General features: G+C 48.3%; 1 protein-coding gene across 1 annotated transcript; it reads left to right on the forward strand.

Annotated features, from left to right (window-relative positions):
* The first annotated feature begins 23,002 nt into the window (after positions 1-23,002).
* HYI (hydroxypyruvate isomerase (putative)) lies at positions 23,003-103,221 on the forward strand. Its single transcript, XM_086953212.1, has 8 exons — positions 23,003-23,792; positions 36,917-37,028; positions 55,728-55,842; positions 57,278-57,356; positions 60,023-60,072; positions 60,808-60,877; positions 90,688-90,822; positions 102,718-103,221. Exons 1-8 carry the CDS (start codon positions 23,594-23,596, stop codon positions 102,783-102,785), a joined length of 828 nt encoding a protein of 275 aa, XP_086809338.1. The 5' UTR covers positions 23,003-23,593; the 3' UTR covers positions 102,786-103,221.
* The last annotated feature ends 40,958 nt before the right edge of the window (positions 103,222-144,179 follow it).

A 144,179-nucleotide genomic window follows, 5' to 3' on the forward strand; every position in this document is an offset into this window, starting at 1 on the left:
TTCTAAAAGGGGCGTGGTTGTTGAGGACAAATTTCTTAAAGGGGTGTGGCCTATCCAAGTAGGGGCGTGGTCAAAATCAAGATAACTAGCATTGTGTGCTTAGGAAAATCATGAAGTTGCATCCAGCAAAGGATAATAAAATAGGCAAAAAAGTATATTTATTAAGTATAAGCCATAAAATACCAAACACTGAAAAAAAACTTTTGCTATTTCCAAACTTAGAATTTAAAAATCAACTTCACTAAAGGATGTGTTGTTAAATTCTGAGTTCAGGCAGAGGCGCAACTAGAGCCAAATTTCAGGGGGGGGCTAAGAAAAAATTTCAGTGGGAGGCTGAATCTTTAAGCAATAGTCAGAGTGGAGCTGCAGGGGCTCTTAGAAGGGGTGAGACAACATCATTTCATAATTAATATGCAAATGGTCTTTTAAAGACCTGTGAAGTTCTCGGGTGCGGCTGTGTGTGTGCCTGGGAAGCGTCTCATCCCGGGCTGCGGCACATGACAAGGGGGGGAGGGGGGCTGAAGCCCTTTGAGTAAAATGGCTGTTGCGCGCCTGAGTTCAGGGATACCAAATTCTATATGTCTATCTTGCCGTTATGGGAAGATATGCAGGTAAACATGTCATACAGCATTCCCCATGTTATCCTATGGGCAAGATAGCCTTTCAATAGTGAAAAACGAAATTGGCAGTATCTCACTATCAAGACATCTTACCCACACTAGTAACACCAAACAAAAACCGGGACGTCTGCTCACCCTAACGTTGACCTTTGAGGCCAGAAAATAGAACCCCCTAGAGCCCCCTTTCGAGGCCCTCCAAAAAAATCTGGAGGGGCTCAGCCCCCACAGACCCCCCCACTTAAAGCCCTGTCCCCACCCCACCCCCCGTTTATTTGACTCGGCCTACACACTCGTCTCGGAACTGATGCAGAGCTAAACAAGGATAGAATCCAACTCAGCTCACGCGGCTCCCACAGCGCCTCATTTCGATCGAGGCGATTGCTCGGGCAGAGATCTCTGAGCCTTCAGTTGAGCCGCTGCGAGGCTGTGTCAGCTCGTTCACACACACCATCAGTGACGCCAGGGCATAAAACATGAGTAATGCGTCTCTGCGTGCCTCCGAGGGAGCTGAGAGCACAGTGCCGCGTGGTGGAACAAGCGCGTGTCTGCCTTGTATAGTTGCGAGAGGAGACGCCATGCGCCCGCTGCCAGCCTCCCAGGACAAGAGATGTGAACGCGTACAGAGTGCACATCTCCTGTCCGTACGCGTGCACATCTCCTGTCTGCGCGTGCCACCTCCTGTCTCCCTTCGCGCACCAAAGCCGCAGCAATAGAGTCTTCGCTAGCGAAGTAGCTCCGCTGCGTTCGTAGCAAGACCTAAAAACAAAAAAGAGGAGAAATTAATAATTTCTCCTCTTTTCGCCATCTTAAGACCAGGATTTTCCAGGTCTTAAGTTCGGCGCTGCCACCAATTATCGCCACCCTTGATAATAGATGACAGCGTCAAATTCAATGGGTGTTGCGGTGGAACGACCACAGCAACACCCACTGCACGCCCCTGTCACGCTAAATTCAGTGTGAAAGGGGCACTATTATCAAGGCAGCGTTAAGCCACTTAACATGGCTTTGAGCCACGTTAAGTGGCTTAACACTGCCTTGATAATGGGGAGCTGACCCTATCGCCACCACAACATCACAAACAGTGATAATATGCCCTGCAGAGCCGTGCCTCAGGCTCCGATCTCACCAAGACCGCCCTTTTTCACCTTCATCCCTAAAGATGGGAGTGAGGATTTCAGATGTGTCCAGGTAGCAAGTGCTCGACACAAAGCTGACTTTTCGCAGTGCTCTAGGAATCTGACCTAATGTGACCAAGAAAGCCACATTGTTCGGCTTCATCCTTGAAAATTAGCGAATCCCCCATAGTCCAAAACATTGCGATAGAGACCCCTTTCAAATGAGGATGATGTGGTGGGCCAGGACTAGGCCCGACTAGGCCCTGGTGTGGCAGCCAAGTAACACACACAGGACGCAGGAATTACTCTGTAGGCGGAAAGAACCACGAGCGATCTCCCGCCGGTTGTATGGATGCATGGTGTGTGATACATTGTAGAGGAGAGCCCGAGTGGCTCTCTACATCCCTCCTTTGTTTCAGTCCGATAACAACACCTTCACCATCCTTACGGGGATGCACAGGCAAAGTCTCGGAGCGGTTGTCGGGCTGGAGGCTGTATCGTTGGTTTTGGCCACAGGGAGACGGTATGACCCCAGCCGGGGTTTCCTGGGCCCTTTCACTGTCCTTGGCCTGCCTGTTCAACCGGGGACTGGCCCCTGTCTCTTGATCAAGTGATCTGGGCACCTCCACGGCTGGACTCCACTCTGGTGATGACCCCGAGAGGGGTGTTCTTAGTGTTGTGTCCTGAGGTAATTCTTCTTCCGGGGCAGCTTCCATTTTCGTGGCCTTCTTGAAACTGGATACGTTGCGGGAGACGAGTTGGTGTCCCTTCCGGGCCGTCACCATGGTTTCTTGGACTCTTTCCACAACCCAGACCTCAGGTTCATAGGGTGTTCGAAACTTCCAACCGGGGTGTCTGTCTTTGATGACTACCGAGTCTCCTATGTTAAGTGTCGACTCCTGTGCTCTACTAACCTCACTTGCTTTCTGGTTCGTGGTCTCTCTCCGTGCCTGGACAGCCTCATCATCCCTCGTCCCAGGCGCCCATTTTGGATCCGACGGGATGCTGTCTCGGGGGCTCTCTTGAACAGCAGGTGAGCGGGGGCACATTTCGTGGTGCTGTGAGGAGTTTGACAATACGTCCCCAGGAATTTGTCAAGGGCTGATTCCGGATCCTCACCGCTGTCTACTGCGATGCGCAGCGCCCGATTGAGCGTTCTCATCAGTCTCTCCACTTCCCCGTTCGCTTGGGGCCACAATGGGGTGATCTTTCTATGTCCTATAGCAAGATTCGCTAGGTAGTCCTGAAACTCCCGCCCTTGGAAGGGGGGTCCATTGTCGGATTTAATCTCCTCAGGCAATCCCATTATTGCGAAGACCCGGTCCATGACTTTCTTTACCTGTGGGAAAGCTGTCGACGTGACGACCTCAACAACCAGAAACTTTGAGAAGGAATCTACGATGACCATCATGTGACGACCGTCGGGAAAACTGCCAAAGTCTATACTCAGGTGTGTCCAAGGGGTGCTGCAGGGTTCCTCGGTGATCACGGGTGCTGGCGAGGGGTCTCCTCCCGTGATTGCCCTTACCATCTCATCCACAATGGTGTCCATGGCCGGGAACCAGACTTTGTTTCTCAATCTGGCTTTGGTCTTGGCCATTCCCTGATGTCCGACATGGGCTAAGGTGAGGATCCTCTTCTGTAGGCTCTCGGGTATCACAATCAGGTGTCCCATCAGGACGACTCCTTCCTCCTCCACTCTCAGCTCATTCCGCACCTGCCATATCTGTTTGTGGGCGTGGCCAACCTCCAGCCAGAGGGTTTGTGCTCCATCCATGAAATGGCCCAGCTGTTTCCTCCCAACGCTTCCCGGACCCGAGATAGGGTGGCGTCTTCCTGGGTGACTTGTCCTATCTCCTTTAGCGTCATTGCAATGGGGCAGGCCGCCTGCGAAACCATGTGGACGAAGGCCTCCACGCCGTAGTTGTCGGCCGGAAGGTGGGCTGATACAGTCACCTCCGGGTGTCGGGACAGATAATCTGCAGGATTGTGCGCCCCAGGGTGGAAAATAACCTTGAAATTGTATCCTTGTAGCTGTAAAGCCCATCTTTCAATCCGTGGGGGAGCCAGACGGGATGCTCCTGCAAATCCTGCAAATAAAGGCAGCAGTGGTTTGTGGTCGGTCACCACATTGAATTCCTGGCCACACAGGTATAGATGAAAATGTTGGCATGCCCACTTAATGGCTAGTGCTTCACGTTCGATCTGGGCGTAGCGCGTCTCGGTGTCAGTCAACGCTTTACTTGCGTAATTAACCTACTTCCATACTTCAGAGCCGTGGTCTTGCATGAGCACTGCCCCATGTCCTACTGGACTTGCATCCACAACAAGCTCCGTCTTGCGCTGCGGCTGGAAGTATGCCATCACGGCTTTGCCGAGCAGGCTCTCCTTGATGTCCAGGAACCCTTTGTTAGCTGCCACAGACCATTACCACTTGTGGTCCTGGCGTGTGAGTGCTCGCAGAGGTTCCATCGCCGCCAAGTTGGGGATGAATCGGCCACAGTAAGTGGCCATGCCCAGGGCGCTCCTCACCTCTGTGGGGTTCCGTGGGGTGCTTGCTGCCCGGATGGCTTCGGCTTTCTTTGGATCTACTTTGAGCCCTTCTCGCGTGAAGGTGTGCCCAAAAAAGTCTATACTTTCTTGGTAGAAGGAGCATTTCGACTTATGTAGGGTCAAACCGCAGTCCACCAGCTGTTGCAGCATCACTCTTAGGTGTGAGTGATGTTCCTCGAGTGTATCTGAATATACTATTATATCGTCGCTGAGGTTGATTACTCCTCACAGCCCCGACAGCACCTCCCGAATGGCATTTTGGAACACCTCAGCCACTGATGACAAACCCAAACTGAGTCGCCGGTACCGGCGCAGTCCCACATGCGTTGAAAAGGTGGTGATGTATCGACTTTCCGGTTCCAATTCTAACTGGTGGTACCCCGCATTAAGATCAAGTTTGGAGAACCACTTTGCGCAGTTCAGGTCGGCCACGATGTCGTCCATAGTCAAAGTGATGTGCCGCTCCCGCTTCACCACCATGTTGGGTAACCTCATGTCGTCGCAAAGTCGAATCGCTCCAGGTTGCTTGGGCTTAGGGGCTACGACCAGCGGAGACACCCAAGATGTGGGCCCGGACACTTTTTCTATTACTCCGAGTTCCTCCAATTTCCGCAGCTCTTCCTCCACCTGTGGGCATAGGTTGGAGGGCACGCGCCGTGCCGGAGAGCTATGGGCCGCACTGAGGTGTCGCTGTGAAGTTGGAATTTCTTCCCTTTTAGTTTCCCCAAACCTTGGAAGAGTGCTGGGAACTCTTCTAGCAGAGCTTCTGTGTGTGACTCGTGCACTTGGTTTGCGAAGCCAACAAGTTCGAGGTCCTCTGCCGTGTGGCAGCTGAGCAGGGTCCCCTTTTTTCCTTCAGTCACGTGGAACTTAGCTTCCGTAGAGTGGTTCCCACTTACAATGGTGGTTTGAATTATGCCCCGCAGGGGTAGGGGGTCTGTTCCTCCATATGTGTAGACTCTTGCACTTGAGTGTGTGAGGGGTGGCTATGGTGATTGTCTCTCATACTGATCAGAGTCCATTACATTCACTGGAGCCCCCTTGTCAATGAGGACCTGTACATCGGTGCCTTCAATGGTTACGGAGCACATGGGTGGTGGTCGTTGTTTGGTTCCTGAACATATAAGATGACTAACACCTCATTGTCATCGTCGTCTTCGTACATTGGACGCCTCTCCTGAGCCTGATCGTCAGACGGCTGTGACTTGTCGTCCAGTAAGATTTCACGGATGCGATGTGATAGGCCTCTAGATCTGGGCGTCATAGTTCGAAACCTTCCTGCACGGCACACCTTCGCGTAATGGTTTAACCTTCTGCAGCGGGAAAATGTCTTCCCCTTCGCCCCGCACGTGGCCGCCACCGGGTGATCCTTTCCGCAGTACCCACACTGGTTCCTCGGTGTGGGCTTGGATGCTTGGCGTGTCGGTGGAGGTCTCCACCGGATGGCATCCACCTTTTCTTCCTTAATCCGTAAGGGCCTTGCTGACGACGGAGCAGCCTCTGGGGAGTGTAGTGACGCCTCCATCTCCTCCGCTCTGGCATTCGATAGCTCGTGGGACCGGGCCAGGACCAGGATCTTGTCAAGCGAGATCCCAGGTTGTCTGAGGGTGAGTTTCATTAATAGCTTCGAGCGACATCCGAGGATTATCTGGTCTCTGATTTCTTCCCTAGGTTCGATGAAGGGGTATGTTTTGGCTAGCCGGCGCAGCCGAGCGTAGAACATGTCAACAGATTCTGACTCGGTTTGCCATGCTCTCTTGAATTTGAATTTTTCAAAGTCATTATTGAGCTTTGGGTCAAAATGTGCGTCAAGCGCAGCGACCGCCGCATCATAGTCATCATCCCTTCCCGTGTTGGGGAGCGTCTCAAACAGGTCGTAGATTTCCGCTCTGCCGTAGTAGATGAGGAGTGACCTCTTGACTGTTCCATCGGTCTCTCTGGTTCCTTTAAAGTAGTGGTTGAGTCTCCCGACCCAGGCTTTCCATCTGGGCGCTGCCGTCGCCGGATCAGTGGCCTCACTGAATAGAGGTAGTGGTGCCACCGCCCTGTGCGTGTATACTGGGGTTTGCGGGATCGTTGCGGCTCCTTGATCTTGTTCTGCTTCTTGCTGAGCTTCTGCCGCTGCTCCTGGTGCGTTGTTGCTCATGGTGCCTGAGTGCGGCAGCTGGACAACACTCGAGCCTTGCTGGTGTCAAGTCCCGCAGCACCCTAACGGACTTCCTGCACGTGAATCTGCTGTTTCCGCTTCGCGACGGCGTTACTAGCTCCTCCCTCAGGTAGCGCGAAGATAGTTGAAAAGGGGGTGCACGAGGTTCCAATTCTCAGGCCCAGAGAGAAATACTTTACTAGAAATAGGGGCAATTGATTTTGGCAATGTTTGATGGCTGGCGATTGGTTTTGCCAATGCTTGATGCCTTGTGATTTGTTGGTTCTGCCACTGCTTAATGACTACTGCTTGATAGCTGTCGATTGGTTTTGCCAATGCTTGATGCCTTGCATTTTTTTTCCTGCCAATGCTTGATGATTGGCGATTGGTTCTACCAATGCTTTTTGACTGGCGATTGGTTGGTCCTGCCAATGCTTGTTGGCTTGCGATTGGTTGGTTCTGCCAATGCTTGATGACTACTGCTTGATAGCTGGTGATTGGTTTTTCCAATGCTTGATGCCTTGCGTTTTTGTTTTTTTTTTTTGCCAATGCTTGATGACTGGTGATTGGTTGGTTTTGCCAATGCTTGTTGGCTTTCGATTTGTTGCTTCTTCCACTGCTTGATGATGTTTGTTTGATATTTTTTGGGGGTCAATGCTTGATTGCTGCCTCCTGAGGTAAAGCCTCCTTGTCTCTCTCAGCGCGTCCCCGTTCTCTGCCCTTCAGGGCGTGAAGAAATCCTCAGTGACTTTTCCTGTCAGCGCTTGGGAGGTGAGCAGGTCTGAAGGAGGGCGACTCCGTCTCCGAGCCTCGCAGCGGTTTCAAGGCTCCCCGACCCCTTGGCTTCACACGGTGCTGCCTCTTTGAGGAAATCAAACGTCTTTTGCCGTGTCACGCGTCAGGAGTCAGCAACTGCTTAGGTAGGCCCCGGATGATGCAGCGCAGGCTGGAAAGGTTACGGGCGGGGAGGGTAACACACACCCAGACACCAGCACGCTGACGGCGAGTCCCGCCAGCTGAAGGCGCTCCCGTGTGGGAGACGCGTGGGCGGGCTCGAGCCGTCATCGGCTTTCCTCACACGGCAGGCAGCACACGGAGCGATACGGGTGGGCACCGCAGCTCTTCTTCTTTGTGCAGGCAGTCTCACGGGAGTATGGCAGCCGCGGGTGGGCACTGCGCACTCCACGTTCAAGAAGCCGCAGGGTTGCAGGCACGCGTCAGTATCGACCGGCCTCGTCGCCAATGTGGTGGGCAAGGACTAGGCCCGACTAGGCCCTGGTGTGGCAGCCAAGTAACACACACAGGACGCAGGAATTACTCTGTAGGCGGGAAGAATCAATGCGATCTCCCGCCGGTTTATTTATACCCCCGGAGCGAGCCCATCCCGAGGGGTGTATGGATGCATGGTGTGTGATACATTGTAGAGGAGAGCCCGAGTGGCTCTCTACAGATGAGAAGGAAAGTAACATTTGTAATTCAGTTTAAGTGAACTGATAGGACTAAGGCACTCACAGGAAAACCGCACAGAAGCGCCTTCGATCTGGTTTTTCAAACGCAATGCTCTTAACCCTGCACATGCTCATGACAGCCCCCGGCCGCCATGAGTCACGGTAGGTGTGTGCTCACAACGGCCGAGGGCCGTCCGAATCCCGCCCACTAATTAAAATCCGTGCACAGCGCGAAAATTTGCAGCGCTTGCAAGGGGTTAAAGGGGAAAGACTCACCCTCCAACCCCAATTAAGGATTGGTAAACACATTATACAGCTTTGAGGCAACGTTACAAATTCCACATAATAGTACAACATGGATCACACTGACATAATCCCGCTGACACCAATTCCACTCACCTCTTCAGGGTCATCCACATAGTGCTTCCATCCCCCAGAGCATCCGGCATGGATCTCAGGGTCAGCCCACATCAGTCACCGCCTCTGTTCTGTCAGCACCAGCATGTCTCTTGATAACATGTGCACCGCTGCCTAAAAAGAAGTGCACTTTAGTGCCAGAGCTGGAGGGCCAAATTCTTTTGATAATGCTTTTTCCATTCGTATGTCCTTTTTAATTAATTTTAGTTACTCTTGTTTATTCAAACGGTATTTTACAGCAATGCAAACCAATAGTACATTTTATTGGTGCCCATTAAAATCGGAAATTCCTCTGATCTTGGTTGGCATTAAAAATGGTTTTGTACTTTTGTTCATCTGCCTGCTAGGAAGAATATATTCTGGACTATTAAGATGATATATTATGGTTATTTTCTTTCAGATTTTTTTTATTTTAAGCATTTGCCACCATGTCTAGAGGGCAGTACATTTTCTTTTTCTTTTTGTGGAATGTGCTTGTAATAAAAATACACAAACATTGCATCAACTTGCCAAGAACTTTTGGTGTCGCCAATGCTTGTTTTTTTAATGGCGGCTCAGCAGAGTCGCAGGCTGGACTGAGCAGCGAATGCCTCCCTGACTGTGAATCTTTGCAGAGAAGTCACCCCCTCACAGCAGCACCACTCCAACCCCACACACCTGCACATCATCACACTACATGACCCTCATGAACTACCATGTCACAGGAAGGGAGGACAGCCTCCCACCAGGGCACTGGCTTAAGGGGCACATGATGGTGTGCGCATTGCTTTAGCAGACTCTATGCAGTTCATGGAAATGCTCTGTGGAATTTTTGAAATTTCATGAAATGTGTTACTCTTTATTTAATTACAGCATTATACAATAGTAAAATTCGGGTTTGAAGGAGAAAATACCACCACCAACAGTATCGACCTACCAACCCCAAAAAATCACTACCACTTCCCAGCACCACACTACTGCTTTCCACTACCACCACTGGGCACACCACCAGTCTCCTGCTCCAAACACCGCCAGACTCACCAACACGGTTCAACCTCATGAAGATTGTATTCCTGTTCATCATGATAACACCCCACCACCACAGCTCTGTATACCATCAATTCACCACCTCCCCCATCAATACACTTCCCCAGTAAGCTTTCTCTGCAGCACTGCACTACCACCTCATAGCACGACAGGACCCACCCTGTTCCAACCTACTAACCTTGGCACACCTCATAGCAACACACTACCACCCACCACCAATGCACTGTCACCCCGACTACCACACTGTCCTCTGAAAACACCACTCTGAACTCTCACCACAGCGGTACCACCCACACCACATTCCTACCAGGTCCTCCATATCCCACTGCTGCACCACAGTTGTAGCTGAATACAGCTGCATGAAGCAGCACACATGAAAGTGACAAAATGGCATTTCAGGATTGGCTATGTGCAGGAAGGACATGCTTCATCATTGGCCCCCACCGAGGTACCGAGTGCGCCTCAGGTGTGCTGCGGTACAAAAGAGGGTGGTGATGGACGGAGCATCTGAATCAATCAAACACTCACACACAGTCAAAAGATCTGGGTTTAATCCATCACCGTTCTTTAGCCCATTCTGCCACCCCAGTTCAGACATGGCTATATGCAAATCAGTCTGACCCTGTGCCTCATGGGAACAGTCCAGCCCGAACTGCTAAGCCATGTCTTCCCTGGACCGGAAACAAGCTTACGAGGACCGGTTTCTGGCATTCCAGCCGTCTTCAGCCTGGCTTGCTTGAATCCAGTGGCAAAGTGAGCAAGGGACTCACGTCTGAGCATACCCTGCCACACTTATGGCGGCCAAAAGCGGTACAAAAGGGGGTGGTGATGGGCAGAGCATCTGAATCAATCAAACACTCACACCCAGTCAAAAGATCTGGGTTTAATCCATCACCGTTCTAGAGCCCACTCTGCCACCCCAGTTCAGACATGGCTATATGCAAATCAGTCTTACCCTGTGCCTCATGGGAACAGTCCAGCCCGAACTGCCAAGCCATGTCTTCCCTGGACCGAAAACAAGCTTCCAAGGACCGGTTTCTGGCATTCCAGCCGTCTTCAGCCCGGCTTGCTGAATCCAGTGGCAAAGTGAGCAAGGGACTCACGTCTGAGCATACCCTGCCACACTTATGGCGGCCAAAAGCGGTACAAAAGGGGGCTTGTTTCCGGTCCAGGGAAGACATGGCTTGGCAGTTCGGGCTGGACTGTTCCCATGAGGCACAGGGTCAGATTGATTTGCATATAACCATGTCTGAACTGGGGTGGCAGAGTGGGCTAAAGAACGGTGATGGATTAAACCCAGATCTTTTGACTGGGTGTGAGTGTATGATTGATTCAGATGCTCCGTCCATCACCACCTCCTTTTGTACCGCTTTTGGCCGCCATAAGTGTGGCAGGGTATGCTCAGACGTGAGTCCCTTGCTCACTTTGCCACTGGATTCAAGCAAGCCGGGCTGAAGACGGCTGGAATGCCAGAAACCGGTCCTCGGAAGCTTGTTTCCGGTCCAGGGAAGACATGGCTTGGCTGTTCGGGCTGGACTGTTCCCATGAGGCACAGGGTCAGATTGATTTGCATATAACCATGTCTGAACTGGGGTGGCAGAGTGGGCTAAAGAACGGTGATGGATTAAACCCAGATCTTTTGACTGGGTGTGAGTGTATGATTGATTCAGATGCTCCGTCCATCACCACCTCCTTTTGTACCGCTTTTGGCCGCCATAAGTGTGGCAGGGTATGCTCAGACGTGAGTCCCTTGCTCACTTTGCCACTGGATTCAAGCAAGCCGGGCTGAAGACGGCTGGAATGCCAGAAACCGGTCCTCAGAAGCTTGTTTCCGGTCCAGGGTAGACATGGTATGGCAGTTCGGGCTGGACTGCTCCCATGAGGCACAGGGTCAGACTGATTTGCATATAGCCATGTCTGAACTGGGGTGGCAGAGTGGGCTAAAGAACGGTGATGGATTAAACCCAGATCTTTTGACACGGTGTGAGTGTTTGATTGATTCAGATGCTCCGTCCATCACCACCCCCTTTTGTACCGCTTTCAGGTGTGCTGGGACGCCAGACTACTGCGGAGCGGGTTTTGGAACATGAGTGTGCTGTGCTGGTGTGTTGCGTGAGGTTTTAAAATACTGTCCTTGGGGTCCCAAGAAAATGCTTTATTGGTGGGCCCCAGGCAGTAATAAAAAAAAAAGGCTTGGGACCTCACACAACACACCAGCACAGCACACTCACGTTCCAAAACCCGCTCCGCAGTAGTCTGGCGTCGCAGCACACCTGAGGCGCACTCGGTGCCTCGGGTGGGGCCCAATGATGAAGCATGCCACCAACTAGGTTGGTGGGTGAGGGCCTTCATACAAAACCAAATGGTTTCCCATGCAGACACAGAGAACGCAAACATTATCCCAATAGCTAGTTCTCTTTGTTTATACATTATACCCCTGGGGAAACGAACTAGCCTTTCTAGTTCCTCTCTCTCTTCTTTGATTACAAGATTATGTGCAGGAAGGGACACCTACACATAAACACTCTTACCCTGCATGCAGACACCTTTGTTGCAAGGGTGCCTAAGAGTAGCGCCATCGCAGGAGATAACGCAAGGCTGCACCATTTTGTTGTAAATATGGTGCAGGCTTGCTTTTCAGAAGTGGCAGAGTGAGGCGTTAAGCCATGACGGCTAACACCTCACTCCACCACTTCTATTGTACATATCCCCCTGAGTGTACTAGTAAATAAATGCATTCCAGGAATCTGTGCTCGACCTCATGGTGACGGTTGGAATCTGGATGGGCCACTCAGCCTTTCATCCTTCCCCAAGGCGATAAAATGAGTACAATTTCGTAGGGTAACAACAGACATACTTCCTGCTCTGAAAAACAGATGCTGTGTGCAATGTGGAAAATGCATTGGAGCAATTACACACCGGGATCCAATAAGGGAGGGGCAGTGCTGAAGGGTATACCGACACTTGGCCTTCCACAAGTCGTACATCGGGAAGCACATCTGTAAACACTTATACACATGCAGCGACTTATGTTCAGTATAACTTCCTTAATTAGGACAACTCTGCAAGTGTAGCTGCATGCACAGTGGAGCTGGCTTTATAGGCTGAGACCGGCAATCACTTAGAGGCAGGCAGAGTCATAAAGCAAATACAAAATAATGGCCACAAAAGTTGTTATTTTAGGACATCAGTCTTGCCAGCCATGTTTTGAGCTGCTGATAACCATGAGTGATGCAAATGCGAATACGCAGACAAGTTACAATATCTCAACCTGGTTAGTGTTTAAATACAGAAAAGTGCCTGGAAAAATGAATATATGTTGGCGTAAACAGGTTATATTCTCTCACCATGTTTGGAAAAAAGTGTAAGCTCGTAAAAAAAAGAGAAAAGTCGCACTGTAGTCAACATTGTAATCAATGTTAACAGTTGCATGTGTGTTTTTTTAAAGATAGAGTGAAATCCAATTAACAAGAAGACGTGAAGTTTAACACAGACAATCAAACTTTTTTCTCAGCCTAACAAGCGTTTGTTCTTGCTATTAAATCGCATTCATTGTTTTTGCGCCTTCGTCTGACGAGGGAGAAGGGGGCATCGCACGCTATACAGTGTGATGGGCAAACAAAGTTAAATCACCAGAAGCAGAGCTAAGCACACAAAGGAGGGACAGTTACAGAAATGCAGCAATAACAAATCAGAATTTCTGATTGACACAGACAACAGCCAATAACAATCGATGGGTGTGCCACAAGCCATAGAATGGGCTACAACAGGTCTTGCAGACAGCACAAGCGCTGTCAAAGGCTCAACCTAAAAAACAGCTTGCTAAGAATAAGGGTGAAGGCGCTTGAATTTATCAGTAACTGCTACTATGTATGTAAACTAGGGTATCATCACAAGTCTTCCAAAAAAATTAACACATTTATTGAAAGTTGCCAAACCCATGTTTCCCTAATACATTTGTACAGTGAGCTTTTAACCAACCCTGATTATCCACTAGACAGTTCAAATGAGCCTCAAACCCTCATCTGAATTGAAAAGGACACCTGGTAACCACTCTAGATACTGCAGCTTTGTGAAAGAAATCCAGACATTTGCTTCAGACTTGAGAGGGACCTCTAGTAACAATTTGGGGTACTGCAGGATTGTGGACAGGGGTTAGTTCTTACTCAAAACAGACAGCTGGAAACCACTTGAAGTGCTGCAGCTTTGTGAAAGAATTTTGAAAAATGTGCATTTGACTGAGGTTAGGTTGTCCTTACCCTGCCGCCTTATACAGTAATCCTTTTGAAGACACAGGGTTCGAGTCAAACAACAAAATGGCAGTGTTTTTTTTCACAGGGTATGGAGTGGCGCTTGCCAAATGGCGTGAAGTTAGCTCACAAATGAAATGTGGATGCGGTGCTACAGGTGAGGGAGAAACCCCTGAACCCTCTAATCAGGACCAAGGTCCATCTACAAACAACAACAGATCCAGTGCACACGCATATAAGTGAATGAACAATATACAGGGTAATCGTTATTAAAGATGAAGACAAATGTTATTTCTTGAAGTGTTGATTTTTAATGGTGTGTTACTTCACAGGCCAGCCAACATGTGTTTCATCAACGGGGTGTAAAACCCTTGACTTCTTCAGGGCTGTACTAGAGTAAGTCTTTGGACCTTGCAACTGTTGATACTTCCGACCCAGTGGGTCCTAAAGTCTTTTTCTCTCAGCGTTGAAGAAGTTCACCTTTATTGGTTATTCTGTGTATCTCATATATAAGGCAATGCACTTTGAGTCATCAAGACGAGTCTTAATCCTGGCAATATGAGCCGCGTTTCTTATCTTAAACGGAGTGCCCGTACGCCTCTTGGAGGCAAGACCGAATCAATGTCGCGCCGTCCGCCGTGAAAAGCAACTCAGGTGAGTACGTCCTATCTATCTCTCAGTGATTCCAGGACCGCGATGCACAGGGATGAAGTCCACCAGACTTGAAGTGGCAGCTGCAACATTTCCTTGTCTTTTGCGGCAAGTAAAAAAAGACTCTCTCAGCAAAATCATAGGACCCTATTTTTTTTTAAGTTTCTGTATCACAGAACTCCTGCGGGACCTACCAGGGATGTATGCTAGATATACCTAACTTTTTAACCCCTTCAAGCCCAACCTGGGCACCTCTTGAAAAGCAAATTTCGACCGGTCGCTTGGGATTTGGGATTTATGAGCCTGACAAAGAACAGGTTGCGCCCATACAAGAAATCGCCGTAATCAAGTTTCCTTGTAAGAAGGCAATAGCGTGCACAACGTTATTCATTTTATTTATTTAATTGTTTACTTACCTCCGTTCATCCATATTACGGTGTTTACTAACCCCCACCCTGCCCCTCCCCCGTCCCTCCTCACCACCCCCCCACCCATCACGGAACTCCCTCCACAGGCCGCTACTGTCACCGTTTGTTATTCGGTCCCCATCTCACTTCTCCACAATCCTGGGCCTCCGAAGCTGATACGCTGATTTTGCGGAGGGCTGGTTAATTTGGCCTTCCCACTTTTGCTCACTCACTCCCGCCTCCCCAGCTGAGTCAGCAGTCCAGTTGCATCGAAGGCATTTGCCTATTTAGTTTGATGCACACTGACGCGCGCAGCCGGCAAACCGCTGGCGCGCCAAAGGCAAGCCCGTCTGCGCCTGTCAGTATTACGGAGGCGTCCGGCGCCGGCCTGGCTGCCCAGTTTCCCACAAACAGGATTCTACCACTGCACTATAATCGGGACAAACTTCTCAGCTTACAACTGTCAGCAACCGGTCAATACAAAACGGCAGATCCTAATACTGAAGACAGCATTCAGTGCCAAGACTGCAACTGGACTCTCTTCCAGCATAGAGAGCTTTCCCCCAAGATCCCATCCCCCAGCAATAAGCGAAAGAACATAAAGATAACAGAGGCCCTCAAGGCCACACTTCTGAACTGCCGCTCTATGCAAAAGCACGAACCACAAATTCACGACCTACAGCTAGCTGAACTGCCGGACCCTCTATTCCTCACTGAGACCTGGCTGTCTGAAGCCTCCAACCCCACCATTTCCACGGCCATCCCTAGTGGTTACAAAATCCTCAGGAAAAATCGACCCAGTGGGAAGGGGGGCGGTGTCGCCATGATATTTAATCAAAAGCTAGACTGCTCTTCCATCCCAATCGAAAATATCGAGGGAGCAGAGTCCTTAGACTTCCGCTGCAGCATATCTACCCATCAAAGAATTGCAGATATTCTGATTTACAGACCACCAGGTGCAATCGTAAATTTTATCACCACACTTAACATAGCCACCACCTTACTGGCCCTAAAATATAACAACTGCCTAATTTTAGGAGATTTCAATAACTTTGAGGAGTTTCTACCTCTTCTCCCAAAGGATGCAAGGGAAACTGTGGTCTGGGCGTTTATTCTCTCTCGCCTGGACTATGCTAATGCACTGTATGTTGGGTCCCCCGGCTATTTGGTGAAGAAGCTCCAGGTGGTGCAGAATTCTGCGGCCCGCCTCCTCCTAGATCTCCCCAGAAGGAGTAGTGTGCGCCCTTATTGGCGCACCCTACATTGGCTTCCTATGGAGGTGTGGATTACATTTAAAGTTTTGTCAATTGCCCATTCTGGCCAGTACGGTCGGGGACCCAGCTATTTGCAGAAGAGGTTCTCTTTTTATTTACTGTCAAGGCAGCTGCGTTCCGCCTTCAAATTGTTGGTTCAGATTCCCTGTTTTATCCGTCAAAGGTAGGACGGCTGCTCCGTTGTTCGGAAGGCGGCTCTTGGTTGGAACGCATTGCCTTTGGCTATACGTAGTATTCAAGACTCTCGGATCTTCAAGAAAAAAGCTGAAAACTTTCCTGTTTTAATTTCTAGAATTACGATCTACTTCAGGTTTCGCGCCGGGACACTCTCTGGAGTAGCTGCGAGCGCTATAAATACATTTAACAATATCAATAACAACATGGATAAAGAACATGACCCCATATCAACCTCCTTGTTGGAGACGATGCAGGCCTGCAATCTTTCTCCATCTATTTCTGCGGCTACCCACGACAAGGGCCATATCCTCGGTCAAATCTTTCACAATTTTGACATATCGGCAAGCCCTCCACTGCCCATTACCTGGTCAGATTACCTCCTTCTAAAATGTATAATCCCTAACTTAGAAACAGATGGGCTAAAGAACAGTGATGGATTAAACCCTGATCTTCTGACTGGGTGTGAGTTTTTGATTGATTCAGATGCTCCGTCCATCACCACCCCCTTTTGTACCGCTTTTGGCTGCCATAAGTGTGGCAGGGTATGCTCAGACGTGAGTCCCTTGCTCACTTTGCCATTGGATTCAAGCAAGCTGGGCTGAAGACGGCTGGAATCCCAGAAACCGGTCCTCGGAAGCTTGTTTCCGGTCCAGGGAAGACATGGCTTGGCAGTTCGGGCTGGACTGTTCCCATGAGGCACAGGGTCAGACTGATTTGCATATAGCCATGTCTGAACTGGGGTGGCAGAGTGGGCTAAAGAACAGTGATGGATTAAACCCAGATCTTCTGACTGGGTGTGAGTGTTTGATTGATTCAGATGCTCCGTCCATCACCACCCCCTTTTGTACCGCTTTTGGCCGCCATAAGTGTGGCAGGGTATGCTCAGACGTGAGTCCCTTGCTCTTTTTGCCACTGGATTCAAGCAAGCCGGGCTGAAGACAGCTGGAATACCAGAAACCGGTCCTCGAAAGCTTGTTTCCGGTACAGGGAAGACATGGCTTGGCAGTTCGGGCTGGACTGTTCCCATGAGGCACAGGGTCAGACTGATTTGTATATAGCCATGTCTGAACTGGGGTGGCAGAGTGGGCTAAAGAACAGTGATGGGTTAAACCCAGATCTTGTGACTGGGTGTGAGTGTTTGATTGATTCAGATGCTCCGTCCATCACCACCCCCTTTTGTGCCGCTATAAGTGTGGCAGGGTATGCTCAGACGTGAGTTCCTTGCTCACTTTGCCACTGGATTCAAGCAAGCCGGGCTGAAGACGGCTGGAATGCCAGAAACCGGTCCTCTGAAGCTTGTTTCTGGTCCAGGGAAGACATGGCTTGGCAGTTCGGGCTGGACTGTTCCCATGAGGCACAGGGTCAGACTGATTTGCATATAGCCATGTCTGAACTGGGGTGGCAGAGTGGGCTAAAGAACAGTGATGGATTAAACCCAGATCTTCTGACTGGGTGTCAGTGTTTGATTGATTCAGATGCTCCGTCCATCACCACCCCCTTTCGTACCGCTTTTGGCCGCCATAAGTGTGGCAGGGTATGCTCAGACGTGAGTCCCTTGCTCACTTTGCCACTGGATTCAAGCAAGCCGGGCTGAAGACGGCTGGAATGCCAGAAACCGGTCCTCGGAAGCTTGTTTCCGGTCCAGGGAAGACATGGCTTGGCAGTTCGGGCTGGACTGTTCCCATGAGGCACAGGGTCAGACTGATTTGCATATAGCCATGTCTGAACTGGGGTGGCAGAGTGGGCTAAAGAACAGTGATGGATTAAACCCAGATCTTCTGACTGGGTGTGAGTGTTTGATTCAGATGCTCCGTCCATCTCCACCCCCTTTTGTACCGCTTTTGGCCGCCATAAGTGTGGCAGGGTATGCTCAGACGTGAGTCCCTTGCTCACTTTGCCACTGGATTCAAGCAAGCCGGGCTGAAGACGGCTGGAATGCCAGGAACCGGTCCTCAGAAGCTTGTTTCCGGTCCTGGGAAGACATGGCTTGGCAGTTCGGGCTGGACTGTTCCCATGAGGCACAGGGTCAGACTGATTTGCATATAGCCATGTCTGAACTGGGGTGGCAGAGTGGGCTAAAGAACAGTGATGGATTAAACCCAGATCTTCTGACTGGGTGCGAGTGTTTGATTGATTCAGATGCTCCATACATCACCACCCCCTTTTGTACCGCTTTTGGCCGCCATAAGTGTGGCAGGGTATGCTCAGACGTGAGTTGCTTGCTCACTTTGCCACTGGATTCAAGCAAGCCAGGCTGAAGACGGCTGGAATGCCAGAAACCGGTCCTCGAAAGCTTGTTTCCGGTCCAGGGAAGACATGGCTTGGCAGTTCGGGCTGGACTGTTCCCATGAGGCACAGGATCAGACTGATTTGCATATAGCCAAGTCTGAACTGGGGTGGTAGAGTGAGCTAAAGAACAGTGATGGATTAAACCCAGATCTTCTGACTGGGTGTGAGTGTTTGATTGATTCAGATGCTCCGTCCATCACCACCCCCTTTTGTACCCCTTGTTCGGAAGGCGGCTCTTGGTTGGAACGCATTGCCTTTGGCTATACGTAGTATTCAAGACTCTCGGATCTTCAAGAAAAAAGCTGAAAACTTTCCTGTTTTAATTTCTAGAATTACGATCTACTTCAGGTTTCGCGCCGGGACACTCTCTGGAGTAGCTGCGAGCGCTATAAATACATTTAACAATATCAATAACAACATGGATAAAGAACATGACCCCATATCAACCTCCTTGTTGGAGACGATGCAGGCCTGCAATCTTTCTCCATCTATTTCTGCGGCTACCCACGACAAGGGCCATATCCTCGGTCAAATCTTTCACAATTTTGACATATCGGCAAGCCCTCCACTGCCCATTACCTGGTCAGATTACCTCCTTCTAAAATTCATAATCCCTAACTTAGAAACAGCTCCTCTGGCAAATACAATTGATAGAGACTCTAATTACAGGGTGTTCCACAAAATATATTATCCCGACGCTAGCAGACGCCCTTGTCCGATCTTCTCCGGAGCTGTCGGGCAACCCTGACAGGGATGCCCTCTTATTAGACTCATGGCTCCGAGCAAACATTGATGCAGCTGTACCAGCAGCCACTCGCTCCTCCAAGAGGTCGGCCCCACAGCACCATGGTTTAATGATTTCCTCAGAACCAGTAAAAAGAACTGCAGAAAATGGAACGAAAATGGTGTAAACATTATCTGCCTGATGACAGGAAAGCTTACAAAGAAATTTTAAAAGCACACTATGCTCTCGTAAGGGTGGCTAAGAAGAACTTCTTTCAGACCAAGATAGAATCAGCCCAAAATAAGAGTAAAGAAATATTCAGCTTAGTGAAATCCTTCACCTCCCCGAAAGCCAGCATGAAGGAACGGCCGCGTATGGAGGAATGTTCTAAGCAGATTGCACAATTCTTCCATAATAAGATCTCTGTTATCTAACAAGCTCTCATTAGCATCTCAGAGAAAGAATTGACCTTCTACCACACGGCAAATGTAAAATTTGTCTTGCTGGAACCCCCTTCTTTGCTATCTCTCCCCGAGCTTCAGCTGGAGGAGTCACTAGCTCTTCTCCAAAGTATAAAGTCTGGTTCTCCTACTGACCCGTGCCCGGCAGATATTCTCAACCTATTAGCGCCTGTCATCAACCCCACAGCCAACAAGCTGTTTAATCTAGCCCTCTCCTCAGGCAATATGCCGAATTAATGGAAGCAAGCAAAGATTATTCCCCTCTTAATAAAGGCTAATGCCGAACAGACGGACCCCGCCAATTATAGGCCAATATCCCTTCTTGCTGCTCTCTTTAAAGTGCTTCGGAAACATGTTAGCAGGGCCCTCCAAAAACACATTGAAGGCTGGAAGCTTCTTCAAGAGTCTCAATCAGTCTTTAGGGCTAACTATAGTACAGAGTCCGCTTTGCTGGCGGTGAATGAATTTATCAAGGGTAAGCTAGACCAAGGAGGGAAGGCTGTTCTGATATTACTTGACTTGTCGGCGGCCTTCAATATGGCCCCTCATGAGAGGCTCCTTGACAGACTTGCTAACATCTGCCTGGGGGAGATCGCCCTAACATGGATGTCCTACTTCCTGGGAAACAGATCAAAGGACAACTGGCTACCCCCTTTCTCATCTCCTCTATCGGCCATGAATGTGGGTGTTCCCCAGGGCTGTATTATCAGTCCCACTCTTTTTAATATCTATCTATCACCCCTTGCACTTTTGGTAGAGGAAGAGTGCCCAAAAATGGTCTCATGCGCAGATGACACTCGGCTGATTTTTACATGCAATAAAGGAATCGACTTTGACAGCGCAATGATTAGGTCTAGCCTCACAAAGGTATTTAATTGGCTTAATATAAATCAGCTGAAGTGTAACTCAAACAAAACAGAAGTCGGTTTTTTGGGACAACCTGGAAAGTACAATTGGAGCACTTGGTGGCCAAAAGATCTGCCACTCCCGCCCGCAACTAAGGAGAAAGTCAAAAACGTAAGAATTGCCATTGACAATACTCTCTCCATGCGATCTCAGATCCAAAATATAACAGGCGAATGCCATTGCATCCTCCGCATGTTAAAGAAATTCCTGCCACTGCTATCACTAGACAGCAGAAAGATTTTTGTGCAAGCTCTTGTGAGATCTAAACTTGACTATGTCAACAGTTTGTACTTCGGTCTTCCCAAATGTCTTATCCAGTGCCTGCAAGTGTTGCAAAACGCAGTGGCCAGAGAAATTGAGGTCCAATTCCAGATCTAGTGTGACCCCCATTCTAAGATCTCTACATTTGCTACGTATGAAGGAACGGATTGACTTCAATGGGATGGTCATCTTTTTCAAAGCTATCTACGGCCTAGGAGCTGGCTACCTGAATAAGCGCCTTAACCGCTACATCCCAGCTAGATCCCTCAGAGCTAACTAATGCTGACCTGGCCCTCGTGCCCAAAATACACTGTGCTCGCATGGGTGGAAGATCCTTTGGCTTTCTAGGCGCAAGTTTGTGGAACCAAGTGCCACCATTGCCTACGAAACGTTTGTTCTTGTGTTTGAGTGTCCTCCATTTATTGCAGTATTATACCTCTACTTATACTTTGTATGCTTTTGTAACCTGCACACTTCACTTTTTCCTCCTGTAATGCACCGTTTGCTACCTCTTGTATTTTGTTTGCTCACGATTGTCACTTTTGCCTTATGTAATGTAACTTTTGCTTTTGTAATTTGTTCACTTGTAATGTTCTCATGTTTCAGTTCTGTTCCTATTGTGAAGCGCTCTGACACTCTCGGGTAAAGTCTGCGCTACATAAAAACTGCATAAATAAATAAATAAATAAATAAACAAATAAATAAATAAATAAATAAACCACAGACCTGCTTTCTTTCTGAGGAAACTTAAAACCTGGCTTTTTAAAAACTAACATGTTCCTTTTTTCAAGTACTCTTTCTGCTGCCTTCGCGTCAGGACACTCTACAGATTGAGTAGCTGTGCGCTATATTAAATGCACTGTTTTACCTCATTTAAAAAAAGTGGCCCAAATGTGCAGAACACTTTCAGTGTTTTTATGAAAATGAGGGGGGGGGGTGTAGTTTTCAGCAGAGGCATGTATTCTCAACTTCACTGAGATAAAACCAAAATCCAAATGTTGCCAAACTTTTTGTTCAGGGATTATTAGTTCACACTGGTGAACCACAACTGACAGTAAGTGAGGTGCAGTCTGCTCAGGCCCCGCCCCTGCTCCATCAGCAAACAGTAATGGGCGGGCCCAGACAAGAGACTGGGAGTGACACCTTCCAGCGATGGTAAACGGGAGGTAATAGAGCCACATCAGCCCCCAATAAGGTACCCCACTGGGCCGAAGAGCAGACACAGCCCAAATGGGCCCATCGCCAGAGTGTCCGACCACTTCACCTGTCCTGCTATGTGAAGCACGTGACTGTAGGTGACACGCTTCAAAGCCACGCCCCCTTATAAGCCCTCCAGTCCCACCCCCAGCTTTTCTTCTCCTCGTGTTTCCTCCGGCCCCGTCCCCGGCTCAGCGGCCAGGCCAGGGTGCAAGGGTCAGGCCGTGTCCGCCCCGTGACACTCCTCCTCCTACTCCCACCGATGCCCCCCCCTCCCCCGACTCATCTTCTGAACCCTCCCTCCGCTCCCTTCCTGCCCGCCCCTACGTGACACTACTCCCCCCTCCTCGCCTCCCCCCCCCCGCCCCGTGGAGACCACGCCTCCAGAGTGAGCCAAGCCCCTCCTCCTCCATTACTTCTTCTGCCCCCCTCTCCTTTTAGAGTCTACCCCTCCTCCCGCCTCACGTGCCTCCCTTCCTCCCCGCCTGAGCAGGCGAGGCCTCCCCCGTCCCTCCTGCAGCTTCTCTCCTCTGGTGCCTACCCCTGCCCCCCAGCCGTCTCTGGCCGCCTCCCTTCCCTGCACGGATCTTGGTTTGACTGTCTCTCCGCCCACGGAAGCCTCAGCGCTGCAGCCACCGCGCAACTTTCACTTTTAATTTCCTCTGAAGTGAACCTCCCCTCTCCAACCAGTGGCCAGGCCACGCCCACCTCGTCTCCTCGCTGCTCAGCACACACTTTTACGTCCACACATGTGACTCCCCTCCCTCATCCAGCGCAAGTCTCTCATTTCATCCTTTCACACCTGTCACTCCCCTCCCTCACCAAGCGCTAGTCTCTCACACCTGTCACTCCCCTCCCTCACCAAGCGCTAGTCTCTCACCTGTCACTCCCCTCCCTCACCCAGCGCCTGTCACTCCCCTCCCTCACCCAGCGCCTGTCTCTCCCCTCCCTCACCCAGCGCCTGTCACTCCCCTCCCTCACCCAGCGCCTGTCTCTCCCCTCCCTCACCCAGCGCCTGTCTCTCCCTGTCACTCCTCTCCCTCACCCAGCACCTTGAAGTGTCACTCCTCTCACTCACCCAGCGACGGTCTCCCACACCTGTTACTCCCCTCCATCACCCAGCGCCTGTCATTCCACTCCCTCACCCAGCGCCTTTCTCTCACTGTTACTCCCCTCTATCACCCAGCGCCTGTCATTCCACTCCCTCACCCAGCGCCTGTCTCTCATTTCAGACCTGTCACTCCTCTCCCTCACCCAGCACCACTGCCTCCTTTCACACCTGTCACTCCTCTCCTCACCCAGCTCCACTGCCTCCTTTCACACCTGTCACTCCTCTCCTCACCCAGCACCACTGCCTCCTTTCACACCTGTCACTCCTCTCCTCACCCAGCACCACTGCCTCCTTTCATCCTTTCACACCTGTCACTCCTCTCCCTCACTCATCGCCAGTCTCTCCAGGTGCCCAGCTCTCCCTTCTCCTTCCGGGCAGTCCTTCTCCATCTCTCCTTCCCTCCATCCCTCCTTCTGTGTGTCAGTGGTGCTCTCACCTCTTTTCAGACCCCGTGACTCTTAGGCCTGCCAGTGGTAATCTTCCACCTCTTTCCAGAACCTTCCCTCCAGGGTGTCCCTGAACCTCCTTCCTTATTCTGACCCCCGACCCCACCACTCCAGATGCCGCTCCTCCAGTTCTCAGCTAACCTTTCCTGGCTCTTCCCCACACTGCCCTCCCTACCCGAGCGCCTAGAGGCGGCGGCTGGAGCGGGGTTCCGCAGTGTGGAGGTGGCCTGGCCCTACGAATGCTCCCCGGAGCTCCTGCGGCAGGAGATGGAGAAGACCCGACTGAGACTCGTGCTCCTCAACACCCCACCAGGTAACAGGCTGCGAAGGGTCACTGGGACCACCCCGCCTGCTCCAGAAGTGACAAACTGACCCGGGCACCTCTGTTCAGTTGATACATTGGCAGGTGACACCGGGCCAGATCTATCGGAGTGCCCACCACACCCTCTCCAGAAGCGCCAGTGACTACACAGACTTAGGCATTGGAACCCCTTACACTCCATTAGTGTTTGTCAATATATAGGCTGCTTCAATCAATCAATCAGTGACTTATATAGCGCGCTACTCTCCCCGAAGGGTCTCAAGACGCTGGGGAGAGGGGTCCGTTACTACTCGAAAAGCCAGGTCTTGAGTTGCCTCCTGAAGGAGAGGTGGTCCTGGGTCAGCTGCAGGTGGATGGGGAGGGAGTTCCATGTCTTGGCCGCCAGGTAGGAGAAGGATCTTCCTCCTGCGGTGGCTCGGCGAATGCGTGGTACGGCGGCGAGGGCAAGGCTGGCCGATCGTAGTTGGCGGGTGGGTGTGTAGAGAGTGAGGCGGCTGTTGTGGTACTTCGGGCTCATGTCGTGGAGAGCCTTGTGTGCGTGGGTGAGGAGTCTGAACGTGATCCTCTTGTTGACGGGGAGCCAGTGCAGGTCTCTCAGGTGGGTCGAGATGTGGCTGCGACCCACCTGAGAGACCTGCACTGGCTTCCCGCCAACAAGAGGATCACGTTCAGACTCCTCACCCACGCACACAAGGCTCTCCACAGCTCTCCAGCCGGATCCCTACAGACTGCTCCATCACAAGGAGTGATGACCAATGAACAGAAGACGGTACTAGAACTTCCCCTGCCTCATACCGAAGTGATATCTGATAAATACAGCAGGTCTCTAGAACCTCTTCCAGTAGTGATAACTAAAAAGAAAAAGAGCCTGAAAAGGGCACTAGAACCTTTGTGCCTCTTCCTGCAGTGCTAACAAGTACACAGTGGAAGGTTAAAGAACTCTCAGGCCTCCTCTAGTTATAACCGTGAGAAGTCAGATTGTTAGTTGAGGAACGTGTGAGCGCATCTCAGGCAACAGCCACAATACCCGTCCGGGTGAACCACTAAAGTCATAAAATCTACCTGTACTTAAACCTTTAGTAGCTTGGCACAGCTACACCTAGTCATGTGACACAGGATACAGGCACCAAATGGTTTGGACAAGAAAATGCTGACTTTTTGAAAGTGCCATTTTAAGCATTGTGATTTAAAATCTGACTTTACCATTCAAGAGGGTGTTAAATTACAATTCTTTAGACATCAGCCTTAATATTACGACCTGCTCCCATTCAAAAGTTATCACTTATTAAATGTAATAAGGTAACCCAGTGTATCCTATGTAAGAGGCAAGGCTTGCAGTAGTGAAACATGATTTTAAGCGTTTTTTACTTCCAGGACATGTAAAAGTAAAAAGTACTCTTCCCGCATTTTAAATACATTGCACCCTGCTCTATGGGCTGTTTAGGGCCTACCCTAGGGGTGACTTGTATGTATTAAACATGCATTGGTAAATGCATTAGGTTTCACCTATGTGTAGTTGTAACTTGCTGAGTAGTTGTACAATATAATCAATAAATCGGGTTTGTAAAGTGCGGCTACTCACCTGTGAGGGTCTCAAGGCGCTGGGGGAGGGGGAGCTGCTGATGTATCTGGGTGTGGAGGTTCAGTCGAAGAGCCAGGTCCTGAGGTCCTTCCTGAACTGTGTTAACGACGCAGATTGCCTGAAGTGGAAGGGTAGGGTGTTCCAGGTCTTGACGGCGAGGTAGGAGAAGGATCTTCCTCCACTTCTGGTCTTGTGGATCCATGGGACGGAGGCCAGGGCCAGTTGAGCGGAGATGTCTGGCGGGTGTGTAGAAGGCGAGGCAGTGGTTCATATATTCTGGTCCTGCGTTGTGGAGAGCTTTGTAGGCATGTTTGAGGAGCTTGAATGTGATTCTCTTGTTGATAGGGAGCCAGTGGAGTTATCGGAAGAGTTATGTCATATGGTTGTTGCGGGGGATGTCGAGGACCAGTCTGGCTGCGGTGTTTTGGACATTTTGTACTTTCCGGAGCTCTTTATGGGTCATGCCTGCTTAGAGTGCGTTGCCGTAGTCCAGCCTACTGGTGATGAGTGTGCGGGTGACCATCTTTCTGGATTCTGTGGGGGTCCATCTGAAGGTCTTTTGAAGTAGGTGGCGCTTGTTGAAGCAGGAAACATTGGTTTTGCGGCTTATTGAGAGAGAGGAGTCCAGTATGATGCCAAGGTTGCATGCGTGGTTCGGAGGGGTTTCTAGTGCAGCGGGCCTCCAGGAGTCGTCTTAAGTTGACGGGGCTAGTCCCTGGTTTGATCATAATGACCAAACAGATTAAGTCGAAAAATATCAATCTGATAATGCCTACAAAGTGCACAGAAACATACTGAGGCTTAAATAGAAAATGCCACAAATGTTCTAAGGCTAAAGCTTCTTCTTTACATAACAAAGTAATACAAAAAGTAAGCATTCTACCACATTGTCAGAAGCTGTCTGCCTTTTCTGTGGGAAGACATCTTATCTTGACAGTGAATGGGGATTACACAGTGTGAACAGCTTTAGTAGATGTATTGTAAATATCTGCAGCCAGGAGAAGTTAACAAAAACAAGAAACTTCCACAGAAAAGCGAATGAACACAGTAATACGGAAATGAGAACTGATAAGAGCCCCCTAATAAGATACATTAAATGCAAGAGATTTTTCAAGCACAGCGGAACCTAAAATGGAAGTTTTAGGCCTGGCAAAAGGTTAATTTTGCCAGGTCAAAATGGTAGTTCAACACTGCACCCAGGCTACAACGGCAGGCGTAAGATATTTTGAAAGGCTACTTACGTGGGTGGCACAATCTGTGCTTCAGGCCCACTAGTAAACACACAAGGTGATGGACGGAATGTTGCACATTGGCAAAACATTCCCCCCCAGTCACAGATCTGGGTTTAATTCATCGTTATTTTGCTCACAACGCCACCCCAGTTCAGACATGGGCATATGCAAATCAGTCTTGACCCTGTGCCTCAAGGGAACAGTCCAGACCGAACTGCCAAGACATGTCTTCCCTGGACCGGAATCAAGCATCCTAGGACCAGTTTCTGGCTATCAGCCGTCTTCAGCCAGGATAGCTTGACTCCAGTGGCGCATGAAGCACGGGACCCACGTCTGGGCATACCCTTCCCACATAGGGTGAACAGCAAAACACACAAGGTGATGGACGGAATGTTGCACAGTGGCAAAACATTCACCCCAGTCACAGATCTGGGTTTAATCCATCGTTATTTTGCCACCACGCCACCCCAGTTCAGACATGGCCATATGCAAATCAGTCTTGACCCTGTGCCTCATGGAAACAGTCCAGACGAACTGCCAAGACATGTCTTCCCTGGACCGGACTCAAGCATTCTAAGACCGGTTTCTGGCTATCAGCTGTCTTCAGCCAGGATAGTTTGACTCCAGTGGCGCAGTGAGCACGGGATAGTATCTTGGGCGGTGGACTCCACTCGTCCATGGCCGGAGAAATCGAAGCGGTACACGGAGGAACTGAGGTCTTGTCCCTCAGACAAGGAGGCGCTGCCCCTTACATCTTCAAAAACAACAAAAATATAGGGGCGAGTGGATTCCACCGCCCAAGTACTATTGGCTGAGCTTGGACGACTCAAAACGAGAGGATTGTTATGAGAGACACCACTGTGTTTCTTTTGAGCTTGTCAGATTGGATAATCTAAACAAAGTTGAAGCTTTTAGGTCCTGATGAGAACCCTGTAAATTGAAGGGGTTTGAAACGCATAGACCTGCTTTCTTTCGGCCATAAGAAATTTGAACAAATTGGAATTTGTTTGACACAGGGCATTTATGTTGTAATTCCTTTTTTTTTTTTTTTTTTTTTTTTTTTTTTTTAAATCTTTTTATTGACAATTTTACATTATATACAGAAATTCCACCCTCCCACCCCCCAAGACCAATAATATACGAAAAGACATATTACATTACATTCATAGATCTGTGGTTAATACATTAACGTTCATTTAGGACATATGCGGAGGCAGCAGTTAAATCATGATGAATAGATAGTAATACGAGATAATAGATATATGGCAGCCTATGTATGTCTCTGAATCCACTGCAGCAACGGTGCCCAGATCTGCAGGCCCTTTTTTCTTTTGTTAGATCCTTTATTTTTATAAATTGCAACCTCAAGACTGCAGGTCGCAAGTAGCCTAGCCCTCCATTGTTGGAAGGTAGGGGGATTGGGATCGAGCCAAGAAGAAGCAATACAGAGTCGGAGGATTGCCATGCCCACAAAGATCAACCCATGCATAATTTCCTGCCGCTCACAGTTTGCTACCCCAACATAATTTCTTCAATTGAGACGTCCACTCTTATTTGGCACAATTCAGACAAGAATTCGGATATATCTTTGATCAGAATATTTAGCGTGTTGCATGTTGCAAACACATGTATAATATCAGCCCCAAATAATGCACAACGTGGACACGTAGTACCCTTCCCTGTCACCCATTTTGCAATTTTCTCAGGTGTATAATATAGACAAAAGAATGTTTTATAGCATTGTGCTTGTAGTTTTATCGACATTAATGATGTTTGGGTTAATTCATATGCGCGGCAGGGAATAGTAGGCTGTACTCCCAGTTTGATCTGCCAAAAAGAATACTGTTTATTCAAATCATCTGGAAAGACTGAATTCAGGGACTCGTATATTTCCCCAATCTTAGGTGTGTTATTTTTACTGAGATTATCAATCAGTTGATTGTTCCTGAAATGGCACCTTCCGCCAATTTTTTTTGCTAAAAAATCTCTAACCTGCAGGTACTTAAAAAAATCTTAATGGCTAATATTATATTCTACATGTAGATCTTCAAACATCTTAAAGCCCTCTGATGTGTAAAAACAGCCCAGCTGTACCACTCCCGCCGCGACCCATCTGTTGATACAGCTATCCAGAAAAATTTCTGGTAGATCATTATTAAGACTCATTGGAGTGTAATATGAGTATCTCCCAAACCCCAAGAGCCTACGTACATTGCTCCACACTTTGTACAGCCCCGCAATAGTTTTGAACTTAACTTTCTTAATGGGATGAGGCAGCAGGGAGAAATCAAAAACAAACTGGAAATAGACAGAGCTCGGGAACAATGGCCGAGCCCTCGCTGAGCGAAGTACTGAGCTCCATTAAGAATTTTCATAAGGACATTAAAAAAAAAGATGCCCAAAGGAATCATGTTGCCATTGAAAAACTGCAAGGGGCAATTAAAAAGGTGGGCAATATCTGTACTGAAATCTTGGATAGAATGGCCTTGGTGGAAGTACGTGCAGAAAATTTGGAAACTGATGTAATTAAGCTACAAAAACAAGAGAAAGAACATGATGGAATTATAAAGGACCTCATGATGAAAGTTGAAGATCACGAAAACAGATCGAGAAGAAACAACCTGAGGTTCCTTGGAATACCCGAAGGCTTTGAGGGGAACGACCCAAGGGGCTCGATGATCAATCTACTAAAATCAGCCTTCCCGGAACTTGACACCTGGGACATGTTTAGAGAAATCCAGCGGGCCCATCGATTTCCTTTAACACTACCCAAACACTCTCAGAAAACACGCCAATATCCTCGGGCTATGTTGGTCCATTTTGGGAACTTCCTCCTACGAGAAGCCATCTATGATCTGGCAAGGCCTACAAAGCAGAGGCCACACAAAGACTTTATGTTATTTGCCAGACCAGATTTTGCCCACGCCACCGTTGAGAGAAGGTGGAGAATGAGACAATTATTTACGCCCTTTGAGAAAATTGGAGCGACAGTCTTCCTACAAAATCCGGCCAGATTGAAAATAGTATACAAGGGATCAAAAAGAAGCTTTTTAAGCGAAATCCAAGCCGAAGCCTACCTGAGGGAAATTTCAGAGACTGGGAAAGGAAATTTGAAAAAATAATAACAAAAAAAACCAAAACAAATAAATAAAAGAGGGGAATTGACAATTCAGCAACTAGCATGGGGAGCAATCAGAAGGGGTGGGGGAGGGGAAAAAACCTTAAATAACTGAGAACTAAAATATGTTATATATAATTTGTTTTCTCATAAAACCTCAGGGCCAATGTCTAATTTCATAATTGACCCCACCCACTCGAATCAAGTGTATAGGGCCAGCTCACGGGGTGCGCTGAGGCGCTCAGACCACACAGACGCCCACACCTGGGTACCCGGGGACCCAGGAAGCCTCATAGGATGGTAAGGGGGGGCCAAGGGAGGGGTTGAGGGAGAATGGGGGGGTACAAGACCAAGGGATTTCGAGCACAGGGAGGTTGGAAAAGACATTGCCAAGGGGTATAGAGATAGATACAGACAAATATACAAGTATGAGGACATTAGGCAATCTATAAAAGCTCTAACAACAATATGGCTACACTAAAAATAGTTTCACTTAACATATGTGGCCTCAACGATATTAAAAAAAGACAGAAGGTCACAGTGGGGTTGAAATCAATGGAAGCTAACATCGTCTGTATGCAAGAGACACACATTGAAGGATCTCAGCAATATTTGCTTAAAACACTGGGGTATAAACTTATTATTGCTTCAACACAGGGCGTACGAACTAAGGGGGTGGCGATTTTAGCAAAAGGGGGCGGGCTCCAATTCAATAGAGTGTTGTCTGATAAATTCGGCAGATGAGCAATTGCTGAATGCCTGTATAATAGTGGGCTAAACAGATTGACACTTTGCACCATCTATGGGAGCGTTTCAGATGAACCAGAGATGCTGATTGATATATCCAACGAGCTAACACCCTGGCCCCTACCCCTCATCATCTGCGGGGATCTCAATTTACATCTACCAGGGGATTGGACAATTGGTCCTGATTACAAATATCATGGTAGGAAACCAAGAGTTTTCCAAGCACTAAAAGATTTGTGCATTGTACATGGTCTAATAGATGGGTGGCAACATAATCATAATGGAGAACCTGGATTCACCTTTTTTTCATATCCTCATTCCCGACATGCACGGCTAGATTATATGCTTATGACGAACTCATTGAAATCTTTGTGTACGATAGAAAAACTTCCACGCGTACTGTCGGACCATAATCCACTAATGCTGAATTTACTATGCACCCAGACTAGCCGTCCATTTATGAACTGGACATTTGAGAGGGCATTATTGAAGAATGAAAATTATTGTCAACACATGAGGGGGTGGATCCCGGGATTTATCGAGGACAATTTGGGTAGTGCGCCTATTGCAATAGTGTGGGACGCCCTGAAGGCCGGCATAAGGGGAGAGACACTGCAATTTTCAATCAGATCAAATAGGGAAGGTAAACTCCATATGGCAGCATTACAAGAAAATCTGAGTAAAATTGAGAAGGACTTGATTATAGCAACACAACAGGGCCAGGCGATAGATAATGTTTTGACCCAGGTAGCCGTAGCTAGGAACTTTATATCAGAAATATTTGTGGAAAAAGCCATCATCAAAGCATCATTACAGAAAAAGAAAGTATATGAGCTAAGTGAACAGGTTGGACATCAATTGGCAGTACTTATAAGAGAGGAGATATCAACAGGCACTATAAAAGAAATTCAAGATCCAAGATTAGGTTTAACATCGGAACCATCTGAAGTAAGGGCATCGTTCCAGAGATTTTACCAAGATCTATATACAGAACCTACTGTGGGGCTGGGGGACCCTGATTTATATCTAAATACAATCCCAGGGACTAGATTTGAAAAAAGAAGATCAGGATATACTGGATGAGTTACCTACTTGGGTCGAGATGCTCCATTCTTTAAATTCGCTAGCTAGTGGAAAGGCGGCAGGATTGGACGGGATCCCGACAGAATTCTACAAGAAATTTGCTGACCAATCAAAAAGAATAATGGAAGAACTCTTCATTCATATATTCCAGGGGGAGAGCCCACTGGCCTCATGGTCAGAGGCTAAGATGGTGGTGTTCCTGAAAAAAAATAAAAACCCCTTTGACTTAGGATCTTACCGTCCTATTACATTGATCAACGGTGATTCCAAAATTTACTCGAAACTTTTAGCAACTAGACTTGCACCAAAAATAAATAAAGTAGTATCATATTACCAGCATGGGTTTATACCAGGAAGGTCAACAACTGACCATATACAACGAGTAATCTCTTTATTTGATTACACGGAGTCAACAGGAGACCCTATGGCGCTTATCCTGCTAGATGCAGAGAAGGCATTCGATAGGGTCTCCTGGAGATTTTTATGGGCTGCAATGTCTCATTGTGGAATCACCAACAGTTTCATCAAGGCTACCCAAAGGCTATACAATAATCCAAGCGCCAGGGTATTGGTTAATGGGCTTCTATCGGAGAATTTTGCGATTTCAAGAGGGACAAGGCAGGGGTTCCCGTGCTCCCCTCTCCTTTTTGCAATTTACATTGATCCATTCATCCGATGGCTGGAGAACCTTGCATCAATTCCCCCGATTCAAATACGCAACCATAATACTAAAATCTTAGCATACGCCGATGATATCGCGCTTGTTACTAGGTATCCCAATTTAGCTATGCCTGTGATAGAAGAAGAGGCGTATCGGTTTGGACTAATCTCGGGTTATAAATTGAACTCCAATAAAACCGAGATTGTTCTTAATAATAAAATTACGATGAGAGACTCAAGAGTGACCAAGGAGGCCGTATATTTAGGTGTTAAAAAAAAACGCGAAAATTGAAAATATCGTTGAGAACAACATAACCCCTCTGATATTACGTACTAAGAAAGAGCTGATCCGACTGAATAATTTACATCTCACTATTGGTGGTCGTTGTAATGTGATCAAGATGATTTTTTTGCCCTGTTTTTTTATATTTCTTTCGAACTATCTGTCTTGAGTTTCCTCCCCATATTTTCAAAACTATAGACTCCATGTTTTCTAGCTTTATCTGGGGATATAAGAAACCCAGACGGGCACTTAAATGGCTTATGCTACCAAAGGAGAGAGGAGGATTATCCCTGCCCAATTTTAAACTTTATTATTGGGCCACCGTTCTTAAATACTGTGTCAAAATGATCTCTCACGATCAAACCAGGCTACCGATCCCGACCCGCAAGAAATTATACTAGGAGAAGAATGTACTGGCTGCTTCAGGCAGCATGTAAATGATAGCTATTTTAAGAAAGTTAAGTTCAAAACTATTGCGGGGCTGTACAAAGTGTAATTCCTTTTCTATGGCATTTAACCGAATGTTTCTAAAGAGAAACCAATTGATTTTTGTATAGGGCGAATGCTGGTGATTTGGTGAGTGAGTGAGACCATAACATGAGTATGTATGGAATGGGATGAAGTTTGAGGAAATGTTTGAGAAGAATGTGCATGAGAATGTATTTTAACTAGAAGGTTGTTTTGAGGTGCAATATACAATAGTTTGAAGAATTGTAAAATGTGTGTTTTCTATATGTGAAAAACTAATGAAATCTAAATAAAAGGATTCACTTCAGACTGAAAAAGTGGTCTGCGGAACATGTTGTTTCAATTTCAATATGGCCCCTCGAAAATGAGTGCGTTTGAATAAGGCATCAGTACTGGCAATTGTGTAGTCCTTCGTAAAATTGAGGCCTGGCCTTACTGTTTTGAGCCCAAACCCAGTTTTGGTATTGGCTTATCAATTTAAAGCAATATAGCCCTGGTTAATGCCTCTCTCCTCTTCCTACACCAGCATGCACAGCTTCAGGTACGAAGGTGAACACAGGATATGCTGAAAGTGTCAGCCAGATATCCAGTCTTATTAAAAATGTGCCTCAAAGCTACTGTGGGCGTATCTTAATGGCTTGCATGTTCTGTTCAGTGGGCTTCTGCTCTGGAGCTAACTTCTTCCGCTGAAAGTGTAGGGTTGTAGGTTGCAGGCAAACTGTTTTGCAATCCGAAGCACAGCATAAGTGGGATCGGCGGGAAGTCCTTCTCCTTCTGGAGTGAATGTCCATGTCGACCTTGCTTTAGGTCCACATCCACACAGGTGTGGTCCGGGGTTGCTCTGGCCAAGTCACACAAGACATGCTGGAACTGGTGAGGATTTAGACCAATTTAATGAAAGGCCTGTTCTCCCTTTTGAGGGTTTGAACCTAGAGAGTACACTTGACTACATAAAGATTTCAGGGTAGGGATCCCAGGAGCAGTGCTGGGAGCAGGGAAACAGACAACTCGCACTACTGCTAAAACTTTGTAGCACCCTACAGCTGTAGTATCTCTACTGTCTCCATACCTCATGGAAGTGTATGTCTGAATTCCCAGTATGCAGTGACCTCAGACGTTGCCACACATCGCTGTGAAAGGCCAGTGAGGCCATTGCTCTCTTTTTCCATTCTGCACACTGCATTTCATAGTGTGTCCCCAGTTGTACTGGCATATGACATGCAGGTCTCAACAATTCTCATTTCAATTACGTACTATTTTTGTTTGATTTTACGTTGAATTCTTTTATGTTTATATGTTTCCTTTTAATTCTCTTTGTTCATCAAAATGGTGTGATTTAATTTTTACAACACGTTGCATCTTCCATTATTTGTTAGTAAGTCCTACACTGACAATGAATATGTTGGCCCATTATTCATTGGGATCGAACATTAAAGTACAATTTGGAATCCACGTATAAATCATTTGATGCCCACATATTGTACATTAACTTCAGTGGTAGGGTACATACATCCCTTCCAAAATGGCAGATCTTTAAAGCAGTGTGTACCTTCTGGTTCAGCAAATCTGAGTGGAATTCTACTCCTCACAGTATGGCGGGTCTCCCCAATGGTGGAATGCAAAATAACAAGGTACCACTAACCGTGTAGCCTGTAAACCAAACATACAGTAGAACTTCTAATGTGCTGCAAGAGTAGTACACCGAAGTGTGGAACTTGCATCAGCATGTAAGTATGAGATACAGATCAAAAGATTTTGGGCCCCATGCGTCAAACTAAAAACAGGTCGCAAATGGGCAGATTCGCAGAATCTGCCCCTTTGAGACTGGTATTTTTGCATTTGGGATGCATCATCCCAAATGCAAAAATCGCAATTTAAGGAATCGCAAATTTGTGATTACTTAAATTGCGATTGTATTTAAGAAATCACAAATTGCGATGCTTCAAATGCAATGCTTGATGATATTTAAAATAGTGATTTCGCTATTAGGGAACGCTAATTACCATCAAATGAAATTTGATGGTAATCAGTGAAAACTTTGAAAAATGCATTAAAGTGCATTTTTCAGAGTTCAAGGTTACACACACACACGTGCCCTTGGGGCATGTGTGTGTGCAACATGGGTTCACTTAGCAATTTCAGGGGTGCTACAGGGTGTCATTTTGTCACCCTAGCACCCTTGAAATTGCATGCACAGTTTGCCAGTACCTATTGGGTACCCGCAAATTGCGCATGCAATTCCCATTCATTCCTATGGGCCTCTAGACCCATGGTATTGAATGGGAAGCAATTCCTTAATTGCGTCTCACAATTTGCGAGTCGCAATTAAGGAATTTGTAGGAATCCCTGTAACATAAACAGAGTACACTATATGGAAGATTGAACATTATAACAAATGGACCCCAAAGAGTGCTCATCGATGCTTAGAAGGGTCTAAATGACAATTTTTTCGGTTTCTTTAATGAAGTGTATGGGAAGTGGTTCTTTCACACTGGCACTAACACCACTTTAGTCTTATTCCTTAGATAAATACAGTCCAGTACTGGGTCCCGTTGATACAATATCTTGAGAAACTTTTTTTATTCCCTTTTGGAAGTTAATTTTCCTGAAATAAATAAATAATTTTTACACTCACGTTTTCCAGCACCTGCTTTTTCACTCTTTATGGTCTATTTGTTATAATGTTCAATCTTCCTTATAGTGTACCCTGTTTTTGTTACAGCCTTGAGAAAGCCCTAGCGCTACTCGCCGTATAGGGTGAAACACGTGTCGGCTGTCCTCTATTGTGTTTAATAAAGTTATGAAAATTTATATCGAGAATGGTATTCTTAAAGGAGATGAATGAACAAAATATGTAACAACTGAGTTTGTTATTATACTACATACAAAAGGATGGATTTATTCGTGCTATATTGAACACCAGTTATTCAAAATACAAAGGAACATATGCTCAAACCCAATTTCAATTCCCTTTTCTGAAGCTCCTATGGTCCAGAGCTTTGAGCAGTGTTCCCTCACTGATTGAACCTTTTATGAAAAAAGATTTAGACCTGGGACTCCTGGACCTTTTAATCTGGCCAGTCGCCGGAAGTGCCTGATCCCAGGGCACGTTGTTTGGACTTTTAGGGAAAGTATCCTTGAAAATGTGTCACTTGAGATGTTCTTTCAGGTCGCCATTACGTCATCTTGGAGTCATTTTGGGGATCGGGACTGAGAATTCTGGTCACAGGTCTCTTTAATTGTGATTTTCCCCAGATTAAATAACTTTGAAACTTGGGCTTTGATTCATCTCAAAGGTGGTATCAAATGTTCACTTTGCATCTAAGACTGGCCGCGTTTTTCATCCTACCTTTAGTGCTCCAGGAAGGCTATGCTTCCTTCTTTGGATGACTTAATTATGTGTGACTTTTGGCGCTGCCTGTCCTGGACTAGTGATGTAACATACAAAGATGGCCCTCACCCACAGAATATGTGTAGGGGTCTCAGAGAAAGAGACACCTGCATGTCAGAGGTAGTCATAGTCCTGAGTTTGAGTGGGGCTCCCCTTGGGTCTGTGTTACACCCCTGGTGCTGGTGGAAGACTTGATTCTGTGACCATGAACAGCGGTAGTAAGACGGTCATCTCCGCGGCTTACTTAGTGGCGAGGAAGGAACCCTAGAGGGGTGGAGGCTTCTGGGCACATGTTCTGGGGTAGGTCTTGTGCACACTTGCAGGAGCGTTTCTTGGGCTTTTTCGACCTATGTGTCACACTACGAGTGGACCTTTGTATCCCACTACAGACAGGACATGGGAGTGCTTGGAGGGTTGGCATTTGGTGAAGGATGCTGGCTTCTATTTCACACACAGAAATCATCCTCTCTGCTCCATAACCGGGTTTGATCAATACACATGCTTTTGTATACATCCATGCAACTGTGTCTTTTGTGTTCTTTTCTAATCAGGAGACCTAGGAAGAGGCGAGATGGGCCTTGGCGCGGTACCTGGGAGGCAGGAGGACTTCCGGAAGGGGCTGGACCTCGCAGTGAAGTATGCGAAGGCCTTGGACTGTGAGAGGTAGGAGAACAAATGATATATGTGATTGTTATGACCAGATTTTCAGACTAGATAGAACCAGCTCACAAGAGCAACACCAACCTGGCCAAAAACGTAACCACCTCCCTCCTCAGGACCCATCTATCCAGGCACCTGGGTACCTACCTGAGGATGGGGAACTCGCAATATACAAGCTCATATCATCAGAAACACCACTAAATCTATAGGGATTACTAGGAATACTCACTGATTACTAAGGACATCCATGCCCTACACCACACTCATACCTCATAGTCTCGTGACCACATGGGTCCAGACTAATCTACCCTGGGGCAGTTCTGATTATTTACCATTACACACTGATCACCCTCAGTGCTCACTCGACACGCAATCCGGCGTGCCATACACACTGATCACCCTCAGTGCTCACTCGACACGCAATCCGGCGTGTCTACACACTAGGCTGCAGCCCTAGTGCTCTCTTCCTTCCAATCCGGTCCACAATCCGGCGGATCTACACATCAGGCTTCCGCCTGATGCTCTCATTAACGCCGCTTACCAACGACGACCACTTTCCTATGAATACCTTCAGCTCTCTCCCTCTCTATGTTAGGAAGTCTCTCTCACTATTCACTAAGGGTTCGCTACTACAATAATATTATGGGATGGCCGAATCACTTAGTGTCAATAATTCCCTAGCTCAAGGGCTCCTCTCTCTCCCTAATTATTCAGTGGCTACTTACCGGATCAGGGGCAGCATCTGTTCTGGCTGTAACACCTGACTAAAAGGAAAGGTTACCTGTGCTTTAAGAACAATAGACACACACTGTATGCAAGAGTTATTACCTGATTTAAACGCTCTCTATCATAAGAACAACACATGCACACTAGTTCACTAAGAACTGGGGTATCTTTATTACAATAACAATAGAATACACATACACAAATCTGCTGGGTCTCTATAACTAACAAGAACTGTAACACACCGCTGAAAGAAAAGGATTAGACATACAATATAAGGACAAGGTTATCTGCTGGGTCTCTATAACTGTAACACACCGCTTCAAGGAAAGGGATTAGACATACAGTGTAAGGACAGGTTATCTGCGGGGTCTCTATAACTGTAACACACCGCTGAAAGAAAAGGATTAGACATACAATAGCCTAGGGAATAAAGACAAGATTAAGGTGTAAGTGTAAAGCGGACTAGTTTAGACTACCTCACCTATTAGAAGGAATATTTTTTCTCTGTATCTGGTGGGATCAGGGTTCTCTGTCTCCCCATCCGTCACCACAGCTTCACGCCTCTGGCTCAACTGCTTCAGCTGACAGCCTCAACTCCTCCATCTGCTTTAATGCATTCTGACAAACTGGCAGTCCCAGCTGATAGTTCCAACTTTGATGACTGCTCTCTCCAGCTTCAGCAATCATCTGCCTTCTTTCTCCATTCTAGAAAACCAATAGAACTGCACTGTACTCTGCAGCTCCAGCAAACATCCTACTCTCCACTCTTCAAGAACCAAACTGACCACTCCTCCTCTTCTGCACTTCGCTGATATGGATTCCTCTCCCCTCATGGAAATTTCCAACAGAGGGCTGCCTCCCACCGAATTCCTGTGCTAGCTCCAGGGCTCTCCGCGCAACCGCAGTGCGCATCTGCATGTTACGTCTGGGCCCAAGAGACAAACACATTCCTCGGATAAGAACCAGTCCTGGCTGGTTTTCCTCTAGCAGACAACAGGCTTAACTATAAACATTACCTTTACTCTGCAAGCATCTCAGCTCTGCAGGGATAGAAAGCAAAATGGAGTCTCTCTAGTTCTGGGCCTTGTAGGCCTGAGAAGGATGAAATAACCCTTAGCTCTGTCAGAGTACCTACACAAACCATACCAATATGTAATATAAAGTCAGGACCACAGGATCCACCCTCTATTATAGGCAGGATAATGAAAGGACACATAATTGTGTCAAAGCCAATAGGCAATAGATGGATTAGAGTCAAGAATAAGGGATCTATCATCATATAAAGCAGCTATCCTCTTCTAGGTCTGGAAAAAAGGGCTTAAAGGGGCCAACACAAGGTAAGAATACAGCCTATAGGTGTGAGCAAGTTTAAAGTCTTCATCACTCCGAAATAGAGCCAAAAAACCGGTCAAGACAGTGATGCAGGATATAGCCCTTCCTCGCGACTCATCAATTGAAACATGTTCAACTAGCAATGGATTCCAGGCTCTGTAGTCATAGAACCCAAAAATAATTGTTGTAGCACAAGTGCAATGAGTTTACTAAACATCTCATCCATTGCAGAGTATGAAGTTAACAAATGGCAAAGCCTCCATTTTACTCATACATCCAAACTTCCTGTCTTTAGAGGAGATGGTCCCCGACGACACACAGATTGTAGTAGCTGCTTATAAAGATCAAGCCTCACCCCCGTTTCAAAATTGTATGCTGGAAATGAATTGCTGGATGGGCTAGCACTGCCTTAAACTTAATTCGGAGAAAACTAAGATAGTGATTTTTGGTAACCTTCAACCTAAATGGGACGGCCTCTGGTGGCCTATTGAGATGGGAGAACTACCGAACCGGTAGCAAAGGCTAAATATTTAAGGCTACTGATTGATAACAAGCTATCGTACTCACAGCAAACTAATGCTATTGTTTCTGCTGCCTTTCGTTTGATCAAGAAACTGAAGAAGGTTCTTCCGTCCATTCCTACCGATTCTAGGAGGATGGGTGAAGCTGCCCTTGTGCTATCAAAGCTAGATTACTGCAATGGACTGTATCAGAATATGCAAAACCAACATCTAAAATAGATGCAGATGGTACAAAATGCAGCCGCAAGACTCCTATTCAATTGGCCTAAATACAAGTCTGTTTCCAAGGAAATTTGGAAACTCCACTGGCTTCCTGGAGCAAGTAGTGTCAAGTTTAAGACGCTATGCTTAGCTTATAAAGCCTTGAACAACATGGGACCCTTATTTTTAAAAAGTATTTTTCATTGTTATCATCTTGTTAGACGGCTACGCTCTACTTTCGTCAGGCTCATGATGGTTCCCAGGATTCGCACCTCCAGTTGGTGGGGGGGGGGAGTGCCATAGCATTGGTTATGGTACTGCCAAATTATCGAATACACTTCCAATGTATATAAGGTCAGCAAGTTTGCTATCCTCCTTTAGGAAAACTCTTAAAACCTGGCTGTTCCAGAACTAAATCTTGATCCCCTGGGCATACTTTTAGTCTCCGCGCCAAGACACCTTCGGGTATTTGTGCGCTCAATAAGTTAAATTAACATCACATAACATATCAGAACATAAATACTTAGTTAATGTATCAGCCCACCATGAGCCTTCTAAATATATGTCTCTTTCTTCAGGTCAGTGATGCACACCCTTTGGTTGATAAATATTTGCCTGTGTGTCGGAAGGCCACGTATGACTGTGGCTGCCTGTATTTCGGATGGCCAAGTATGACCGGTCTTGCCTGCCTTTCGGATAGCCAGTTATTATCGTGCCTGCCTGTGGTTCAGATGGCCAGGTATGACCGGTCCTGCCTGTGTTTCAGATGGCCAGGTATGACCGGTCCTGCCTTTGTTTCAGATGGCCAGGTATGACCGGTCCTGCCTGTGTTTCAGATGGCCAGGTATGACTGGTCCTGTCTGTTTTTCAGATAGCTATGTATGGCCAGGCCTCCCTATGCTTTGGATGGCCAGGTATGATCGGGCCTATCTGTGTTTTGGATGACCAGGTATGACTGTGCCTTCCTGGGTTTTGGATCAATCAATCAGGGTTTTGTAGAGCGCACTACCCGTGAGGGTCTCAAGGCGCTTAGTGAGGGGGGTGTGAGTAGCTTATTTGGGGTCATTCGAAGAGCCAGGTCTTGGGGTCCTTTCTGAATTGGTGCAGTGCCGAACTTCGTCAGAGTTGAAGAGGGAGTTCATTCCAGGTCTTGGCGGTGAGGTAGGAGAAGGATGTTCATCCTAATAGGAAAGAAACCTCTATGCCAACCACAAAGGTTCTGTGCTGCCACGCCACCCTAAGTTTTTTCCACGAACACGCGCCACTGACGTGAATTGAATCGGAATAGAGGAAATTCGTTCATTAGTATCGTTCTTCATAGGACTTCCATGGCATTCGGAAGAAGTAATGACGGGGCACTCTATTGCTCACTAAACCACGGAATTATTTGAAGAGATTCCATTCTCAGAATCCTAGAGAATCTCGTGCACTTCTTCTATAGAAAAAAGGCTCCCGTTCTACTTGGGAATCCTGGAGTCATTTTTGCAGACCCATAGGCAGTTCTTAATTGGATCAACCCGTTTTTCTCATACAAACTCAGAGACATCCCACGTCTCTTTATTGAGTTTTATACATCTTGGTCCTGAGGAAGGTGGTCATACCACTGAAACGCGCGTAGACCAGTTTTTGCAGAAGTGTTCCCTGGGAGCCAAACCATCGAGCTGGGTGGTTTTTGGAAACAACTTAACTTGGTTTCCTGCAACTATTTTGGGACCCTCCACAGGGTCGAAACTCTTTTATCTTGTATGTGAAGTGTGGAATTGTAAGAATGAGGATTGAATGAGATTGAATATTAGTAATGAATGATGTGAGTGAGTTTTATTTTGGGATGTCTAATTTTACATATCACGGTGTGATACTTACAAGAAATAATTTGTGAAAACCTAGTAATCACGTGTCGCATATGATTGTATCTCTGTATTAATAATATTTAGAGATGTGTGTATACAAAATATGTACAAAAATAATTTAATGTACAATAAAAAGTTTTGAAATTTATAAAATGTCTGATGTTCCACATAAAATGCTATGAAATCTGTTCAGATAGCTGACATATATTGAGGGTGGCGTGGCAGCATAGAACCTTTGTGGTCGTTTGTTAAATTAAATAGGTCGGCATAGAGGTTTCTTTCCTATTTGGTATATATTTTCCTCCCTCCTCTTGGACCTAAAAGTATTGCAGGTTGGGGGCGAGGGGGCTTCTTCCTCTAGGTAGAAAGATCTTCCACCCGCTTTAGTCCTGTAGAAATGAGGGATGGTGGCTCAGGTGAGGTCAGCTGAGCAGAGGTTTCTCTTGGGGGCGTGGGAGGAGATTTTGTCGTTGAGGTATTGGGGTCCGGCTTTGTGGAGGGCTTTGCATGCATGTGTGTGCAATTTGAAGGTTATTCTTCTTTCGACTAGAAGCCAGTAGAGATCACTGAGGTGATGTGGTCATGTCGTGGGATGACGAGGATAAGCTTGGCTGCGGCGTTCTGGAGTTTGCAGAGGAGTTTCTTGTTGATTCCGACATAGAGCGCATTTCTGTAGTCCAGTCTGCTGGTGATGAGTGCGTGGGTGACGGTTTTCTTGTAGTCAGGGGGATCCACTTGAACGTCTTGCAAAGTATGCGAAGGGTGTTGAAGCATGCAGAGGTTACGGCCAGGGGCGTAACAAAGGCCCCCACAGCCCCTACTGTGCGGGGCCCCGCCAGCTCCAGGGGCTCCCTGCAGGGCACAGTATGCCGGGAAATAATAGAATGAACCCAGAGTGTACGTAGAAATTGCACATAATAGTTGAAGTAATTTAACATTCAAACGAACGTTTTCCAAAGTGGCTGCTAATCAATCACACACTGTTAGTTTCTGTCATTACTGTGGGCTGCTGAGGAGGCTAACCAAAGGCATCATTCTTCTCCGATAAAAGAGACGCGGCGCGGCGACCTGACATCATGATCCCAGGTAGTGCGTACAATTGCGCGCAAGGGGCGTCACATTGTGCTGCCGGGAAGCGGGAAGTTTGGAGGAAGGCGCGGCTCGGCACTGGCTGGTTTGCGGGTGATGCCATAATAAAAAGAATGCAAGAAATAAACCTCTTTGGGCGATATTCTCTCGGAAGCAGGGAAGCGTCTAGCTCTGAACAGATATCAACTTTTTCAGTGTGGTATCCTGGTTTGGATGCCATGTGCCTTTCCCATTAACCTGTCTTGCTACTCAGCCTATCTGGGTGAATGGTGGAATGTTGTGTGTGTGAGGTAATATGGAATGTGTGGTGTGCCTGGTGGATGGATGACAGTTGGAAGAGAGGGCTGAGTAGCAAGAGAGCTGCTCCTGGTGGGGCTTAGGAGAGACTTGAGTATACTTATATGATCCATAGATGATACTTGAATGATTACATGACTTAACCTGAAATCCATCAATAAACCATCATCAATCAATACTACTCGGCTACAGATCATCTTATTACATGCAGTTCGATACTTTCAGACGGTGGACTTCTTTCCGTAGAGAATAGAGATCAGAGAGCACGTATGGTGGAGGGTGGGGCGCTGTCTTGACCGCGAGGGCAAGAAGATCTACTCTGCAGCGGTAAAAGAAGCTCAACTCCAGGGTGAACCGTGCGAAGAAGCTAGTTCTAAAACCAACGGTAAAACATAACAGCAGTAACTTTCTTTTTTTAAATAGCATAAATGGTTCCCCATTGCTACAGGGTGCATGCAGTTCTCCTAGTGACTCATGCAAGTAAGTTTTCTGTGTCGGGGGTGGTGCGCAGGTTCCTAGGATAGGCCACTTTACTGCTGTGGCATTTCGAAATGATACAGCCTGCCTGGCTGTGAGCGCTGTGTGTGTCTCAGTCTCACAGCCTCTCGGGCTTGCCCAGCAATCATGCTGTCATGCCACAGCTGAAGGTGGCAGCCAGAGTCTGCGAGTCAGAGAGCGGACTCTTAATTAATGTATGGCATATAGTGGCCTGAGGCAGCTGAGCTTTATGTTAGGGCGCCTCACATCCTGTTATAGAGTCCTGTGGTTCTGCAGTCTAAAACGCAGAGCTCGCTCTTTTTGGCGTTTAATTCTTGGCTCAGCCTTGGACCTTATTTCGAGATGTCCGCTTTTTATTGTTTTCTAGTGGTGACAACTGAGGCTGCTATTAGGAGTTACTTCAAAAGTCTTACTTTCCTGCTTACAGCATTCGCTTATGAATAAGGTGGGGCCTTCATTGGCAGCTTTACCAACTCAGTTCACCCCACTGCAAGTGATAAACCTTTTCCCATCACATTACATTTTTGTGTCACCTCACCTTGGACCACAAACACCACCTGGTAAAAGTGATTTGTTTTATTCTCGTTTCGTGATAACTTTATTTCGGTCAACGACCATAAAAGCACAAGCAAAATATGTACATACAATAAAATACATAAATAATTAAGAACCAGCAGTTAAAACATTATTAAACAATCAGTTATCCACGAAAAATGGCCATCATTAAAAATTAGTCACAATTAATCAAAGTGGACCTTCTGCGCCACATACCGTACAAAAAGCGGGAGACCGAGAAAACAATAAGGGGGGATGTATCATATTTTAAAATTCTAACGGCTTGAGCACAATGTTTTAGTCCCAGATTTCTATATAGTGGTACCAGCCAGGCTCTACGGATGACGCTATAAGCAGGGCAAAAAAACAAAACATGGGCAATGTGTTCTTTGCCATTGTTGCAGACAGGGCAGATTCCCTCCTCTTGACCTGCCCATTTGCAGGTCCGTGTCCCAAGTGGCAGGCAGCCGTGCCTTAATTGTGTATATAGTTTTCTTGCAGGGTGAGGTTCTATTTGATCCAGAAATTCCTCCCTACTGGGCACGAGTTTTACCTGCAAAAATTCCGAAGACAACCTGCCCATACTTGGCGAACGGTACAGCAGACTTAGGTTGTAGTGCCTCAGAGAGACCAGCAGCACAGTTCTCCTAAGCACTGGACAACTCTCCGCCGGGGTCTCCCATATTTGGGGCATTCCTATTCGATAGGCAATAGTTTTAATATGGAGCAACCAGGGTATTTTCTAGCTCTTCAACGCCCCCCAGACAGCAGCAAACTCAGCTCTATAATCCGCAAGCTCCGGTACTGTCCAGAGCCTTCTCCAGTACAGGAGGGGTCGGGCCGCTAATAGTTCAGAGATGGGCTCCACTCCTAGGTCAAATCTCAAGGGTATGAGCGGGGTGCTTTGGGGTAGACCAATCAAATTCCTCATAAAGGCCCGTTCAACCCTGAGAAGGCTTGCTGTACTCGAATGTCCCCAAAGTTCTGCACCATAAGTTACAGCAGGTCTAGCTTGAACACTGTAGATTTCAAGCGCTGGGGAGACTGGCTTAAATTGCGCTGTCCGCTGAAACTTACCTATGCCCCCTAAAATCTGTGAGAGCTTTAGGGTAGATTTGGATACCTGAGGGCTCCTATTTCACCATGCAGCGTATCTTTTTTTTGGGCCTATTTGGCAATGCTTCTGCCTTTTTATTCTTATTAATCAATACAATATGCCATCCAAAATTCACAAGTTTATGATATGATCAGCATTGTACATGAGAAGCACTTAAATAGCAATAGAACAAAAGAGTCTTCCTATCACTTTTATGAAATATGTAAGTAAAGAAGGCTCGGTGTCAAGAACAGGAGTATGGGCACAGTCTTAAATGCTATGTCATGTGAAGAGATGCCCGCCCTCTTTCATGGTTGCCAAGGTTTCAGATTGCTATGTGTAATATTTTGATAATTTTCGTTGTAATTATGAGCCAGCCACCTCAGGCATTGGCAGCAGTTGCAAGATCTTTGTGGTAAATGAAGTAAAGAAGCCTATGCACTACAGAGAATAACTGGTGTTCCCATCAGAAAGCAGGGAGCTAACTGACCAGAGAGAACACAGTGGAGCATGACATCAGAAAATGGAATGTAAGACTTAAAGGGGTACAGCAAAACATAAGTGCAGAAAATACAACAATCTTCTTACTTTCACGTAGCTCAAATGGGTCTAACTTTTGATATTTATACGTTTCCCTCGTCTTCTTTGCTTGATTTTCTGCTCGCAAGAAAGTGTCACGCATAGTTGTTGAAATGTCACTCATAATAACACTTACATTTTTTTAAGAATTTCACACAAAGCAAACTGAAACATTGGCAGCTATGTAAGGGAGCATGTCAGACAGACAGAAATTGCAAATTGCCAAATTTGCTGACATGGGTAAAAATCCAGCTGACTATAAGTAGCCTTCCAGTGATGGATGCATTCGTGACACAGCCTCAGTGTTTGGTTTTAGGAAATAATATCAATGTCCTAGCTATGGAAAATGCAAAGATGAGGGAGCCCTTTGTATGCTTAATTAAAGAAACTGGTAGCAGAACTTGTTCACAGATAAGTGGCTGTACATAATAATCATGAATTTATGTAAGGGCCTGCTATGCTACTGTAGATTGCTGTGGTGCCAATTAGGTCTATACAAAACTGTACTGCTAAAAGCGATACATACCATAAATAAATATTGCATCTAATTTCCATATTAGACTTTCTAATTACACACAATTTGCCATTTAAAATGTGCGACTTCCTGTAAAGCTAAATACGGAATGGGTTCCTTTCCTCACAGCCCCTTTCTAATTTTTCTCATAATTTGTAGTTTGTTTTGGCTTAGTTGCTATTTTGCTAAGCAGTAATATGTTGTCTTTTTAAAAAACCTTGCTCGTAAGTGGTTCTCTGGAGTATCTAACTCGCTGCTCCATGGTTCATCACAACTGTAGGCGTGCATTGTAATTAGCTTGCATTTTGCGCCATAACAAGGTTGGGAGCAATGCAGCTCTGTTTATGTGGAGTAAGGATAAAAGTGAGGACTTCGATTTCAGTGAAAGGCCAGAAAAATGTATATCTATTCACCTCTGAAAAATTATTAATAAAAGGAAAATCCATGGGAATCCATAGGAATACCTTGGCTCACAGCGCCGACTATAATGATAATAACACTCCGTAAGATAAGCACATTCTTAGAAAATCTTTAGCTGGAGCAATTAGAGAATATCTGAAATCAATATGATGTAAAATCCACTTCCTTACAAGTCACATTGTTTATTCTCTATAGACCTCTTTCTGTTCAGAAAACGAGGCAAAGGTTTAATAGTTATTTATTTCTCCTTAGTAGTTAGGTGTGTGCAACTAATTCTTCTGGTATAAGAAATCTTTCTCATGGGCAGTCAAAATAGAGACCTCTTATTGAATGTGCCATTGAGGGTCCCAATTCCAGCCAAGACCAGTATAAGAGGACCATTTAATGTAGCCACATAAAAATGAATAAGATTGCGGATTACTGACCAAAAAAAAACAGGATTATTAAATTAAAAAAAAGAATGAACCTAACTTTCTGCCACAGGCAGTAGCTTGTTATAAAGTTATATAACTCGTATTACTATTACACAAACCAATACCACTCATTGGTTGGATCAGGAGACACCATAGGAGTTACAAAGTCACCATGAAATTTACTTTAACTTGCTTACATATAGTGCCTAATTTGAGGCAGTGGTTGCTGGTGCGGACAGCGGCACTCATTTTCGGGGACCAGCACTTATTTTTTCTCATCAGACAATTACCTAGCCCAAGAGAGGAAAAAACACATAAAGAAGAAAGAAGGAGGAAGAAAAAGACAAAAAACTTCACAAAGGGACAAAGGAGGAACCTGCAAGAGTGAGATAAATTCACAGGGAGTGTCTGGCATTAGATTACAGATACATGAGAAGAGCTTTGGCACCGGCACTCATTCTCCTACAAATTAAGCACTGCTCATCTGTCTTGGCTTTCTCCTATCCTCCACCAGTGCGACACCCATTCAAAAGACAGTGAAGGAATGTAAATGTATGTAAATGTATAGGCATTTATATAGCGCACTACTTACCCGGAGGGTCCCAATGCGCTTCGACCGCTGCGAAACCCTTCCTGGCTTCCCTGAGAGATGGTCCCTTAATGGGTATCTCCAGGGTGAGACCAGGCATCCCCGGCGGTCTGGTGGGGCCGTTAGTGAAGATGAGGCAAGCTAATGCCCAGAGTTGCCAAGTGTGAACGCTGATCAGAGTGGGCACCGAGGCGAGAGAATTATCGAGTCCGCTGACCCTGGTCCAGAAACCTGCCGCGCCGGGAATCGAACCCTGCTCTCGGGTCTGCCGCCTCTAACCAGTGAGCCACACTACTTCAGGAAGACGAGAAACTGTGAAGCACTGCAGAGTCAAATATGCATGTTAACATTTTTCGAGGGATGTCTTGACTATATGACGCATATTCTTGTAGAAAGGATATTGGCAAGCCCATGCAGAAGCCTACACATGTCTGCAATTAGATAATATCTCAAAAAGTCAATAGATGCAACCTTAGCTTCAGTTTAACATGCACTATTCTGCAGAAGAGATGGGTTTTGTAGAAAGAAAGTCGCAGTGCTAGAGTTATGATGTGATAGTCCTGTTGAGGCTGTCGGGGTCGGACTGGAGTATAAGGCAATCAAGCAGTATTTGATGGACTGGTCTGGCAGGTCAGTGTTTGGACCTGTTTTTTGGATGTTCGTGGGTCGGTTTTAAAGTCTGCTGGGCCGGTTTGAAAGGTGATTTCTCTTGTATTAAAGCAACATTGCCTCATATAGCTTAAATCAATGCAGTCTTTCATATCTTACCAAACATATTATACAGCGGTTCTTTACAAGTTAAAAACAACCACAATTTACAAATATGGGCCCTTTTTTACGATCTAATTCATAATTGGGGCCACTTTTCTTTTGATGCCCTGGCCAATGCTGTCCCCATGGGCACAACAAAGGCCCCGCAGTGCAGAGGGGGGCCCGAGTGCCAGGGGGCCCCTGCAGCGGACAGTACACCAATACTGTAAGTGTCCGTCTTTGGGAACTAGTTTTAAAGTTATGCTCACCTTTTTCACTGCATTTTGCTTGCATGCTTCAGCATCAAAACAAATACAACACCGTTCCAACCACCCTACACATAGTGTAGCTTGCTACTCATGTAGGCAAGGATTTCAGTGCTCCATATAGGGGTTGTAAGCCCTTCATAAATATGACAATATAATACATTCAAGACCGCTTCAGCCCCTCATCACTTGTCTTTTTGGCTCTGTCCTTTTAGCTCCTGCCTCCTTGCAGCCATACATTTAGATCATCCCTTCTTGTATCTATCCCTTTACCTCCTGCATTATTGGCTCTTATTGTCCTCATCCAACTGTTGAGTGATTACGTCTTAATCTCATCCCTTCTGCTATTTCCTCTTTTGTATCTTTCCCTTGAGTACTCGCCTTCTTACATCCATTCCTTGATTTTACAAAACATGCTTGATTTTTCTATATTGCTGGACTGGTGATTGTTTTATTTTGCACTTTGAAAGTATTTGTATTTTTTCCTTTGCTTTACCAACTATAGTTGTATAGATTCTGTCATTAGGTACTTGCTGATATGGTTTGTTTTTATGCTATATGCTGTGTTGTTTATGCTTTTGCTTTCTCTTGTCTGTAAAACGTACTCCTTAAATCTTGCAATTATCATTGTTTACACTACAGAAAGGATACATTCAAAATGACAATTATCTGCAACTATGTTCTGAAGCATCCAAGTAGTTTTCATCATCAGCCTCATTTACCTGCCTGTTTTTGTCCTGCTTACTAGTAAAGACATGAGGTAGAAATTAAAAGTGCTTCCTCGGTTCACCTTATTATCATGCACACCCTTAACAGTCGCAAGTGTGTGGCATGCAGATAATTCACTAGTTTCTCTGTCTTGGGGCTGGCAGGATACCGAGTTATATCTTGTGTACTCCTCATGTATATTGTCAGTCTCTGAAATTGCAGTCTCGGGTTTGTCTTTCAAAGTTTCAAGTTATTGTCTATCAATGTAAATTCTGATACAGACCCTAAACAGTTCTTTGTTATTCAGCAATAAGCAGTTCCTAATCGAATAGGAACACTCCTTTGAATTCTGATTTTTGTCTCAGTTAAATAATCTGCTCTTGAAAATAATGTTACAAATGGTGTAGTTTATATATTAAGAGTTTTCCCATTTTCTTATAAAAATTTTGAACGAGAGGCATTTCATTAAATGTTGGTGGTTTCAAATCAAAATATACCACATTTTTGGGTGGTGGGGAAAAGAGGTAGGTGGTGGGCTGGGCCGCTGGGAGGGGGCCCCTTCCATCTTCTTTGCAGGGGGGCCCCCTCAAGTTTCGTTACGCCACTGGTTACGGCGTTGATCTGGCGATTCATGGTGAGTGAAGAGTCGATGCCGAGGGTGCGGTTGTGGTCCGTTGGACTGGGTGGGTTTCCGAGGGCGAAAGGCCACTAGGCGTTGTCCCATGCTGAGGGGGTGGAGCTGAGGATGAGGACTTCTGTTTTCTCCACGATGAGCTTCAGGCAGCTGTTGCTCATCCAGGTTGCGATGGCTTTCATCCCTACTTGGAAATTGCGCCTGGTGATATCGGGTTGCTTGGTGAGAGAGAGGATGAGCTGGGTGTCATTGGCGTAGGAAACAATGTTGAGTCCGTGCTTTCTGCCGATGGTTGCAAGGAGGGCCATGCAGACGTTGAAGAGTGTGGGGCTGAGGGAGGATCCTAGGGGGACTCCGCATCTGATCTGATCTCTGTTGGTTCTGAGAGGAAGGGCGGGAGTTTTATTCTCTATGTTCTGCATGAGAGGAAAGATCGTATCCAGTCTAAGACTATTCCTCGGATGCATACGTCGTGGAGCCTGGTGGCTAGTGTGCGATGGGAGATGGTGTTGAAAGCTGCTGAGAGGTCCAGGAGGATGAGGGCTGCCGTGTGGCCTCGGTGGATAAGGACGTGGATGCCGTCGATGGCGGCTATGAGGGCGGTCTCCGTGCTGTGGTTGCTGCGGAATCCGGATTGAAAGGAGTCTAGGATGCTGGTGCTTTCTATGAAGTGTGCTAGCTGGGTGTTGACGGCCTTTTGATGACTTTGGTGGCGAAAGGGAGTAGAGAGATGGGCCTGAAGTTCTTGAGATTCGTCGGGTCTGCAGAGGGCTTTTTTAGGAGGCAGTTGAGTTTGGCGTGTTTCCAGTCATCGGGGAATGTGGCGGTCTCGATGGTAGCAGTTCGGCACAGCTTGGGTGCAATGGAAGTAGTGGCCCGGTGGAAGATGTACGGCGGGTAGGAGTCAGTAGGTGCTACGGAGTGAATGCTCTTCATTGTCTTTAAGGTGTCTTCTGTGGTGAGAGGGCTCCAGGTGAGAAGGGTCTGTTGGATGGTGTCATTGGGGGTGGGAGTTGAGGAGGGGTCGTGGTCTTGGTCGTCGAAGTTGTTGTAGAGCGTCTTGATCTTGAGGTGAAAGAAGGATCTGAGTTTGTTGCAGAGGTCTTGGGAGGGAGGTACGTTAGTTGTTTCGCTGTTGGGTTTGGCAAATTCCTGTACGATGGCGAAGAGTTCCTAGGAGTTGTGGGCATTGGAGGGGATTCTGTCTTGTATGAAGCTTTTCTTTGCTGATTTGATGAGTTGGTGGTGTGCTGTGATGGCTGCTTTGTAGGCGGAGTGTGCTTCTGGGGTTTTGCTGTTTCTCCACTTCTTCTCCAGTCATAGGCAGGAGCGCTTGGATTCGTGGAGTTCCGTGGAGAAACAGTTAATATTCTTGTCATCTCGTGGTGTTCTGAAGGGGGACGAGGGTGTTGGCGCAGTTGGCGATCCATTGGTGGATGCTGCTTGCCGCTCTGTCGGTGTCTGTCGTGCGGGTGATAGTGCAGGTGAGGGCGGAGATGAGGTGTTCCTAGGAGACTTTGTTCCAGCTGTTATGGGGGGGGGGAGCAAGCGCTTGTGTGCTGTGGGTTTTGTGAAGGAGAAATAGATGCAATGGTGCTGTGTCCAGAGCAGTTCGGTGGTGTGGCTGAAGTGAATGTTGTTTCCTCCAGCGAAGATGGGCTCGAGTGTGTGTCCTGCTGCGTGAGTGGGGACGGAGACAAGTTGCTTCAGCCCTATGTTGGTGAGGTTCTCCAGGAGGCGGTGGTGTTGGGATCGCTGTGGTTGTCCAGGTTTAAGTTCAGGTATCTGAGATGTATGTAGACCCTAGAGGCGAGGGCGTGGGGTGCGACGTCTGCGATGATGTTGGTGAAGTGGGTACGGGGTCTTGGAGGTATGTGGGCGAGTGTTCCGTGGAGCATCGTTCTTGGGCTGGGATGGATCTGGAAGTGGATGTGTTCCATGGCGTCATCTGAGTTGGTGGTAGTGAGTTAGAGGGAGCTCTTGTGGAAGATGCTGAGGCCTTCTTTTGGGCGGTTGGGGCTGTCTTTCCTTAAGATCTAGTATCTGTCAAGGATTGTGGTTGCGATGTCGGGAGAGGAGCGGGCTTCTCTGTGAGGAAGGTGACTTTGGGCATGTGAGTGTTGAGGAGCTCCGAGACTTCTACGGCGTGTCTGTGCAGGGAGGGTAAGTTGAGGAGGATGCAGCTCAGTGGCTTGAGTGCAGTGGTGTCCGGCCTGTTGGGGGTAGCTGCCTGGGTCCAGAGGTGGGTGAAGGTGCAGTGGCAGTGTCAGCATTGAGAGCTGGCAGTTGATGTTGCGTCCAGGGTTGAGTGTGCGGAGAGTGCTGGGGTCGTACAGGCGGGGGACTGGCGCTGGTCGCGGATAGGCAGAGACTGGCTTTCCTTTAGCGTGCCAGCAGTGCAGCTGCGCAACAGTTGCCATTAAGTAGGGGTCGGAGGGGAGGGTGAACAGCTTGGAGGGGGGAGGCGGGAACGACACACTGGGGGGAAGATCCCTGGGGCAGGAGCGGCAGGGAGCGTGGGGGAAAAGGAGGCTAAGGAAAGGAAAGAGGCAATGAAAAGGAAAAGGAAAAGTGGAGGAAAGAAAGGCAAATAGAAAAAGATGACACACTCAGAGCGGACTAGCAGAAGAGCAAGCTCTTCTACTAAACCCCCAGGGATGAGGCCAGCCAGGAGCCTGCGGGTGAAGGGCCACCCGGCAAGGAGCTCGAGCTGCGTTAAGGGCAGTCCCACAATGGTGAAGTTGCGCAGGGGGAGAGCAGTGACTCTGACCAGGAGGTCAGAGGTCTTGCTCTTCTTGCTGCGCAGCGGCTGCCATTAAGTAGGGGTGGGGTGAACAGCTGGGAGGGAGAGGGGCCGTGGGGACAGCAGCGGCGGGGAGCACAAGGGAAAAGCAGGCAAAGGAAAGAAAAGCGTTGAGGAGCGTGGGGGAAAAGGAGGCTAAGAAAAGGAAAGAGGCTATGAAAAGGAAAAGCAGAGGAAAGAAAGGCAAACCGAAAAGATGGCACACACAGAGCGGACTAGCAGAAAAGCAAGCTCTTCCACTAGACCACCGGGGATGAGGGGCAGCCAGGAGCCTGCGGCTGAAAAAGGACCTCAAACACCTACCTGGCAAGGCGCTTGAGCGGCGCTAAGGGCAGTCCCACAACAGTGAAGCTTCTTGGAGAGAGCAGTGACTCTAACCAGGAGGCCAGGTATTATCGTGCCAGCCTGTCTTCCGGATGGCCAGGTATGACCGTGCCTGCCTGTGTTTTGGATGCTAGGTATGACCGTGCCTGCCTGTGTTTCGGATACCAGGTGTGACCGGACCAGCCTGTGTTTCGGATGGCCAGGTATGATCATGCGTGCCTCTGTTTTGGATGGCCAGGTATGACTGTGCCAGCCTGTGTTTCGGATAGACAGGTATGACCGTACCTGCCTGTTTGAGACCACTGGCTCAGACACTCTATTTCACAAATATTTGCCTCCGTCTGCCTGCGCCTGCATGTCTGTTTCCATGGTCACTCACCCTCGTCTGGTAACTATTTGCCTCTGTTTGGCCGTGGTCTGGTAACTATTTGCCACGGCTTGGCCTGATATATCTTTACTTGCACTAGCCCTGGTTTCGTAGTTTTTTTGCATATATTTGGCATGTCCTGGTCTGTCTGTTCCAGCCTGTCTCCAAGCCACCGACAATGATCTATGGTTGGTAGATATTTACCTGTGTTGACTGATTGCCACGTCTGTCTGTTCCAGCCTGCCTCCAGATCCCTGGTGCTGGTTTTGGTAGTTGCCCTTTTTGTTTATTTCACACCTTAGTGGGCATTGTTCAAGGCCCTAGGCCCCCTTCAAGGCCCTTAACATTCATCTTATGTAGTCATTACTTGATTCTCCTGAGGGGTGTATGGGGTTGTTCTTTTTAATTCACACCGTAGAAACAGAGATACCTTTTGTAAGTCGTTCATTGTCGTGGCTGGGGTCCGGCTTTAAAGTCACAGACCTCAGTCACTTACTGAGGTTAGCCCTACATTTTTTTAATGATTTTCTGGATCCAACAGTAAAGAGGTTCTCCCTCGTTCTGTGATAACTGAGTCATTTTAGGGTGTTTCTGGTCCCCAAAAGTACCTGCCCAGAGAGCAGGAGGTGCATTTTGTCTGGTAGGATCCTTGTTACAGGACCCTGGTTCTTAGCACAAGTGGAACATTGATGCAGCCAGATGGTCTTAGCCACAGTCTTACAAACACTTAATATATCTGTAGTGGCCTAAAGCCCCCAGACTGCTGTTTACTAGGAGCACTTCACACGCTGCCCTAGGAAGGGCAGTTCCTTCTGGGCTCATCCTTGAAACAACACGTGTTGCTTACCTCTGTTCAGGCCTTCAGATAGCTAAAACTGGAGACCTTCTTTGGATTTCCAAGCTTTGTTGTAATGAGTGCTGATGAACAGTAGTCATGGGTGACAGGAGTCATCGTCTGCATAAACGACCCTCGCACCAGCTGGAAATAGTCCTGGGCTGATGACTTCTGCACTGGAACAGGCAGATCATTCACGTAGGGATCACCAAGGACTCCATAGACAGCACATTTTTATGACCAAATCTGCTTCACTTCTGGCTGCCAGAAATTCACAAATGGCTCCTGGCAGGAGTAAGCTCATTTACGTTTGCAAAGATCTCCATCATGACTGTGTGAGGTCTCCGCACCCGTGAATCCCACCCGAGGCGATGGAAACTGGATGTTCCAAGACATGGTAGCCTTCAAAGTTTGGGCATTCGTCAGCATTCACAAACCCCTCTCTTTCCCCTTTCGCGCCTAGAAACAGTTGGATTTTACTCCAACCCGTGGCTGACGTAAATCCCTTTTCAGGGAGGGAAGGGCAATGGATCATCCCCAGATTTTATGGCAGTGTATTGGGGGAGTTTTCTCCATGGGGGAAAATGTTTTCCTTGTGGAAATAATATGTAGTGATTTGCATAGGGGATCCTATTCCCCCCCATGTGGAGTTCTCCTTTACGGGGAACCCCGCACAGCAGGGATAGGATCCCAGGAAATTGCCCAGAACCCTCCACCTGGCACAGCTTTTCATGCATTGTTCTGGGAATCTTTGTGAATTTCAGAAAAGTAGTACTTCTAGGCCCGCCTGAGATGTAAACCTGCGTGTGCAGATTCACTATTTCTTTCTGAATCTTCCAGAGTGTGTGGTTCCGACAGCACCCAACTGTTCACCCTTCTGTTGTATGAAAGGATCTTGTTCATGCTGTTTGCATTGACACTGGGTTCAGTCTAAGCTTACATTTCATAAATACACCAAATATCTTCCCTCTGATGCTACATTGAAGAGTTTGTAATAAAATACTTGGGTTTCACTCAGCCAGAGGTGTGTTGGTCTGTTGACTTTTTGGTCTCTTGACTTTGTAGAACACAGTCAACAGAGCATTTTATTTGGAGCATCTGTGAGTTTAGGAATAAATGATATGTGACTTGTGATTGAGGGGTGTCCTTCTCTACAAGAAATGTCCCTCTTTTATCTGGAATGCTTCAGAGGGGCTTCTCTCTTGGACTTCTCACCATCATCATCTGATGGCGAACTGAGGTCTTGGACCATGGATGGAGACGCGGCCACTGGTTAAGACTTGGTTGCACAGTTCACTCTATTTCACACCACCTCTGTCCTCTGTCTCTGGGCAGGATCCATATCATGGCGGGTCGAGTTCCTGCAGGACTGGATAGAGCGGCCGTAGCGACAGAGATGGAAAACACCTTCGTAGAGAACTTGAAGTACGCCTCGGATGTCTTAGCTCAGGTAGGAAGCAGACTCTGTGGCAAGTGTAACCACAAGGGAGTGAGACACATTGTGTGAGATTATGCCCAATGAGTCACAATGGTGAGATGTTCCTTGGTTGTGTCTTTGCATCTGTGTGTCTCCACATTTATCTGTGTGTCTCATTTTATCTCTGCGCTTCTTCTTTTATCTCTGCATATTTTTTTATCTGTGTCTACTTTTATCTCTGTGTGTCTGCTTCTATGTTTTTATCTATGTATGCCTATTTTTATCTCTCTATATCCTTTTGTCTCTGAGTCTACTTTTATCGGTCTGCTTTTATCTCTGTGTATATATATTTATCTCTGTGTGTCTGCTTTTATTACTATGAGTCCCCTTACTTCTCATGAGCACCCTGCATTGATATATGTCTCTTTATATCTCCGAGTGTCTCCTGACATCCCTTAGCGCCTGTAAACAACTAAGCCACTTTACATTGTTGAGTGTCCTGTGACATCTCATGATTGTCGCATTACTCCCCTCAAGTACATCTCACATCTCTTCAATGTCCTTTGACATCTTTTGAGTGTCTTCTCACATCTCTAACGCCCCTTCCATTCTCATTAAAGATTAGTGAGGTAACCCAGTATCTCCCAGAACACTGGGAACTAGAACAGTATGTATTAATAGTTGGTTTTGTCGAGTAAGCTAGAATTACTTTAGAACGCATATTTTATCCTGAACACTAGGAAAAAATAATCAATGATATATCGTTCACATTATATACCATACATAAACAAACATTAAAATGTATTTTATCCACAGAGCCAGGTATTTTTTAATTTTTCACCATTCACTCACTTCTGACCCTTCCACTCACACTCCTACTCCACACACATAGTATTGTTTTTCATAACCAGTGCTCCCACGCAATCGTAGGTCGTAGCACGCCCCGTCCCGCAGCGGGGCAGGAAGACTCCGATGATGAAGCATGCCACCAAGGGTCCTTTTGGTGGGTGAGGGCTATTTAAACAAAGCTGTGTGCTTTCCACCGTTGTAGGAGACACACGTAGTGTGGAGGATCACTTCTATACTTTCCCATGAGGGTGGATCCCTTTGTTTTTTGACAATTTAACTTGAGGAGGACGTATCCACCTCTTCTGCTCTTTTGAGCATTACCTTTTCACTCCCTTCTTGTGTTACTTTGCTATTTCCAATGTATTCATTTAGCAAGCAGCAGGCTTCTACGCTGAGTTATTTTCTCACCATGGTAGATTCCGGAGGAACCTGAGAAGATCCAGACTAAAGTGAGGGTGAGAGGAGATCTCAGATTCCAGATCTGTACTCACAATTACAGCGCAAGAGCAGGAGACTCCGTCGACCAATGACAGATACTCTTAGTCCAACAGAAGGAGCTCTTGTTTATGAGTGTAAGAGACGGGTGAACATTGATGGTTGATGCACATATGTCTTACAGGAGGGAATCTTGGGCCTGCTGGAGCCAATCAACAGCCGCATCAGTGAGCCACGCTACTTCCTGAACACGCCACAGCAAGGTTAGAGACTCTACAGTGGTTACTGTCCCCCCCCAGCATTGTAGGGCATTCCCTGAAGGCTGCCCTACCTGGGCCCCTATTTCCACTGCCATGTTCTAGCAGTGTTCTCTATTCCGGGGTTTCCTTCCAGTTTTACCCTTTCTGGGAGCCTTTCAGGCTGTGGAGTAAGTTCCAGATGTCAGCATCAGCCACTACTGGGCAGGGAAAGCAGAAGTGGGCAGTGCCTTTCGGGGCACAGCTGGGTCTGGGATTTCAGCAATTCAGGGCTGTATCAGTGCAGATGTCACTGGACAGAAAGTCCCTGCATCTCAGCGCAGGGATGGATGGTAGCGGTAGTGCTTAGTGTGGATGGTTCCATTGTGGTTGTGCTTAATGTGGACGGTTGCATTGTGGTTGTGCTTAATGTGGACGGTTGCATTGTGGTTGTGCTTAGTGTGGATGGTTGCATTGTGGTTGTGCTTAATGTGGACAGTTGCATTGTGGTTGTGCTTAGTGTGGATGGTTGCATTGTGGTTGTGCTTAGTTTGGCTGGTTGCATTGTGGTTGTGCTTAATGTGGCTGGTTGCATTGTGATTGTGCATAACGTGGATGGTTGTGCTTAGTGTGGATGGCTGCGTTGTGCTTAATGTGGCTGGTTGCATTGTGATTGTGCATAACGTGGATGGTTGTGCTTAGTGTGGATGGCTGCGTTGTGGTTGTGCTTAGTGTGGATGGTTGCATTGTGGTTGTGCTTAGCTTGATAGGTTCAGTGTGGCACTACCTATTGTGAGGTCCTCTGTCTGAACGTGCCTAGTGAGGGAAGATGCAAGGTGTGTGCTTACTATAAACAGTTGCAATGTGGTCTAATGCAGTGCGCTGTGCTTCATATATAGGTTGCTGTGTTTAATGGAGCGATTGCCTCGTAGCTGCATTTTATGTATAATTACACTGTGGCTGTGATTAGTGTTGACATTTGCCGTGTGGCTATGTTTTTTTTTGTTGTTTTAAAAAAAATCTTTTTATTATTTATAGATAAACAGCAGTGGTTGTCACTTACATTCAATACAGTGAATTACAGATATTCCCGGTAACCCTTCATTGCATAACTTAGGTGGTTATAAGCAACTGTTTTAGTCATTCAATTAGCATTCGGTCTTACAGTTTGGTCGTCATCCGGGGCAACATGTGGGGGTTCGCAGATGTGACCCCTGTACTCGTTCCAGTTGGTCCACACACCAATCCATTTCCGGGGACAGCCTCTGGCCATGTATACTGTCTTTTCCTGGAGCATACACCAGTCCATGTCAGTTTGCCATGAGGCCAATTTCGGAGGAGAACCTGCCCCCCACTGCCTGGCAATGTTCCGTTAAGCGATTGCAAATCCCAGCGCGGCCCACAACCTCCCATGCGTGGTTATGTCATTAGGCTCCCAGCTATTTGAGAGACACCTTTTCGCTTCTATTCTCAATGCCACCTCCCACACCTCTTGCATGCATTGGTGAATACGGCGCCAGTAGGCCTGCATCAGCGGACATTCCCACAATATGTGGAAGAACGACCCCTCCACCCCGCATCCTCTTCTGCAGAGCCCGTCCTCACTGCGGCCCATCCATCTCAGCCTAGTGCCAGATATGTAGACCCGATGTAGAGTTTTAAGCTGGATCGGCGTAGTCTGGCCGATACGGCCACTTCCTCGTCGATTTCCAACCCGTCCGCCTCCCACTTCCCTTTAAGTGGCTGGAGTAGGTCAGGGGAGTTGTTGATAATCTTCTTGTATGTAAGGGATATGGCATGTTCAGGCAGGTGGCCGTCAAGGAGTCTGTCCTCCAGGGGGGAGGCAGCAGGGGGCATGGTACCCTGGGGAATATTAGCTTGCAGTGAGTGTCTGACTTGCAAATATCTAAAGTGTTCTGTGCGTGTAAGTTCATACGTGCGCTGGAGTGAGTCAAAGGAGACAACCCCATCCCCCCCCCCCCACACCCCCCCCCCAGGGCCCCACAGGTCGCGGACATGGGAGATCCCGATGAGGTCCCAATTGTGAAATCCTTTCGCCCGACCAAGGGTGCCCAACTTCTTGGTCACCCACAACGGGGTAGCCATCGTCAAGGTGTCAGTCCATCCCAGCTTTCGCTGGGCCGTATGCCATATGTTAACCGAGTGTTTTGTGGGTCCCTTAAGGGGGTCGTGTGGCTATGTTTAGTGTAGGCAGTTGCAGTGTGACTGTGCTTAGTGTGTACTGTTGCAGTGTGGCTGTGCTTAGTGTGTACAGTTGCAGTGTGGCTGTGTTTAGTGTTGCCAGTTGCAGTGTGGCTGTGCTTAGTGTGTACAGCTGCAGTGTGGCTGTGTTTAGTGTTGACAGTTGCAGTGTGGCTGTGATTAGTGTGGGCAGTGTGGCTGTGCTTAGTATAGGCAGCTGCAGTGGGGCTGTGATTAGTGTGGGCAGTACCAGTGTGCCTGTGATTAGTTTGTGTTGTTGCAGTTCCGCTGTGGTTAGTGTGGATTTGCAGTGTGACAGTGCTTATGTTCATGTATTGCATTGTGAATGAGCTTAGTGTGTTACAGTGCCTGCATGTAATTTCGGTATTGCAGTGTGACAAGCATCATCAGTGCTTTCTGTTAGTTGCTGCACTGTCCACTCACTTCCTGTCCTCCTTCACTCACACCCTTATGTTCACTTTGCTTCTCAGCTGCTGCCCTCCTCCAGAAGGTGGGGCGTGCCAACCTGAAGCTCCAGATGGTGAGTACCCTTCCAGACACTGTGCTGCCCTAAGAGCAAGGAAGGCTCCCCCGCCTGCCCTGCCCCCTGTTTGTCCAGTGGTGTCTTCCTCAGATTGCCAGGGTCTCATGCTTTGGTGCTTTGTATCACCTGTAGCCTCAGAACTTCTATTGACTTTCCTCCTTGCCTGCAGGGCTTTGACAAGTCAGGGATTATCATTGTTGCCTCTCAGTCCTGCGTCTGGTACACGCCTGCTCCTTTGCAAACACATGCCTGTAAGTGTCATTCTCCTGCCCCTGCTTAATGCTATGTCTGCTGCCAGTACCAGCATATGCATGCTGAATCCTATATCTGCTAGAAGCACAAGCCTGTCCCTGCTCCATCCTATTTCCACTAGTGGCACAAGCCTGTCCCTGCGCAATCATGTGCCTGCTGGTGGTGCAAAGCCTGTCGCTGCACAGACCTGCGCCTGATAGTGACACAAGCCTGTCCCTGCCCATCCCTTTGTCTGCAGGTGGTACAAAGCCTGTCCCTGCTCAGTCCCGCATCTGTTAGTGGCACAAGCCTGCCCCTGCTCATTTCTGCCCCGGGTAGTGGCGCAAACCTGTCCCTGATCAGTCATATGTCTGCTAGGTGCACATGCCTGCGCTGCTCAGTACTCTGCTGCTGGTGGGCTCAGTGCTGTGCATGCTAGGCTGAGTGCGCCTGCTCATTACTCTGCTGCTGGTGGCACTAACTCTCTCTGCTCATCCACAGGATGTCTTCCACTGGCAGATCATGGATGGGAACCTCACTCAGAACATCAAGACCTATCTTCCTCTCATTGGTGAGTGATTCTTTCTGGGCTGGAGCCAACAGTAAGATGGTTATTGGTTTTTCCATTCTTCTCTCTGTGCTTTTCTTTCTTTCCTCTGTGGGACCTGCACCTCTTACTGCTTCTCGCTGGTCCTCTCTCATGGACTCTTCCTCTCACACTTATATTTCGTCACAGCCTTCTCGTCCTCCATTCTCTCCTTTCGATGTGGTTCACTTCTCTCTCCCATACACCCTGTCACTCCTGGGGTGCTTTGTCCCTTTCTATCCTGGAATGATCCATCTCTCTCTTTGTCATTTCATGTACCAGTCATTTGACCATCGGGATCTTTGCTTTATCAACTGTTTCTTCTCCTTCCCACTTAAGAGAAGTCCACTACATGTTATGAAAAGAAATGTATAAAATACATTAAAAAAAATGTGCTATGCAGTCGAAACCTATATGGCAGAAATGTCCTAAAAAACCACAAACTCCTGGGCCACCGGAGATCTAGTGGACCGTGGATGCTAGGACGCGCCACACTTCAGAAGGTGTTTCTCAAAAGTGCTAGATAAAGGGTACTTTGGATCATGGGGGGTGGTAGGATTGCATTCTGAGGTTTCTCCCAACTACCCCCAGCTCTGGGTGTGAAATGTTCAGATTCTAGGTGCTTTCACGTAACTTCCCTCTCAAGTTAGGTCTGCCCTATCCAGACTTCTCTTCAAACCTTAGTGTGACACTTCCTAAGCTCCCAGGCAGTACTCGGACCCCTGTGTCACTCAAAGAGTATTTATTTTTTTGAGAAAGCCAATTTCAGGATGAAGGGATGTTTCATGAGACATGATTATCCAGTATTGGAATTTCTTAAATGTGCAGGCCTCCCGCCATGACACCAGAGGACAGAAACTCTCAGTATCTTCTGCCGCCTCTTCTGGGATTAGTGGGCCAGCCCTTGGCCGTACTCCCTAGGACCGTACCAGTTGCCGGTAAATGAGTGTGCGCTGTCCCACCAAATATACTGCTTCCATACTTCGATGCCTCAATACCAAACAGTATTCTGTGGTTTGGTTCTCATTCGGATGTCGATGGGAGTGATGGCACTCAATGCAGCCTTCACAGGCTTGTTGTTCTCCACATTCACTTATCCATAGATTTTCCAGTTGAGAGTGATTGGGGCAAAAACTGTGATGAAAGTAGTCCACCAACACTGCACCACCACTGCAGGCGCTGATCTAGAGTTAGACGGACAGCCTACTGGGTCAGTGGAGGACTACACCTCTACTCCTGAGGCGAAGGATCACCTGCCATATTTAGAGATCCCTTACTGCCTGCCGGAGGTCGCTATGCCTACAGGGCACCCGTTGATGTGGTGGACGAACTGCAGACAAAGCTGAATGTTGGGTAGCTGCCATGGTTCTTTATTTTTGGAACGCTCTGTATCATTTTTTGTTTTTCTCAAAAAGATTTCCAGAGGAAGTTTGGAAAAAACTAAAAATAATTGTCTATGCACATCAGTCATTGTCTGCATTCCCTGCCTGGGCTCACCATGGCATGCGTAGCGGCCTTGGGCAGAGAATGTCATCAGTAGTGGTTCCTCTCGAGATAGGATGGGGTTACCACCCAGGGTGACCCCAAGGCCGTCAGGTCTAGGTTTCAGACAGCAGAGCCAGCTGAGACCTATGCTGGTGGTTCCAGCACCTCAAAGGGGGGGGAGAAGCTCAACATCCCCCCAGACTGCAGGTTTGGCGGGACAGGAGCTTCTCAGCCTCCTCTAAACCAGGCTTCTCCAACAAGTAGCTCATTAGTTACTAGTAGCTCTCCAGTTACCTGACCTGTGAGTAGCTCTCTTGTGTGCAGCCCAGTCTACTAAATTAGAAACCTTTGCCAGGTTGAATTAATATGCATATACCAAAACTGAAAAGTGAGTACTGGGAGATGTATTACTAATATTCCTTGGTACTACTGCCTTAGTGCAAGGGGCATTGCAGAAGTGGCTTTTATGCATTACCCTTCTAGATGCATTCGAAATTGACAAAGCCTTTTTTATTTACTGCTGATAATCCTGCTCTGAGGTAATCAAAGCTGGTAATCTTGCATAGGGTGGCCAATGGTATAATCTTTTCTGGTGTGTCTAGCCCTAATAATATTAGTAGCTTAGAATGATTATCTCGACCAAAAGGTGTTATGAGAGTCTGCACTGTCAAATTTGGGTTTGATTCCAAATAGAAAATGAAGGAATCATTTACGAGTAGAGACGGCGCTATTCCAAGTTGTGGATCCTTCTGCAGGTAGCAGTGGGGCTGGTAACATTACCAACTCCTCACTGAGTGAGATTGGACAGCCTCCCTTTTCAGACAGCTTGTCAACATTTTTTCATTTTAATGTTACCTAAATACTCTACACCTGGGTGAAGACAGAGGCCTCTCGGGTGACAGAGGGAAGATGAGCAACCTAATGGCCTCTCTTTGCAGGCGATGAGGCTGTATTGGACTATACCCAAAATGTTAATCTGGATTAAATTTAGGAACAAAAAAACAAATACACAAAGCTGTTGAACTTAAACTGTAATAGCATGTTTCAGTCATATCTATTTAATTAGTTTGGGGCTGTTACTGGTCCATAAGTTTAGATGAGGCCTGATGTCAATTACAAAAAAGTGTATGCTCCTGAATGTATTTTGAAGATGAGACTTTACACACTTTATGCACTTGTAGGGGCTTCAACATCGCTCCAATGAGGCCATGAGACACCACCCTGCGACACTAACGAACAAGTTACTTATATCAGTAACGCATTATTTGGTAGAGACTATCTAGCTGCAGATTTCTTACCTTTGAATTTCCCAGGCTTCAGGCTGGATCCGGAAACCTTTGCTGAGCAATACCCTTTGCGCGCACCATCAATTGACTCCATTCAGCTCAGCATAACGGCATTGGTAGCGTTAGTTATGCGGTCAAGCGTGCAGATGTCAGTACTTTTTGTTTTTTCCAGCACAGAGCCACAACGTAACTGACACATTCATGTGCAACACTAGGGCCCTGAAAGGGAGAGTAACCCTAGCCCTACAATATTAGTTCAAAAAGCAGGGAGGCATGGGTGGGGCTGTAAGGAATCTGCAGCTAGATAGAGTCTCTGCCAGATAATGCATTACAAAAGGTAAGTGACTCGTTCTTCTGATAGAGTGTTCTAGCTGCAGATTCCTTGTGTTTGAATTAGATGCCCAAGCCAAACCGTCCCGACAGTGGGCTGCGGACCAATACCTTAAACTAGAAAGACCTGCAGGACCGAGTGGGCAAAGTGCCTGTCTCTGCGGACCTGAACTTCTAGGCAGTTGTGCTTTGCAAACATGTGCAATGATGCTCACATTGCCGCCTAACAGATGTCTTGGATTGGGACACCCTGAGCAAAGGCCATTGTCGCAGCCTTTTCCCTGGTGGAATAGTCACTTAATCCTTCAGTGGGCGGCTTCTTTGCCATGGCATAGAAGATCTTAATGCAGGTAACGACCCAGCTAGAAATGATCCTTTTCTGTACTGCCCTCCCCTTCTTTGCTCCCACATACCCCACAAAGAGTTGGTCGTCCACCCGGAACTCTTTTGTATGGTCAAGGTAGAACGACAATTCTCTTTTTGGGGCCAGTCGGTAGGGACGCTCCTCTTCCTTAGAGGGATGCAGGGGAGCCAAGAAGGTGGGCAGTGTGATGGATTGATCCAGATGGAATTGGTCACAACTTTGGGCAAAAGGGAAGCCCGGTTGCGAAGCACCACTTTGTCAGGAAAGGACATTATAGGGAGGCGAGCAGTATAAAGCCTGCCACTTACTCACCCTCCGGGCCGATGTATTCACCACTAAGAAGGCTGTATTGATGGTCAACAGCCAGAGGGGAAAATTGTGTGGAGGCTCAAATGAAGCACACATCAGGCAGGTGAGGACCAAATTATGGTCCACTGCGACATAACAAAGTTCGTGGGTGGAAACAAGTGATCCATCCATTTTCGACATCTATGTACAATAGGAGATTTGAAGAGAGAGGGTTGGTCTGGCAGCCTCAAAAAAGCAGACTGAGCAGAGCGATAACCCTTGAGTTCCCAAAGCAGAGCCCTGGTGGGCAAGGGTGAGAATGAATAGAAGGACTGTTGAAAGAGAAGCAGAAAGAGTTTCAATAGACCTTTCTGTACATTATAATGCAAATCTTTGCCAACGGCAGGCCTATACCATCTTAGTGGAGGGCCGCCTGGCTGCCAGAATAACATTACAAACCTTGGGAGGAAGGGCAAAAGCCATCAACTGCCGCTGCACAATCTCCATGCATGGAGGCACAGAGTTGACCGGTTCGGGTGGAGAATCCTCCCCTGCTGCTGCAACGGAAGATCCTCCTGAAGGGGCAGCCTGATCAGATGATCAACGCTCATCTTCAGAAGGTCTGGATTCCAGACTTTCCTCGCCCAGTCTGTAGCCACAAGAATTACTTGGGCCCGTCGCTCCTGACCTTCTTGAGAACCCTGGGTAGGAGTGGTCTGGGTAGAAAGGCATACAGCAGGCCTGAGCTTCACTCGTGATGAAAGGCATCGCCGAGTGATAGCTGCATTGAAAGCTCAAGCGTGCAGTATAGCTCACACTATGTATTCTCTTCGGAGGTAAACCAATGTTATCAAGGTTCTCCCACTGTCAAGTCAAGTCAAAGATAGCTTTATTCGATTCCATTTAAAAATCATAAAAGCACATAAAAATACATACATACAATAAGATTCAGTGATGAATTAATCAATCAACAAAGCAATCCTCTATGCGGTTCAATTACATTCAAATTATTGAAGATCTGCATCTAATGATACATTTTAAAAACATGGAGACTGCAGTTATGGACATTTCATCTTGTAATAGTTGAATCTTATAAAAGGCAGGTCTACATTGTCGCAATCCCCAAACTTTTAACAAGGATAACAAATATCTCTTCCTAATGTGCGAATAACATTTACAAAATAGGATACAGTGTATGGATGATTGCAAAGAGGAATCATCGCAGGGGCATGGTATTAAATATTTCGACCAGTCATTTATGACTGGAAAAGTAACCAGCCTAAAGAAAGTACCAGTTCTCAGACGTGCTAGCGGCATTCTACTATAGCTGGACTGATTGGGTGACAAATACATCTGCATGCCTGGGCCCTGCAATAGATATTGGTGTTGGATGACAGACACCTTCTTCCCCTCTACCTGCCAACGTTGATCCTCCAGATACTCAAGACAAGCCACCTTCAGTGCTTTTCTGGAGATAGAAGCTTCATTGTAAAGCTCAGGGTGGCCTATGTCTGTTAAAAAAGCCTTTACATATCTAAGCCAATGTATATGTTTTGCCCCGTGATGTTTGACAAAGTCCTGTATAATGGCCCTGTTAAACTCAGTTTCAGTAGATGACCACACTTTGTGCCAGAACAAAACTGGAGAAGCCTTAACTAAATCTGATATATAGGGCAAGGCAAGCTCCTTGTGGCATACGTAAGTGGAGGTGGATTCTGGGACGGCTAACAGATATCTCAGAAAAACATTTTCACATGTTTGAATTTCTGAGCAATCTGCAACCCCCCAGATACCCGCCCCATATATGGCGGTCGACACACATTTAGCCTTATATATGTCCAGCAGAATGCGTGCTGGCCTGCCCCCCAGTTTATTTGCGAACTGTCTTACAGCTCCAATAGCACGAGAAAAAGCCAATTTCCTTGTAGTTACAGCTGTAGTCCATGTGCCTTTTTTTATTAAAAACGATCCCTAAATATAAAAAGGTATTGGTAAGTCCTATCTTTGACTGTTTTAAAAAAGTGTTACAAGGTACGTTCGATTTAGATGAGCAGCTCATGGTTAAGGTTTTCCCAATATTAATCTTTAAACCTCTTGCGCCCATGTATTCTGCGAAGCTGGTCAACGCCTTCTGGAGGCTTACTTGGGTCCTCGCCATTATAACCGCATCATCTGCGTACAAGAGTATTGGTACCGCAACACCTTCAATTCGAGGGTAATCTAAGTCTTGGTTGATTAAGAAAGCTGCCACACTATTTATGTACAGATTAAATAAAAAGGGTGCCAAGATGCAACCCTGCCGTACACCTTTCATTATTGGAAATTTAGCTGTGCATTCACCATTTTTACCGTAACGCACCTTTGCCCCTGCCCCTCTATACAATTCTTTTATAAAATTAAGGATATTAGGGTCAATACCAATGTCTTTTAGAGTATCCCACATCACTTCATGACTCAAGCAGCCGAACGCTGAGCTCAGGTCAACAAAGGTCATAAATAAGTTTCCCTTTTTGGCCACTACATACTTTCCCATGATCATGGCCAAATTGAGTCCTTGTTCGACAGTGCCTAAGCCAGACGTAAAACCGTACTGAATTTTGGAAAGGGCATTAACTTCTTTAGCCCACTTTCATTAGGGAGTCTAATAGTGATATTGGCCTGTAGCACTTAGGATCACTTCGATCTCCCTTTTTAAAAATTGGCACCACAATCGCCTCCTGCCAAGTCGATGGAAATCCATTTTTATTACAGCTGTTTAACACATTGGTCAGGAGGGGTGCCCAGAGGGAGATGTTGGCCTTATAGGTGTCTATCGGGACTCCATCTGGTCCGGGGGCTTTATTTGAGGAGCTTTCTGCAATAGCTAATTCTACTTCCGCTAAGGAAAAGGCTATTTCCAGAGGAAATAGTACCTGGGTATCATGTTCCTCCGTTATCTGGTAGCCAAGACATTCGGAGCTAATTAATTCATCTTTCTTGTATAGCTCGTAAAAGTAGTTTACCCATACAGCCTCCTCTATAGCTATCTCAATTGTGTCCGTTTTCCTTCTGCAAAAAGGGGGCATTTACGGCCCTCCAGAAGGCGGTGTTGTCTCTCAATGCACACGCCTTATGGAGGGCTTCCCAGCTATCTTCCTTCAATTCTAATTTCCTCTTCTTTACTGCAGCTTTATAAAGTAGTCTAGCTGACTTTTTAGAAACTTTTTTAAGCGATGACTTTAAAAGGGTGTGTGCTTTGCTACACTCTGAGTTAAACCAGCCTTCCGTCTTAAGTCTCTCGCCTTCCCTTGACCTGCGTGTCAGTTGATTACAAATTTGACCTGTTATCTTTAGAAAAGCAGGTACAACCAACGATGGGCTTACATCATCCACGAGACAGGTCATAAAGTCATTTAAATGACCTGATATTATAGTATGGAGGAAAGTAGCTGGGTCCACCTTATTCCATTTTATGGAATATCCGATAGCTCTAGACAGTGCTATCCCGTGGCGGTATATATTTTCAGCCACATCTATATTCTGGGGATTATCTATCCCAAAGCTAAAAGATGAGTTAATCGGAAAGTGATCGCTCATTGCGTTATCCTCGGTTCTGAAACTCAGAACACAGCGATGGTAACTTGTTGTTAATGATGTAAAGTCGATCACTGACCTGTGGCCCAGTCTGTTAAAAGTAGGTTGAAAGGCAACCTGAGGGTTACAAAGCTCATTGGTGAATCCTAAATCCCTTTCATAGATCAAATTGTTAAATATATTCCCAATCTTTGAGTGCTCAAAGTGGGTACAGGGGTCTCCCTTAAGATCAACCAAACCACATGTGCCAAACTCACTATGAGGACATAGGTGACAATTAAAGTCACCCGTCAGAATGACACACGTCTCTGATTGCCCAGAGTCCTGCTGAAAATGGAGAATGTTATTTAAATCCATCATGGCCTTTTCAACATCATCCTTTGGGATGTTTTATAGAAGGTAATCAAGAGGACCTGTTGTTTTCCTCCCGTCTTCAGTAGGAGTAGCTGGTAATAGTCTGTTCCTGTGCTTAGTGTTTTTACCGCCATATTCAACATATTTGATATAAAAATGAAAAGACCACCTGAGCTCCTGCCCCTACTAGTCTGTTTTGCTGGTGTAAAGAACGTGCAATATCCATTTATGTGTATCTCCTGTTGTTCCCAACATTCCTGTAGACAAATGACATTAAAATTATCTACAAATGTCAGGAATGTGGGGTCCTTAACTTTACTTGATAGTCCCGCTATATTCCAAGACAGGAGGGTTAAATTCCCCCGTGATTCAGCCTGTATGGGACTAACATTATCCTGCGATTTAAGTTCTAAAGGTTCTCCAGGATCCCCCAACAGGTCACTTAAGTCTGTTGGATGATGGGCCTTACTGCCCACGTCTCCATGGGCAGAAGTAATTCCACTACTATCGTTGTGGGCCTTCTCCTTTACTGATGGGCAACCGATGGTGAGGTTATCCACCCCCTCATCCAACCTTTGCTCAAATTTTAAATTAATTGTAAGATGGGCATCCCTACTCTCAATCGTGTTTTGCTTAATCAACCTCCTCCTACACTCATCTAAACTCCCTGACGTCGTTTCCAGTCAGTCCACCATCTCAAGGCAGCTGTACCTATTAGCGGTGGGAATCCCCGTCCAAGTTTCCATGTATGGTTGGTTCCTATTTAGATATCCTCCACACTCTTGATGTCCTACGTTGCTCCAATTACCTCCATATACGTAACCTTGATAATTACTGGGTTGGTAGAAGTATGAGAGCCGTTTAGTTTCTATCCCTGCATCACTAGTTTGTGTTTTCCATGTGCAAATATAATCAACCGTACGTCGATCCTCGAAGTTAACCAGCACACAGTCCCCTTTTATTGACTTCCTGTCATGCCCTACCCATGGAACCCTACGTACCATTAAAATCTTGCTGGACATGTGGGGTGGTAGGGGACGATTATTGTTGAGCCAATAGGAAACTTTGTTCTTAGGGGCCAACTTGGTTCCTCTACAAACTCTTCCAATTCAGGTACCCCTGTCATAACTACTACATATGGACTCGCCTCTGGGGGCAAGTCTGCCCTCTACAGCCCTCCTTCCCCATTGTTTTTTAGGGTGAGCAGCAGGGGTATTAGATCAATTCTCCTCCCTCCTAGATTGCTGAGTTGGGCCAGGGGGGCTATCGGCTGGTTTCTTCTCCTTTACGGGTACAGGGTTGGAAATTGCTTTTTGTGCTGGTGCTGGGGTTTTTTTGGTTGATAAACCTGCTTGACCAGCATTAGGGGGTTTATTCACTATCTTTTTTTGTCCTGGGATTCACTGCGTTCTTGGTAAGGTTATGCAATTCATTAAGGTGTTTTTCAATGTGCGCTAATCTAGTTTCTAGTGGTGCGAGGAGGGTTTTAAATAATTTACCCATTTTTGCTAAAAATTGACCATCGGAATCGTCCTTGAATTCCACGTCCGTGCTTGCTAAAGCCTCTGCACCGCTAGAATCCAAAACCACTTTTACAGCTTCTGTTGATGATAGTTCACTCCCTTTCTTACTAAGCTGTACCTGGCCCATCCCCTGTTTGTTGGGTAAATTACAAGAGGCCTTAGGTTTAGCTGCTTTAGACTTTTTTGCCCCTGGGATAGTCTTATTGATACTTTTGTTTTTAGGTATTGCACCCTCCCTCCTCTCCCTAGATAAACTGGTACTCATTTCCTCTTGTGAGCACTCCAGAATGAGTACCGGGGTCTTTTCCAAATCTAAATCTGAATTTAACAGTGAGTCTAATAGGGAAAGGGGGGATGACTGATCTCCCCAGGGGGCATACTATGCATCTCCGTGTGAATCTCTAACAGGTCAATTCTCTTTGCAGGTTCAGGGGAGCGGGCCGCCGCAAGGTGCCCCATTGATGATCTTTTTGCAAATGCTAAGTCTTGGGACACCCTGCGTTCCATAAGGGTAATGCCCTGATCAATTACTGAATTTGCTCGTATTATAAAATTATCTAAGGTGCCAGTTAATTTAGCCCCCTCCGCAGCAGTTTTACTCCTGCTACCACGAGTAGACATACTTGTATGCAAACACAATATGTATACACAATTCAGATATATTAAAATATATATAAATATATTGGCACACGAGCATGCATACAATTTACTCAATTACAAACAAAAGAGGGGGGGCCCGTTCCGGTCTTACCCGGTCTTTAACGGGCATAAACGGGCCCGCCCTTTGCCCCAGGCTTTGCCCGGGACGCGCCCGCGCGCGTCCCGCGGTTGCGGATGTGGGCGTTACTAAATAGGAGGAGAAGGGGGCGGGAAGAGGCACCAGGTGCGGGAGATGTCGAACTGCAGTCGCCTCTGGTCCTCGCAGCCCCGCTCCTGTTCGTAATAGCCCAAGGTGAGAGGTAAAAACTTTCCAGTCAGCAGCAGTTCAGCAGTTCCAAGTGTAAAAAGGATATGGGCTTTTTAGACACCACAGAGAATCCTCGAGTCCTCGACTGCAAGCGGCTCCCACTGTTGAAAGAGACCTTGCGCCACCTCAGACTGGAGATGCCATTCGTGATCCGCTAGGCATCGACCGCCCAGTTCGTCCGCCCTGGCATTCAAGGAACCTGCCAGGTGTTCAATCACCAGGGTCATGCCCTGCTGTTCCAGCTATGTCCAGAAACGCAGTGCCCCTCAGCAAAGGGTCCACAACCCAACCCAGCCCTGCTTGTTGCAGTACCACATGGTGGTGGTGTGGTCAATGAACACCTGCACTAGCTTCCCCGTGACGGAGGGAAGAAATGCTTTCAAAGCCAATCGAATAGTTAGGAGCTCCAACAGATTTGTCCCCTGATCTCCACCTCTCCCAGGTGGCCACCCCATCCCAGAAGTGAGGCAATCTGTCTCCACTGTGAATTCTGGTTGGGGAATGGAGGGGGGTCTGACGTTAACCCAATCGCGGTACGTCAACTACCACTGCAGCTCTCTTGCAGTTCCTTCCGAGATCTGGACCAGGTCAGTGAGATTTCCTCGATGCTGTGCCCACTGCAACTTCAGGGCCCACTGCAGAGCCCGCATACACCAACTGGCATGCTTTACCATAAGGCCCGTCAGAGTCCGTCTCACCTCAATCCAAAATAGAGGCCGAATCATTGGAATCATAACCTGAATATCCTGGACTCGCTGCTTGGGAGGATAGGCCCGAAACTGCACTTTGTCCAGAACTGCTCCAATGAAAGGGAGCGTTTGAGAAGGAGTCAGGTGTGACTTCAGCACGTTTATAGAGAACCCCAGCGAATGCAGGAGGTTCGCCATAGTCTGAAGGTGGGAGACGACTGCCTGGGGCGAGGATGCCTTAAACAACCAGTCGTTGAGTTAGGGAAAGACTGATACCCTTAACCTGCGCAGATGAGCTGTGACCACCATTATCACCTTGGTGAACACCTGAGGGGCCCTGGTAAGGCCGAAGGGGAGCACGGTAAACTGAAAGTGCTCGCGGCCTACCTTGAACCGCAGGTAACACCTGTGGCCCGGCAGGATGGGAAGGTGATATGCATCCTGCAGGTCCAACGCTACCATCCAGTCTTCTTGGTCTAGAACACAACCTGAGCTAGAGTGAGCATCTTGAACATCTCCTTGAGGAAGAGATTGACAGTCTGAAGATCTGAAAGGGCGGCAACCCTTTGTTCTTCATCTGAATCAAAAGTAGGGGGAATAACAACCACGGTCTACTTATGACACCGGGACCGTTTTTATAGCTCCCTTGGCCAAGAGAGCTGTAACTTCCGATTTGAGCAATTTCAGATGATTCTCAGTCAGCCGTTCCTGATTTGGCAGAATGGGAGGAGGAAAAGAAAGGAAAGGCAGAGAATAGCCCTCCTGAATGGTCTGCAAGACCTACTTGTCCGATGTTATGAATCTCCAGTGGGGGAGATGGTGACAAATTCTCCCACCAACTGGGGTAGAGTGGTCTTGCAGACTCAGACTAGGAGTGCTTGGAGGCTGCGGCTGCCGGGGGCAGGGTGGTCGACAACTTCTGGCCTCCCTTCCTGGATCGGAATTCAGAGCGTCCACGCACAGCTTGGGCAGTCTGTGCAGAACGGTGGCTGGGATAGGGCTGATGCGGCTGGAAACCCCTTCCAGTGCCACGAAAGGGAAGACTGGCCATGAAGACTAGAGGAGATGCCCAATGATCTGGCCATATCTCGAGAGTGCTTGAACCTGACCAGGGACAAGTCTACCTTTTCCCCACAAAAGACTGTTTCCATCAAAGGGCATGTCCATCAGATTGGCCTGGACATCGCCCAAGAAGCCAGATGTCCTAAGCCAGACGTGGTGCCTTAAGGCCGCTATTGTTGAAATTAATCTGCCCAGCGAATCAGTCATATCTAGGCCACACCGAATGGTGAATTTTGTTGCATCTCTCCCATCCTTTACTACTTGGGAGAACACCCCGGGCCTCCTCTGGGACTTGTGGCAGCACTTGCACAACCGTCTCCCAAATGGAGTGGGAGAAACAGGCCAATAAGCATGTGGTATTGTCAAAGGTGTGTTTCCTCAGGGCTTGCACGATGTTAGAAGGGTCCACCTCCAGAAAGCTTCAAGTCTGATTGCCGTTTATAGCACAGACTATTAGAGTGGCCAGGTGGTGGAAAGGGTGTTGGGAAAGGGAACAGCAGGGAAGGAGATCTGAAGTTAAATTGAGACTATCAGTTAGACTAGTTGATTCCAGATTATTTCCCATCAATCACTCAACAAATAACATATTCACCTGCAGGTTGCCTTAAAAGTTAGAGTGAAGAGAGAGTGAGAGATTCGACCTATCTCCTGAGGCGGAAGCCGGGAGCGCGACTTGTGCATTTTTTTAAAATCTAAAAGTCACCTTTCTTGTGTGTTTTTAAACTCACTTACTTCCTCTTGTGACACCACTCCAGGGCACTTGCTCTCCCCTGATCAGCCCGCGCAGCGGATTCTAGCGCTGCCGCGGAACCTGACCTAACACACCTCCTGACGCCATTACCGGCGAGTACAGAGGCCATGCCCCTTTTTTAGGCCACGCCCACCGCCGCAACGTACAAAAGACGCTGATTACAAGCGCCGCATTCAGATTCCACCTATCTCCTGAGGCGGAAGCCGGGAGCGCGACTTGTGCATTTTTTTAAAATCTAAAAGTCACCTTTCTTGTGTGTTTTTAAACTCACTTACTTCCTCTTGTGACACCACTCCAGGGCACTTGCTCGCCCCTGATCAGCCCGCGCAGCGGATTCTAGCGCTGCCGCGGAACCTGACCTAACACACCTCCTGACGCCATTACCGGCGAGTACAGAGGCCACGCCCCTTTTTTAGGCCACGCCCACCGCCGCAACGTACAAAAGACGCTGATTATAAGCGCCGCATTCAGATTCGACCTATCTCCTGAGGCGGAAGCCGGGAGCGCGACTTGTGCATTTTTTAAAAATCTAAAAGTCACCTTTCTTGTGTGTTTTTAAACTCCCTTACTTCCTCTTGTGACACCACTCCAGGGCACTTGCTCGCCCCTGATCAGCCCGCGCAGCGGATTCTAGCGCTGCCGCGGAACCTGACCTAACACACCTCCTGATGCCATTACCGGCGAGTACAGAGGCCACGCCCCTTTTTTAGGCCACGCCTCCCCCCCCCCCCTCCTTCCGCATAAACCATGTGCATCTGCTGGAAGCGCAGCAGACGAGCGCAGCGGGAGCGCCGTCTGCGCGCCGAAGGCACGCCTAAGGCAAGCCCGTCTGCGCCAGACCGAGCCCTGAGCCCAGGACCCCTGCTTCTGTCACATCTTCTCCCCTGAGGTATACCCAAGAAACCCTCCTCAATCTCAGGGACTCTTCCTCCGCTCCCTGTCGCAGCATTAACTCCTTAAAGGATGGACATTCCTGCTGCTCAAACTGTCCATATAGGCTTTGTAGGAAGGTGGATATCTGACTATGGTTGCCCCCAACTTTTTGCCTGGTGTTTTGCTGGTTTTTCGACTTAGTTGACCTGGGGCCATGCTATTCAGGACACAAGGCCTACTGCTCTCTCTGTAAAATGGATTGCATGTACCTTAGGTGCATTTACCAATTGGTACTGGGCCACCTTATCAGTCCCTGTACAGCATACCTTAGGTATCCAGGGCATAGGTGTACCCAGGGCCTACCAGGGGCTGAAGCATGTATTATGCCACCCCTGGCTGGCCATCTAAACAGACACAACTGGCTGCACGACAGCTGGGGCAAGGTGGTGTAATCACCCTTTGCTTTAGATATAGTTCCCTATATCTAAACCTAAAATGGACACATATATTCCTATCAGTCACTCCTATGGCAGGCCTTAACAATCCTGAAGGCAGAATGCTTGGAATTATGTGAGATGGTGCTCTGGCATGAGCTGAGCCCGTTTGCAGCTTGCGGAACCAAGTCCTAATAGCTGTTCCATGATAACGCTATACCATATACTCTTAAGTGCAGTATGAACCTCGTGGTCAAATGCTAACTTTGGTATAACGTTATCAAAACATGTCTAGTAAGGTGTCATACGAATTGGAATACTACCACCTCGCCAATTCTGGCGACGGGGGTAGCATTCCACCCTTCTAGAGGGACACGACATGTATGTAACTGTGAACCCCGGTTAAAGTTAACTCGAGCCTCAGCATCACAAAATGGATGCTGCCACCACAGACACAAGTCTGACCTCCTGCTGCTGGGAGTCCTTCCAGCGAGGGAGGCTTGGACAAAGGGTTTCCTGCCTTGGGAGGTGCTAGCACCACCCCAGACAGGATTTTGTGTATTAGGTAGGACAGGGCTGAAAGGAATGAGACATGCCTGGGGCACACAAGGTGTCCCTGTGCATAGTCCGGTCTAAACCAGTTCCTGGGGCACTCCAGCCCCAGAGCTGGCGCAAGACCGGACAAAGGATAGGGGGTGTAACCACCCCCCTTCCTGGTCCCACCCAGAGGAGGGACCTAGTCGTAGTGCAGCCCCCTTTAGGAGAATAAAGGTAGGAGCTGGTCCCATTCCAAATTAGATTATCCTGATCAACTTCACAAGAAGAAACTCTGGACCTTGACGTTCTGCTCCACAGAAGATAGAAGGAATCTCCCTTGTGGGCAAGGAGTGTCCACCCTGCATCTGCAGGCACCATCAGCGTACCGCGACTTCCCTTTGTCGTCTTCCTACAAAGGATCCAGACTTCAGAGCCCGACGAGACCCGGATTCCCAGACCTCTCCGACCTCAACCCACATCTACAGCTGAGCTGAGACCCGTGGGTGCGACGAGACACGTGGGACCGGCCATCTTGAAAGAAGCAGCACTTCGCTCCAGCACGACTTCCGAGGCCCCCTCGTTCAAGTGCTTTGGGGACTGAGAAGCCCCGACGCCAATCAGCTCCTGCATCGAAGATCAGCCCTCCAGCATCCACGAGATCTGCGTGGGGCCCTTCTGCCTGTTTGCTGCTCGACGCGTTGTCTGGTCACTTGCCGGCTGGCTAGTGACCTCCTAGACAACGAACACCAACATCTTTGCTGCTGGTCTGGTTGCTCCAGACTGGCCCTTGCTCCCTTCCAAAAGAGGAGCACCCCGGACCCTCCTGGTCCACTCCAGACGCCGTTTCCACTCACCGCGTGGGTTGCCTTTGCCAAGGCCTGTTGAACCCGAATCCGGAGACGAAACCGCCGACAGCGAGAGCCTGCGTGGGACAGCTCGTGCCTCCATCCTGGTCGTCGAAGACACCACTTGGTCCACGTGGCTGCAGAGACAAGCGTCCACCTTCACCTGATCGCGACGACGACATCTGGTTCCACTCCTGGTTCCACTCCAGTCACTGGCTAGTGACTTTGAACATTGTCCCCTCTGCTTTCAGGTTCCTCTCTTCACCAATCCACCCTTGGATTGCACCGGACATCTTCCTCCTGGTCGCCTGCAGCATCTTTCTTCAAGGCTCCATAGACTTCGACGCGGAAACCCGACATGACTTCGCACCTATGCACCCGCAGCCTGTGGGTGAGGTAACACGAGCATTTCGGTGCTCAAGGGTAGCTTGACTGTCCTAGTGTCCAGTTCCACTGTCGTTTCAGTCCTATCTAGTCAGGAACGTCCGTACTCACCTTTTCTTTAAACTGTACTGTCCATAGACGTTTGTGCGCATCTCGCGTGTGAGTTCACACTCTGCACACGCGCTCCGTGGGCCTCCTATCACTTACCTCAAGTTAGTATAGCGTGGTCCCAGCGATCCTACAACCTCTGGACAGCTCCATTCCTTTAACTGACTTTCACATTCCATTTATTTAGTATATGGTTGGTCGTGCCCCTAGGGCACCATTGTAAATCGTGCAACTTAAACGTATTTTTCCTAAGAGTTTGTCATGTGCTTAGCCCTCTGACCTCATAAAGAGTTCAGAGGTGCATGTTAGTTAATAAATAACTGTTTATTTTCATAACTACCTGTGTGGTGTCCTTTTCATTTGGTATTCAAAGGTTATATGTGGTAAAACAGCTGGCTTCACATGCCATAAAGAGTTTAGCCTAAAGACTGCTTTTGTCCACGCTACTAGGATAGCTGGTCTATAAGGTTGACTTACAACCAATCACCATAAGGGTCGTTTGGACTGATACAAGGTGGTCACTAGAACTAGTGAACATGATATATCAGGCCAACTTCTCACAGGCTTACACCACGACTCCCCCTGAAACCACGCTGGCTCAAGATGGCTCTACTCAATTGCAGATCCCTCCCGAAACACCAAGCAGAAATCAATATGCTTCTGCAAGACTCCGAGACCGAGACCCTCTTTCTCACCGAAACATGGATCAACTCCAACTCAGACCCGGACATAGTTCAAGCACTCCCCTCTGGCTACCTAATCAAGCACCAGGACAGACCCTCCGGGACTGGAGGCGGAATCGCAATCATCTACCGAGATTACCTGTCCTGCCATTTTAAGGACAGCCCAATTCAGGACTGTGAAAATGCCCAGTTCTCTATCCACCTACCCCCATCAACAACCCTTTCAGGGATACTCGTCTATCGCCCCCCAGGACAGCAACGACTTTTTTGCAACTCCCCTGTGGAAACCATCTCCTCTCTTGCTTGCCTGTCTCCTAACTTTACGGTCTTAGGAGATCTAAATCTCCACTTCGACGACCCAACAAACAAAACAGCCGATGACCTTAAGAAAGACCTAGCCTCCCTTAACATTCACTTGAAATGCAATCAACCCACCCATTCCAAGGGCCACCTGTTGGACCCCATATTCACTAACCTCACGAGACTAGTAGTGAATAAACCCCTTCCCGTCCCCTGGTCAGATCACTTCTTAATCCCCTTTAAGCTTCAACTTTCGTCCGAAGCACTGGAGAGACCTCCTCCCTAATCACCATCCCGCCCGTGGCGAAAACTGGATATGGCTTCATGGACTCAAGCACTAGCCTCTACCACACCTGTGCTTGACCCAGACCCCTCCAGAGCAGACGTTCAACTCCGCGGCTGGATCGATCAATCCCTTGACGCCATTCTTCCCGTCAAACCCCTCCCCAGTAAAAAGAGAACTTTTAAATCTCCTTGGTTCACCCAAGAACTACGCGAACTTAGGAAAAGGTGTAAAAAGCTCGAGCGCCTTTGGAGAAAGGACTGGGCTACTGAAAGCAAAAACGAATATAGGTCTGCCTTGAAACACTACAAAACCTGTATAAAAAACACCCAGGTAACCTTCTTCGAGGAAAAAATACAAGCTGCAGCTAATTCTGCCAAAGAAACGTATCGCATCGTACGTCTTCTCACTAAAACCCCAGATCCTTTGCCATACCAGACCCATCGGGCACCAGATGCAACCAGCTAGCTGAGTTCTTTTCAACAAAAAATAATAATATTCTCAAATCCCTCCCATCTCCCAACACCTCACAACTCCCCGCTACCCCTCCCCCTGGTTCGGAGGCCCCACGCCTCCAAACATTCTCCCAGGTGACCACAGAACTATTCCTGACCACTCTACAATCAGTGAAGAGTGGGGCTCCATCAGATGCAGCTCCTATGAGCAAATTAAAACTGGTCGCCTCCACTGTTGCCCCTCCCTTCACCAACCTTATTAATGCTTCCTTTACACTGGGCACTGTCCCAACCAACTGGAAAAAAGCTACAGTCAGGGCACTTCTCAAAAAACCCCACCTTGATCCCACGGACCTATCCAATTTCAGACCCATCTCTCTCCTCCTGGCCATCAGCAAAGTGGCCGAGCGAATTGTCAACCACCAACTATCTCTCTTCTTGGAATCCAACAACCTCCTGCGCCAATCCCAGGCAGTGTTTAGACCGGGACAGGGAACAGACACCGCACTACTAGCCGTGGTCGAAGAGGCAAGAACCATCATAGACGCAGGAGGATCAGTGGCAGTGATCCTCCTCGACCTGAGTGCCGCCTTAGACACGGTGGATCATGCCATCCTCATCCACCGGCTCAGCTTGGTAGGAGTCTCAGGCACCGCCCTGTCCTGGATCAAATCCTTCCTGGAAGGCAGAACCTTCCAGGTGTCCGATGGCACAGTTGAGTCTAAAGCTCTCCCTCTTCAGTGTGGGGTCCCCCAGGGCTCCTCCCTGAGCCCCACACTTTTTAACGTCTACATGTCTCCCCTAGAAGACATTATAACCCCATTCGGCATAAAAACAGTCATGTATGCCGATGATACCCAACTGGTAGTGTCCATAAACCAGTTGAGTAAAAGCCTGGACAACCTGTCAGCTTGTCTCGAGAACATCTTTCATTGGATGTGCGAATCGCGCCTGAAATTAAACGGAGAGAAATCAGAGATCCTTCTCTTGGGAAACCCACGCAAACTCCCTCCATCCCTCTCATGGACACTCTGCATGGGATCACCCCCCACCCCCAAATCCGAAGTCAAAAGCCTTGGTATCTGGTTGGACCAAGACCTCAACTTTAAAGTCCAGGCCAGAAAAACCACAGGCACTTGTTACGGCCTCATTCAAACAGCGCGGAAATTCCTCCACTTAATCCCCATCCAATCCAGGAAACTGCTCATGCAGGGGCTGGTGAACTCCAGATTGGACTACGGAAATGCCCTTTATCTAGGGGCCCCCGCATCGGTCAATAACAGACTGCAATGCGCCCAAAACGCCGCCGCCAGACTCCTGACCGGGACCAAATCTAGATGCTCTGCCAAACCAGCCCTCAAAAGCCTACACTGGCTCCCGATTAAGGAAAGGGTCACCTTTAAGACCCTTTGCATTTCACACAAAATAATGCAAGGTAGAGGCCCGCCGATTCTGAGATCCCTCGTCAAACCCCATCATTCGAACAGACAACTCAGATCAGACTCCCTCTCCCTGGCCAGCGTCCCCAGAATAAAAAAGGCCCACTCTGGGGGGGGCGATTGTTCTCTTACAATGCTCCAAAGTTGTGGAACTCCCTTCCACTCTCCATCCGAAGAGAACACAACCTACTTGCCTTTCGTAGGCAACTAAAAACATGTCTCTTTCCATAATAGATCACCTCCTCTTCCCCCATCCGGAACTACAGGTCGATTGACAGCGCTGGGACGCCCCCGGGGTAGCTATGCGCTTTACAAATCTGCATTCAAATTCAGAGAATTCAGAGAATTTAGAAGACAAAACGTTCGAGGCATGTGGGCTGCTGAATTCATATCTGTGCATAGATCGCCGCCTAGTGTTGGGTCCGGATGATCGCACATTGTTGTCCTGGAAGAGTCTTCGAAGTATCACGAGATAGGTGGCTCCTCCCCTGGACTACAGTGCGCATGGGCATCGACTTCATCCTCAGATTGTTTTTTTCCGCCATTGGGTTCGGATGTATATTGGTTCACTCTAGTCGGAATCGATAAAAAACTTTCTTAAGGCCAAAAGATCTTTAGTTTTCTTCGTCGGTATAGTCTTGCGTTCGGTGCCTGATTCTTCCAGCTCGGTTCCGAGCCGGATTCCATAGAACCGCGTGCTTTCGGCGCGGAGGGCCCAGTCGACGCCACAGACCCTATCGACTAATCATCATGGAACAGAGCCCGTTCAAGAGATGTCCCGTCTGCAACTCCAAGTATCCCCACATCGACGTCCACCCAGTGTGCAACAAGTGTCTGTCGCCGGATCATGATGAAGCCAGTTGCATGGCTTGTTCCCGTTTCAGGTCCAAGAAGACGCTTAAGCATTGACGCGCTGCGCGCCAGGAGGCCTAGCAAACTGCACCGGCGCCTGTGGAAATCTTCGATGCCGGGGATGATGAGGGAGCTGACCGGGAAGTTGGTGAAAACATGTCGAATCCCGCGTCGGAGGTCGACTATAACTACGACGCGGACGCTGAAATGTTCGAAGCGGAAGAAGTTGTCGACGAGGTAGGAGACGACGACGGGGCCTTTGGGGCCATGGAAGATAGCTCGAGCGAAGAGCTAACTCAAACGGACATTGGGGCCGTAACGCTTCAAAAGGCTCAGGTCGAGGGATCGCCACTAGGCCTTACCCAGGATCTTACAATGGGTTCTACGGCCCGCCTTCGGGCTCGGCTACGGACATTACCATTGAGCCGCACCCTGCAAAATCGAAACCGAAAGTAAAACCAGCGGTCTCGACGCAAGCGAAAGCACTGGTGCCCCCCTTGAAACCGAATGTGCACATTGCTTTGATCGGATCGAAGGCCTCGGAGCCGTCGGCACCGACAAAGCAGAAGGGTGTTGTTGATCCGAAGACACAGGTCAAGGGCGGTGAGACAAAGTCTGCCACGCCGAAGACAAAGGTCAAGGTGGTCGAGCCGAGTAAATCGGCGCCGAAGACGGTCGACACCAACAAAGGACTCGGTGATCCGAAGGTTCTCGAGACTCCGCGTCAACAAGACAAGGCCAAGAGCGGCGCAACCCACAAGTCCACGTCTAGTGGTGCCTCGAAGGATCCCGTCGACTCGGCGCGGTCGTCCGCCGCTTTCTCCAAGCAGGTGGCTGACTCCCTGAAGCGCATCAAGGAGAAGGGCTCGGCTGTCGGCCCGAAAGATCCTCCACCTTCGAAGCCGGTCGAGAAACCTCACAAAGCGGCGACCCCCATTCACTTCACGTTGCCGCCGAAAGTGGCGCCGAAGGCTTTCACCCCTAGGATGGGCGCCAGCATGCCCAAGAAGGTGCCCTCGGTGCCGAAGTCGACGACAGTGGTCCCAACCTTAAAGCATCGACAATCTTCATTGGAAGCACTACAAGAACACTTTATCGATGCCGAAACGGGCAGACTTTCCTTCCATAAACGGAAAATTGCCCTGGAACAGCCAATGGAGTGCAACAAAATTCCTTTAAAGAAAAAGAAGGATTCCACTTCAACTCCTGTTCTTGTGGAACCACTTTCTCCACATGCCCATGATGTCTCACCCACCTACTCTGACGTGGACGCTGGGGAAGGCGATGATGAGGATGAGTACAGCTATCCTGTCTACACAGACCCTGAAGATACCAATGAACCCTGGGCAGCTGGTGCTGACCCAGGTGATCCTCACTCTGCCCCAGACACTCAACTCTATGCTGTGAAAACGTCGCCTACGGAGGATTCAGCTGAGTTTAATGCCCTCATTGAACGGGCGGCTAAAAATCATGACGTCCAGCTCCATGCTGACCCCATTGACGTGGACTTTCTTTTTGACACCTTTTCCGTCTCAGAGAGAACTGTCAAGACTCTGCCTATGTTGAAGGGTGTCTTAAAACATGCTGGGGAGATCTTTAAAGAGCCTACCAGAGCCAGGGTGATTAACCCTAGGATTGAGAAGAAGTATAAACCAGCGCCTACTGATCCTACTTACATCAAGGGACAGTTACCTTTGGACTCTCTTGTTGTTTCAAATGCCCGGAAGAGGGCTAATTCTCACACAACCGGTGATGCTCCTCCCCCAGACAAAGAATCTAAGGTGTTTGAGGCATCAGGGAAAAGGGTGGCAGCCCAAGCGGCCAATATCTGGCGCATTTCAAATACACAAGCACTTCTAGCAAGGTATGACAGGGCACACTATGACACACTGGAGACCCTGTTGCAGCACTTGCCAGACTAATAAAAGGAGGCAGCTGAGATGCTCATCCAAGAGGGGAAGCTAATATTCAATGCTTCTATTAAATGTGCACTGGACGCGGCTGACACCGCGGCCAGAGCTGTCAACACTAGCGTCATGCTGAGACGACATGCCTGGCTCAGAATCTCATGATTTAAGCCAGAGATACAGATCACCATTCTTAATCAGACAGTAAACCCTGATCATCTGTTTGGCCCAGAGTTGGACACCACCTTGGAAAAGATAAAGAAGGACACTGAAACTGCTAAGTCCATGGGGGCCTTGCAGTCCCAGCAATTCAGGGGTGGGTCTTTTCGTCGCTCAAGCACTAGAGGTGTTTCCAGAGGCCAACTCTCCCAAACCACGCAGTACTACAAAGGCAACACGCAGTCCACATACACCAAACAAAGTCGAGGTGGATATCGAGGAAACAGCGCCAAAGGCAGGGTTCGTGGAAACAACAACTCCAGATCCTCTGCCACCAACAAACAGTGACGCCTTGTCACTGCCCCCCGACCACGCAACACCGGTCGGGAGGAGACTTCAACAGTTCCTGCCGGTCTGGAAATCCATCACCACGGACAGGTGGGTCACACAGCTCATACAGTACGGTTATTGTCTGGAGTTAACATCCACTCCACTCCACCCAACATGCCCCCAAGACACCGTCCTATGTCCGACGAGCACTTGCACTTGCACTTATTGCAGCAGGAGGTCATCGTCATGCTGCAAAAAGGGGCAATCGAGCTTGTGCCTGTAGAAGAAAGAGGCACAGGAGTTTACTCACTGTACTTCTTGATACCAAAAAAGGACGGGTCCCTCAGATCCATACTGGACCTCAGACCCCTCAATCAGTACATTCTATCGGAGCACTTTCATATGCTGACCCTGCAGCAAGTACTTTCACATTCCGCTGCACCCGTCACACAGAAAATACCTCTGGTTCACCATCCAAAACCAACATTACCAGTTCAAGGTTTTGCCTTTCGGGGTCACCACGGCACCCAGGGTGTTTACGAAGTGCCTGGCGAAGGTGGTGGCGCACCTAAGGAGACAAAACATTCACGTCTACCCTTATCTGGACGACTGGCTCATCCAGGCAAAGTCAGCCCAGCAGTGTGCCGCCCACATGTCCCACACCATTCACCTTCTTCACGATCTGGGATTCTCACTGAATTACCCAAAGTCCCACCTGCAACCCGCCCACATACGGCAGTATCTGGGTGCGACGATAAACACTCTGGCAGCCACAGCACAGCCAAATTCAGTGAGGGTCAACAGCATTCTATCGCTGATACAAAGATTCAGTCCTCAACACTTGCTTCCAGCACGAGTGTTCATGCAGTTGATCGGCATGATGGCCTCCTGCATCTCCATAGTCCCGCACGCGAGACTACATATGCATCCGCTTCAGGAGTGCTTAGCACGTCAGTGGACTCAGGTTCACGGACAGTTGAAAGACCTAGTGTTGGTGAGCGGTCGGGCATACAACTCTCTGCATTGGTGGAATCCACAAAACCTTTGCAAGGGATGACCGTTCCAAGAGCCTGTGCCACAGATCATCCTGACGACGGACGCTTCTCTCCAGGGATGAGGAGCTCATGTACTCCATTACACTGTGCAGGGACTATGGACACCACAGCAAAGGAAGATGCACATCAATGTTCTGGAACTGATGGCGATCTTCATGGCACTAAAAGCCTTCAAAGTACATCTGTGCAGCAAGGTCGTGTTGATCCGGACGGACAACATGACGGCCATGTACTACATTCAGAAGCAGGGAGGAACACACTCTCCACAGCTGTCTCATCTGGCTCAGAGCATGTGGAAGTGGGCCATTCAGAGAAACATCTTCCTCATGGCAGAACACCTCCCAGGCAAAGACAATCAGATGGCGGACCTGCTCAACAGGTACAGCCACCAAATGCACGAGTGGGAGATACATCCATCGGTACTCCACCCGTACTTCCTAATGTGGGGTCATCCAGAGATAGACCTGTTCGCCACAAAGGAGAACGCAAAATGCCAAAGCTTTGCCGCCAGGTTTCCACACCCACAGTCGCAAGGCAATGCGATATGGATGAACTGGTCAGGCAAATTTGCGTACGCTTTTCCCCCAGCACCTCTAATTCCGCTGGTGGCACGCAAGCTGAAGCAGCACTCAATGACTCTCATCCTGGTTGCTCCAACGTGGGCTCGCCAACCATGGTACACCACGTTTCTGGAACTGTCCGTGGTACCGCATCAAAGGCTGCGCCTCACACCCAGACTTTTGACGCAGAGCCATGGCGACATTCAGCATCCAGATCCGCAACAGCTCAACCTGGCGATCTGGCTCCTGAGGTCTTAGAGTTTGGCTACCTCAACTTACCTCCTGACTGTATGGACATCATCCGGGAGGCAAGGAAGCCCACCACCAGAGCATGCTATGCGGCGAAGTGGAAGCGGTTTGTCATTTATTGTGCAGGCCACAACATTAACCCGCTGGATGCATCTATTCAAAACATCATTTGTTATCTCTTACATTTGTACAAAAGCAATCTGGCCTATGCTTCCATTCGCATACATTTATCCGCAATGGCTGCTTACCTCCAAAACAGACAGCACCTCTCACTTTTCAGGGTGCCTGCCATTAAAGCCTTTCTGGAAGGACTCAAACGAGTCATTCCTCCGCGGACGCCACCAGCTCCGGAGTGGAACCTCAATGTGGTCCTCACCAGGCTGATGGGTCCCCCTTTTGAACCACTGCATTCCTGCGAGCTTCAAGTCTTGACATGGAAAGTGGCTTTCCTTATAGCGATTACGTCGCTACGACGAGTTAGTGAACTCCAGGCACTAACTATCCAAGAGCCATTTATTCAAATTCATTCTAACAGGGTGGTGCTTCACACTAACCCTAAATTCCTTCCTAAGGTAGTGTCTCAGTTCCATATCAACCAGACTATAGGCCCAGCAGTCTGAGCACGACTTTGAGTCGTGGTCACGCTTGAGACACCAGAGACAGACCAGGTGGGGTTCGGTAAGCGACATCAAGCGGTGGCAGGCACCGCACGGCTTGAAACCGGTCTTCCTTAAAGACATCTCTCGCACACAAAGTTAGAAAAAAAGTTCTGAATTCCACAAAAGTGGGGAAAAAAACCTGTCAAATAGCAACAGAGGGGTCGCTCTTCATGGATTTGCATTTAACTGGCCTAGAAAGAGAATAACTGACGTCCACGCGCCTGGGTACTGTATATACCCAAGAAGCCAGATGTCCTAAGCCAGACGTGGTGCCTTAAGGCCACTATTGTTGAAATTAATCTGCCCAGCGAATCAGTCATATCTAGGCCACACCGAATGGTGAATTTTGTTGCATCTCTCCCATCCTTTACTACTTGGGAGAACACAGCCCGGGCCTCCTCTGGGACTTGTGGCAGCACTTGCACAACCGTCTCCCAAAGGGAGGCAGAGTGCTTGGTTTTGTGTGAGAGGTTGCCGTAGCATGAGCTGAGTCCCTCTGCAGCTTTCAGAACCATCTCCTTATAGCTGTTCTATGATATAGCCATCCCATATACTCTTAAGTGCATTATAATCCTCGCGGTTATTGCTAATTTTGGTTTGGCTATATAGGTACTGCGACGTCATAACAGATGCCGCCGACCTCACGCAAAGCCGAATGGAGCCACTGAACGGCGCTTGTAGTGAGTTTTGCTCAGCAAAAGTTTCCGGATCCAGCCGGATGCCTGGGAAATTCAAGGTAAGGAATCTGCAGCTAGAAGTTTCTATCAGATACACCTGTTTTAAATTGAATTGAGATCCGATTTACATTTGAAAGGCAAGAGTGGCTGGAAAATACAGTAATTTGAAATGCCACTCTGTCTTAAGCCATTGCAAAATTCGACAGCAATTCGATAACTTCACGCACTTTGGGGACCAACCTACTTTTTTAATATGCTCTGATTTATATGTTCTGATTGTAGGAGAGTAGGGTCTGCTTCCTATGGTCACCTGCACTTTTTGCTGTGATTTTCTGGTTTTTCGACTTTAGTGTGGCTGTGGGCCTGCTAATCAGACCCACAGCCAAGCTGTTCTCTCTCTCTAAATTGATACTATGTACTTTAGGTACATACCAGATTGGATGGTGGGTCCCCTTTGTGAGCCCCTTTATAGTGGTGTACCAAAGGTACCCAGGGCATAGTTGCATCCAAGGCTTACCCTGGGCTGCAGCATGTATTATGCCACCTCTGGCTGGCCATCTAAACTGACACCACAGGCTGATCACTCAGCTTGGGTCAGGGGGTATAATCACCCCTTACTTAGATATAGTATATCTATATCTACCTTATATATAGACACATAGTGACCTATAAGTCACTCCTATGGCAGGCCTTATCGATCCTGGAGGCAGAGTGCTTGGTTTTGTGTGAGAGGTTGCCCTAGCATGAGCTGAGTCCCTCTGCAGCTTTCAGAACCATCTCCTTATAGCTGTTCTATGATATAGCATTTCCCATATACTCTTAAGTGCATTATAATCCTCGCGGTTATTGTTCATTTTGGTTTGGCTTTATCAAAACATGTCGTGTAAGGTGTCAAATACTTTGGAATACTACCCTCCCACCAGTTCTGGTGGCGGGGTAGCATTCCACCCTTCTAGAGGGAGAAGAAATGTAGTTACTGGTAAACCCGATTAAAGTTAAACAGAGCCTCAGCATCACAAAATGGATGCTGCTGCCACAGACACGAGTCTGACCTCCTGCTGCTGGACGAAACTCCGGCAGGGGAGGCCTGGACAATAGGTTTCCTGTCCAGGGAGGTCCCAGCACTTTCCCAGACAGGGTGATGTGTATTGGGGGCAGGGAGGGCTGCATCAGCAGATGCTTTTTGAGACACTGCCTGGGGCACACAAGGAGCTCCATGCATAGCCCGGTTCAAATCAGTTGCTGGGGCACTCAAGCCCCGCTCTGGCGCGAAACTGGACAAAGGGAAAGGGATGTAACCACCCCCTTCCCAGGTCTACCCATAGGAGGTACCTAGCAGGTAATCCAGCCCCTTTTGCTAGTCCCCAGGACTTTAGATTATCCTGGAACGAAACTTTGATACAGAATTCTTGGACCTTCGACATTCTATTCTGACTAGAAGACGGAAGACATCTCCCTTGTGGTCAAGTGGTGACCACCCTGTGCAAACAGGCACCACCAGTGATTTGCCGGTCTGCTTTGTCGACGCTCCCGCCGGAACCCGAAGACCCAGCGACACAGGAACTGGACTTCCAGGCTTCTCTGACTCCGACCCACATCCACAGCAAAGCTGAGACCCGTGGCGGACACGAGAGATGTGGGACCGGACACCCTGGACATCCTGCATTTTGCTAACTGCATGGACTCCTGAGGTAACTCGAAGTTGTGCATTGGGGTACGAGAAGCCCCAGACCCGAGCACCAGTTGTACAGAAACTCAGCCCTCCCCACTCCACGAGTGCCGCGTGGGCCCCGCTCTTGCATTCCGTCTCGACGCGTCTTCCCGGTTGCTAGCCCGTTGGCTAGTTAGTCCTCCGAAGACTTTCTATTGAAACTAAACCACTTTCCTGGTTGCTCCAGGCTTGCTCCAGCTTCCCTGCAAAGGAGAAGCTCCACAGACCTTGCTGGTCTGCACCGAAGCCAATCTTCACTTCCTGCCTGGGTTGCGTTTGCCAAGGCTGTTGGGTCCAATCCGGATACTGACACCGCAGTCAACTAGATCCTTCGTGGGACAGCTCGAATCCAGCTCCTGGTCGTCGTCACCTCCTGGTCCTCGTGACTTCAGAAACAAGCTTCACCTCTTCACCTGAGATCATCGCGACATCGCCTGGTTCCTTCCTGGTCACTGGCTAGTGACCCAGACTCTGTCCCCTCTGCTTTCAGGTTCTTCAGTTCTTTGATCCACCCTTGGATCCACCCGGACACTCTTCCTCTGGTGGCCTGCAGCACTTCTTTGCAGATCTCCATTGAAAGCATCGACGAAACCAGACACCAAAAGGCACCTATGCACCCGGCTTCCCTGGGTGAGGTAACACGAGTACTCCGGTGCGTCCGTGGGTCTTGACTCTCGAAGTGTCCTAGTCTAAAGGGGTTTTGTCGTAGTCCATCCGGAAGTGTCCTAAAACAGTAACTTTGTAACTCTTACGTTCTCCATTGTAAGTCAATGGTAACTCGCGACTGTGTTTAGACACTGCACGCGTCTCCCGTGGGGCTCCTACTTCCTAACCTTTGGTTGTTTAGTATAGCCCCAGCGATTCCCTAGGTCCTAGGCTTACTTTCTATTTCTGTCGTGGTTCTTATACCACTTTCTTAGTATATGGTTTGTGAAGCCCCTAGGGCATAACTGTATTTGTGTAACTTATCGTATGCTAATTGAGTAACTTGTGATGTACTTTTACCTCTGACCTCATAAAGAGTACAGAGGGGTTGTGTTAGAAATAAATACATATATTTTTGATATATACCTTGTGTGGTGTTCTTTCATTTGGTACTCAAGGGTTTATAATTGGTAAAGCAGCTTGCTTCACATGCTCTCTGAAGTTTTAGCCTATGACTTCTGGTCCATGCTACCACTAGGATAGCTTTCTATAAGGTTGACTTTACAACCACCATCAATAAGGGTCGTTTAGACTGGTGCAAGGTGCCCACTAGAATAGTGGACATCATATGCCAGGCCAACTTCTCACACTGATGCCAATAATTGTATAGATGTTTTAACATGTATTTTTTTTAATCTAAGTTATTTTCTAATGTGTTGAGTATGTAGAATTAGATTATTTGTATGTCTAATAAATACCATCACAAAATTAAGAATTGAATTGACATTTGGGAATGTATTTCCAGCAAAAATATGATGCACAGTTGATAGGCAAATGGGTGCCTACAGTTTTCCCTGGGCTATTTTTGAATTTTCGTAAGATTATTCCTTTCCTTCACACAATGTGACACAATTATGTAAAGCAGGGAAATCTTAGATGTGTTGCTATGGACATAGTTCTAATAAGTCAATAGCTCTCTATTCTATATGTCTGAGGCAAGAGAATGTGCTTTACAACAAATCCTTATTTTGATATTGCAATTGTTTGTCCATCTGTCTGTTCTACTGGACGCTATGCTATATGATGTTCTCCAATGAGTAGCTCGGGATTCATTGGTAGCTCTCCAGCTACCTGTAAATAGCTCCCAAATGTGTAGCCTAATCTTGTGCATAAAAATCTTTTGCTAGGTATGTTTCCAAAATTAAAATTGGTGAATTTAAAAGTAAAATGTGTGCATTTTCAGATTGGCTGATGTTTGCAGAAAAATATTTTTAAGGCTATCTTTAAATGGTGATTCATGTTGCGTTGAGGGGTCTTATTACTGATGTTCTTTCTTAGGCGCAAGAGGGCATCGCTTATATCCCTGTTATGGCATCTACAGGCTTTCAGAGTTGAAACTGATAAACCATTTTTTAACACAATATTCCTAGTGAACTTACCTGATATACACTGAGTTGGTCACTGCTAGTAATTCTGCACGCTGTGGCCTCAGTGGTCAACAGTGCAACACTGATCATGTATGTTGGTAGCTCAGGATGTTTTTTATTGGATATGACTACCTCTTATAAAAAAGTCTGGGGATCCCAGCACTGTATTAATTGTACAATAAACATGTTTTTTATTTCGGGATTTAGTTTGCTAGGGAGTCAGTCTAGTGACAAGCTCCACAGTGCTTCAAACCTGTGAGTACGTAGTGATCTTTGTAGGTCGAGGCAAAGAGAGGTTCAAAGCCAAGTCCATCACTGCCCCCACACCCTCCCTTTATTCTCATCTGCTTGGTCTTTCCGCTGAAGTTGACATGCAGTGACAGTCTCACTGATCCCATTGGACTGTAAGTGCTTCTACTGTGGCTGGTCTCTGCTGACATGCAGGGGCAGCCTCCTACACTCCATGGGACTCTTGGTGAGTGGTCTACCTGCTGGACTCTCCAGCGAGGTCATTGCTGCGGTCTCTCAGTAATAGTTTGTCTCTTCCTCAGGTCATATCCAGATTGCACAGGTACCTGACCGTAATGAACCTGACAGCCCAGGAGAAGTCAACTTTCAGTACGTGTTCCAGATGTTGGAGGACCTGGGCTACACTGGCTACGTGGGGTGTGAGTACACTCCGCGAGGTAAGTTTGTAACAGAGTGTATCTGATTCCCTGCATGAGAATGTGTCAAGTGATCATTAAGACCTCTGACCTAGTCTGTGCATGGCAATCCCACGTGCACCTGAGCTGCATATCTCATTCTCGTCCCATGGGCACTCTCGCAGGTTGGCAGACCTGCCAGTGTGTGCATATGTACAGCACAGAGTACAGATCTCAGGGCATCCTCATAGGTTGGCAGACCTGCCAAAATATGCCTCAGAACAGTACATCCTACTCCTCTCCAGGGCACCCACATGGGTTGGCAGGCCTGCCAGTGTAAGCCTCAGTACAGTACATCCTTCTCATCTCCAGGGCACCCTTGCATTTTGGCAGACCAGTAATTTGTTCTGTCAGAACCCCTTTTAAGAGGGCCACGGGGCAAGCAGGAGGCTCTGGGCCCAACCATGGGGGTTGATGCCCTTTACTTCCAATGTTCCTCTAATCTCTTTCACATATAAGGGGCCGATCAACTCAGATTCCTGTGTTTCAGTCGGGCTCGGGCACTCTCAGGTGGGAGAGGTATGGCGCAGTGGCCAGAGCGGCTGACTACGGAGTTCAGGGCTCACTGTGCGATCCCCGGCAGCTCAGCATCATGCAACTCTGGGCAATAGTTTACTTAATCTCCCCAATGGCCCCCAGTGCCTTGAAACCCTTAATGGGTGATGTGTTTGCACTTTACAAATAGGATTTACAGGTCACCACATCCTCCTTCTCTCTTGAAATCAGTTGAAGTAGGTGATGACCCTTGCACTTCACACTCCCCCACCCCCCATGATCCTGGGTCACTGACCTTCTCCGTACACGGACTACAGCACGATTGGTACAGCAGTAATGCACTCTTTTTGGTACCCTCCTCTGGCATACAGGATTGCTGACTTTAACCTGCACCCGGGTGACAGCCCGAGCGATGCAACAACCACTTCCTCCCACCTCACTACAGGGATCCACTTGCCAGATCCACAACTGGACCTCGCCCCCTCCAAGGGCTCTCCTCTTCCTCACAGGACACACTGGTCTTGGCAAGAAGGCAGGCACTAGTGTTCCTCATCCTCTGCCCCACCCCCTCTGCCTAGGACGACTCCTGGTGGCCAACCGCACTGGGAACAGCACCGACACCCACCAACCACACACGCAACCTAGGATTCATCCTCGACTCCTCCCTCCCCATGTCGAAGCAGGTCAACGCCATCTCCTCCTCCTGCTACAACACCCTCCGCTTGCTCCGAAGGATCTACAAGTGGATCCCGACCGAAACAAGAACGGTGACACTGGCCCTCGCCGGCAGCAGGCTGGACTACGGCAACGCACTCTATGCAGGAATCCCGGCCAAACACCTATGACGACTACAACGCATCCAAAACACCTCTGCCCGACTGATCCTCAGCGTCCTCCGTTGCAGCCAAATCACCCCCCACCTCAGAGACCTACACTGACTCCCCGACAACAAGAGGATCACCTTCAAGCTCCTCACCCACGCACACAAAGCCCTCCACAACACTGGGCCAGCCTACCTGAACAGCAGACTCAGCTTCCACCCTCACCCCCACCACCTGCTAGCTCCGCTCCGCCAGCCTTGCCCTCGCCACCATCCCCTGTATACAACGAACAACCTCCAGCGGCAGATCCTTCTCCTTCGTCGCCGCCAAGACCTGGAACAGCCTCCCCAACCACCTGCGGCAGACCAAAGACCTGCTCACCTTCAGAAGACTCCTCAAGAATTAGCTCTTCGAGCAGTAGCAGCACCGCCTCCCCTCAGCGCCTTGAGACCCTCACGGGTAAGTAGTGCGCTTTACAAGTTTTTTTGATTGATTGATTGATTGATTGATTCCAGGGACAAGTGGTCTTGGATTTCCCTGGGTGATGTCCCCTCACCCAGCTGGGAGACTGGCATACCCTAGCCCCCAGTCCAGGTTACAGGTAGATGTCTTGCAGACCTTCTGTTCCATAGCGCCTCGATACCCTCAGGGGTGATTTGTGGCGCTCAATAAATAAAGACTGATTGAGCCCAAATGGCTGCTTGACAGTTGACAATTTGTGGGGGGCCTCAAGCAGCCCTTCTTATAATCTGTTTCCAAACAAAAATGTGATTTAGTGTCTGAGTCTTTGAAGTTTGTGCTGGGGGTCTGCTTCCTTTTGAAGTGCCCACTCGGCTCTCCTGCCCTTCCTCCAGAAAGCAGTCTGTCAAAGCAGGAGTGGCTCCAAATCGGATAGCCATAGGAGTGACGAGAGGTTCACACCTAGAAGATGGCCACAGTGGTTCATGCATCTAAAGGTTACCTCAGAGTCCAAAGCCCTACTCTGTATGTAGTGTCCTGAAAATGTGTGTTTCGTCAGGGCATTGGTGTATCCGGACTGTCACATGTAGAGTTGGGCGCCGGGCCCCTGGAGTGCTCCGCCATCCTGGGACTGTTGTCCTGCACATCATGCGTTTCCTCAGTGTATCACTATATTGTGCCTGCCAAGACGGTCCCTGACATCTATAGCATGGGTTCGGTAAAGAGGGAGAGTATGTACTGTATGCATAATAGGAATTCAGCGAAACTTGGGGGGGGGGGGGGGGGGGGCGAACATTGATCAAACATTTCCTAGAGGTGCGTGGCATAAAAAAGTGTGGGAACCCCTGCTCTATAGGGTTGGTCTCCTGCCCCTTGGGTTTTTTGCCATCTAGTACCACCCGCCGCTTCTCCTCAAGCTGATAACAGAGTTCTTCACTTCACTACATGTTCGAGTCTTCGCCTGCCAGGTCGAGCCTAATTCCTTTAATGAAGATGTGTTTAAACTTTAATATTGCAATAAAAAGCTTGCCCAAGAGACAGTTCAATTAGCTCTGCTGGGCAAAGGCCTCTGATTGGAGGAAACATTGACAGAAAGCGTGAAATCAAGAGGCGCAGGGTGCATCAGCCATCGGGCAAGGGTGCATCAGCCATTGGGAAGCGGGAGGGAAAGATGGCAACACTCGCACTTCTTGTTGAAGAGGTACAGCATACTTCTCTCAACTCCACCCCCATGCACATTTAGAGAGACCTGACGTGTAATGAACCAATGAACCTTCATGAACCAAATGGCATTTGGAAAGCTGATTAGTTGTTGAAAAGAATTCATGTTTTATTCAGTAATAGTTAGATGACTTTTGAAACCAGCATTGGCAAAGCAAATACACCTTACCTTCGATACCTATTGGCTCTGCCAGTGCCTTTTGTACATGCTGTACAGCGTGAACAAAATGAGGGAAAAAACCTATGGAGTGTACAGGCGTATCTGTGCATTTTTTGTTTTATTTACTGTTCGATATCCTTAAATAAATTTTTTTAAAAAGGTAGTGCGAAAATACTTTTTGGGGCATAGAACTATTGAAAATATACAAATTAAAAAAAATCAGACTATGGGTGAGGAACAACGGAGGAGGTAGTGTGGGCAGGAAGCAATGGAGAGTGGACGTGGGAGGGGAAATGTAGCACACGAGGGAGAGTGATACAGAGAGGGAAGCACTCAAGCGAGAGAGAGCAACATGGGGCGTGGGGGAAGGAGAGAAGCACATGGATGAGAGGGAATAACAAAGCATTTGGGGGTGAGAAGCCCACGAGGGAGAGCAGTCACGATTATCTCAGAGGCAATGAGTAAAGCATTTTGCACATAACACACAGTAATACAGTGACAACACTACAAAAGGACACCACACCATTTTTAGAAAAAATAGCCAATATTTAGCTGTGTAAAACACAACTGAAACGAAAAAAAAAATCCAACATACAGTAATCAAAATACGAATATTGCAAGAATAACCTTCAAATACAGTGCCTTGAAGTCGATAAATCCTTCCTGGACTATCACAACATCGTGAACAGTGCAGTTGTTGGGCCCTTGAAGGTCAAAGTCCATGAGGTTGAAGTCAGGAGCGCCGGCTGGCGTCGGGTGCTGTGGTGTGAGGTGCAGCGTGTGGTGCCCTTAGGTTGCATTAAAGGCAGCAACTCGGTGACGGCGTCCAGCGGCGTTGGTGAGGCCAGGGATGTGGGCGATGCTTGTTGCGGTGCTGGCAGGTCACAGTGCAGACAGCTGCAGCGTTGTTGCTGAAGTGCTACCATCGGGAGTCGATGGCATCGGTAGGCCAAAGCTGCGGTGTGGGACGGAGCATTGCATTGAATAACTTGCGAGTAGTGCCCTCAGGCCAATGAACAGGCAGCAGCATCAATCTCGGCATGGAGCATCGTCGGGGATACCAGGGAGGCAATGTGAATTGTGGTGCCCTCAGGTCACGGTACAAGTAGCGGCTCAGTGACATAGTCATCGGTGAGACCAGGTTTGCAGTGTGGAGTGGTGCTCTCTGGGGTGCCAACATCACGGAACCGGTTGTATCGTTGATGGCATCAAGTGGCTTTTTCTTCTGTTGCAACACAAAAAACACAGTTCACAGTGCTGGTAGCATATGAACCTGAAGTATTTGCTGTTCCTGAGACTTCTTAAACAGGGGGCAAGTTCTATCTCAAGCCCTTGGAGACACTCAGGAAAATAAGTTGCAGAAAGTCAAGTCCAGGCCTTTTACTGCCCAACATAGAAGCAGCCACTGCAGGCCAACACAGCACAGTGGTAGTTCATCCTCACAGCTTCTCAAGCTCTTCTTCTTGACAGGTTCGTTAACCCAAATGAGTTCTAAAGTTCTGGGGTCAGGGCCCCAACCTTCATACCACCTGTCCCATTGAAGTTTTAGGCAGAAAGCCTCTGTGTTCAGTAGAAACCAGTTCCGTCCTCTTTAGTCCAGCTTCACTACACTGCGTCTGCACCGCATTGTGCGGAGCAGACGCAGCCTATTTAGATGCTGTTACGCTCTTCCCACAATCCAATGTAGAAAGGTCCAATCAGCCTGGCTATGAGTCACCCAGGAAAGACAGGACACACATCAACCCCCTTGGGACTGTCTAGTGTGAATTCACATACCCAAGTCCTGTCACTCCAAAACCAGACAGTGAATAGTAAGAAAATTACCACTTTCTAAAATTGGCAGTTTGAGGCATGTGGGCTGCTGAATTCATATCTGTGCATAGATCGCCGCCTAGTGTTGGGTCCGGATGATCGCACATTGTTGTCCTGGAACAGTCTTTGAAGTATCACGAGATAGGTGGCTCCTCCCCTGGACTACAGTGCGCATGGGCATCAACTCCATCCTCAGATTGTTTTTTTCTGCCATTGGGTTCGGATGTATATTGGTTCACTCTAGTCGGAATCGATATAAAACTTTCTTAAGGCCAAAAGGCCTTTCCTTTTTTCGTTGGTATAGTCTTGCTTTCGTAGCCCGATTCTTCCATTCGGTTCCGAGCCGGATTCCAGAGAGCCGCGTGCTTTCGATGCTGAAGGCCCAGTCGACGCCACAGACCTTATCGACAGACCATCATGGACCGGAGTCCATTCAAGAGATGTCCCGTGTGCAACTCCAAGTATCCCCAAATCGACGTCCACCCAGTGTGCAACAAGTGTCTGTCGCTGGATCATGATGAAGCCAGCTGCATGGCTTGTTCACGATTTCGATCCAAGAAGACTCTTATGCATCGTCTCGCTGCGCGCCAGGAGGCCCAGCAGACTGCACCGGCGCCTGTGAACATATTCGATGCCGGGGATGATGAGGGAGCTGACCGGGAAGTTAGTGAGAACCTGTCAAATCCCGCGTCGGAGGTCGACTACAACTACGACACGGACATTGAAATGCTCGAAGCGGAAGAAGTCGTCGACGAGGTAGGAGACGACGATGGGGCCTTTGGGGCCATGGAAGATAGCTCGAGCGAAGAGCTAACTCAAACTGACATTGGGGCCGAAACGCTTCAAAAGGCTCAGGTCGAGGGATCGCCACTAGGCCTTACCCAAGATCTTCCAGTGGGTTCTACGGCCCCGCCTTCGGGCTCGGCTACGGACATTGCTATTGAGCCGCACCCTGCAAAATCGAAACCGAAAGTGAAGACACCGGTCTCGACGCAAGTGAAAGCACTGGTGCCCCCCTCGAAACCAAAAGTGCGTATTGCTTTGGTCGGATCAAAGCCCTCGGACCTATCGGCACCGACGAAGCAAAAGGGCGTTGTCAATCCGAAGAAACAGCTCAAGTCTGGCACGCCGAAGACAAAGGTCAAGACAGTCGAGCCGAGCAAATCGGCGCCGAAGACGGTCGACACCGACAAAGGGCTCGGTGATCCTAAGGTTCTCGAGACTCCGCGTCGACAAGACAAGGCCAAGAGCGGCCCAACCCACGAGTTCACGCCTAGTGGTGCCTCCAAGGATTCCGTCGACTCGACGCAGCCGTCCGCCGCTTTCTCCAAGCAAGTGGCGGACTCCCTGAAGCGCATCAAGGACAGGGCCTCCGGTGTCGGGCCAAAAGATCCTCCACCTTCGAAGCCTGTCGCTAAACCTCAGAAAGCGTTGACGCCCATTCACTTCACGTTGCCGCCGAAAGTGGCGCCAAAGGCTTTCACCCCTAGGATGGTCACCAACGTGCCCGAGAAGGTGTCCTCGGTGCCGAAGTCGACGACGGTGGTCCCGGCCTTAAAGCATCGACAATCTTCGTTGGAAGAGCAGCAAGAACATTTTATCGATGCCGAAACAGGCAGACTTTCCCTTCATAAGAGTAAAATTGCCCCGGAACAGCCAATGGAGTCCTATAAAATTCCACTGAAGAAAAAGAAGGATTCCACTTCAACTCCTGTTCTTATGGAACCAATTTCTCCACATGGCCATGATGTCTCACCCACTTATTCAGATGTGGACGCTGGGGAAGGTGATGATGAGTACAGCTATCCTGTCTACACTGAGCCAGATGATACCAATGAACCCTGGGCAGCTGGTGCTGACCCAGGTGAGCCTCACTCTACCCCAGACACTCAAATGTATGCTGTGAAAACGTCGCCTACAGAGGATTCAGCAGCGTTTATTGCCCTCATTGAAAGGGCAGCTAAAAATCATGACGTCCAGCTCCATGCTGACCCCATTGACACCTTTTCCGTCTCCGAGAGGACTGTCAAGACTCTGCCTATGTTGAAGGGTGTCTTGAAGCATGCTGGGGAGATCTTTAAAGAGCCTACGAGAGCCAGGGTGATCAACCCTAGAATTGAGAAGAAGTATCAACCGGCACCTAGTGACCCTGCTTACATCAAGGGACAGTTGCCTTTGGACTCTCTTGTTGTTTCTAATGCCTGGAAGAGGGCTAATTCACAAACAACGGGTGATGCTCCTCCCCCAGATAAGGAATCTAAGGTGTTTGAGGCATCAGGGAAAAGGGTGGCAGCTCAAGCGGCCAATATCTGGCGCATTTCAAATACACAAGCACTTCTAGCAAAGTATGACAGGGCACACTATGACACGCTGGAGACCCTGTTGCAGCACCTGCCATACGAATACAAAGAGGCAGCTGAGATGCTCATCCAAGAGGGGAAGCTGATATCCAATGCTTCTATTAAATGTGCACTGGACGCGGCTGACACCGCGGCCAGAGCTATCAACACTAGTGTCATGCTGAGACGACATGCCTGGCTCAGAATCTCAGGATTTAAGCCGGAGATACAGACCACCATTCTTAATCAGACAGTAAACCCTGATCATCTATTTAGCCCAGAAGTGGACACCACCTTGGAGAAGGTCAAGAAGGACACTGAAACTGCTAAGTCCATGGGGGCTCTGCAGTCCCAGCAGTTCAGGGGTGGTTCTTTTCGTCGCTCAACCACTAGAGGTGTTTCCAGAGGCCAGCTCTCCCAAACCACACAGTACTATAAAGGCAACACGCAGACCACATACACCAAACAAAGTCGAGGTGGATATCGTGGAAACCGCGCCAAAGGCAGAGGTCGTGGAAACAACAACTCCAGGTCCTCCGCCACTAACAAACAGTTACGCCTTGTCACTGCCCCCCGACCACGCAACACCGGTCGGGGGGAGACTTCAACAGTTCCTGCCAGTCTGGAAGTCCATCACCACAGACAGGTGGGTCACACAGCTTATACAGTACGGTTATTGTCTGGAGTTAACATCCACTCCACTCCACCCAACATGGCCCCAAGACACCGTCCTATGTCTGCCGAGCACTTGCACTTATTGCAGCAGGAGGTCCTCGTCATGCTGCAAAAAGGGGCAATCGAGCTCGTGCCTGTGCAAGAAAGAGGCACAGGGGTTTACTCCCTGTACTTCTTAATACCAAAGAAGGACGGGTCCCTCAGACCCATACTTGACCTCAGACCCCTCAATCAGTACATCCTGTCGGAGCACTTACACATGCTGACCCTGCAGCAAGTCCTACCGTTGCTCAATCAAGGGGATTTTCTCGCAACCTTAGATCTGAAGGATGCGTATTTTCATATTCCGCTACATCCGTCACACAAAAAATACCTACGGTTCACCATCCAAAACCAACATTACCAGTTCAAGGTTCTGCCCTTTGGGGTCACCACGGCACCCAGGGTGTTTACGAAGTGCCTGGCGACGGTGGCAGCACACCTAAGGAGACAAAACATTCACGTCTACCCTTATCTGGACGACTGGCTCATCCAGGCAAAGTCGGCCCAGCAGTGTGCCGCCCACATGTCCCACACCATTCACCTTCTTCACGATCTGGGATTCTCACTGAATTACCCAAAGTCCCACCTGCAACCCGCCCACATACGGCAGTATCTGGGTGCGACAATAAACACTCTGGCAGCCACAGCACAGCCGAATTCAGTGAGGGTCAGCAGCATTCAATCGCTGATACAAAAATTCAGACCTCAACACTCGCTTCCAGCACGAGTGTTCATGCAGTTGATAGGCATGATGGCCTCCTGCATCTCCATAGTCCCGCACGCGAGACTACATATGCGTCCGCTTCAAGAGTGCTTAGCACGTCGGTGGACTCAGGCTCACGGACAGTTGAAGGACCTAGTGTTGGTGAGCGGTCGGGCATACAACTCTGCATTCGTGGAATCCACAAAACCTTTGCAAGGGACGACCGTTCCAGGAGCCTGTGCCACAGTTCATCCTGACGATGGACGCTTCTCTCCAGGGATGGGGAGCTCATGTACTCCACTACACTGTGCAGGGACTATGGACACCACAGCAAAGGAAGATGCACATTAATGTTCTAGAACTGATGGCGATCTTCATGGCACTGAAAGCCTTCAAAGTACATCTGTGCAACAAGGTCGTGTTGATCCGGACGGACAACATGACGGCCATGTACTACATTCAGAAGCAGGGAGGAACACACTCTCCACAGTTGTCTCATCTGGCTCAGAGCATGTGGAAGTGGGCCATTCAGAGAAACATCTTCTTCATGGCAGAAAACCTCCCAGGCAAGGACAATCAGATGGCGGACCTGCTCAGCAGGTACAGCCACCAAATGCACGAGTGGGAGATACATCCATCAGTACTCCACCCGTACTTCCAAAGGTGGGGTCATCCAGAGATAGACCTGTTCGCCACAAAGGAGAACGCAAAATGCCGAAGCTTTGCCGCCAGGTTTCCACACCCACAGTCGCAAGGCAATGCGATATGGATGAACTGGTCAGGCAAATTTGCGTACGCTTTTCCCCCAGCACCTCTAATACCGCTGGTGGCACGCAAGCTGAAGCAGCACTCGATGACTCTCATCCTGGTTGCTCCAACGTGGGCTCGCCAACCATGGTACACCACATTTCTGGAACTGTCCGTGGTACCGCATCACAGGCTGCGCCTCACACCCAGGCTTTTGACGCAGAGCCATGGCGACATTCAGCATCCAGATCCGCAACAGCTCAACCTGGCGATCTGGCTCCTGAAGTCTTAGAGTTTGGCTACCTCAACTTACCTCCTGACTGTATGGACATCATCCGGGAGGCAAGGAAGCCCACCACAAGAGCATGCTATGCGGCGAAATGGAAGCGGTTTGTCATTTATTGTACAGACCATAACATTAACTCGCTGGATGCATCTATTCAAAACATCATTTGTTATCTCTTACATCTGTACAAATGTAATCTGGCCTATGCTTCCATTCATATACATTTATCCGCAATGGCTGCTTATCTCCAAAACAGACAGCACCTCTCACTTTTCAAGGTGCCTGCCATTAAAGCTTTTCTGGAAGGACTCAAACGAGTCATTCCTCCGCGGACGCCACCAGCTCCAGAGTGGAACCTCAATGTGGTCCTCACCAGGCTGATGGGTCCCCCTTTTGAGCCACTGCATTCCTGCGAAATTCAGTTCTTGACATGGAAAGTGGCTTTCCTTATAGCGATTACGTCGCTACGACGAGTTAGTGAACTCCAGGCACTAACTATCCAAGAGCCATTTATTCAGATTCATTCTAACAGGGTGGTGCTTCGCACTAACCCTAAATTCCTTCCTAAGGTAGTGTCTCAGTTCCATATCAACCAGACTATAGAACTACCTGTGTTCTTCCAAAATCCAGAGTCACTTGCGGAGAGAATGCTCCACACACTTGACGTCAAAAGGGCCCTAATGTACTACATTGATAGGACCAAAGATTTTAGGAAGACTAAACAATTATTTGTTGCCTTTGCGCCACAACACAAAGGTAACCCCATTTCCAAGGCTGGTATAGCCAGGTGGATCGTTAAATGTATTCAGATCTGCTATCAGAAAGCCAAGCGCACTCTGCCCACTCCACCCGAAAGTTGTGTGCCTCCATGGCTTTCCTTTGGAAGACATATGTAGAGCAGCCACATGGTCTACCATACACACATTTACAAAACATTACTGTGTTTATGTGCACTCCAAACAGCAGGCAGCTGTAGGGCAGGCTGTTCTAAAAACACTTTTTTTTTCCAAACTGCTGCAGCTGGCACGGGCGGACGCCGTTAATGGAGGGCCAAACTAAGAACAAGCATTAGCAAAGAAGAAGAAACAGGAACTTAAAGAAGATCGAATGGGTAGGAGGGGAAGATAAAACTGGTGTGGCGGGTGGGAGGTGAAGAAGGAACAGACAGGGGGTGTTAAGAAGCAACACAGACGGGGTCAGAAGGGTTAAAAGCAACTAACGAAATAATACCTCAATCACATTGTCAGCATCGGAAGGACCTTAATCCCTCTAAGAAAATCAGTACTTGGTCCATGCTACTGCCGAAATAAAAGTAATTGAATACGGCTTGCGATGTCCAATTATAAGACCGCAAAATAGTGACAATGAAGCCCACCAATGGTAAGCAATGGGCAGGCTCCCAGCCCATAGAAAACACAATATCTTTCATTCGCATGCGTTGAAGCTGGCGAAACCTAATAAAATAAGGTAGAAATAATGGTTGCATCATGCCACTGGCATGTGCATGTGTCAGAGTACTTGTCAGTGGAATAAGGCAAACACTATTTACTTTAATTTCTTATTTACATGTCCAAGTTGTCTGGCACCACTTGCATCGTTAAATTAAAAAAATAAAACATTTTAGGGCAAAAGTGCATTAAACAAAAGTACCACAGGTGTTTGGGAGAAGAGCCAGGAGGAGGTAGTAGGAGGAAAGCAACACACGGAGGAGTGGGTGGGGCGAGACCAAATTGAAAGCGAGGTATGCTACTAGGAAATGTGCAAAGCTACAGCCCTGACTTTCAGGCTTACCAGTGCCATAAAAATGAGCAAACAATCCACACTTCAAACTATTATAAAATACCCATATTTGTTTGAAATAGTTGATACATTAAAACAAATATGGATGTTTGACTATTTGCACTATGTTCATAAGATTATTTGAACATGATACAGGCAAGATGTAAGTTCTAAATGTGATTACTTCTGAAAGTTGATCTTCCCAGTCCATGTGTGCCTATATCTTTAAATAGATAATTTGTGAACAGGTCCAATAATGACCGGAGAAGACTCCTGCTCAGGTCACTGAAGGGGTGATGTAGATGCTTCCTGACTGGTCTCTGATTTTCTCTCTGCAGGAGACACGCTGGAGGGGCTGGGATGGCTGCGATCATACTGGGAGAGCCACGGTCTCCAAAGTGCCTAATTTGGGAGAAAGTCCAAGCAGCGGACTCTGCCCCGTGGGCTATGAGAAGATGCGATGAGTTATAAGCACTGGCCAGCAGTTAAGCCAGTGACCAGAGGGTCAGCAGAAGAAGCCACGGGCTACGCCAAGTGACCACAGTAGTTAAATGACAAACGATTACTGATCAACATGCAGCACTCTATCACGTCTCCCCCCCCATCGCCCTGGAGTTCCTGTATACCCGTAACTAATGGTCATTTTCCAGGAAGCAGACTTTAATTTGCTTGTGCATCGATGACGAGGGTGGACCCTCAGCCTTCAGGCCGTTTGCTTTATTACAGACACTGATATAATATGATCGGGAGACCAAGACCCCTGCACAGAAATTATGTCTGACAAAGAGTGTGGAACTAATTTCAACTGTGAAGCTGAGTAAATTAAAGACATTGATAAATCACTACCATTTGTGTGAAACCTCCTTGAAGTACCTGATTGTTGTATGTTTGCTGCATGTCAGGACTGGGGTGCACCAGGAGAGGTGTGTGAGACCCCGCGTTGGAATGGCAGCAGGTGCTGCAGAGTCTTACGTATCTGAAGGAAGGTCCAGCACTGGAGTGGCAGGAGAGTATGTGAAGCAGGATAGAGATGCATCGGAGGAGTGTGTGATGGTCTAAAGCCCTATCTTTCCTCTCACCACTTTCACTCATGGACTTGGGTGAACCATTAGAGGGCTAGATTTCTGATCAGCGCCTAGGCTTGGACGCATAACTAGCCATGAGAGCGCTAGATTTCTGATGAGTGCCTGTGCTTGGACGCATCACTAGACATTAGAGCGTAAGATTTCTGATGAGTCCCTGCGCTTGGACGCATCATTATACATTAGAGCGCTAGATTTCTGATGAGCGCCAGCGCTTGGACGCTTCACTAGACATTAGAGCGCTAGATTTCTGATGAGTGCCTGTGCTTGGACGCATCACTAAACATTAGAGCGCTAGATTTCTGATGAGCGCCAGCGCTTGGACGCATCACTAGACATTAGAGCGCTAGATTTCTGATGAGTGCCTGTGCTTGGACGCATCACTAAACATTAGAGCGCTAGATTTCTGATGAGCGCCAGCGCTTGGACGCATCACTAGACATTAGAGCGCTAGATTTCTGATGAGTGCCTGTGCTTGGACGCATCACTAAACATTAGAGCGCTAGATTTCTGATGAGCGCCAGCGCTTGGACGCATCACTAGACATTAGAGCGCTAGATTTCTGATGAGTGCCTGTGCTTGGACGCATCACTAAACATTAGAGCGCTAGATTTCTGATGAGCGCCAGCGCTTGGACGCATCACTATTGTATTGTATTGTTTTGGTAAAGCGCTACAGCTGCCCCGGCAATGAGGCGTCCCGGCGCTAGAACCCAGATCATATCCTGAGCGGGAAGAATCCATGGATAGAGGGAGGATTACAGGCAAGGGAATAGAAATGTTTTCACTGCTTTCCGGAAAGCTGATAAGTTGTCTATCGAACGAATATGATGTGGTAGGTCATTCCACATCTTGGCTCCCAGGAACCTAAAGGAGCGGCCGCCCATGCGGCAGAGTTTTATGCGTGGGACGCAGAGAAGGTTTTGGTTGGAAGATCTTAGGTTCCGTGACGGCGCGTAGGGAGTGAGAAGGGGTTGAAGCAGAGGGGGGGTGTTGAGTTTAAGGATTTTGAAGGACATAATGAGGGTCTTGAATTTGATTCTGGAGTCGACGGGTAGCCAGTGTAGTTTTCTGATGGTCGCTCTGGCTGAGCATCTGCGGGGGAGGCCGACCAAAGTTCTAGCCGCAGAATTCTGCACGCGTTGGAGTCGTGCTAACTCACATTTGTTGGCACCAAGAAGGAGCACATTGGCATAGTCTAGACGCGAGAGGATGGTGGCTTGGATAATGAGTTGGCGGGTCTTTGCGTCGAAGAAGCCTAGTATGTGGCTAAGGCTTCTCAGTAGGCCAATGCAGGTGCCGGCAACTTTTTTGGTGTGGGCTCGAAAGTTGAGTGAGTCATCCATCCAGACACCCAAGTTTTTCACTAGGGTTTTGGGGGGAGGGATGGTACCTAGGGAGGACGGCCACCAGTGCTCATTCCAGAGGCTGGTGTTTTTGCCAAGGAGTAGCACCTCTGTCTTTCCGCCATTAAGTTGTAAACAGTTCATTGTCATCCATTGGGCGACCGCAGAGAGTCCGTTTTTGAAGTTAGAGGATAAGTTGGAAGGACCATCGGAGAGAGCGATGGCCAGTTGTGTATCGTCAGCATACGATACTAATGTCAAGCCCCACTCTTTGGCCACTGCCGCCAGAGGCTGAACGTAGAGATTAAAAAGAGAGGGGCTCAACGCAGAGCCCTGCGGGACTCCCTGTTCAATAGGGTGGGGTTTGGATAGAAAGGGGGGGGGCAGAGTTTTGAAAAGACCTGTTTTCGAGGAAAGATCTGAACCAATCCAAGGCATGACCAGTTACTCCAAAGGTCTCCAAACGCTTAAGAAGGATGACATGGGATACCGTGTCAAAGGCCGCGCTGAGATCCAGAAGGATCAGCGCAGCACTTTGACCGGCATCTAAGATCGTTCGGAGGTGCTCTGTGGTGGCTAAGAGAGCAGACTCAGTGCTATGGCCTGGTCTAAACCCATTTTGTGATGGGTCAAGAATGTTGTTTTTGACCATATGCTGGGATAGAGTACTGTTGACATGCGCTTCAGCGAGTTTGGATAGCCATGGGAGCAGGGAGATTGGACGAAAATTCTCCGGTTTAGATGGATCTAGGGTGGGTTTCTTGATGATAGGCGAAACCCACGCTTGCTTCCAGGCAGATGGTACACACGCTGAAGTGAAGGAGAGGTTCAGGATGGCGGTTAACGCTGGTAGGAAGAAGTTGAGTGACTAAGAATTGAGCCGGGCGCATGGGGTCCGCGGGGGAGCCAGATTTGACTTTATTGCATAGTCTGATGAGGATGTCTTTGGAGATTTCTGGGATGCAGGTCAAGGTCGAATAGCTGGGAGAAACGGAGGGATTGCTGGTAGTGCTAGGGGCGTGCTGGGGGAAGGAGGTGTAGATTTTCTGTACCTTGTCAACGAAGAACCTGGCAAGGTCTTCGCATTGTTGCTCGGAGGAAATAGTAGGGAGGGGAGCTTTGCTGCTCTTGAGTTCTTGTACGAGTTTGAAGATTTCTTTAGCAGGGGTGGGACTAGATTCGATCTTGTCGGCGTAGAAAGCGGTCAGTGCAGCACGGATGGCTTTGTGGTACGTTTTCTGTAACAGAAGGTATTTAGATTTATCTTCTTTGTTGTATTCACTACGCCAGAGGCGTTCTGCCTTTTTGCACTCTTTTCGTAAATTTTTGAGTGTGTCGTTGTACCAGGGGTTGGATGGAGAGTTACGACCTTTTGTCCATTTTGCTGGGATGAGACTGTCTAGTCCGCCCGTAATCCACTCATGAAACGTGCTGTAGTTAGCGTTGATGTCAGAGTTGGTGTCAAGGTAGAAATCCCCTAAGGTCTTGTGTAAGTCATTGTGAGATAATTTATGCCATGGTCTTTTTAGGCGGCGGGTCGGTGCCGTATTGTGCCTGCTTTTTTTGACCGGAATGGCCAGTTTAATAAGGGAGTGATCTGTCCATCCCATAGGTAGGGGTGACTCTGAGGTAAGTTCTTCTAGGTTTGAAAAAACTGGGTCTAGGATGTGGCCAGCTAGATGAGTTGGAGTGGAGATGAAGGGGTTGAGTTGCAGTGCAGAGAGGTCTGCAAGGAGTGTTTTGATCGTAGGGTCATTTAATAGATCAAAATGAAGATTAAGATCTCCCAGAATGGTAAAGTTAGGGCTGTTGGTTATTAGGGAGGTTGCTGTCTCAAGGAGGGCCTCAATGAATTTTGAAGAGGGGCCAGGTGGGCGGTAGATGTAGAGACCCGACACGGTGAAGTTGGGATTTATGATGATTTTGAAGTGGGCGCTTTCAGAGTCTGACAGATCTTCCTTGACAAAAGAACAAGAGAGCATTTTTTTGTAGATTATAGCGAGACCGCCTCCTCTTCCCTCTCTGTTAATGGTCGACATCAGATAGTCGTCTGGTAGCGTAAGGTTGGGAATGGTGGAGGTGCCATCGCGTAGCCATGTTTCACAGAGGAAGAGAATGTCTGGATTTTCATCCAGGATTAGGGTATTAACCTCGAGGTGATGTTTGGCTAGTGATCTTACATTGAGGTGAAGTATCGTGATGGAGGTGGTTTTATCCGGACCTAAAAGCTGTCGAATGGAGTGGGGTTTAGTAGTGAAGAAATAGCAGGTTTGGCATTGCAGGCAGGTGAAACCGGGCCTACCTGTAATGTTAGCGCAAGATCTTCCGGGGTTCAAGCTATGAAGTAACTCACTATCGTAGGTGGGGGGTGGTGACGGAATAAGGCCAGGGGGTCTGGCGAGAGGCGATGACTTGGCGATGACGGGCGCAGACGGGCTTGCCTTAGGCACGCCTTCGGCGCGCAAACGGCGCTCCCGCTGCGCTCGTCCGCTGCGCTTCCTATACAGGCACATATCAAGGAAAGGAGGGGGGTATGGCCTGAAAGGGGGCGTAGTCAGCGCGCACGCCTGGGAGAATGGCGGCAGCTGAGAAAGCGCGAGGTAGGGCGTGTCAGCTCTAAGATCAGCTGTGCGCTGAGGCAATGAAGGCGCTTAGGTGAGTGTTGTTTTTCTAAAAGCACAAAAAACAGTGACACCACACAGAAGTAAGGAAATAACAAGTTTCAAAGTTTTAAAACAATCGAGTACCTCCAGCTCCCGGCTTCCGCCTCAGGACTGGGTCATGGGTTTATCCGTTGCCGCTAGGAGTCAGCGGTTTAAGTACAGCCAGCAGGGGGCGTGGCCTGAAAGGGGGCGGAGTCAGCGCGCACGCCTGGGAGAATGGCGGCAGCTGAGAAAGCGCGAGGTAGGGCGTGTCAGCTCTAAGATCAGCTGTGCGCTGAGGCAATGAAGGCGCTTAGGTGAGTGTTGTTTTTCTAAAAGCACAAAAAACAGTGACACCACACAGAAGTAAGGAAATAACAAGTTTCAAAGTTTTAAAACAATCGAGTACCTCCAGCTCCCGGCTTCCGCCTCAGGACTGGGTCATGGGTTTATCCGTTGCCGCTAGGAGTCAGCGGTTTAAGTACAGCCAGCAGGGAGCGTGGCCTGAAAGGGGGCGGAGTCAGCACGCACGCCTGGGAGAATGGCGGCAGCTGAGAAAGCGCGAGGTAGGGCGTGTCAGCTCTAAGATCAGCTGTGCGCTGAGGCAATGAAGGCGCTTAGGTGAGTGTTGTTTTTCTAAAAGCACAAAAAACAGTGACACCACACAAAAGTAAGGAAATAACAAGTTTCAAAGTTTAAAACAATCGAGTACCTCCAGCTCCCGGCTTCCGCCTCAGGACTGGGTCATGGGTTTATCCGTTGCCGCTAGGAGTCAGCGGTTTAAGTACAGCCAGCAGGGGGCGTGGCCTGAAAGGGGGCGGAGTCAGCGCGCACGCCTGGGAGAATGGCGGCAGCTGAGAAAGCGCGAGGTAGGGCGTGTCAGCTCTAAGATCAGCTGTGCGCTGAGGCAATGAAGGCGCTTAGGTGAGTGTTGTTTTTCTAAAAGCACAAAAAACAGTGACACCACACAGAAGTAAGGAAATAACAAGTTTCATTAGAGCGCTGGATTTCTGATGAGTGCCTGTGCTTGGACTTATCACTAGACATTGGAGCGCTAGATTTCTAATGGCCTGCGCTTGGACTCACCACCAGACATTAGAGAGCTATATTTCTGATGAGTGCCTGTGCTTCCACGCGTCACTAGACAGAGCGCTAGATGTCTGAGTGCCTGCGCTTGTACGCATCACTAGACATAGGAACGCTAGATGTCGGAGTGCCTGCGCTTGGACGCATCACTAGACATTGGAGCGCTAGATTTCTGATGAGTGCCTGCGCTTGTATGCATCACTTGACATAAGATCGCTAGATTTCTGATCAGTGCCTGCGCTTGGACTCATCACTAGACATTAGAGCGCTAGATTTCTGATCAGTGCCTGCGCTTGGATACAACACTAGACATTAGAGCGCTAGATAAGTGCTTGGACGCATCACTAGGCATTAGAGCGCTAGATTTCTGATGAGTGCCTGTGCTTTCACGCATTACTAGACATTAAGAGTGCTAGATTTCAGATCAGCGCTTGTGCTTGGATACAACACTAGACATTAGAGCGCTAGACTTCTGACGAGTGCCTACACTTGTACTCACCACTAGACATTAGAGCGCTAGATTTCTGATGAGTGCCTGTGGTTCCACGCATAACTAGACATTAGAGCGCTAGATTTCTGATGAGTGCCTGCGCTTCCACGCATTACTAGTCATTAAGAGTGCTAGATTTCTGATGAGTGCCTGCGCTTGGACGCATCACTAGACATAAGAGTGCTAGATTTCTGATGAGCGCCTGCGCTTGGACACATCACTAGACATTAGAGCGCTAGATTTCTGATGAGTGCCTGTGCTTCCACGCTTCACTAGACATTAGAGCGCTAGATTTCTGATGGCCTGCGCTTGGACTCATCACTGTGGAGGAGTGTGGCTCAATGGTTAGAGCGGCAGACCCTGATGCAGAGTTCTGGCCCGGGACCAGGCTTCAATTCCCGCCTTGGCGGGTCTTGGGCTCAATTTCCTCGGACCTGACAATTCTCGCCTCTGTGCCTATTCTAATCATGGGCCCGCGCTGCAACTCTGGGCAATAGCTTGCTTAACCTCCACACCGGCCCCAACAGCGCTAGGATGCCTGGCTTCACCCTGGGGGTGCCCAGGAGTGGACACTTCACAGGGAATGCCAGGAAGGGTTCCACAGCGGTATGAGTAATAGCGCCAGGAAACCGCTTGGTGGCAGTGCGCTCTACAAATACCTTGACATTTACATTTACATTTACTAGACATTAGAGTGCTAGATTTCTGATGAGCACTGCGCTTGGATGCATCACTAGACATTAGAGCGCTATATTTCTGATGCGTGCCGTTCCTTGGACGCATAACTAGACATTAAAGTGCTAGATTTCTGATGAGTGCCTGCGCTTGGACGCATCACTAGACATTAGAGCGCTAGATTTCTGATGAGTGCCTGCGCTTGGACGCATCACTAGACATTAGAGCGCTAGATTTCGGATGAGTCCCTGCGCTTAGACTCATCACTAAACATTAGAGCGCTGGATTTCGGATGAGTGCCTGTGCTTGGACGCATAACTAGACATTAGAGTGCTAGATTTCTGATCAGTGCCTGTGCTTGAATGCATCACTAGACATTAGAGCACTAGATTTCTGGTGAGTGCCTGGGCTTGGACGCATCACTAGACATAAGAGCGCTAGATTTCTGATGAGCGCCTGCGCTTGGACGCATCACTAGACATTAGAGCTCTAGATTTCTGATGAGTGCCTGCGCTTGGACGCATCACTAGACATAAGAGCTCTAGATTTCTGATGAGTGCCTGCGCGTTGACGTATCACTAGACATAGGAACACTAGATTTCTAATGAGCGCCTGTGCTTCGACGCATCACAAGACATTAGAGCGCTGGATTTCTGATGGCCTGCGCTTGGACTCATCACTAGATATTAGAGCGCTAGATTTCTGATGAGAGCTGCGCTTTGATGCACCACTAGACATCAGAGCGCTATATTTCTGATGAGTACCTGCGCTTGGACTCATCACTAGACATTAGAGCGCTAGATTTCGGATGAGTGCCTGCGCTTGGACGCATCACTAGATAATAGAACGCTAGATTTCTGATCAGCGCCTGGACACATCACTAGACATTAGAGCGCTAGATTTCTGAGGAGTGCCTGCGCTTGGACGCATCACTAGACTTTAGAGTGCTACTTTTCTGATGAGTGTCTGCGCTTGTACGCATCACTAGACATAAGAATGCTAGATGTCTGATTAGTGTCTGTGCTTGGACGCACCAGTAGACATTAGAGCGGTAGATTTCTGATGAGTGCCTGTGCTTCCACGCATTACTAGACAGTAGAGCGCTAGATTTCTGATGAGGGCCTGCGCATGGACGCACCACTAGACATTCTGGTGCTAGATTTCTGATGAGTGCCTGTGCTTGGACGCCTCACTAGACATTAGAGCGCTAGATTTCTGATGAGTGCATGTGCTTGGACGCACCACTAGACATTAGAGCGCTAGATTTCTGATCAGTGCCTGTGCTTCCACGCATTACTCGATATTAGAGCATTAGATTTCTGATCAGCGCCTATGCTTGGATACATCACTAGACATTGGAGCGCTAGATTTCTGATGAGTGCCTGCGCTTGGACGCATCATTATACATTAGAGCGCTAGATTTCTGATGAGTGCTGCGCTTTGACGCATCACTAGACATAAGAGCGCTAGATTTCGGATGAGTGCCTGTGCTTGGACGCATCACTAGACATTAGAGCGCTGGATTTCTGATGAGTGCCTGTGCTTCCACGCATTACTAGACATTAAGAGTGCTAGATTTCTGAAGAGTGCCTGTGCTTCCACGCATTACTAGTCAATAAGAGTGCTAGATTTCTGATGAGTGCCTGTGCTTGGACGCATCACTAGACATTAGAGCGCTGGATTTCTGATGAGTGCCTGTGCTTTCACGCATTACTAGACATTAAGAGTGCTAGATTTCTGATGAGTGCCTGTGCTTGGACGCATCACTAGACATTAGAGCGCTTGATTTCTGATGAGTGCCTGTGCTTGGACGCATCACTAGACATTAGAGCGCTGGATTTCTGATGAGTGCCTGTGCTTCCACGCATTACTAGACATTAGAGCGCTAGATTTCTGATGAGTGCCTGTGCTTCCACGCATTACTAGACGTTAGAGCGCTAGATTTCTGATCAGCGCCTGTGCTTGGACGCATTACTAGACATTAAGAGTGCTAGATTTCTGATGAGTGCCTGCACTTGGACTAATAACTAGACATTAGAGCGCTAGAATTCTGCGGAGTACCTGCGCTTGGGCGCATCACTAGACGTTAGAGCGCTAGATTTCTGATCAGCGCCTGTGCTTGGACGCATTACTAGACATTAGAGCGCTAGATTTCTGATCAGCGCCTATGCTTGGATACATCACTAGACATTGGAGCGCTAGATTTCTGATGAGTGCCTGCGCTTGGACGCATCATTATACATTAGAGCGCTAGATTTCTGATGAGTGCCTGCGCTTGAACGCCTGACTAGACATTAAAGTGCTAGATTTCTGCTCAGCGCCTGGACACATGACTAGACATTAAAGTGCTAGATCTCTGCTCAGCGCTTGGACGCATCACTAGACATTAGAGCTCTAGATTTCTGCTCAGCACCTGTGCTTCGACGCATCACTAGACATTAGAGCGCCAGATTTCTGATCAGAGCCTGGACACATCACTAGACAGAGTGCTAGATTTCTGATGAGCGCCTTCGCTTGGACTCCTCACTAAACATTAGAGCGCTAGATTTCGGATGAGTGCCTGTGCTTGGACGCACCACTAGACATTAGAGCGCTAGATTTCTGATGGCCTGCGCTTGGACTCCTCACTAGATATTAGAGCGCTAGATTTCTGATGAGCGCTGCGCTTGGATGCACCACTAGACATTAGAGCTCTATATTTCTGATGAGTACCTGCGCTTGGACTCATCACTAGACATTAGAGCGCTAGATTTCTGATGAGCGCTGCGCTTGGATGCACCACTAGACATTAGAGCTCTATATTTCTGATGAGTGCCTGAGCTTGGACGCATCACTAGATAATAGAATGCTAAATTTCTGATCAGCGCCTGGACACATCACTAGACATTAGAGCGCTAGATGTGGAAAAAAGGTAGGGCCGAACTTGATCAAAAACCTTTTTCAGAGTTGCCCGGCGCTAACCGCCTCTAATACCACTAGTTTATCAAACAAAGAGGCAGGCGCTGGAGACTGGAAGGCAGGAAACAGAAGGTTTATTCCGACGGAGCAGAACACGTCAACTCAGACAACAGGGTATCTTCTCGAGGTGCTCTAAACGCATCTCTGAGGCCTGGCCTCTTATGCACAGGTTTATGATCTTTATTACAGTTTATTACATGTGGCACATTCTTGCAAACACTCTGAAGTACGGAAAGACATCCTCGGAATCCCCGCTTCATGCCCGTTCCCACACACATTTACAGTAGAAGTCCCCACCCCGGTCACAACAGGTGACGATTGTCGCGCAGCTGGGCATTCCGCCGATTCCCGTAACGCATGTGGTCGATCGGATCTCATGGGGTGGGGGCTTTGATCAGCTCGTGGGTCCTTTGATGGGGGAAGCTTCCTACTATGTGGGGGCAATAAACAGCATCCGCAGGGCCAGGTGGCGGCCTGGGAACAAGCAGGACAATCGGGCACAGAGGAAAGGGGGTTTTATCAAAGGGATACAGGATCATGAAAGGAATGGAGGGAGGTGTTGAGTTGGGAACAGGATGGGGTTCCGAGGCAGGGTTGCGCTGAAGAGGGGTTTATGGCCCAAGCATGTGAAACCTGGGGCTGTCAGCGCGCGGGGGATGCCTGCGAGGTCAGGAGAGAGAGAGAGACGCGCTGGCTATCGGCGGTGGGCAGAGAGGCCATGGCATTCAATATGGCTGCCGCTTACGCGTACGAATGGGCCTAAAAAGGGACAAGATGGCGCTGATAATGTTGACGCTGCAAACAAGATTTGAACATAGATTTCTGAGGAGTGCCTGCGCTTGAACGCATCACTAGACATTAGAGTACTACATTTCTGATGAGTGTCTGCGCTTGTACGCATCACTAGACATAAGAATGCTAGATGTCTGATGAGTGCATGCGCTTGGACGCACCACTAGACATTAGAGCGCTAGATTCTGATGAGTGCCTGTGCTTGGACGCATCACTAGACATTAGCACGCTAGATTCTGAGAGTGCCTGTGCTTGGACGCACCACTAGACATTAGAGCGCTAGATTTCTGATGAGTGCCTGTGCTTCCACGCAGTACTAGACAGTAGAGCGCTAGATTTCTGATGAGGGCCTGCGCATGGACGCACCACTAGACATTCTGGTGCTAGATTTCTGATGAGTGCCTGTGCTTGGACGCATCACTAGACATTAGGGCGCTAGATTTCTGATGAGTGCCTGTGCTTGGACGCACCACTAGGCATTAGAGCGCTAGATTTCTGATGAGTGCCTGTGCTTCCACGCATTACTAGACATTAAGAGTGCTAGATTTCTGATGAGTGCCTGTGCTTGGACGCACCACTAGACATTAGAGCGCTAGATTTCTGATGAGTGCCTGCGCTTGAACGCATCACTAGACATTAGAGTGCTACATTTCTGATGAGTGTCTGCGCTTGTACGCATCACTAGACATAAGAATGCTAGATGTCTGATGAGTGCCTGCGCTTGGACGCACCACTAGACATTAGAGCGCTAGATTCTGATGAGTGCCTGTGCTTGGACGCATCACTAGACATTAGCGCGCTAGATTCTGATGAGTGCCTGTGCTTTGACGCATCACTAGACATAAGAGCGCTAGATTTCGGATGAGCCCCTGCGCTTGGACTCATCACTAAACATTAGAGCGCTAGATTTCTGATCAGCGCCTGTGCTTGGATACATCACTAGACATTGAAGCGCTAGATTTCTGATGAGTGCAAGCGCTTGGACGCATCATACATTAGAGCGCTAGATTTCTGATGAGTGCTGCGCTTTGACGCATCACTAGACATAAGAGCGCTAGATTTCGGATGAGCCCCTGCGCTTGGACTCATCACTAGACATTGGAGCGCTAGATTTCTGATGAGTGCCTGTGCTTGGACGCATCACTAGACATTAGAGCGCTAGATTTCTGATGAGTGCCTGTGCTTCCACGCATCACTAGACATTAGAGCTCTAGATTTATGACGAGTGCCTGTGCTTCCACGCATTACTAGACATTAAGAGTGCTAGATTTCTGATGAGTGCCTGCACTTGGACTAATAACTAGACATTAGAGCGCTAGAATTCTGCGGTGTACCTGCGCTTGGGCGCATCACTAGACGTTAGAGCGCTAGATTTCTGATGAGTGCCTGCGCTTAGACTCATAATCGGCACGGGGGGGTGGAGTGGCGATTCTATTTAAAAAATCCTCATCCGTGGAGAAACTTTTATCCGAAACAGTGGATTTAGCTGATCTAGTTGGTGTAAAGATTTCCTTAAACAACTCCTGCTGGGTGATTTTGTCGGTCTACCGTCCGCCCAACTCATCCCCACTTTTTAACGATTTATTTGCCCCCATCATATCAGACCTATGTACAAGATACAAAAAAATCGTGATAATGGGAGATTTTAATATGCACTGGGATAGACTCCAAAGGGACCTGCCTACATGCCAGTTAGACACTACCATGTCCGCTCTGAGTTTTAGTCAACTCGTGGAAGTACCCACACACATCAAGGGTCATACGCTTGACCTAGTATGGACCACGGACCCAAATGTTATCCTTAGGGATGTGAGTCCCTGTGTCTGGACTGACCATTATCGGGTGACCTGTGATGTAAATGTTAAAGACTACTTAAAGCATCTACCCCGAGGTACCAGAAAGATCCGCAAATGGACTGAGGTTCATTTAAAAACCTTGACCTCGGTGCTCCCGGAAATGGCCTGTCTGACGAATACAGATGGAAGTCTGGACGTTGAATATACAGACCTAATCCAGAACTTGAATAAAGCCATTGATCAGATAGCACCGGAAAAAACTCAGTTAACCAAAGGACCTGGTAAAGAGGCCCCATGGTTCACTCTGCTGCTAAGGGAAAAAAAAAAGGAAACTCCGAGCTCGGGAGAGAATCTGGAGGAAAACTAAGCAGGATACAGCAAAGAACCAATACAAAGACTCACTCCACCTGTATAAAAAACTCATTTCTCAAGCTAAGGCGGAGTATTATGAGTCTCGCCTACAGAAGGCTAGGAACACCCAGAGGGAGACCTTTCAAATCCTATCGGAGTTGAGCAAAAAACAGGAGAATTCGGAGTCTCCCATAAACTGCGACACCTTCCAGGGGTATTTCCTAGATAAAGTAAAGACCATTATCCTGGAAATAAAGAATAGTATGGTGAATAGTGATGCCATACACTCTGAGGTTCATAATCCTGCTCACTGTTCTATGGTACAGTTCCCTGAGCTGGATGAGCTGAGCCTAGAGCAGCTAATGGGTAAAACCAAATCTGGCTCCCCAGCGGATCCATGTCCCCCTAGTGTCTTCCGTGTGGCACGGCCGCTATTGGAAGCTCGGATCATTTCTCTCCTTAATAGGTCCCTAGAAACAGGATACCTACCAAGTGATCTTAAGGAGGCGCGTGTCAGACCCCTGCTGAAGAACTACAGGCCGATCTCCCAGTTGCCCTTCCTTGCAAAGGTCCTAGAGCAACATGTGCTGAAGTCCCTGTCCCTGTACCTCGAATCCCATAGCTTACTGCATGAACGACAGGCGGGGTTTCGAGCACACCATAGCACTGAGCTAGTGATGCTCTCAGTGCTAGATGAACTGAGAGGCATGGCTGACGGCAAAAAACCGAGCGCCCTGATTGTATTAGACCTGTCAGCGGCGTTCGATACCGTCAGCCATGACCTGCTCCTGGGAAGACTGGAGGCCTTTGGGATCAAAGGCTTGGCCTTTAGGTGGCTGCAATCTTTCCTTTTGGGAAGGACACAGAGGATACAACTGGGGGAGTCGATATCGGAGGTGGGGTTCTTAGAGTGCGGGGTACCGCAGGGTTCCGCACTGTCCCCACTTCTGTTCAACCTCTATCTGCAGCCCCTGATTGCGTCCTTGGCTGAGATGGGTTGTAGAGTCTTCAACTATGCTGACGACACTCAACTTGTGCTGAGCATTGATAATACAGGGACAGCACAAATCCAAGCTCAAAACATCTTGAGGTTTACCCTGGGGTGGATGACGGAAAACCTACTAAAGATCAACCCGGATAAGACCGAGGTACTGGTAATTCCATCTACCACCTCACCGTGGAGTGATCTGTATTGGCCTGCAGAGCTTGGATCAGCCCCAAAACCTAGTGCCAACGTGAAGAGTTTGGGGATCAAACTAGATTGTGATGCAGCCAAATTTCCACCGTTGTTGGAACCTGCACGAACATCATCAGACAACTGAGAAAGTTAGCCCCCCTCCTTTCTCATTCTATGGTGCGCTCAATTGTAGCAGCAACCGTCATTTCACGGATCGACTATGGGAATGCCCTGTATCTTGGCCTCCCAAAAACATTGACAAACAGACTTCAGGTCGTAATGAATGACGCCGCACGACTGATCTTCGGAGTACCCAGACGAACAAAGGCCTCCCCTCTACTCCAAAATCTTCATTGGCTCCCTGTTAAAGAGAGGGTTGAGTTTAAGAGCCTCTGTATAGCGCATAAGGCGATTTATGGCCATGCGCCGGCATATATTAAAGCCCGTCTGAAAGTATACAGCCCGAAGAGAACACACAGTTCATCGGATTCTCAGCTACTGGTTTGCCCCCGCTATAAATTAGTGACCAAGGGAGGGAGAGCCTTCTCTGTTTTGGCCCCTCAGTTATGGAACAAGCTGCCTGAGGGGCTACACAGGGAGGTGAATCTCCTACGGTTCAGGAAATCTCTGAAAACACTGTTGTTCAGAAGAGCCCTGACCGCAATGTAGGCCTGTAGTGGTGTCTCTCGGAGGAGTGAAGCTAAGTTATTGTAACAACCTCTATTTCCAATGCGCTTAGAGGCCTGTAGGTGATTGAGCGCGTTACAAATCTAAACTAACAATAACAATAACAATAACTAGACATTAGAGCGCTAGAATTCTGCTGAGTGCCTGTGCTTGGGTGCACCAGAGGACACAGAGCACTAGAAATAGAAACTTGTGCTTGGGGAACCACAGGACCCAGCACTAGATTTAAAACATATACTTATGGTTGTGTGCACCACAAGACAATAGAGAGCTATATTTCTGAACAGTGCCTGTGCTGTGGTGCACTGCAGGACACAGAGCAATAGATATCGGGCAGAGACTTATGCTTGGGTGCACCACAGTACAGTAGAGCGTAAATTTTCTAACATACTTCGGCCCGGGTGCAACACAAGACAACAGAGCGTTGAAGTTCTGAAGAGTGCCTGTGTTTGGGTGTACTGCAGGACATACAGCACTAGATTTTGGATAGATACTTGTGCTTGGGTGCACCACACTATAGCAGTGAGTTAGTTTTTTTGGAAGCTACATCTGCTCGGGTGCGTTGCTGATCAGCAGCGCGCTAGATTTGTGAAAGGCACATGCTTCGGTGCTTAGCTGAACAGCAGCGCGCTAGATGTGTGTTAGACACTTATGCTTCGGTGCATTGCTGAACAGCAGCCTGCTAGATTTGTGGAAGATACTTATGCTCGGGTGCATCGCTGAACAGCAGCGCGCTAGATTTGTGGAAAATACTTATGCTTGGGTGCACGGCTGAACAGCAGCGTGCTAGATGCTTATGCTTGGGTGCATCACTAGACATTAGAGCGTAAGATTTCTGATGAGTGCCTGCGCTTGGACGCATCATTATACATTAGAGCGCTAGAGTTCTGATGAGTGCTGGCTTTGACGCATCACTAGACATAAGAGCGCTACATTTCGGATGAGTCCCTGCGCTTGGACTCATCACTAAACATTAGAGCGCTAGATTTCTGATCAGCGCCTGTGCTTGGATACATCACTAGACATCGGAGCGCTAGATTTCTGATGAGTGCCTCTGCTTGGACGCATCACTAGACATTAGAGCGCTAGATTTCTGATGAGTGCCTGTGTTTCCACGCATCACTAGACATAAGAGCGCTAGATTTCGGATGAGTGCCTGCGCTTGGATGCATCACTAGACATTGGAGCGCTAGATTTCTGATGATTGCGTGCGCTCGGACGCATGACTAGACATTAAAGTACTAGATTTCTGCTCAGCGCCTAGACACATGACTAGACATTAGAGCGCTAGATTTCTGATGAGCGCCTGCGCTTGGATGCATCACTAGACATTAGAGCGCTAGATTTCTGATGAGCGCCTGCGCTTGGATGCATCACTAGACATTAGAGCGCTAGATTTCTGATCAGCGCCTGTGCTTGGACGCACCACTAGACATTAGAGCACTAGATTTCTTATGAGCGCCTGCGCTTGGACTCATCACTAGACATTAGAGCGCTAGATTTCTGATCAGCGCCTGTGCTTGGATGCATCACTAGACATTAGAGCGCTAGATTTCTGATGAGCGCCTGCGCTTGGATGCATCACTAGACATTAGAGCGCTAGATTTCTGATGAGCGCCTGCGCTTGGACGCATCACTAGACATTAGAGCGCTAGATTTCGGATGAGTGCCTGGGCTTGGATGCATCACTAGACATTAGAGCACTAGATTTCTTATGAGCGCCTGCGCTTGGACTCATCACTAGACATTAGAGCGCTAGATTTCGGATGAGCGCCTGCGCTTGGACGCACCACTAGACATTAGAGCACTAGATTTCTTATGAGCGCCTGCGCTTGAACTCATTACTAGACATTAGAGCGCTAGATTTCGGATGAGCGCCTGCGCTTGGACGCATCACTAGACATAAGAGCGCTAGATTTCTGATGAGCGCCTGCGCTTGGAGTCATCACTAGACATTAGAGTGCTAGATTTCTGATCAGCGCCTGCACCTGGACGCATCACTAGACATTAGAGCGCTAGATTTCGGATGAGTGCCTGGGCTTGGATGCATCACTAGACATTAGAGCGCTAGATTTCTGATCAGCGCCTGTGCTTGGACGCATCACTAGACATTAGAGCGCTAGATTTCTTATGAGCGCCTGCACGCATCACTAGACATCAGAGTGCTAGATTTCTGATCAGCGCCTGTGCTTGGACGCACCACTAGACATTAGAGCACTAGATTTCTTATGAGCGCCTGCGCTTGGACTCATCACTAGACATTAGAGCGCTAGATTTCTGATCAGCGCCTGTGCTTGGATGCATCACTAGACATTAGAGCGCTAGATTTCGGATGAGCGCCTGCGCTTGGATGTATCACTAGACATTAGAGCGCTAGATTTCTGATGAGCGCCTGCGCTTGGACTCATCACTAGACATTAGAGTGCTAGATTTCTGATCAGCGCCTGCACCTGGACGCATCACTAGACATTAGAGCGCTAGATTTCTTATGAGCGCCTGCACGCATCACTAGACATCAGAGTGCTAGATTTCTGATCAGCACCTGTGCTTGGACGCACCACTAGACATTAGAGCACTAGATTTCTTATGAGCGCCTGTGCTTGGACGCATCACTAGACATTAGAGCGCTAGATTTCTTATGAGCGCCTGCGCTTGGTCGCATCACTAGACATCAGAGTGCTAGATTTCTGATCAGTGCCTGTGCTTGGATGCATCACTAGACATTAGAGCGTAAGATTTCGGATGAGTGCCTGCGCTTGGACGCATCATTATACATTAGAGCGCTAGATTTCTGATCAGCGCCTGTGCTTGGATACATCACTAGACATTGGAGCGCTAGATTTCTGATGAGTGCCTGTGCTTGGACGCATCACTAGACATTAGAGCGCTAGATTTCTGATGAGTGCCTGTGCTTCCAAGCATCACTAGACATAAGAGCGCTAGATTTCGGATGAGTCCCTGCTCTTGGATGCATCACTAGACATTGGAGCGCTAGATTTCTGATGATTGCGTGCGCTCGGACGCATGACTAGACAATAAAGTGCCTGATTTCTGCTCAGCGCCTGGACACATGACTAGACATTAGAGCGCTAGATTTCTGATGAGCGCCTGCGCTTGGAGGCATCACTAGACATTAGAGCGCTAGATTTCTGATGAGCGCCTGCGCTTGGATGCATCACTAGACATTAGAGTGCTAGATTTCTGATCAGCGCCTGTGCTTGGATGCATCACTAGACATTAAAGTTCTGATCAGCGCCTGCGCTTGGATGCATCACTAGACATAAGAGCACTAGATTTCTGATGAGTGCCTGCGCGTAGACGTATCACTAGACATAAGAACGCTAGATTTCTGATGAGCGCCTGTGCTTCGACGCACCACTAGACATTTGAGCGCTAGATTTCTGATCAGCGCCTGGACCCATCACTAGACATTAGAACGCTAGATTTCTTATGAGCGCCTGCGCCTGGACGTATCACTAGACATAAGAGCGCTAGATTTCTGATGAGTGCCTGCGCGTAGACGTATCACTAGACATAAGAACGCTAGATTTCTGATGAGCGCCTGTGCTTCGACGCACCACTAGACATTTGAGCGCTAGATTTCTGATCAGCGCCTGGACCCATCACTAGACATTAGAACGCTAGATTTGTGATGATCCCCTGCGCTTGGACTCATCACTAAACATTAGAGCGCTAGATTTCGGATGAGTGCCTGTGCTTGGACGCACCACTAGACATTAGAGCGCTAGATTTCTGATGGCCTGCGCTTGGACTCATCACTAGACATTAGAGCGCTAGATTTCTGAGGAGCGCTGTGCTTGGATGCACCACTAGACATTAGAGCGCTATATTTCGGATGAGTTCCTGCGCTTGGGCTCATCACTACACATTAGAGCGCTAGATTTCGGATGAGTGACTGCGCTTGGACGCATCACTAGACAATAGAATGCTAGATTTCTGATCAGCGCCTGGACACATCACTAGACATTAAAGCGCTAGATTTCTGAGGAGTGCCTGCGGTTGGACGCATCACTAGATATTAGAGTGCTACATTTCTGATGAGTGCCTGCGCTTGTACGCATCACTAGACATAAGAACGCTAGATGTCGGATGAGTGCCTGCGCTTGCACGCATCACTAGACATAAGAACGCTAGATTTCTGAGGAGTGCCTGCGCTTGGACGCATCACTAGACATTAGAGCGCTAGATTTCTGAGGAGTGCCTGCGCTTGGACGCATCACTAGACATTAGAGTGCTACATTTCTGATGAGTGACTGCGCTTGTACGCATCACTAGACATAAGAATGCTGCATGTCTCATGAGTGCCTGCGCTTGGACGCATCACTAGACATTAGAACGCTAGATTTCTGACGAGTGCCTGCGCTTGGACTCATCACTAGACATTAGAGCGCTAGATTTCTGATGAATGCCTGTGCTTGGACGCATCACTAGGCATTAGAGAGCTAAATTTCTGATGAATGCCTGTGCTTGAACGCACCACTAGACATTAGAGCGCTAGATTTCTGATGAGTGCCTGTGCTTCCACGCATTACTAGACATTAGAGCGCTAGATTTCTGATGAGTGCCTGCGCATGGACGCACCACTAGACATTTAGGTGCTAGATTTCTGATCAGTGCCTGTGCTTGGATGCATCACTAGACATTTGAGCGCTAGATTTCTTATGAGTGCCTGTGCTTGGACGCATCACTAGACATTAGAACGCTGCATGTCTGATGAGTGCCTGCGCTTGGACGCATCACTAGACATTAGAGCGCTAGATTTCTGATCAGTGCCTGCGCTTGGACGCATCACTAGACATTAGAACGCTGCATGTCTGATGAGTGCCTGCGCTTGGACGCATCACTAGACATTAGAGCGCTAGATTTCTGATCAGCGCCTGTGCTTGGATGCATCACTAGACATTAGAGCGCTAGATTTCTGATGAGCGCCTTTCGCTTGGACGCATCACTAGACATCAGAGTGCTAGATTTCTGATCAGTGCCTGCGCTTGGACGCATCACTAGACATAGAGCGCTAGATTACTGATGAGTGCCTGTGCTTCCACGCATCACTAGACATAGAGCGCTAGATTTCTGATGAGCACCTGCGCTTGGATGCATCACTAGACATTAAAGTGATAGATTTCTGCTCAGCGCCTGTGCTTGGATGCACCAGAGGACACAGAGCACTAGAAATAGATACTTGTGCTTGGGTGCACCACAGGACACAGCACTAGATTTATAACATATACCTAGGGTTGTGTGCACCACAAGACAATAGAGAGCTATATTTCTGAACAGTGCCTGTGCTGTGGTGCACTTCAGGACACAGAGCAATAGATATCGGGCAGAGACTTATGCTTGGGTGCATCACTAGACATTAGAGCGCTAGATTTCTGATGAGTGCCTGTGCTTGGACGCATCACTAGACATTAGAGCGTAAGATTTCTGATGAGTGCCTGCGCTTGGACGCATCATTATACATTAGAGCGCTAGATTTCTGATGAGTGCTGGCTTGGACGCATCACTAGACATTAGAGCGCTAGATTTCTGATCAGCGCCTGTGCTTGGATACATCACTAGACATTGGAGCGCTAGATTTCTGATGAGTGCCTCTGCTTGGACGCATCACTAGACATTAGAGTGCTAGATTTCTGATGATTGCGTGCGCTCGGACGCATGACTAGACATTAAAGTGCTTGATTTCTGCTCAGCGCCTGGACACATGACTAGACATTAGAGCGCTAGATTTCTGATGAGCGCCTGTGCGTGGATGCATCACTAGACATTAGAGCGCTAGATTTCTGATGAGCGCCTGCACTTGGATGCATCACTAGACATTAGAGTGCTAGATTTCTGATCAGCGCCTGTGCTTGGATGCATCACTAGACATTGGAGCGCTAGATTTCTGATGAGTGCCTGTGCTTGGACGCATCACTAGACATTAGAGTGCTAGATTTCTGATCAGCGCCTCTGCTTGGATGCATCACTAGACATTAGATTTCTGATGAGTGCCTGCGCCTGGACGTATCACTAGACATAAGAGCGCTAGATTTCTGATGAGTGCCTGCGCCTGGACGTATCACTAGACATAAGAGCGCTAGATTTCTGATGAGCGCCTGTGCTTCGACGCATCACTAGACAGAGCGCCAGATTTCTGATGAGCGCCTGCACTTGGACTCACCATTAGACATTTGAGCGCTAGATTTCTGATCAGCGCCTGGACGCATCACTAGACATTAGAACGCTAGATTTGTGATGAGTGCCTGTGCTTTTACGCCTCACAAGACATTAGAGTGCTAGATTTCTGATGATCGCCTGCGCTTGGACTCATCACTAAACATTAGAGCGCTAGATTTCGGATGAGTGCCTGTGCTTGGACGCACCACTAGACATTAGAGCGCTAGATTTCTGATGGCCTGCGCTTGGATGCACCACTAGACATTAGAGCGCTATATTTCTGATGAGTTCCTGCGCTTGGGCTCATCACTACACATTAGAGCGCTAGATTTCGGATGAGTGCCTGCGCTTGGACGCATCACTAGACAATAGAATGCTAGATTTCTGATCAGCGCCTGGACACATCACTAGACATTAGAGCGCTAGATTTCTGAGGAGCGCTGCGCTTGGATGCACCACTAGACATTAGAGCGCTATATTTCTGATGAGTTCCTGCGCTTGGGCTCATCACTACACATTAGAGCGCTAGATTTCGGATGAGTGCCTGCGCTTGGACGCATCACTAGACAATAGAATGCTAGATTTCTGATGAGTGCCTGCGCTTGGACGCATCACTAGACATAAGAACGCTAGATGTCGGATGAGTGCCTGCGCTTGGACGTATCACTAGACATTAGAACGCTAGATTTCTGATGAGTGCCTGTGCTTGGACGCATCACTAGGCATTAGAGAGCTAGATTCTGATGAGTGCCTGTGCTTCCACGCATCACTAGACATTAGAGCGCTAGATTTCTGATGAGTGCCTGCGCTTAAACTCATAACTAGACATTAGAGCGCTAGATTTCTGATCAGGGCCTGTGCTTGGATGCATCACTAGACATCAGAGCGCTAGATTTCTGATCAGTGCCTGTGCTTGGACGCATTACTAGACATTTGAGCGCTAGATTTCTGATGAGTGCCTGCACTTCAATTCTGGGAGAATTCTGGGAGAATTCTGCGTAGTACCTGCGCTTGGGCACATCACTAGAAGTTAGAGCGCTAGATTTCTGATCAGCCCCGGTGCTTGGACGCATCACTAGACATTAGAGCGCTAGATTTCTGATGAGTGCCTGCGCTTAAACTCATAACTAGACATTAGAGCGCTAGAATTCTGCTGAGTGCCTGCGCTTGGGTGCACCAGAGGACACAGAGCACTAGAAATAGAAACTTGTGCTTGGGGCACCACAGGACACAGCACTAGATTTATAACATATACTTATGGTTGTGTGCACCACAAGACAATAGAGCGTTGTACTTCTGAAGAGTGCCTGTGTTTGGGTGTACTGCAGGACATACAGCACTAGATTTTGGATAGACACTTTTGCTGGGTGCTCCAGAGGATAGTAGAGCGCTAGATTTCTAAAAGATACTTGTGCTTGGGTGCACCACACTATAGCAGTGAGCTAGTTTTTTTTTAAATATACTTATGCTTGGGTGCGTCGCTGATCAGCAGCGCGCTAGATTTGTGGAAGGTACTTATGCCTGGGTGCGTCGCTAAACATTAGCGCACAAGATTTGTTGAAGATACTTATGCTTGGGTGCATTGCTGAACAGCAGAGTGCTAGATTTGTGAAAGACACATGCTTCGGTGCTTAGCTCAACAGCAGCGCGCTAGATGTGTGTTAGACACTTATGCTTCGGTGCATTGCTGAACAGCAGCGCGCTAGATTTGTGGAAGATACTTATGCTTGGGTGCGTCGCTGAACAGCAGTGTGCTAGATTTGTGGAAGATACTTATACTTGGGTGCATCGCTGAACAGCAGCGCTCTAGATTTGTGAAAAATACTTATGCTTGGGAGTGTCGCTGCACAGCAGCGCGATAGATACTTATGCTTGGGTGCATTGTGGAAGACACTTATGCTTTGGTGCATTGCTGAACAGCAGCGCGCTAAATTTGTGGAAGATACTTATGCTTGGGTACATGCCTGAACAGCAGCGTGCTAGATTTGTGGAAGATACTTATGCTCGGGTGCATCGCTGAACAGCAGCGCGCTAGATTTGTGGAAAATACTTATGCTTGGGTTTGTCGCTGCACATCAGCGCGCTAGATACTTATGCTTGGGTGCATCACTAGACATTAGAGCGTAAGATTTCTGATGAGTGCTGCGCTTTAACGCATCACTAGACATAAGAGCACTATATTTCGGATGAGTCCCTGCGCTTGGACTCATCACTAAAAATTAGAGCGCTAGATTTCGGATGAGTGCCTGCGCTTGGATGCATCACTAAACATTAGAGCGCTAGATTTCGGATGGCCTGCGCTTGGATGCACCACTAGACATTAAAGCGCTAGATTTCTGATGAGTGAATGCGCTTGGACGCATCACTAGACATTAGAGTGCTAGATTTCTGATCAGCGTTTTTGCTTGGATGCATCACTAGATATTAGAGCGCTAGATTTCGGATGAGTCCCTGCGCTTGAATGCATCACTAGACATTAAAGTGCTAGATTTCTGATCAGCGCCTGTGCTTGGATGCATCACTAGACATTAGAGCGCTAGATTTCGGATGAGTCCCTGCGCTTGAATGCATCACTAGACATTAAAGTGCTAGATTTCTGATCAGCGCCTGTGCTTGGATGCATCACTAGACATTAGAGCGCTAGATTTCTTATGAGCGCTGCGCTTGGATGCATCACTAGACATTAGAGCGCTAGATTTCTGATGAGCGCTGCGCTTGGATGCATCACTAGACATAAGAGCGCTAAATTTCTTATGAGTACCTGCGCGTGGACGTATCACTAGACATAGGAACACTAGATTTCTGATGAGCGCCTGCACTTGGACTCCCCACTAGACATTAGAGCGCTAGATTTCTGATCAGCGCCTGGACGCATCACTAGACATAAGAGCGCTAGATTTCTGATGAACGCCTGCGCTTGGACTCATCACTAAACATTAGAGTGCTAGATTTCGGATGATTGCCTGTGCTTGGACGCACCACTAGACATTAGAGAGCGCTAGATTTCTGATGAGTGCCTGTGCTTGGACGCACCACTAGACATAAGAGCGCTAGATTTCGGATGAGTCCCTGCGCTTGGACTCATCACTAAACATTAGAGCGCTAGATTTCGGATGAGTACCTGCGCTTGGATGCATCACTAAACATTAGAGCGCTAGATTTCGGATGAGTGCCTGTGCTTGGACGCACCACTAGACATTAGAGCGCTAGATTTCTGATGGCCTGTGCTTGGATGCATCACTAGACATTAGAGCGCTAGATTTCTGATGATTGCCTGCGCTCAGACGCATGACTAGACATTAAAGTGCCAGATTTCTGTTCAGCGCCTGCGCTTGGACACATCACTAGACATTAAAGCGCTAGATTTCTGATGAGTGAATGTGCTTAGACGCATCACTAGACATTAGAGCGCTAGATTTCTGATGAGCGCCTGCGCTTGGATGCATCACTAGACATTAGAGTGCTAGATTTCTGATCAGCGTTTTTGCTTGGATGCATCACTAGATATTAGAGCGCTAGATTTCTGATAAGCGCCTGCGCTTGGATGCATCACTAGACATTTAGGTACTAGATTTCTGATGAGCGCCTGCGCTTGGATGCATCACTAGACATTAGAGTGCTAGATTTCTGATCAGCGTTTTTGCTTGGATGCATCACTAGATATTAGAGTGCTAGATTTCTGATCAGCGTTTTTGCTTGGATGCATCACTAGATATTAGAGCGCTAGATTTCTGATGAGCGCCTGTGCTTGGATGCACCACTAGGCATTTAGGTGCTAGATTTCTGATGAGTGCCTGTGCTTGGACGCATCACTAGACATTAGAACGCTAGATTTCTCATGAGTGCCTGCGCTTAAACTCATAACTAGACATTAGAGCGCTAGAATTCTGCTCAGCGCCTGTGCTTGGATGCACCAGACGACACAGAGCACTAGAAATAGAAACTTGTGCTTGGGGCACCACAGGACACAGCACTAGATTTATAACATATACTTATGGTTGTGTGCACCACAAGACAATAGAGCGTGGTACTTCTGAAGAGTGCCTGTGTTTGGGTGTACTGCAGGACATACAGCACTAGATTTTGGATAGATACTTTTGCTGGGTGCACCAGAGGATAGTAGAGCGCTAGATTTCTAAAAGATACTTGTGCTTGGGTGCACCACACTATAGCAGTGAGCTATTTTTTTTTTAAAGATACTTATGCTTGGGTGCGTCGCTGATCAGCAGCGCGCTAGATTTGTGAAAGATACTTATGCCTGGGTGCGTCGCTAAACATTAGCGCACAAGATTTGTTGAAGATACTTGTGCTTGGGTGCACCACACTATAGCAGTGAGCTATTTTTTTTTTTAAGATACTTATGCTTGGGTGCGTCGCTGATCAGCAGCGCTCTAGATTTGTGGAAGATACTTATGCCTGGGTGCATCGCTAAACATTAGCGCACAAGATTTGTTGAAGATACTTATGCTTGGGTGCGTCGCTGATCAGCAGCGCGCTAGATTTGTGAAAGGCACATGCTTCGGTGCTTAGCTGAACAGCAGCGCGCTAGATTTGTGGAAGATACTTATGTTTGGGTGCATCGCTGAACAGCAGCGCTCTAGATTTGTGGAAAATACTTATGCTTGGGTGTGTCGCTGCACAGCAGCGCGATAGATACTTATGCTTGGGTGCATTGTGGAAGACACTTATGCTTCGGTGCATTGCTGAACAGCAGCGTGCTAGATTTGTGGAAGATACTTATGCTTGGGTGCGTCGCTGAACAGCAGCGCGCTAGATTTGTGGAAGATACATATGCTTGGGTGCACGGCTGAACAGCAGCGCGCTAGATTTGTGGAAGATACTTATGCTTGGGTGTGTCGCTGAATAGCAGTGCTAGATTTGTGGAAGATACTTATGCTTGGGTGCGTCGCTGAACAGCAGCGCGCTAGATTTGTGGAAGATACTTATGCTTGGGTGTGTCGCTGAATAGCAGTGCTAGATTTGTGGAAGATACTTATACTTGGGTGCATGGCTGAACAACAGGGCATTACGTTTTGTGGAAGATACTTATGTTTGGGTGTGTCGCTGAACAGCAGCGCTCTAGATTTGTGAAAAATACTTATGCTTGGGAGTGTCGCTGCACAGCAGCGCGATAGATACTTATGCTTGGGTGCATTGTGGAAGATACTTATGCTTGGGTGCACGGCTGAACAGCAGCGCGCTAGATTTGTGGAAGATACTTATGCTTGGGTGCATTGTGGAAGATACTTATGCTTGGGTGCACGGCTGAACAGCAGCGTGCTAGATTTGTGGAAGATACTTATGCTCGGGTGCATCGCTGAACAGCAGCGCGCTAGATTTGTGGAAAATACTTATGCTTGGGTGCGTCGCTGCACAGCAGCGCGCTAGATTTATGGAAGATACTTATGCTTGGGTGTGTCGTTGCACATCAGCGCGCTAGATGCTTATGCTTGGGTGCATCACTAGACATTAGAGCGTAAGATTTCTGATGAGTGCTGCGCTTTGACGCATCACTAGACATAAGAGCGCTACATTTTGGATGAGTCCCTGCGCCTGGATGCATCACTAAACATTAGAGCGCTAGATTTCGGATGAGTGCCTGCGCCTGGATGCTCCACTAGACATTAGAGCGCTAGATTTCGGATGAGTGCCTGTGCTTGGACGCACCACTAGACATTAGAGCGCTAGATTTCTGATAGCCTGCGCTTGGATGCACCACTAAACATTAGAGCGCTAGATTTCTGATGATTGCCTGCGCTCAGACGCATGACTAGACATTAAAGTGCTAGATTTCTGCTCAGCGCCTGCGCTTGGACACGTCACTAGACATTAAAGCGCTAGATTTCTGATGAGTGAATGTGCTTGGACGCATCACTAGACATTAGAGCGCTAGATTTCTGATGAGCGCCTGCGCTTGGATGCATCACTAGACATTAGAGCGCTAGATTTCTGATCAGCGTTTTTGCTTGGATGCATCACTAGATATTAGAGCGCTAGATTTCTGATGAGCGCCTGTGCTTGGACGCACCACTAGGCATTAGAGCGCTAGATTTCTCATGAGTGCCTGCGCTTAAACTCATAACTAGACATTAGAGCGCTAGAATTCTGCTGAGTGCCTGCGATTGGGTGCACCAGAGGACCCAGAGCACTAGAAATAGAAACTTGTGCTTGGGGCACCACATGACACAGCACTAGATTTATAACATATACTTATGGTTGTGTGCACCACAAGACAACAGAGGGTTGAACTTCTGAAGAGCGCCTGTGTTTGGGTGTACTGCAGGACATACAGCACTAGATTTTGGATAGACACTTTTGCTGGGTGCACCACAGGATAATAGAGCGCTAGATTTCTAAAAGATACTTGTGCTTGGGTGCACCACACTACAGCAGCGCGCTAGTTTTTTTTTAAGATACTTATGCTTGGGTGCGTCGCTGATCAGCAGCGCGCTAGATTTGTGGAAGGTACTTATGCCTGGGTGCGTCGCTAAACATTAGCGCACAAGATTTGTTGAAGATACTTATGCTCGGGTGCGTTGCTGAACAGCAGAGTGCTAGATTTGTGAAAGACACATGCTTCGGTGCTTAGCTGAACAGCAGCGCGCTAGATGTGTGTTAGACACTTATGCTTCGGTGCATTGCTGAACAGCAGCGCGCTAGATTTGTGGAAGATACGTATGCTTGGGTGCATCGCTGAACAGCAGCGCTCTAGATTTGTGGAAAATACTTATGCTTGGGTGTGTCGCTGCACAGCAGCGCGATAGATACTTATGCTTGGGTGCATTGTGGAAGACACTTATGCTTTGGTGCGTAGCTGAACAGCAGCGCGCTAGATTTGTGAAAGATACTTATGCTTGGGTGTGTCGCCGCACAGCAGTGTGCTAGATTTGTGGAGGATACTTATGCTTGGGTGCATGGCTGAACAGCAGCGCGCTAGATTTGTGGAAGATACTTATGCTTGGGTACATGCCTGAACAGCAGCGTGCTAGATTTGTGGAAGATACTTATGCTCGGGTGCATCGCTGAACAGCAGCGCGCTAGATTTGTGAAAAATACTTATGCTTGGGTGCGTCGCTGCACAGCAGCGCGCTAGATTTATGGAAGATACTTATGCTTGGGTGTGTCGCTGAACAGCAGCTCGCTACATACTTATGCTTGGGTGCATCACTAGACATTAGAGCGTAAGATTTCTGATGAGTGCTGCGCTTTGACGCATCACTAAACATTAGAGCGCTAGATTTCGGATGAGTGCCTGCGCTTGGATGCATCACTAAACATTAGAGCGCTAGATTTCGGATGAGTGCCTGGGCTTGGACGCACCACTAGACATTAGAGCGCTAGATTTCTGATGGCCTGCGCTTGGATGCACCACTAGACATTAAAGCGCTAGATTTCTGATGAGTGAATGCGCTTGGACGCATCACTAGACATTACAGCGCTAGATTTCTGATGAGCGCCTGCGCTTGGATGCATCACTAGACATTAGAGCGCTAGATTTCTGATCAGCGTTTTTGCTTGGATGCATCACTAGACATTGGAGCGCTAGATTTCTGATGAGCGCCTGCGCTTGGATGCATCACTAGACATTAGAGCGCTAGATTTCTGATCAGCGTTTTTGCTTGGATGCATCACTAGACATTAGAGCGCCAGATTTCTGATGAGCGCCTGCACTTGGACTCCCCACTAGACATTAGAGCGCTAGATTTCTGATCAGCGCCTGGACACATCACTAGACATTAGAGCGCTAGATTTCTGATGAACGCCTGCGCTTGGACTCATTACTAAACATTAGAGTGCTAGATTTCGGATGATTGCCTGTGCTTGGACGCACCACTAGACATTAGAGCGCTAGATTTCTGATGGCCTGCGCTTGGGCTCATCACTAGACATTAGAGCGCTAGATTTCGGATGAGTGCTTGCGCTTGGACGCATCACTAGACAATAGAATGCTAGATTTCTGACCAGCGCCTGGACACATCACTAGACAATAAAGCGCTAGATTTCTGAGGAGTGCCTGCGCTTGGACGCATCACTAGACATTAGAGTGCTACATTTCGGATGAGTGCCTGCGCTTGGACGCATCACTAGACATTAGAGCGCTAGATTTATGACGAGAGCCTGCACTTGGACTCATCACTAGACATTAGAGCGCTAGATTTCTGATGAGTGCCTGCGCATGGACGCTCCACTAGACATTTAGGTGCTAGATTTCTGATGAGTGCCTGTGCTTGGACTTATCACTAGACATTAGAGCGCTAGATTTCTCATGAGTGCCTGCGCCTGGACACATCACTAGACATTAGAGCGCTAGATTTCTGATGAGTGACTGTGCTTGGACGCATCACTAGACATTAGAGCGCTAGATTTCTCTTGAGTGCCTGCGCCTGGACATATCACTAGACATTAGAGCGCTAGATTTCTGATGAGTGACTGTGCTTGGACGCATCACTAGACATTAGAGCGCTAGATTTCTGATGAGTGCCTGCACTTGAATTCTGGGAATTCTGGGGGAGCTCTGGGAGAATTCTGCGGTAGATATCGGGTAGAGACTTATGCTTGGATGCACCACAGTACAGTAGAGCGCAAATTTTCTAACCTACTTAGGCCCGGGTGCAACACAAGACAACAGAGGGTTGAACTTCTGAAGAGTGCCTGTGTTTGGGTGTACTGCAGGACATACAGCACTAGATTTTGGATAGACACTTTTGCTGGGTGCACCACAGGATAATAGAGCGCTAGATTTCTAAAAGATACTTGTGCTTGGGTGCACCACACTATAGCAGTGAGCTAGTTTTTTTTTTAAGATACTTATGCTTGGGTGCGTCGCTGATCAGCAGCGCGCTAGATTTGTGGAAGATACTTATGCCTGGGTGCATCGCTAAACATTAGCGCACAAGATTTGTTGAAGATACTTATGCTTGGGTGCGTCGCTGATCAGCAGCGCGCTAGATTTGTGGAAGATACTTATGCCTGGGTGCGTCGCTAAACATTAGCGCACAAGATTTGTTGAAGATACTTATGCTTTGGTGTGTCGCTGATCAGCAGCGCGCTAGATTTGTGGAAGATACTTATGCCTGGGTGCGTCGCTGATCAGCAGCGCGCTAGATTTGTGAACGACACATGCATCGGTGCTTAGATGAACAGCAGCGCGCTAGATGTGTGTTAGACACTTATGCTTCGGTGCATTGCTGACCAGCAGTGTGCTAGATTTGTGGAAGATACTTATGCTTGGGGGCGTCGCTGAACAGCAGTGTACTAGATTTGTGGAATATACTTATACTTGGGTGCATGGCTGAACAGCAGGGCATTACGTTTTGTGGAAGATGCTCATGCTTGGGTGCACGGCTGAACAGCAGTGCGCTAGATTTGTGGAAAATACTTATGCTTGGGTGCGTCGCGCGCTAGATTTGTGAAAGATACTTATGCTTGGGTGTGTCGCTGCACAGCAGCGAGCTAGATACTTATGCTTGGGTGCATTGTGGAAGACACTTATGCTTTTGTGCGTAGCTGAACATCAGCATGCTAGATTTGTGGAAGATACGTATGCTTGGGTGCGTCGCTGAACAGCAGCGCGCTAGATTTGTGGAAGAAACTCATGCTTGGGTGTGTCGCTGAACAGCAGCGCGCTAGATTTGTGGAAGAAACTCATGCTTGGGTGTGTCGCTGAACAGCAGCGTGCTAGATTTGTGACAGGTCCTTATGCTTGGGTGTGCAGAGGCTGAAGCAGGTGGGTGGAAACAGGCCAAAGCGAGTGCGAGGAACTTTAGCTGAAACAGCCAAAGTGGGTGTAAGCTAAAGCTTGCCTTATTTAGCTACACTCTACATAAATTCATCCACTGTTCTACCACTTAGTGATTTTTACCCATGGTGGATTTTCAGCCCCATTTGGAGAAGAGAGTATGTGGAATGTGGGGGACACAGGAAGAAGAGCACTACACGTTTAAGGCCCTGAAGCAGACCACTCTTCTTCTAGTGCCTTCTAACAAGGGCCCTTCCTAGGTCTCTATGGCTGACAGTGCTTTGGTCCAAGGTTGAATTCCAGATTGGCCGGCAGTGACACATAATTTAAGTGCTTCTACAAATGGCATTAGAGGCCCTGCTTTGGCATTGGTTGATGCAGGATATTCTATAACCCCGGAAGAAGGTGAAATCTAGACGTTAAGTATCCCCAATGTTTAGAACTCCAGGAAACCAGCATTGGCTACAGCAGCCATCACAAATCTTAAGAAAGAGGGTTCTTCTTCGCTGTATCAATCAAGGTCCAATCTGATTGTTACCAGGGAGTCGCAGAGCGAAGCAGCAGAGAAAATAGGACTCTGGAGGAAGAGAAGTGTTCTGATTATCTTCATTACTTGGAATCCTTGTCGTCTTTATCCTGGGCCTTACTTACATGAGGCGGCATGCCTCCTAAGAGACAATATCCCTATATCACATAGCTAGTAAGAAAGACTTTTGCCTATTGTCTAGCTGTGTCGTCCTTCCCTCACCATTGTTTTATAAGACCTTCCCCATCCACCGCCACCACCATATTAAGGTCCCCAAACACCAATGGCCATCATAGCCAACATCCTAGCTTAGGGCCAAATGTAGCAATAGATTTTTCCATAGACACAGAATGGGAAAATGCCATTGATACATATGGCCCATAGTGTCCAGAACTGAAGGGAGTTGTGGGACGGAAAGAGGGCCGGGTGGAGGAAGGTCTGGACTCCGAGGAATTAAAATTACCAGTAAGTAGTCAGAGCATTACGTCCTAGTCTGTCTTCCTCATTCCTTTCTTTGTATATGTGAGGATGCACGAAGCACAAAAACTATTGCAAAAAATATTCAGAATCCGGGGTAGAATGCAGCAATTTATTACAGAGAAGAAGAATATCTGAAAGACAAACGTTAGTGATAGATTCCTTACCTTAGAATTACCCCCAGGCGTCAGACTGGATCTGGAAAGTTTTCGTCAGCAGTACCCCTGCGCGTTGGTAGGCGTCGTCATGTGGCTCCGCATACGTTGTTGGCGTCTTAGTCACCGAGATAACGTCATCGGAGCTACTTAGACGTGCCCACGCGCGCTGACATCAGTTCTTTCTTTTTCAGCGCCAGCAACCGCAGATCCGGAGAGAGCAGTACCCCCAGACACTTTTTGACTGAGTTGTTTTTGGGAGTTTTGTCTCTGTTTTTTGTCTTTGACTCCTGTTGTCGAGGGATGCCCGGTTTTAAATTTTGCGCACCTTGTCCCCGCACGATGTTGGTGACGGACCCACACCATGAGTGTCTCTACTGCCTGGGTCGCAACCACAACTCTCAGTCGTGCCCCGAATGCCTGGCCATGGCTCCGAAAACTTTGTGGGAGTAGTCCTGAAAGTTGCTGGAGGCCCGGGAATTGGCTCTGCACCGTTCAAGGTCCCGGGCCCATGAGAGGTCAAGGAACCGGTCGCAAAGCTGCCATCAATCAATCAATCAAGGAATTTGTAAAGCGCGCTAGTTACCCGCTAGGGTCTCAAGGCGCTGGGTGGGGAGCGGGGGAGCTGCAGCTAGTGGTGGAAGAGCCAGGTCTTGAGCAGTCTTCTGAATACCGGGAGGTCTGTGGTCTGTCTTAGGAGGAGGGGGAGGGCGTTCCAGGTCTTGGCAGCACGGTTGGAGAAGGATCAGCCTCCGGAGTTGGTTTTGTGGACGCGTGGGACTGTGGCCAGGGAAAGGTCGGCGGAGCAGAGTATCCTGTTGGGTACATAGAAGGAGAGTCTGATGTTGAGATAGGCTGGGCCGGGCTTGTGGAGTGCTTTGTGTGCGTGGATCATGAGTTTGAAAGTGATTCTTTTGTTGACAGGGAGCCAGTGTACGCCTCCCAGGTGAGGGGTGGTGTGGTCTCTGCATGGGACGTCTAGGACCAGGCATGCGGAGGCGTTCTGGATTCTTTGGAGTCTGCTGATGAGTTTGGACGGGGCTCCGGCGTAGAGAGCGTTTCTGTTGTTGAGTCGGCTGCTGATGAGGGCGTAGGTGACTGTTTTCCTTGTGTTTGTCGGGATCCATCTGTAGATCTTGCGGAGCATGCGGAGGGTGTGGAAGCAGGAGGAGGAGACTGCGTTGACTTGGTTGGTCATGCTGAGCGTAGAGTCGAGGGTGACTCCTATGTTGCGTGCGTGGTTGGTCGGTGCTGGGGGGTTCCCAGGGATGGAGGCCACCAGGAGTCGTCCCACGCCGAGGGGTTGGGCCCGAGGATGAGGATCTCCGACTTGTCCGTGTTTAGCTTGAGCCTGCTTGCCTCCATCCAGTCGGCAACGGCCTTCATACCCTGGTGCAGGTTGGATTTGGCGATGGAGAGGATCAGCTGGGTGTCATCGGCATAGGAGATTATGTTGAGGTCGTGTAGTCTGGCGATGTGAGCGAGGGGAGCCATGTAGACGTTGAACAGCGTCGGGCTGAGGGAGGATCACCATAGTTCGACAAAGTCTTCGCACTCAGAGTTATGGTAAGGCAAAGCACAAAAACATAAAAAGTCGAAAAAGTGTTGTCGCTCTTAGCCTTCCCCTAGCCTGTCGCGTGACATGGCTGAGGGTGCTGTGTGCAGTTCCGATGGCCTTCCCGCCCTTCCCGGGTCAGTCGGCGACTCCGGCCCAGCTACAGGACTTCCTGTCAGCCATGGCGTGCCTTTTTGCCCCACCGGGCCCCGCCGGAATGCCTTTGGGCCTGCGGGTCCGACTGGGGGCCCTCGCTCTTCTTCGTCGCTGGCTCCGGCCCGACGTCCTCGACGACTCTGGTCTCAACACCACGAGACCCCATTGATCCTTCCATGGATCTCAGCCTATGTTGGGTGGCCTAGCATTACCTCCACAGACATCGACGTCTACGGCACTGGTTTCTACCCCAACGTGGAGACGGCGCCGGACCGGTGTCGATCGACGCAGATACCAACGCTGATGGGGGAATTTCTATCCCTTTCTCCATCCGCCTCCCTCTTTTCCGCCTGCCAGGCAGGTTGGGGGGGACTGGGAGGAGTCTGAGGACCCTCTCGCAGCCAAGTGCGAGTTAGACCAGGACTGGGAAGAGGATTTGGAGGATGCAGGTGACATGGATTTTGCTCCAGAACCTGGCACACTCTCCTTTTACCGTGTCTACGGAGGAGGCTGATACATATTCTGTGGTGTTGCGTAGAGCAGCTGAGGTGCTCCACCTCGAGCTCCCTATAGTAACCGTCAGGACTAACCTCCTGATAGAAGTGCTCCGGCCGGCGTCTTCCTTTACGGAGCCGCTGTTGCCCTTTAATGATGCACTTTCGGACATTCTTTAGGGCACCTGGTCCAGGCCCAACACAGGTGCTCCTGTGGATCAGAACGTGGGCCGATGCCATCGCCCGGCCCCGGGCGACCCAATTTTCCTCTCCCAACACCCAACCCTTGAGAGCTTGGTTGTCCAAGCCTCTGCGTCCCCAAGTGCATTCCCTTCCACACCTTCGGACAAGAAATCGTAAGAAACTGGAGCAGTTTGGGAAGAAACTGTTTACTTCTGCCAGCTCAGGGCTGCGGTCTGTGAATACCGCTTGCCTCTTGGGCCGTTATTCCCTTTCTGTGTGGGACACGGTTGCGCAGGTGCTGCCTCAGTGTCCAGAGGAGGCCCAGACGGTGCTCTCCCAAGCTATTGCTGTAGGGAGAGAAGCAGCCAAGTTCACAGTTCGTTGTGGCCTTGACACCGCCGACGCACTGGGCAGGGTGATTTCCACGACAGTGGCGCTATGCTGCCGCTCCTGGCTGAGGACAACTGGCTTTTCCGGGGATGTCCAGAACACTCTGATGGACATGCCCTTTGATAGCACCCGCCTTTTTGATGCGTTTTAAGGACTGACGGGATATGGCAAAGTCCTTGGGCCTTACAGCCACATGCACTCCTTTCACTTCTGCTTTTTGCTCCTTTCGTGGCCAAGGAATGGGCGCCCAAACACGTTCGTTTTAGAGCCACAGGCCTGCACAGCAACAGTCTCAGCGCAGCCGCGGATGTGGGACCCGCAGAGATTGGTCACGGGGCCAGCGGGCAGGTCAGTCCACTACTTCCTCTGCTGCCACTGCCTCCAAACCGTCCTAGTCCTGTGTTTCAGGCCCACCAAATGCCGGTGGGTGGCAGGATCCACCATCACCTCCCCCACTGGCGCATCATCACCTCGGACAGGTGGGTTTTGAAGATAGTCTGAAGGTGCTACTCCCTCCCCTTCGAGACTAACCCTCCAGTACCACCGCATGTCAGGGGATGACCTGGTACTCCTCCAACAGGAAGTTGCGACCCTCTTGGCCAAGGGAGCCTTTGTGCCCGTTTCGACGCCAGAAGTAGGTTGTGGTTGTTACTCCCACTACTTTCTAGTTCCAAAGAAGAACAAGGAGCTGCATTCTATCTTAGACCTTCGGAACGTCAATCGCTTCCTCCGGAAGGAGAAGTTCAAGATGCTCACACTTGCTCAGGTCGTCTGCCTAAGGCCCACAAGACAGGATGGTAGCGTTGGACTTGCAGGACGCCTTTTTCATATCCCCGTCCTCCCGGGCCAACAGCGTTACCTGCTGTTCACTGTAGGCCACAAGCATTTTCAGTTCACCGTGCTCCCTTTCGGCCTTACCAGCGGCCTCTCGGGTGTTCATAAAAGAGATGGCGGTGGTCGCAGCTCATCTGCACAGATCATGGGTTTCAGTCTTCCCCTATCTCGACGACTGGCTGTTGAAGGCCGGTTCGCCCCAGGCAGTTGTCTCCGACCTCCAGACTACGGCCGACCTCCTGCATTTGCTGGGGTTTTCCATCAATGTGCCGAAGTCCCACCTGATTCCCTCCCAGAAGCTCCTTTTCATCGGAGCGGTTCTGGATACAGCGCAGTTTTGGGTCTATCCTCCCAAACAGCGAGTCCAGGACATTCGGGCTATGCTTCTGATCTTTCGGCCCTTGTCCTGGGTTTCGGTCAGGATGACCTTGAGGCTGCTGGGCCTCGTGGCCTCCTGCATCCTGCTGACCAATCATGCCAGGTGGCATATGTGGGCTCTGCAGTGGGACCTGATGTTCCAGTGGGCACAGCATCAAGGGGACCTGTCCGAGCACGTCTAGATCTCGGAGGGCACAGCAGTTGCAGTGGTGGCTCACAAACCAACATTGCCTCAGCGGCAGATCCCTCTCCCTTCCCTAACCGAAGCACGGATTGGTGAAGGATGCAGCCCTACTGGGATGGGGCGGCCATATGGAAGAGGTGGAGATCAGAGGCCTCTGGTCTCCGGCGGAGTACAGGTTCCATATCAACTTTCTGGAGCTCCGGGCGATCCTACTTACACTGAAGGCATTCCTTCCCTCTGTCAAGGGGAGAGTAGTGCAGGTGTACACAGACAACACCACTGCAATGTGGTTTTGCAACAAGCAAGGTGGGCTGGGGTCGTGGACCCTATGTCAGGAGGCTCTGTGTCTCTGGACATGGCTGGAACGTCAAGGCATTTCATTGACGGTTCAACACTTGGCAGGTTCCTTGAATGCCAGGGCGGACGAACTCAGCCGCAGGTGCATGATGGATCACAAATGGCGTCTACACTCAGAAGTGGAGCAAGGTCTCTTTCAACAGTGGGGAGAGCCTTGGTTAGATCTATTCACCACCGAAGAGAACGTGCAATGTCATCTCTTCTGCACGTTGGAATTTCCAAGGCAGCACTCGCTCGCGACGCTTTTCGTCACGAGTGGAGCTGCAATCTATTATACGCCTTTCCGCCTATATCACTTCTACTCAGAGTTCTGAAGAAGAACAAGCGTGATCCGGTCCAAGTTATGCTTGTGGTCGCGGATCTCGGACTGGGCTCGAAGAGTTTGGTATTCCAAGCTACTCAGTATGAGCATGGATCCCCCGATCAGACTACCTCTTCGGGAGGATCTTCTGTCGCAGCAACAGGGGACGGTACTCCACCCGAACCTGTCCAGACTCCACCTACATGCGTGGAGATTGAGCGGCGACAGTTGATTCCGTTTGACTTGCCTCCTGAAGTCTGTGATATCATTCTGGCAGCCTGGCGTCCCTCCACTAAATCGGTATACTCCTGCAGGTTGAACAAATTTGTGGCGTGGTGCACAGCAAAGGCTGTTGATCCCCTTTCTGCCGCTCTTTCACAAGTCCTTTTGTTCCTTCTTTCTCTGGCCCAGCAGGGCTCTGCTCTGGGCACTATTAAGGGCTATCTTTCTGCGATTTCAGCCTTTCTCAGGCTCTTTGATCAGACCTCTCTTTTCAAGTCCCCTGTTGTGAATAGATTTCTCAAAGGCATTACACACCTTTTCCCTCCTAATCCGTATGTGATGCCGCAGTGGGACTTGAATCTAGTTCCTACTTATTTGTTGTGCGCACCTTTTGAGCCACTTCACAACTGTCTTCTTCGTTTACTGACTTTGAAGACTGCTTTTCTGGTTGCCATCACCTCCACTAGGCATGTGAGTGATATCCAGGCTTTTTTCTGTAAGCCTCCCTTTCTGTCGGTTCATCCGGATTTGGTTGTGCTTCACACTCGCCCTTTCTTCCTGCCAAAGGTTATCACTGCCTTCCACATCGGGCAAACTATCACCTTGCCCATTTTCTTTCCGCCTCCACACCCTTCTAGAGAGGAAAAGCGGCTCCACTGTCTGGACCCAAAACGTGCGCTCTCATTCTACCTAAATCGCACACAACAGTTCTGGGTGGATGACCAGCTCTTTGTTGGATATGTAGGCTCCAAGAAAGGCCGGGCTGTACACAAGAGGACTATCTCCCACTGGGTTGTGTTGTGTATCAAGGCTTGTTATTCTCTGGCTAAAAAGGAACCTGTGGTGGGGTTGCACGCCCATTCTACTAGGGCGACTGCAGCTACTACTGCATTGGGACATGGTGTCCCCCTGCAAGACGTATGTCAGGCAGCCACGTGGGCCTTGCTGCACACTTTTACTAGGCATTATTGCCTTGACAGTCAAGCCCGCAGAGACCGCTTCATTGGCCGTTCTGTCCTCCGTGACTTTCTGGTGTTATCTTGGTTCGCAGACCCACCTCCGGGGTTGGTATTGCTGGGGTATCTATTCTAAGGTAAGGAATCTATCACTAACGTGTTTCTTTCAGATGAACAAGTTACTTACCTTCGGAAACTATATATCTGTAAGAAACATTAGTTAGTGATAGATTCCTTACCGCCCCACCCATTCACCCCGTTCTGCGAACTGATTTCTAGGGTTAAGGTTATCCCTTTCAGGGCCCTAGTTTCAATGCACCAGTGGTCAGTATCTTGCATGGCTCTGCGTTCCTGGCGCGGAAATTCGTGAACAGAACTGACATCAGCGCGCGTCTAAGTAGCTCCGACAACGTCATCTTGGCGACGACACCAACTACGTATGCGGAGCCACATGACGAGGCCTACCGATGCGCAGGGGTACTGCTGACTATCACTAACTAATGTTTCTTACAGATATATTGTTACCGGAGGTAAGTAACTTGTTCTTTAGGTGTCTAAACAGAAGCAGCACCCATAACCCTGACACCAAAACAGGCACTACCTGAACCCAAGACATCCAGTCTGTAGTGAGAAACAAAAGTGCTAGAATGCGTCCAAGAAGCTGCGCTATAGACCAGACCTACTAGCAGTGGCGGCTCCTCCGCTAAGGCAGAGGAGTGTTGCCCCACTGCTTTTAAGCAGTATAAATAAAGGAAAAATGAAATAAGTCAAGTTATAATTTTTTTTCCTTGTTGCAGCAGCTTTGCGGGCGGAGAGGGGCTGCTCTGCTGACAGAGCAGGGGAGGTGGGGTTTGCACTCCTTCAGTGTGCATGAATGTTTGGCTTGCCGTCTCGGGCCGGCCAAACAGTCATGTGGACTTTACATGTACTCCAACCCAGGCTGCATTACAGCCTGAGTAGAGAACATGCCCAGGCTCCCATTCCCCATCTGAGCTCCGTACCACTGTGCTCAGACCAAATAACAATGCTGCATTGCAGCTGTGTGATTGGCTCAGGGGAGCCTTGGTGCTCAAATCCTGTTCCGGGAGAGAACGGCGGAGAGAGAGGCGAGGAGGTAAGTGGTTTTTTTTTTAGCCCTTTCCACCACCGATCTGTGCCAGCCGCCACTGATTACTAGCTTCCACCCAATAATAAGCTGTACCCCTAATGGAGTGAATCTTGAACCCCCACCAGATGAACTTTCCAGAGGGACAAATAGACCCGAACTATAGCCATCCAAACTTACAACTCAGTGTAGTAGCAGAGGGCTACTCACTCCTACCAGCTGCCCCAAAGGAACATAAAGGATTCTGAAGTAAAAATTTCAGTGGTCCTGGTCGATTAGTAGAGCTCTGCGACCATGTGGAGTGATGAGAATAATACAACCCTTCAGGGTGAGAAGCAGGAGGACAATTTCCTGAGACAAATGAAACTGTAAAGGTATCTTAGGGGGGGTAGCCTTGAAGCCTGACCTAGAGTCTGAACCACCTGATCAGGAAAAAACTTTAATTCAGAAGTGGAAATGTCCAAAGTCCTCTATTACCCCACCCTACGGGCGGAAGTAATGGCAACCAGGAAAGAAACATTTACAGAAAGCCAAGAAGGAGAAGCAGATTTCTGAGGCTCAAACTGGGAACCTTGCAAATCTTGCAAAACCCTGAGATCATCCGACATAAGAAGATGGGAGTTAAGGGTGGGGCTTTGCTGCGGAAACCCTTAAGTAGTTATGCACTTAATGGAACAACTGGAGACAGTGAATGCCAAGGATTCTTTGTAAATTCAAACCACTACCCATTGAGTCTCTAACGTGGAAGGAGTCAGACCCTTCCCAAAAAAATGCTGCAAGAAATCTAGTATGGGATAAGTATTACCGCTCCTTTGAATAAAGTTATCATGCATGCAACACAAGGATACAAAAAGTAGCCAGTGTTTCACCAACAAGAGTTCAGGTGCAAAAGAGCCAAAGGAACCACTGCAGTGGTTGCTAAAATAAGACCTTGGACTCAAGACTAGTCCCTGGAAAGGCTGAACGAAGAATTAATCGCTGGAGCTGAGATTGCAGACTGTGAACTCTATTCTCTGGTAGAAAGAGCGGAAGGTAGTCTTAAACACTGCTCGAATGAACTGGTGGTCCTGAACAAGCATAAGGTGAGACATCTTCAGGTTCAATGGAAACCCTAGCTCCAGAAGATGAGAGTGAGAACAGACAGGGTGTCTAATTCTGTCTTAAAAAAAGATAGTTCAAAACAACAGGAGAGAACTACTATTGTGCCAAGCCTATCTCGTTTTACCTGCTAATTGGGGTCACTCCTTGGTATTAAAAGGACTATGGCCCACTGAAATGTCCCAGTGGCATGCAATGGACGCTACATTTGAAATAGTCTAAGGTGTCCTGAGGGTTGATTTTATTTTCGGAGGGAGTGAAAGATAGGTGGGGATACACAAAATGAAATTAGTATGCTCCGTATCCCTGGGTCAACATGTTTCAGCCATCACCAGACTAATTAGGTTTCGTCAAAATCTCGCAAACTATTTGTGTGCATAAACAGTTTGTATAACTCATTCACTGTATTAATACATGCCATACTTACCGAGCCCATTTGGTCCCTATTTATCTGATGGTATGAGAGAGATGAAGATAATTAATGAAGCACACCACCATTATATATCACTGTGTGCATCCCTATACATGTCTTCAAGCGATCACTGGTCATTGCACACCACGCAGGACCAGTGTATAAGAAGAACAAAGTGTGTCTCCATTCAAATGATTTTGATCTATGTACATACTCTGCAGGCACTAAATTGATACTCAAAGTGTAAACATTATCCTTAAACTTAGCCAAGAACCCCTTCAATCTTCTTATCCATAAGACTGGAAGGAAGGCTTCGTCAGAAGCCAAAGATGAGGAAGAGGCTTTATAGCGGAGTAGTATTGACCTGATTGATTTGAGGAAACTGAAGTCCTCCAACTTGTAGTGTTCTCCCAACAACGTGGAAAGCCTGTCCTGTCAATGTCCTTCCAGTCCTTCAGAAGCATCTCTTTGAGGATGCGGAGAAAAGGTAGCAAGTTAGCAGTCGAATGCCAAATGGGCATAAAAATCATTGAACTCCCATTCAGGTGCCTAGAAAGCAAGTGTTTCTTGAATGTGCTCCACACCTTCAGTGAGTTGTGAACCCCGTTGATATATTTCCACTTGGGACACGAGCCCTGACCCCTGAACATCTTTATCAGTGCTGGGGTCTGTTTCAGGTATGGGTTTTTTAGGAACAAGGACCGTAAAGTAATCCAAGGCAGAAGCCATGGCGTCGGAAATCTTCTCCTGAAGTCCAGTAGGAAATCTTCTCCTGAAGTCCAGTAGTAGTCAGAGAAACCGCCTCTTCATGAGAACTCACAGAGTACACAGAAACATATTACCACACTTCCCACCACGTGCAAGATGGAGGAAAGGAAAACCAGGAAGCCTAGCCAAATAAAATAGTGCTGTGCATTCAAAGGGAAAGAAATCCTCACCCACTCGGCATGTGAAATGTAGTCTTAGATCAAAAAGACTACAATCAAACAGCGCGAGTAGTGCGTGCTCAAAAGCGAG

The sequence above is a fragment of the Lissotriton vulgaris genome, chromosome 1_2 (assembly GCF_964263255.1).
Source record: "Lissotriton vulgaris chromosome 1_2, aLisVul1.2, whole genome shotgun sequence".
Classification (NCBI taxonomy): Eukaryota; Metazoa; Chordata; class Amphibia; order Caudata; family Salamandridae; genus Lissotriton; species Lissotriton vulgaris.

Bases quoted from the DNA above. Each gene is read 5' to 3' on its own strand.
- HYI (XM_086953212.1), top strand. From the start codon at position 23,594: ATGCCGCTCCTCCAGTTCTCAGCTAACCTTTCCTGGCTCTTCCCCACA. The intron at 57,357-60,022 runs GTTAGAGACTCT...TTTGCTTCTCAG, and splicing joins CCTGAACACGCCACAGCAAG to CTGCTGCCCTCCTCCAGAAG. The intron at 90,823-102,717 runs GTAAGTTTGTAA...TTCTCTCTGCAG, and splicing joins GTGTGAGTACACTCCGCGAG to GAGACACGCTGGAGGGGCTG.